This window comes from Lampetra planeri, chromosome 46 (assembly GCF_965212315.1).
Source record: "Lampetra planeri chromosome 46, kcLamPlan1.2.h2, whole genome shotgun sequence".
In the NCBI taxonomy this organism is placed as follows: Eukaryota; Metazoa; Chordata; class Hyperoartia; order Petromyzontiformes; family Petromyzontidae; genus Lampetra; species Lampetra planeri.
This window is the reverse complement of record NC_136152.1, coordinates 5,537,036-5,681,214: the sequence shown is the minus strand read 5'-3', so window position 1 is coordinate 5,681,214 and position 144,179 is coordinate 5,537,036. Positions and strand designations below refer to the sequence as shown.

At 48.5% G+C, this 144,179-nt stretch overlaps 1 protein-coding gene across 1 annotated transcript; it reads left to right on the top strand.

Annotated features, from left to right (window-relative positions):
- The first annotated feature begins 46,975 nt into the window (after positions 1 to 46,975).
- Positions 46,976 to 135,488, top strand: LOC144733353 (glutamate receptor ionotropic, NMDA 3A-like). The gene is made up of 9 exons (XM_078615215.1): positions 46,976 to 47,651; positions 70,281 to 70,879; positions 83,158 to 84,349; positions 102,690 to 102,835; positions 112,597 to 112,706; positions 121,369 to 121,520; positions 124,158 to 124,325; positions 127,506 to 127,588; positions 130,961 to 135,488. Exons 1-9 carry the CDS (start codon positions 47,034 to 47,036, stop codon positions 131,508 to 131,510), a joined length of 3,618 nt encoding a protein of 1,205 aa, XP_078471341.1. The 5' UTR covers positions 46,976 to 47,033; the 3' UTR covers positions 131,511 to 135,488.
- The last annotated feature ends 8,691 nt before the right edge of the window (positions 135,489 to 144,179 follow it).

Sequence of the window (144,179 nt, the reverse complement as noted above, 5' to 3'; positions counted from 1 at the left end):
CATTTCACCAGCTTGATTAAATTGCATTAATGTCATTAAGGCAGACATTTCAAGGTACTAATTACACGTTACTATGGGCACTTTGCTTATGTTGAAGAGACATCGCGTGCACGCTTGAAGAACGATTCACAAAAAACGTGCGGGAATCGCAAGGCCATGGCTCACACGTAGCTCTGCAAATAACACATCCATAAATCAAACGTCGATTAATGAATTGAATAGTAATGGATGTTATATACCCACATAAAACGGTTGAATTGGCAATCGTTTCAAAATGTGTGTGCAGCTCTCTCGATCGCAACTCTCATTCAGGGCCTTCAACCAGCAGTGGCACGAACAAGCAATTGCGGGGCTGCCCCATTACCACGTGACATCCGGCATCTTCAAGTGCTCACGGAGTAAGACCCTGTCCCTTGACAAACACGCGACCACTCTTGCAAAATGATCACCGATTAAAATTGTCATCGCTGCTGTTATTATTATTCTTTTTTGCGTGGCCACTTGCATTGGCAGCGGTGCACAAGCACAAGTGACGTAAGCTCCAAATGCATTCGTCAATTGCAAAGTGGCCCTGAAAGTAAAACAAAAGGAGGAAAACGTACCTAATGGGGTGACGGCCCATCGTCATAGCAGAAAGACTATTTCCTGCTACGAAGCCGCGCCATTGCCCAAAACGTCACCTATTGTAAGTGTAATGACAGGGTGACACCTGCCGGACTGTAAGGATAATTACGGTTATGGCTGCATTACATAATGCCGTATTATGAAGGGGCGCATCTGGGGTAAAGTTCAAGGGCGGTGTCAGTCGAGAGAAGCTCCGGGAACCAACCCGAAGGTTCTGGAAAGGGGGCGTGGCCAGAGGGGGAGCTTGGCCGAGCCAGGCAGATATAAGGAGCACCGAACCTCTGGTTCAGGGCTGTTAGCGTGGGGTCTGGGTCCTGGTTGCGTCGCTGCTCGTCGTCATCGCTTCGTCTTCGACCACGTGGCTGTTCTTCTGCAAAAGCAGCTCCGTCGCTGCCGCTACGCTCGTCGGCCAGCCAGCGTAGCGCAGGTCGGAGATGGGCTGCATGCTTGGACAGCCTGGGGTGTAGCCGCGTTACGAAGTGTATCGCCCTGTGTGCTCTTAATGAATACGAAGCCTTCTACTTAGACGTGTGTCGAAAGTCGCTCACTACGTGAGAATAGAACAAAATTTTACCCTTCTTTTTTTGGCAGCGATCGAATAGAAAACCGCCGTAGGCCCTTGTATATTCCTTCTAGATTTGAAGCTTTCGTGACTGCAAGTATTCATATTCTTAGGTTTTTTTCGGTAAAGTCACGTAGGTAAAAAATTTAAATTAATAAAAGTAAAATAAAATAAAAATCACGACGTTTCGGAGGCAACACAAGCTTCCGTCTTCAGGTGTATATTGTTCGATTATGCTCTTTAGTGTGCCTAGGTGTGGACAGACAATCCGAAGCTTAACAGGGCATCGCCTGAGAGTGGACGGTGCCCTCTGCACCGTAAAGGTCGCACGCAGAGGGTCTGGGGGTGGCGCGCATCTCTGCTCTTGTGCCGACCGCGCGCCTAAGGATACGTGTAAGCAGCGCAGTCGGTCAGACGCCCCCGTCTTTTTCTGCGGGCGCATCCTCGCGAGTCAAAAGTCTCACGACGACGAAACGCCAGAGACGCCACCGCAGCGCTCATGCCAAGGGGCTGCATTGTGCTCTGAGGCCGCCACGTGAAGCATCGAGTTGCTCCGCTGGCGAGGGGGTCATCGGACGGACGAACGTGCTGTGTGGGGTTGCCTGACCGAGACGACTGGCAAGATTTCTCCTGCACCCCGCTCGTTGTTGTGAGTGTAATGCGAGCAAGGACAGGGTCACGTGAGTGTGGGCGGAGTCAGGGTCACGTGAGGAGGAGTCAGGGTCACGTGAGGGGGAGGATATAAGGGGAGAACCGGAAGGGGATCGGGAGTGGAGACAGGATAGAGAAGGGAGAGGCCACGCGGAGTGCTGGCGAGGAGTGGCGCGATTGCCACGAGGCTGGAGTCACGGCACCGTCGGCCAGCGGTGTTCGTGGGGCAGCGGGGGTGTCTGCAGAGTGTGCGGGAGCACACGGAGCAGCAGAGTGGCTGCTGGGTGTGCGGAGTCACACGGAGCAGCAAGGGGGCTGCAGAGTGTGCGGAGCACACTGGCAGCGGTGTGGCTGCAGAGAGAGAGAGAGCGGAGGACTCAGACGACGTGCGGAGGCACGAGGCGGAGAAGGTGCGGGTCCGAGCGGAAACATCGCGGGGTGCGAGCAAGAACCCAATAAAGGACACGGAGAACAACATCGCCTGAGAGTCCTTTATGACATGAGCATCACTCCTCCGCCCTCCGTTGCGACTGCACGCCTCCAACTGCCCAGTTGCGTCCTTCACGTGCCTCCTCCCCAAGTTTCACGGGCACACGCAAAATTACAGCAACCTCTGATACACCACTCAATCATGGTGGTATCGGCGTGATGTCAGTGCCAGGCTAGGTGGACGTTTAAGCAATGGTTAGCAGCCAAATCCTATGAATCCTTTTATACTAAGCTGCTGTGTATCAATGCTATGGCATAACTTTATAAATGGCATGCAATTACCACTGTTATACATAATGACAATGAATGTGTTCCTTTCTTGTACAATTACTTGCATAAGGATTTTTTTGCTGAACTGAGAGCATGGAGATTAATTAATGTGCAAATGAAACAAAAGTAACAATACAATTTTATTATCCAAAGACAAAAAATCGTCCTTGGCTCAATGCTCTCTCTCTCTCTCTTAGGAGGGTCCTGAATGGCAATATGATTTTAAAAAATGTGTAGAGTTATTGTTAAACAGCAATTCGTCAATTCACTGCTGGACGAATGCCTTGCTAAGCCATCGCAAATGATGTTGTTCACGTTAATAACATACGCCTGTGTGTTATGTAGCCCTAGGCAGGTGGCTCAGAAGGTTGCGAGTTCAAACTACGGCTGGGGATATAGACTCGACCCATCATTCCTAGAGTTTCCATCACTGGCTCGGGCCTATTTGAGCAGGAGATCCTGTTGGCTGGAAACCGCGTAAGGTCACGACGACACGACTGCTTTTGAAGTCCTTCTCCCGTGACTGACCCAATGTGGTCTTCCAGTATGGAGTGTGGCTCATTATTTCCCTTGTCGAGGTTACTCGTGAAGCAGCCTCTGGCACAATGCTCGCACGCGAACCTGCACGCACGTGTGTGTGTGTGCACATTGGAGGTGTGCGTGGGGAGCGGTAGTGTCGTGGATCGCACACTGCGCTAACGAACCCGGTCTACCTGAGTTCGAATCCCACTCACGACCAATAACAATGGCAAATATTTGAATGATTCATCGGCCTCGGCCTCCTCCCCCCAGGTCAACGAGTACCCGGTGCTGTGTGTAAACATCAGTACTGGGGATACGAAGGTGGATGGGTGTGGCCTTGGGTACCCACCCGCCCCTCGTGTGCCATGTTTGCTCTTTATAAGCGCTCGCTAACAGCACTTGCACCTACAGGCTGCTGAAGACTATATGGGGGGGTGGGGGGTGATCTTTGTCTTTTTGCGGAATTGAAGGCGCATTATTTAGTGACGTCTTGCCAGGGTGAGACCGGAGCCAGAGAAATCACGGCTCGCAATCGACGAGGGCAACGCGTTTGGATGCCCCAATGCAGGTGCCGTTAACGCGACGAGATTCGACCACGAATGGATTTGCGTGTGGCCGAGGTGTTTCGGATCTTCTGGAAATTCAAATCGGGCTTAGGACAGAACGTGTCAGCTTAGGGGAACCTAATTGGCCAGTTTGATGTATTCAAACGCTCTTTCATTCAGTCGACCCCTTGTCCCTACAATTGCTTGAGCGAATGTGTGTTGTGGCATGTATACATGCATGTTGAACTTTTTTCGTTCGGGGTCAAGCATACGTAGCCAACCATGCTAATCGGTGGTGCGGGGGAAGAACAACAAACTGAACGCGACAAACAGCTCGAAGAAATTTGTTTGAAATCGAGATGATGATTTAAAAGTGCACAGCTCCAGTGGCTTCCTCATATCGGAAGGAAGAGCGTTCCAGACGGCCGCAGAAGCGCATCTGAAAGCGAGCGATGCGGTGACCATCTTCCTTCGATGACGAGCACGAATGAATGCCTTCCCACTTGCCTTTTGATGGGTGGGTTCCTCATGAGCCTGTGGAGGCAAGGCCAGTCGGATAGCGCCAAGGTGTGCCGCTCGACAGTAGCGGCGCTAGGCAATATGCGCAAGGGTTCTTCATTAAAGGCCCGAGGGCCACTGATGGCCCCTGGTGGCATTTAATAACAATTAAATCCTCGATTTTACAAAGCGACTTTCATCTTGACTTATCTCAAAGCGCTGTGCGTAAAGAAATATAAAACTGTACTCACAAGTATAGATAAAATCCAAGCGAAATAGAAAACTGATAACAATATCAATGGCTACTTTCGGAATTCCAATAAAATGAAGAACTATGATGAAAACGATTGATAATAATAATTAAAGAGTGATCCAATCAGACAACAAATTAGTTTTCAAATCTTAAGCTACAGCGAAAGCCTGCAGTTTTAAGACATGATTGAAAAAAGTGAAACAGACTCAGAATCCATAATGGACCCAGAGGAAGGGGATTCCATAATCGCGGAGCCTGGCTGCAGATGGCCCCGTCTCCCATAGAACACCACCACCACCGTCTTGTCTTTTGAATGACGAGTGAACCAGAATCAGCTGATCTAAGTATTGGCAGTGGTGCGCCCCCCCCCCCCCCCCCGCAATACACAAATTGTGAAAACAGCCCCCCATCATCATTACCATCGTGCTGCTGTCAAACCCCCAATGGTTTGAAATGGTGTGGCATCACATTCACATACTGCATTACACAAACCTAGCAAAGGAGAAGAGTTCCCAATTAACTCGAGGTGGGGCAGGGTTCACAAAACAAAACAAAAAACTAGAAATACCATCAAGTGCCATCTCAAATCCGAATAAATAAAAATCCTATTAAATAAAAAGAGGCAATGTATGCAACAACAACAAAAAGCCATTTGATCGCTCCATCTTTCATCTTCCCTGCGTCTCTCATCTAGGTGCATCGCTTTTGTTTGTCTGCGTTTCCCTTACCTCATTGCATCTCTGCCTCTTTTGTCATCTCACTATAATTTTATGAGTTTAAAAAAAGATGGCCCTCAAAATATACTTACATATACATACTTAGGGCCCAGAAAAGGGGCCAGCACTTGTCGGGTGTATACATACAATATATATATACAATCTAAACTGATTTATATTTATTGAGTGCCTTCATTCAATGCGCTTAAAATAGCTTAGCTGCTGTGGTGGATTGCGGGTAATTCAATGTATATATTTAATTTAAACGCAGAGAGAGAGAGAGGATTTCACCACTTAAGAAATGCTCCCACCACTGAGTCCGGTCTTCGCTTGCCGCTGGAACACGTGGGCGAGGAAGAGCCATAGCTGAGAGCCTGAAGGCATTGCTGTGCAAGCCCTGCAATCGCCTTGCTCGCAGCACTGCTGGCAGAAGGATCTTCACGTGAGAGCCCCTCTCTATGATGGGTATTTTCACGAAAAAGCACCGGTTCATCCCTCCCGCGAAAGAAATGTCGCGTTTAAAATATTTTTTATGATTTTGATTGTTATTATTTTGGTCTTCTCTCCCTTGTCGGCGACACATCTTGGCAGAGGTGGCAGCTACCAGGATCTAACCCTGAAGACCAAAGCGTTTTATGTATATTTTTTATCCTGGTTAAACAGACCTGTTGCCTGTTTGTAATTTAATTAATATTTAATTACCCAAAGTCCAATTAGAAGGTAAATACATATACACATAATAAACGTTCACTGTTGCTACTGCACTGAGCAGGTACCCATGATACTATTGGAAGGCATTAGCTTACAGGACCGGGGAATATGGGAGCCGTTTGTTGATACTACTGCCTATGTTTCTGTGGTGGTGCCACAGTGACGACATGTTCACTACCTCGCCTAGTACGCAGGAGGTTGTGGGTTCGATCCCGATCCTGACGTCTCTATATTTGGAGTTTGAATATCTCTCTCCCCATTGTCGCGTGGACTTGTCTCCAGATCCACCAGCTTTTCCCCTCCACATTTAGAATCAACGTGCGTTTAGAGTATTTGGCTGCTGTTAATTTCCACGTGATGACAAGCCACTTTGTTGACCTATTATTTGTGGCCAAGTCGCTTTTGAAAAAAGTGCTATATAGCTCGGTGAGTGTCACCTGGTAAGATAGAAAACAAAAAAACTGTTTATAGTTTAGTACGGCTCTACGCTGTCTCTTCGGTAAGCGCCGCGCGTTGTTGGGTATGACGTCCGACGTTCCGCAGCGGAATAGCGAGCAGGAACGGCCAATACTTAATCGTATCAGGAAACTCATGAAGAAGCCCCCCACCCAAAAAAAAATATATATATATAAACCAAAACGCCCGACTTTAAACCAAATCGCGTACGGTACACCCCCAAAAAACATCTCAGATAGAAATTTAGCTCACCGGCTGCACTCTGTCGACGAGTCTCGGAAAACCAAAATCAGTCCAGGCTTTGCCTGCTTTGTCTAATGCGCTCGTGAGGAATGTTGGTATTGGTAGTGGTCCCTATGTTCACAGATGCAGATGTTGTTTTGTTTTATGCGGTGATGCGAGCCATGGTCGCCTCACTCTTTTAATGTCATTTTAGTGCAGAAAATGAGTTTTTGATGCATCTGTGTGATAGTTGATTGCTCTTCATCTCTTACGCGTGGGTTTTCAATATAACGTCAATGTTACACCACCCGGTGACGATTACTGAGATAAGCCTCTTCGCTGAACCGGCACGGTGAAGATTAACAAACGCGCGGATAAAAAGCAACAACAAACGTCTGGTTTGTTTTCCCTCTGCCAAACATCCAAACACTGAACCGAGAGTGGAATTGTCTTCTACGTCGTTTTAAAAAGAATGTGCACTCAAATTGCCTAAAATTCCAGCTCTTGAGAGAATCAAAATATTGGATCGAACTTGTCCTTCGACGAACATCTCTCTCTCACAGTGCTGCCATCTCCTGCGTGGTAGCTCTGCAATATCCGCTTCCACGGGCCGTTCTCAAAGACAAAAATAAAAAATATATATTTAAAAAAATATTTTACCAGTTAAGGCCCACTGAGCTTTATAGCTATTTTTCAGCAGCGACCTGGCTATCATAATGATAGTTCAACGAAGTGACTTGTGGCGTTGAAATGTATAGCAGTAGCCAAATACTTTAAACACACGTTTCTGAATGTGGAGAGGAAAAAACCGGAGGGGAGAAAAATTCACGCGACCACAGGCAGAGAGAGAGAGAGATACATGCAAACTTCAAATTTACAGCAGGCTTCAGGGTCGGGATAGAACCCACGACCTCCTGCGTACCAGGCGAGGTAGTTAACATCTCGCCACTGTGGCGGCCTTGTTTGTTGAACAACAAACGGCTGTTCCACCGCTGTCTGAGACAATCGGATGGCCGCTTCGTCTCGTGACGTGATTTTTAAAGAAAAATACATATATATGTATATTTACAAACCTTCCCCCCCCCCTATGTTTTGTGTACGTAAGCCCTAGCTTAAGCCGGTATGTTAATCAGAAATTCATTGGCAGTGGGAAGCATTCGACACTTAGGCCCATCATTTCCTCTCGCCCTTTGACAGGCAATTATTTTCTCCTAACCCCGGAGTGTCTCCCTGCTTGTAAAGGGCCTTCTCAGTGTCACACGTGCGCCAATCACCATTACATATTCTTGAGCCTAATAGGTTCATAACCTTGTTGCCCTAATTAAGGGCGATTTGCATATGCAAATAATCTTGTGAAATGTTAGCAGGCCCTTTCTGTCTTCCTCTCTCTCTCTTTTACATGGGCCTGGTGAGAAACACGATGCCAAATCCCTGTCAAAACCACTACCCATTAGGCCTGCGATACCGGAACATTTATTAATAGAGTTGTAAAAATGCTAATGTGAGCGTGTAATGGAATCATTGCTTCTAATGAGTCATTACGTTAATCTCATCAAATGCAACCTTCAGAATGAAGCTATCACCCACCTTTCTCCCAGTGTTACCTCGCAATTCTGGTATCATCTCTGCGTACGCTTTTCTGCACGATACTTATTCATGAGAATCAGGATCGTTTACAGCCCTTGGTCAATCCACTGCTGGATAGAAGAATCTCCCTCCACTTCGCCCCCCCACTCCACCCCCTACAAAGACAAAGATCCCCGGTATAGTCTTAACAGACTTATTGAGCAAGTGCTGTTAGCGAGCACCAATGAAGGCTAGTACAGCACACGAGGGGGTGGGGGGCCAGCATCACACTCGGCCGTCTTTGTCTCCCTAGTGGCGGTGTTTACACGTCACACTAGGTAGCCATTTGAGGCTGAGTCGACCTAGCGGAGGCCCACGACCATTTCAGATACTCGTCACTGGTGTTGACCGTGAGAGGGAATCGAACCCCTGTCGCCGGGCTCGCCGCCACGTTGGTCAGTGCGGCTTGGTGAAGTTAGGGGAGGCTGGGGCAGTTGGGGGAGCTGTATGTGTGTATGTATGTTGAACTTTTTTCGCACCGTACGTAGCCAACCGCGCTCGTGAGAGGTGCGCTATCGGTAGTGGTGCCGAGCCATCGGAGGATATAAGCGGAGATTTTCGAGAGCGGGGAGCTCTTTCAATGTACAGTATAGACAACAAATACTGATACCTCCAGATGAGAGAGGATAGATGGAGACAAGACAGAGCTGAAATAGATTACGTTTTGTTTTAATGATCTGACTTCGAGCTGATAGTGAATGCAACTCGGATGTTTTTCTTCAGGAATTCAAGGGGCCACTTGGGCAGCATGGGGCTCTAAACTTTTGCCTTTGTTTCTCTGATGCCGAACGCCACCACAGCCGAGAATCGAACCGTCGTGGCTGGATTAAAAATGCAGCACGCAAACCCACTCTGCACCACTGCTGTCCCATAGTTTTATTTACATTTTATGAGATTTATATTTGATTTATGGTGGGAGAAATAGAGCGTTTGGATCAACAACCCCGGCAGTTGTGGAGTCATAAACACGTTCCCTTCCGTTTCTATGACTACGCAACAATGCGAACGATAATGAAGGATTGGATATAATGTAATATTTTGTTATGTCTGTGAGAGTTGTAAAGCAACCGTAATGGGTCCACAGTCTACTGTATTAGAGTATAGTCCGCAGAAGCAGATATCATAGAAATAGTTCGGAAATATCTTTCTGTGGCCTCTTATCCACTTAATTAATTACATGACAGTGAAAATTTTGATTTTAAAGTCTCAGAGCTGGAACGTAGCTTAGGCGGTCAGATGTTCTTGACGTCATGAGAGGGGGACTCTCCGGGTGATCCTGAACGTCACGTGACCATGTCTTTAAAATTGTCGTTTATTTACCTCATAAATAATCCTTCGAACTCAAGTTGAACAGCCCAGCAAGCAAATCACTGGAACATATCTACAAAAGAAAGAGCTGTACGTTATTTTGGTCACGCATTAATTTTATCAGAAACATCCATTCTTGACAGCTAAAGACGGACTCTCCGATTATTTAAGAAATCGATTCCCCTGCCGATTATCGTTTTTTATAACTCGACTAATTGGTTAATGCCTCTATTTCTATTTGTGACGTTGGGCTGACGTCGGGGTTGAGGTCCGGAAAATACCCCCCCCCCAACCGCTCTCAGTGTTGTTGTTCGGGAGATGGGGCAGCATTCATTTTCATTGGTCACGCCAGGCCATGCCACGCCACGCCGGGCCACACCAAACCACACCAGGCCAGGCCATACCAAGCCACGCTAGGCCACACAAAGCCACGTCAGGCCACACCACGCTAGGCCACACAAAGCCACGCCAGGCCACACCAAACCACGCCAAGCCACACCACGTCATGCCATACCAGGCATGGTCTGCGGCGGGAGGGGGGGTCCCCCCTTCGAGGAGTCACTAGTTGTGTCGGAGCCGCCGCCAATCGTCATCGATCCATAATAGAGGGTTTTTGGGGAACGATCACACCAAATATAATGCGTGGGTAAACCCGCCACCATCCGACACAGCCAATTGGTAAGGTTTGTCAAGTGAACAAAACGTGCCAATTCGTTACTTGTACAGCACACCGCTGTGTTGGAGCGCAAAACGCACATCTACAATTTCGAGTAAAACAAATACTAGAAGAGTCGTGACTAATTGATTATTACAATAATGTCGCTTGACCCAATGGACTCATAATTGAGCGGCCGCTTGGGACACGGCTAGCCTCGGGATGAAAGTCCGCGATACTTCGGCTGTTCCTTTCCTTCCTCCTTCCCTCTTTGACAAACAACGGCGCGCGTCCTGCCGAGAGACAGACGCTCATTGCCCCCGGACGCGTTGGGCACCAACACGGCACGCACCCCCACCGCGCCCTCGTCCTCTCGCGGTGCCTCAGCCTCCTCCTCGCTCGCCTCGCTCGGTAGATCTCTCTCCCTCGCTGAGCGCCGACCCCGCGTCTTTGTTGCGTCCTTCAAACGCCGTTCGGAGGCGGTAGCTGTGGGGTGTGGGGGGGTGCGCACAGTGCGCTGTGCCTCGCCAGGTGTCACTTTGGTGGGGGGCTGGGGGGGGCATGTGCGTCGTGCCGTTTCTGCATCGCTAAAACAACAACAAAACACCGCAAAGGCAAAGATGCGGACGTATGGTCGGCTACGTACGATGCGAAAGAAGCTCAACGCACATGGCACTTAGCAGACGGTCGTGGCGAGTGACGTTAGGGAGTAGCACCTGTGAAGGTTGGCGCGGCGCACCTGGGGGGGGGAAGGGGTGGCCAGCAACACGACCGGCTGCCTTTGTCTCCCCAAGTGGCGATCTTTCTACACATCGTACCAGGTATTCTTTTGAGGCTGAGTCGACCTAGGGGAGGTACAGGACCCGGTTCAGATAATTAGTCACTGGTGTTGGTGGACGTGAACGGGGACCTGTCTTGGGTCGCCCGTTTCGTACCGTGGCGATCAATCCACTACGCCACCACTCACCCAGACTAGCACGCACAGGTTGATTTGGCTAAAGCAGTCGTGCCTGCCAGTTCAACAGTGCCATATTACGTAGCTTGATCGAATGTCGGTTTTTTTTTGTTACCCACGTGTGCAATTTGTTGAGTGGAACGGAACGCATCCAAGAGTCCGTCCATCACGGATATGGAGCGATGAGAATGAGTTCATGTCCAGGCGCTGGGGTGGATTATTGCATCGCAAGATCGTTATGTGTGTGCGCACGTTGAACTTCTTTCGCACCGTACGTCGCCAACCGTGCTCATCATTCGTGATAATGATTCGTGTCTTGATGTAGCGCCCTCCGACACGCCGGGACCTCTTACTAACCGCACTGTCAGAGAGGTGGTGAGAGATTATGGAGAATTTCGTCTAGCAGTGGATTGATCATGGCTGCTGCTGATGATGGTGAAGTTGGTGGGGGGAGAGTGTTATCACATTATTATTGTCACCAGCCGTGCCAGCTATTGTCCTCCAATCTATTGTCTTTCTACCCCGTTGAACACTTCACTCTGTCAGAAAAATCGCAGCTTTCAGGTCAGTCCTCTGAGAAGACCTGTCAATCACAGGCAGTGTCACAGTCCATGGCGGAAAAATAATCACGGGGGGGGGCTTTCAGGAATTCACTTTCGCACAACCTACATCAGGCACTATGCATTCAGGTTTTTTTTCCTTATCACCACACCTGCCATAGAGAATTGGATATCCTATTGATTGATTGCCCAAAAACTGGGGATGTCGTTCGCATACACAATCTCTGGTTGGTAAATTTATTTACGCTGGGATTGTAAATGCTGTATTTTGCGATTCGGCCTAGCAGATTGGATGCCTGTGTGTGTGTGTGCATGCGATGGTGGTGCGAGGCCCACTGGGGGCCCACTAACCCTCACTGACCAGCAAGGTGAAGTATGGTCGAAGCCCATCTCAACAAACCCCAATGGCCGACATTGTGTGCGGGAGACCTACATCCATTGGTACATTTTAAAAAATGCCAGATTTAATTTTTTCATGTACAGGAAGATTAGCAGAAACTGAAATCAACTCAATTCGATTTTTGTTTGACGAAGTGGGAACACGAGGGACCAGGATAGGGGTCTCAGTTTTTTTTTGGTTTGCACAGAGCGAGGGAGCGACTGCTCATTCCATTTCATCAATGAAGTTTGTTCAGCCAGCTGGCCTAGGACTTGGCAAATCCTCGCTCACGTTTCACACAGGGCAAACTAGAGAGCACAGGCTAAATATTACGAATGTAACATTAAAACGAACATATTTAAGAATCACGAATAAGAGACAAACAACATGTTATTGAAAAGAAGGAATATATGTTTTTGTTGTTTTCAATCATTAATGGTCCTCAACCGATCCGGCAAAATGCCGTGCCCATATTCCTTGTAAAAAAAAAATGCAGAGGATTGAGAGCAATCAGGTTGAAGCCTCTTCCCAGGTACACGTGATGTGCACGCAAATTACCTGGCGATGCTGTTGCTGCTGCCACTGCTGCTCTCAGTCGTGGATATAACAACAACAAAGCTCAACACATTCGTCAATAACACAGTGGCCTAAAAAGGAAAATAAATATATAATAGATTACGTTTTGGGAAAATGCACTTCTTCATCAGCACATCTCAAAACAAGTGTTTCATGTATTTTGTCGCGATGTACTGCTGTATTTGAAACGTATTAGTCATCGGCACTTATACAGTGACGATTCGTATTTGCCATTCCTCCTCAAATGGATATCGTGACTTCTCATCTTTGTCGCCGGAACTTGGCCGCTGTGTCATGACCCACGGTTAGTAATAACGATGGTGACAAGCATGTTGTTTACTCTTTGGTTCTTTCGGTAAAGTCACGTAGGTATAAAATGAAATAAATTAAATCACGACGTTTTGGGCGCAACACAAGCGGCCATCATCAGGTGGGACAACCACAGCAAGAAATACAGCAACAACAAAAAAAGGCTGATTTTTTTTTCATGTACAGAAATGTTTTTAGAAACTGAAATCAGCTCAATTCGATTTTTGTTTGACGAGGTGGGAACACGAGGGACCCGGATAGTTTCTTGCTGTGGTTGTCCTACCTGATGACAGACGCTTGTGTTGCGCCCGAAACGTCGAAAAAAACAAAGAGTATGGATCCCTGCAGTCATGAAAACTTCAAATCTAAATCATGTTGTTTGTTTATCCAGAAGAGCCTTTACGAGTCTCAAGACTACATTTGTGACATGGTCCTGTCGATCTTGGTTGGCCCAATTATATTATTCTCCTCGCTTGCTGAACGCACATCCTCTCAGACCCGTTCCATTCCTTTGCCTCCGCTCAATCATTGCTCTTGACACGACGAGATGTTGACTACCTCGCCTGGTATGCAAGAGTTCGTGGGTCCGTTGTATATTTGGGGTTTGCATGTGGTCGAGTGGATTTTTCTCCTGCTCCTCCGGTTTTTCTCTGCACATTGTGTGTTTTGGAGTATTTGGCTGCTTGGTATGTCCACGTGAACAGCCACTTCGTTGAGCTATCATTTGTGGCCAGGTTGCTTCTGAAAAAAACATCAATATAGCTCAGTTGGCTTTACCTGGTAAAACAATAATTGTTTAGTTTAGTCTATGTTCTAGAATCCACGTGTACCTTTGTCTGTGCCTCGGTATGCTTCACCTCCACGCTTCTTTATTTAAATCATGGTGCTGTACATATAAATGCATATGGTTGTGGGAGGTTTATTTTTTTTGCAACACAAACCGCAATGACATCAAAGCAAATTACTAAATGGGCATAGAAATAATTGCCTTTTTAACACAAAATGCAATATGTGGGATGCATTTTGCATATTCACAGCATTTTCTATTATACTCAATTATAATCGAACTGGACATTTGCCCCAAAAAAATGCATGCGACTGACAATATTCTCTCGATATGAGTTGCTTCCAAATAAGCGAATTCTACTCATAATAAACACATGCCATTATAACGACATTAACATTTACCGGATTGGCATTTGTGTCTCCGTATTTGGTGATTGCTTCGGAACACGGCTTCAGAAATGTCTCTTCAAAGCACGCTTCGCAATGGCACTAATTATAATGTTAACGTATCGTGGAAGGCTTTGGAATGTTCATTCTCAAAAGCACGTGTCCAGCTAAGGACATGCACACCTGCATGTATTTATCGTATAATTACTTGGCTGCATGTGGGATAGGAATCGTCATGAACCATGATCAATCTATTGTTGAATGGAGGCCTCCCCAAACTGGGCACATCCGACCCTTTGGATCTCAGCGCAATTGGACCGCCTACACACTCGGTAACGACGTACACTATTGCCGCACCGCAGGCAACCACCACCACCACCAACACCACCCAACCCTTCATCTTGCTCCTGGGAGCCTCCTCTATCTCTCAAAAAGGCATGATCAAGGTTGTCGGCTGACAGCCGAAACATTGTCTGAAAATGTAATATTAATGCCTCGGGGCTTAAGGGAAACACATTTAAATTTTACGATGGGACCGTGGCTGGCCCCCGTGCGCACTGGACACAATGCCCAGGTTTTTTACTTTCACGGGTGGCTAGCCTGCTCAGGGGTTTAATGCCCCGTGTCAAAACGAGTGGCCAACACATCTGTGATGTTGGGTGCAAGCCTAACCCGGGGGGGGGGGGGGGGTGGGGAGTGTAGAGCGTAAGTGGCTGACTTCTTTCTCTACGTACTTATTCATTTACGTTGAACTTCTTTTCGTATGTAGCCAACCGCGTCGATCGGAGGTGCGGGGGAAGGACGACAAACTAAACAAAGACGTGCAGCCGCGCGTTGCGTTGCCTCTTTCTCTGCTCATCTCTCCTGACCGTTTGCTCCAGTTTATTTGTTCCTTTTCCATCCCTTTCCTATAATTTCACATGGTTTCCTCTTCTCTCCTCTCTCATATCCCTATCCCATTCTTATGTATTTTCTCAAATGCTACAGGTTTCCCACACTTTATGCGGTAGTAGTAGATGCGTTCCAAAAAAATTCTCACACGAAGCGAAACGACACGAGGAGACAACTTCCTTCCGATTAGTGCACACAGTGCACGCTTCATGTATGTTGAACTTCTTTCGCACCGTACGTAGCTATCCACTTTAATCAGAGGTGCGGGGGAAGGACAATAAACTAAACACTAAAATATGTCTCTGAAGAAATTATTTTCAATCGACATTTTAAAGTACATAACTCCAGTGGCTTCCTAATTTCCGAAGGAAGAGCGTTCCAAACGGCCACAGAAGCGCATCTGAAAGCGCGTGATGCAGTGACCGTCTTTGTTCGATGGTCAGCCAAATACCGCCGCTGCGAGGATGACCGAAGTTTATTCTCCTTGACTAAATCAGCAAGGTATTGAGGTTAATTTGTGGCAAGCACTTTTGTGTGTGTAATGCGTGCGACATTATAATGCATTTGCAGAAGCATATCTGCAAGCACGCACGATGATTCAGACCTCCTGATATTGTAACCTGGATGAAAGAGAATAATAGTCCATCCTTTCTCAATCGACCGATGGATGAAGTCCCCTCCCACGCCGTGTCGATTAGGGCTGTCGAGGTGATGAAGCTGCTTGACTCGTATTTCGGATGGTCGCAATTTCAATTGTTTTTAAATTTAGAATTGACTCGGCCAGGACCAATGCAACTATAGGGCTGAACACGTAGGTTTCGTAGCCAGTGTTATCGTTCAGATTTGCTGGAATTCTATTCTCACTGCCTGGATCTTGTCCTGAAGATGCGTGACGGGTCGTGGTATCTAATTGCTCAATTTCGTCGTCGTGAGAATTTTCCTTCAGTTTTCCGATGAGCCTAAACATTTCTAACCGGAGCGTTAAATGCTTGCACTGGTGACAATTTAATTGGTTTCGTGCGAGGTGGACTATTACATCTCAGGAATGTGAGAGATGGTGATGCATTCAGGATCCCTTCATCGAGCAAAAGATTGACGATGACTGATGATTTTATATAGACATGCAGTCATTTTTGCAACAAACTGTAATTAGAAATGCAATTATTGAGCGATAGTCACCAAGGAATAAAAACATATTCAGTCTAGGCTTAATGCGAGTGTTTTTAATTTTCACTTTAGACTCTTACCACACCTTATTTTAGAATTTATATTTTATCTCTTCGTGGATTTTCTGACGTTTTTAAAAAAAAATTAACAAAGCTCATCAGAGTGTACATTTGCGTCAGGTAATTTAAATGAAGCTATAGGATATTTTGTTTTTGCTCCAGTGTCATTTGGGTATTGTGGATTGTCCTCTTCAAATACCCCGCGTTATTCCACAACCGTCATCCCATTATCTCACTCGGTCTCTGACAAGGACGAAGGCAGGAGGCCAGCACGTGGCTCAGAGGTCAGAGCATTGAACCGCCACCGCTGAGATCCTGGGTCCATGTCTGGGTTTCAGCCTCCGATGATTAAACTGGTTTCTCGTGTGTAGTGAGTTCATGGTCTCAGCACCTGTTGCCAATGACTGCACACACACACACACTCACAAAACAAACCACCATCACAATTCACTTGGATGTTCATTTCATTATTCATGCCATCGAATTCCATCCCTGAGAATGTTTAAATATCAGTGTTGTTGCCACGTGACAACATAAAAACCAACAATGACAGACATGGCGTGAATAGGGCTGCCTCCGACCGTCTGGACTACAGGTCACTTGAATGTATCTCGGCGGTAGCTCTGCAATAACTGCTTACAACTCCAGGTTTGCACCGCTCTGTGAGATGTCCGACTGGGTACTTTGTCTCGTTACAATACAGCAATGGCAGAGTCAAAATGAAATTGGGGATAAAGATTTTTTTTTATTAAAGACACCAGATTTTACTGTCATGATACAAGCTCTGAACCGATGGCTGTGTGTGCGTGTGGGGGGGGGGGGGTGCGCCCCTACTGTGCAAACATATCCACTTGGATGGCTTTGCAATAAAGAATTCCGTGAAAATGTCTCGCGCTGCCGTTCTTGTGCACCGCGCAGCTGCGCGAGATTTCCAGTTGATGATTTCATTTTTGTTTTGCTCCCGTGACGGGCGACACGGACAGCGCACAAGGAATACAACCGGCGGGAAGGATCAACCACAACAAGAACGTGTTGATTCAAAGGCATAAAAGGGTCCCTCAAACATTTCACGTCGGAGCTATTGCAAGAGGTCTCTCTCTCTTGGGATGACACCGTGGACGCAACAGTGACAGAGTGATCGTGCAGGAAGGTGTGCGCGCGCGGCAGAGCGTGCGACAGCAGCGATGGAACAAACAAAAAAATCAAGGTCGGGATCGAAGGCTCCAAGATGAAGACATCATCCGCCAGATCGCGTAGCCGCTACACAGTCGACGTGCCAGCCACCTCCAAGATCTGCCCTGGCACGGTGGCGAACTGTTGACCACCTTCGCCTGGTATACACGAGGTCGTGTGGTCGATCCCGACTCTGACGCCTGTATATTTGGAGTTTGTGTGTTCTCTCTTCCCGTGCTCGCGTGGTCCTCCGGGTCCCTCCCCCACCCATACACACTTTTAGAATCAACGTGCGTTTAGAGTAATTGACTGCAATACATTTCCACGTGATAAGCCACTTCGTTGAGCTATCATTTGTGATAGCCAGGTCGCTTCTGCAAAAAGAGCTACATAGCTCAGTGGGCCTGCTATATTGGAACAAAGCTATTGCACTGGATTCAGGTGTCGGCTTTTGTCCATTTTTATCACATTTTCTAAGAAAACTTGGCAAGAAAATGTTGAATCAAGAGCGGTGCATTTTAGCCATTTGATAAGGTTGTATGTACCAACGATAAGCTTCTTTCTGCACCATACGTGGCCAACCGTGCTAATCGGAGGTGCGTGTGGGCGGTGGGGATTGAGAATCGGGCCTCACTATTGGATGTATTTTGTACGGCTTTGAACAATGTGCTTACAGGAAAACTCAGCAATGTTGCATCGTGTGCAATGTGAGTCAAGGGAAAGGCGCAGCCCTGCAAGTTATTTACTCACGCCACTGCTGTTGGAAGAGCCTCCATTAGATGGAGCTCTAGAGAGCTCCACTAGATTGCATTTGGCCTACTCTTTCACGTTGTGGGTGTGCCTATTTAGACTCCCTGGTGGACAGAGTCTGGGTTGGGGGGATTTAAGAAACTCGCACTGTCGTTTCAAACTGGTGTGCCGGGAGATCGAATCCAGTTCGCTAAAGCGTTTAGAGCACAGCAGTATAACCAGTAAGAGTTTGTGCCACCACCTAAATACCCCTGGACGCCCTTGCAAAGTGATATGATCAAACTCCAGGGATTACCCAGGTGAAATATTTAAATAAATAAAAATTCCACATCCCGGAATCATTAAATTCGAAATCAACGTAACTTTGAGCCAGGGGCAGTTGCCAAATCAGCCAAGCAGTGGGGCAGCGTGAAGGAGTGAGCAGATTTTAGGAGTTGAGTCATCCACTGACCTTTCTTGCTCACAAAGACAAAGATCCCCCCCCCCAGTATAGCCTCAACAGACGAGAGCAAGTTCTGTTAGCGAGCACCTATGAAGGCTGGCACAGTACACGAGGAGGTGGACAATCAGCACCCTGCCCGACCACCTTTGTCTCCCTAGTGGCGATGTTTTCACACACCGACTCAGCTTCATTTGAGGCTGAGTTGACCTTAGGTGATGCCCAGGACCGGTTCAAATAACCGTCACTGACGACGTTGGCCGCGAGCTGGAATCGAGCTCGGTAGGGCCGCGATTAACCGCACCGCCACCGCTCCTCACGCACGTGCACGCACGCACGCACGTGGTCGCAGCGTGACGTCCGTCGTTGGGCACAAATCGTGCATGCACTTACGAGCAACACTCGATGACACACGTGGAGGCTCGTGCGTGCGCCGAGGCGCGTGCGAGAGAGAGAGACGTTTGTTGTTGTTGTTGTTAAAACCTCTCCTCTCGCTCTGCCTTTTGTTTCGTGGCACGTAAAGTTGCGTGCAGCTGTGCTAAAGGCTCTCAAACAAAAAAAAAACATTTAAATAACAGTCAATAAAGAACATCGGCAACAAATTAAACATGAGATGAGCGTAAACTCTTGTTTGGATTTTAAAATTACATTTTCAAGTTATTTTTATACTTGGGGAAAACGAATGATTCGGGTACGTGTTATTTTTCTCAGCACACAATTCAAGTTAATGCATTTTTCCAACGGAAAAAAACCCTCTTCATAAGGTTCATAGATATTGCGTTAAAAATATAATAATGCTCACATTAGATTACCAAAACGTGTTAAAATGTGTATCCTTCACGAATAAGCTGCATTCTTTGAATTAGCCCATGGTGCCAGAATATAATTTGCTACATTTAGGGGCACCGTTGAAATGGGGGTGCCACCTAAATGGAGCAAATCTTCGGCAAGTGCCGATTTTATTTCCACGGCTAATGAGAGCGGCTAATTCTAATGCCCCCACTCTTTTCAAACGGAGGTCGCTTAACTCGCTGACGTTGGCCACATTAGGAAAGTTGAAATCGCTGAAAGTTCACGTCACCTTTGGTGGCATTGGCAAGTGCAATACTTCCTTTGGCGCCGTTGCACGTGAATGTACATACTGAGAATCGTCTGAAAATGTGGACCTTGGCAAAAACCATCTAAGACTTTGTGCACCCCCCCCCCGCCACTCCCCTGAAATCCCTCTCTGGTTTCTAGATGTATTTGACCAGTGCGGTGAAGTATAATCAAACAATGCCCCCCCCAACCCCTCCATATGCCCGAAGCAGCGTGGGAAGGCACTCATCCGCCTCTGGATTTGCAAAGGGCCCCGTCGATTATTTAATTATTTATCCTTATTTCATCTCTTCATTAGACCTCCTTTGCCAGTACCAAAATATAATAATAGGGTTTCCCCCCTTTTTTCTGGCAACAAAACTGAAACCTTTTTTACAAGGTATCATGTCTGCATTAACCACAATACTTATGGTCAAAATGGTGTGGACCAATCAATTTCAAGGACAATGCATATATTATCAGAGTGTGTTTTTTTATTTGCATCTTGACCACAAGTCTTGTGGTTAATGCGCACATGATTCCTTGTAAAAAGGTTTTTTGTTTTGTTGCCAGAAAAAGGGGAAAAACCCTATTATTTTCATTTTATCTGTTTCTGAAGACGCATCGTAACATCCACACGTGGTCATCCGTCGTGAATGATAATGTTGCAAGGTCTTTCAACGTCCACTTTTCAGCAGAGGGCATGCTTTGGTGACCTTTAGAAAATAAGTGGTTTGGTGATGAACTCTCTGACCCCTTTGTCTATTTGCTTTGGAGAAGGGCAATTGTCTGAAACGTTGCCTATGATATATTTTTTCCCTTTTAATGGCCGCAGTGTTGCGATTGACAAATGTGTAGAGTTTGTATTGGTAATCGTTCTCACGCACCACAACGATATAGCAACATCACGAAATAAATGGCTCAAAGTGTCTATAACCTCTTGCCACGGCAGCTTTCTCGCCTACTTCAGCATTTCCTTTCCGTGGTTGTTCCACCTGATGAAGATCGCTTGTGTTGCGATCGAAACGTCGTGATTTGTTTTATTTGATTTCATTTCTACCTACGTGACTTTACTGAAAAAGCCAAAGAGTATATAACACGTCATTTACATCCACGTGTCAATCCACTGCTGGATAAAGGCCTCGCCACACCATGTCAGTAAATTGGAGTCGTTTGGTCATACTTCACCACTCCGGTCAATGCGAGTTTATTAAAAAGGGGGTGTTGGGCGGGGGGAGGATCAGGATTGGTTTGGACATCGCTCGCCACTGCTGTTAGCCTTGGCCAGGAATCAAACTCAGACGGGCGCGAGATCATTCGAGCGCCAGCCGTTGCGCCACCCTGCAAATGAACGACACCGCACACAGTCTGAAACCTGCCCCTGCGCTCTGCGCAGCGTTATGAGTTCAGCGTACGCACGTACAGTGCGTACACACTAGCTGGAGCTTCGTCTGGAAATTACTTTCTGGCAATGCTCGCCACTGAAACAAAAGCGGACTCGTCCCTTCGAGAGTTATTGCGCAGAGCAGGCAGTGAAAATTCAACCGCGTTTGCCAAATCGGTCGCACACACTCATCGTGTGGCCCAGGCACGTGGTGGCCAACTCCGACCATTATTTTGCTGTTTCCCCCACCCTGAAAAATGGGCCAATGCCAAAATAATTTTCTAGCCGGGTGCTCATACGAACTGTTGGCGTCACGACAGACTCGATTTCCCTTGATTTCTGTCACTGCAATTCATGTCCCTTTGTTCTTATTATTCCGTACGTGTACGTTCTCGTGCGCGTGTGTGTGTCTTGTTTTGGCAGTGCTCGCAAAACAACACTTGCCCCTGTAGTCAGTGTGCCTATACGGGGAGTATTTGTCTTTGTGGGGGATGCTAGATAGTGGAGTAGTTTGTGCACTGCACTATAAACCCGGTGAGCTGGGTTCAAGACATGTCATCGGCTAAAATCACTCGCAATTTTTTTAACCGGTTCTAAGCCTCTCCTGTTTTAACTCGGCATTATATAAGGACCTGGTGCTGTGTTATGAACTAAACAATTTGTATATTTTACCAGTTAAGGCCCACTGAGCTATGTAGCTCGTTTTCATGAGCGACCTGGTCACAAATGATCACTCCACGAAGTGGCTTATCATGTGGACATTTATTTCAGCCAAAAACTCTAAACGCACGCTTGTAAATGTGGAGGGAAAAGACCGGAGGATCCGGAGAAAAATCCACACGACCACGGGGAGAGAAACATGCAAACTCCAAATATACAACGGGTGTCAGGGTAGGGATCGAACCCACGACCTCGCGTATACCAGGCGAGGTAGTTAACATCTCCCCACCGTTATCACCGTGGATATAACGGTGTCTGGGCATTGTTATACATATAGAAGACCGCAGGGCTTGGGAAATTGTTTGGTAGCATCGACCCACGGTCTGTCTGCTGCCTTCTAACTTGTTAGTGCTTCCTCGGCAAACTGTGAAATGCAATTTGCATGAACGCAATATATATAAAACTAAACACCACCCTACAGATAATGTCGACCAGTGTCGCTGAGTCGATGTTCTAAGTTGGGTTGAGGCTTTGGCAATGTGCTGTGATGAATACGAAAGCACTTTGGACTCGCTATGGCTGCAAAAGATGATGCTCCAGAGCAGCTTTTTTTTAAATAAACCGCAGCGCATTCTGAACACAATAACCCCCGCACGATGTTCTCCTGATTGCATTTATTTATTACGAGGTTTATTTTCATCGGTATGGATTTTGCCGCGGTGTAATTGCAAATGCAGTGCACTAACCATTACAAGTGTGCCGTCGAAACGTGCCTCGCCTGTGTGTGAGTGTGGGTATCCATCCCGCACTGCGAACCTGGCGACCCAAGTTCGATTCCCGCTCACGGCCAACACCATCAGTGACGATTATCTGAACCGGTCCTGGATCATCCCCGAAGGTCGACTCGGCCTCAAATGAGTACCTGGTTCGGTGTGTAAAAACATCGCTACTAGGGAGACAAAGGTGATCGGGAATGGTGTTCACTACCCACCTCCTCGTGAGCTATGCCAGCCTTCATAGGTGCTCGCTAACAGCACTTTTACTAGTCTGTTAAGGCTATACAACGGGGTCTTTGTCGACTGGACGTCCATGCCAAAGAGCTTTATAGCTCATCGAATTCCTCCAGTATGAATAAATATTCTGAATCTGAGAGGGGAGCGGGCGTGTAGTGGTTCACGTGCTGCGGTACGAACCCAACCACCCGAGTTTGATTCCCGCTCATAGCCACCACCAGTGAAGATTATTTGAACTGGGCCTCGGCGTCCCCTAGGTCGACTCAGCTTCAAATGAGTACCTGGTGCGGTGTGTAGAAACATCGCCACTTGGGAAACAAATGCGGCCGGGCGTTGTGCTGGCCACCCACCCCCTCGTGTCTCGTTCCGTCCTTCATAGGTGCTCGCTAACAGCACTTGCCCCAACAGTCTGTTACAGGCTACACGGGGGATATTTGTCCTTGTTCCCACCCCCCTCAGTAGCAGTGGTGCTAAGAACCCGGCAACCCGAGTTCGATTCCCGCTCACGGCCAACACCAGTGACGATTATCTGAACCGGTCGCGGGCCTCCCCTAGGTCGACTCAGCCTCAAATGAGTACCTAATCGCTACAAACATCGCCACTGTGGGAGACAAAGGCGGTCAGGCAAATGCGGTGTGTGTTGGCCACCCACCTCCTCGCATACCGTTCCGGCCTTCATAGGTGCTCGCTAACAGCACTTGTTCCTAAAGTCTGTCACAGACTATACACGGGGGACCTTTGTCTTTGTACTCTCTACATCGTGTCAACCCAAGTTATTACGTAACGCATCCCGTGATAGTGTTCGGAGCGAGGCCCGAGATCACCAGACGATGCGCCCTAAGTCGGGACGCGTACTCAATTGCAAAATTAGCAGGTTGCGACAGATGTGGCCGCTCTCTAAACAGCAGCAAGCGGATTTCTCAGAGACGACGAGGAGAGTTAAGAAAGTAATTAAGCGTGTCTGTTTGAAGAGATTGCCAGGTGGCTCAAAAGGTCAGATTGCTAAAACCGGCCGTTCGAAATCAGGCTGCCTCCCTTGATTGAACCGGATTCTAGAGGGCAGTGGGATGATGGTTTCAGCCCCCGATCACCAGGTAACTGATTCCTCCAACGTGTTGATACTGCATGCGGTTCGATTAACGGCTTAATGCCATCGCTTGCGATTGAATAATACGCCGCCGATCAGTCTGACCAAGTCAGATCTGTAAATGACGACAAGAGCCCATCGTGAGAGGAAAATAAGCGGAGGTCTGGAAACTGCTGAGAACACTGAGCCGTTTGCGCGCTATTAAAATAAAATACGAGCAATTCCTCAGCAAGTGCGTTGTGGTTCGACTGCATTTAGCAGATAGGGGAGGGAGGGGGGAGCGGTGCGAGCAAGCGTCGTGCTTTCTCTGCAAAGAATAAAACCGCCACTGTGAAAGATTCGTGAGAACAAAAAAAATCCGCTTCCGTAAAAGCCATTGTGTGACGTGCGAGAGCTCCATTGCTTTTTTTTGCCAGATTTCTGTGCAAGGATCCTCTTAGTCTTGCGACACGACATCAATAGCGCGAAATTGGATTAAATTGGGGGGGTGGGGGGAGGAATAATAACAAACGACAACAACAAACCCCTTTGCTGCTTGAGAGCTCATGCCATTGAGTTTCCTAACTCCAGGCCTCGTGACCCCCCAACCCACCCAAGACCACCCTTGTTGTGATTCATCATCATGCTCATCGTCAGCCGTGGTCCACAAGCATTGCTGAGGTGAAGGGCTCCCAAGCCTCCAGCATAGAAGCGCCAGGGTGGAAAGATGTTAGCTCCCTCACCTGGTATGCAGGAGGTCGTGGGTTCAACCCCGACCCTGACGCCTGCTGTATATTTGGAGTTTGCGTTCCTCTCTCTCTCCCGGTGGTCGCGTGGAGTTAATTTGCTGCGTTCTCCCGCGTTTCCTCTCCACATTTAGAAACACGCGCTTAGAGTATTTGGCTGCTATACATGTCCCCGTGATGAGCCACTTCGCTGAGCTATCATTTGTGGCCAGGTCGCTTCTGAAAAAGAGTTGTACAGCTCAGTGGGACCTTACTTCATTTTTTTAATAGTTTATATATATTTTTTATAGTTTATCTGATCTCCTGAGTTCCGGCAATGTAAGAACATTCATCCACCCGTCAATCTTGTCGCTCCACATACTCGGTTGGACGGCCTCTCCAGACGCGTTCAATTCCTCGGCCGCGACTGGGTCACGGAAAACCATGACAATCGTGATTATAAATCCCGTGTGTGTGTTTTTTATTCCGATGAAAAATATTTAGCCACTACACGTCGCGTGTATTATTCCCTGAAGAATCCGATAAGCTATAAAGCTCTTTTTCACAGAAGTCCAGTCGGGCCGGGTAAGAACGTTACAAGAACAAACAATACAAAGACACGATAGAAATGCAAAGTACAAGAAAGGTAAACAAATCACCCAAACGCGTACAAATGAAAACTAAACCATCCCCATCCGACCAGACAAAGCCCACTGAGGTATTAACAAAGCCCATCAACTCACCCGTACCGCAGCAGGCCACGAGGAACAGTTGTGAAGCGCGGCTCTGGTGCTGCGCATCTCATTCGGGCAGTGGTGGTGCTGGTGGTGGTGGCGGCCGTGGCTGCGACGGCTGGTCGATCTCCGCGCACGGATGTTTGTGAAGTTCCATTTCCGTTGGGTGTTGAAGTGCCATACCTTGGCTCGCCAGGAGATGGCGGTACAGCAAGCGGATTCATCTCCATCTGTTTCAATCTGGACGGGGATGGTGTTACCCCCCTCCCCCATCTCCAACGTGGATTTTCTCCAGGTGCCCCGGTTTCCTCCGACGTGTATCGTCGCTGGTTCATGGAGTTGGCCGAACATTTCTACATAGGACTCCAGAGCTCGGGCAATGGTTGGGAGCACCGTGTCTGGTGGCTGCCATCCCACCTGTCTGTGCTTCTGCCAACGCCTCTGAAGCTGTGGGAAATGTGTGCCCATTATAACAACAACAACAACAAAAGCAACAACGTGTAGCTTCAAGTCGCAAGCAGAGCTGCTCAACTCTGTAGCCAGCTTTGCATTTCTCACCGGCTCGTCAGTCAGCTTGCTGCGAAAGCAACGCTTCTTGATCTGGGTGGCTCGCACCGATGGCCAAGGAAGCTCCCAGACCAGGCTCTGATGGATCGCTCGTGCACGCGCGGGGAAGTTGATGAGTGATTCAATTATTTATTTACGTACCTGACTAAATCCTTTGAGATGAAACATCCTTCATTCGCGACGGTGTCCCAGGGGCTGCCCGCATTGTCGCTTGCATAGCAAACACCCTCGCGAGATGGATACAAACCTTTGCAATCGACAGCTTGTACGGTACGCGTATCATGCATTGAATATCATCGCATTTGGTCGCACGCGCATATAACGATCAGTCCAATGAAGTGCTTGTGCACACTACTGTGCCCATGCGGAGGGTATTCGAGCTGCGACAATTCCCCCAACAGGCCTGTATGCGAGCGTGCTGTGAAAGCGCTGTTCGAGGCACCCACCCGTTGAGCTACAGATCGCAGAAGTCTGTTCAGTGCGTTACTTTGAACGTACTTTTAAATCAGGGGTTGGGGAAACTTTTTTCTGCCAAGGGCCATTTGGATATTTATAACATCATTCGCGGGCCATACAAAATTCTACATTTTAAATATTAGCCTGATATATTTGGCCAAACATTTAATTAACTCACCCCTAATGTGATGGCTGGAACTGCTTCTCTTTGGCGAGGCGTGTGATGTTAGCTGGTATTGATGATGTTGCTACTCGCAACTGCTTTTTCAGGTTGACTCCTAGATTTATTGAATTTCGAGTCCCGCCTGCGGTTGCCGTGGCAGGGCCAGACCAAATGATTTTGCGGGCCTCGTACGGCCCGCGGGCCGGACGTTCCCCACCCCTGTTCTAAACCAACGCTGGTCAGTGAGGGTTGGTGAACGTGGGGCGCTTAGACGTTGAGAGCAAATGTAGGGTGCAACACGGGATGTTGTGCTGCTTTCTGCGACCCGCAACATAGCCCTGCAGTAACGATAAACGGTAGAGGTGGGGCCCTGCAATGTCCTGCTCACACCGCCGCTGATGGAAGGACCGTAACGAGAGAAAGCTCCAGAGGACATCTCTAGAGAGTGTTTGGTCTCCTCTTCCAAGCCGGCCAGAGGTCTTGGAGGAGGAGACAGGTACCTGGACCTTTAACTCCACCAACCACCAAACACACGAACTTGCCGATCACCAGTGGTTGTACCCGTTTACACTGCTTGGGTGGACAGAGACGGTGAGTGGGGGGGGGGGAGAAGGGTGGGTGAGAAGGGGTGGGGGAGAAGGGGTGGGGGAGAAGGGTGGGGGAGAAGGGGTGGGGGAGAATGGGTGGGGGAGAAGGGGTGGGGGAGAATGGGTGGGGGAGAATGGGTGGGGGAGAAGGGTGGGGGAGAAGGGGTGGGGGAGAATGGGTGGGGGAGAAGGGGTGGGGGAGAATGGGTGGGGGAGAAGGGGTGGGGGAGAAGGGGTGGGGGAGAAGGGTGGGGGAGAAGGGGTGGGGGAGAAGGGTGGGGGAGAAGGGGTGGGGGAGAAGGGTGGGGGAGAAGGGTGGGGGAGAAGGGGTGGGGGAGAATGGGTGGGGGAGAAGGGGTGGGGGAGAATGGGTGGGGGAGAAGGGGTGGGGGAGAAGGGTGGGGGAGAAGGGGTGGGGGAGAAGGGTGGGGGAGAAGGGTGGGGGAGAAGGGTGGGGGAGAAGGGTGGGGGAGAAGGGGTGGGGGAGAAGGGTGGGGGAGAAGGGGTGGGGGAGAATGGGTGGGGGAGAAGGGGTGGGGGAGAAGGGTGGGGGAGAAGGGTGGGGGAGAAGGGGTGGGGGAGAATGGGTGGGGGAGAAGGGGTGGGGGAGAATGGGTGGGGGAGAAGGGGTGGGGGAGAAGGGGTGGGGGAGAAGGGTGGGGGAGAAGGGGTGGGGGAGAATGGGTGGGGGAGAAGGGGTGGGGGAGAAGGGGTGGGGGAGAAGGGGTGGGGGAGAATGGGTGGGGGAGAAGGGGTGGGGGAGAATGGGTGGGGGAGAAGGGGTGGGGGAGAAGGGGTGGGGGAGAAGGGGTGGGGGAGAAGGGGTGGGGGAGAAGGGTGGGTGAGAAGGGGTGGAGGAGAAGGGGTGGGGGAGAAGGGTGGGTGAGAAGGGGTGGGGGAGAAGGGGTGGGGGAGAAGGGTGGGGGAGAAGGGGTGGGGGAGAAGGGTGGGTGAGAAGGGGTGGGGGAGAAGGGGTGGGGGAGAATGGGTGGGGGAGAAGGGGTGGGGGAGAAGGGGTGGGGGAGAAGGGTGGGTGAGAAGGGGTGGGGGAGAAGGGGTGGGGGAGAAGGGGTGGGGGAGAAGGGTGGGTGAGAAGAGGTGGGGGAGAAGGGGTGGGGGAGAATGGGTGGGGGAGAAGGGGTGGGGGAGAAGGGGTGGGGGAGAAGGGGTGGGGGAGAAGGGGTGGGGGAGAAGGGTGGGTGAGAAGGGGTGGAGGAGAAGGGGTGGGGGAGAAGGGTGGGTGAGAAGGGGTGGGGGAGAAGGGGTGGGGGAGAAGGGTGGGTGAGAAGGGGTGGGGGAGAAGGGTGGGTGAGAAGGGGTGGGGGAGAAGGGGTGGGGGAGAATGGGTGGGGGAGAAGGGGTGGGGGAGAAGGGGTGGGGGAGAAGGGTGGGTGAGAAGGGGTGGGGGAGAAGGGGTGGGGGAGAAGGGGTGGGGGAGAAGGGTGGGTGAGAAGAGGTGGGGGAGAAGGGGTGGGGGAGAAGGGGTGGGGGAGAAGGGGTGGGGGAGAAGGGGTGGGGGAGAATGGGTGGGGGAGAAGGGGTGGGGGAGAAGGGGTGGGGGAGAAGGGGTGGGGGAGAAGGGTGGGTGAGAAGGGGTGGGGGAGAAGGGGTGGGTGAGAAGGGGTGGGGGAGAAGGGGTGGGGGAGAAGGGGTGGGGGAGAATGGGTGGGGGAGAAGGGGTGGGGGAGAATGGGTGGGGGAGAAGGGGTGGGGGAGAAGGGGTGGGGGAGAAGGGGTGGGGGAGAAGGGTGGGTGAGAAGGGGTGGGGGAGAAGGGGTGGGGGAGAAGGGTGGGTGAGAAGGGGTGGGGGAGAAGGGGTGGGGGAGAAGGGTGGGGGTGAAGGGGTGGGGGAGAAGGGTGGGTGAGAAGGGGTGGGGGAGAAGGGGTGGGGGAGAATGGGTGGGGGAGAAGGGGTGGGGGAGAAGGGGTGGGGGAGAAGGGTGGGTGAGAAGGGGTGGGGGAGAAGGGGTGGGGGAGAAGGGGTGGGGGAGAAGGGTGGGTGAGAAGAGGTGGGGGAGAAGGGGTGGGGGAGAATGGGTGGGGGAGAAGGGGTGGGGGAGAAGGGGTGGGGGAGAAGGGGTGGGGGAGAATGGGTGGGGGAGAAGGGGTGGGGGAGAATGGGTGGGGGAGAAGGGGTGGGGGAGAAGGGGTGGGGGAGAAGGGGTGGGTGAGAAGGGGTGGGGGAGAAGGGGTGGGGGAGAAGGGGTGGGGGAGAAGGGGTGGGGGAGAATGGGTGGGGGAGAAGGGGTGGGGGAGAATGGGTGGGGGAGAAGGGGTGGGGGAGAAGGGGTGGGGGAGAAGGGTGGGTGAGAAGGGGTGGGGGAGAAGGGGTGGGGGAGAAGGGTGGGTGAGAAGGGGTGGGGGAGAAGGGTGGGTGAGAAGGGGTGGGGGAGAAGGGGTGGGGGAGAAGGGTGGGGGAGAAGGGGTGGGGGAGAAGGGTGGGTGAGAAGGGGTGGGGGAGAAGGGGTGGGGGAGAATGGGTGGGGGAGAAGGGGTGGGGGAGAAGGGGTGGGGGAGAAGGGTGGGGGAGAAGGGGTGGGGGAGAAGGGGTGGGGGAGAAGGGTGGGTGAGAAGAGGTGGGGGAGAAGGGGTGGGGGAGAATGGGTGGGGGGAGAAGGGGTGGGGGAGAAGGGGTGGGGGAGAAGGGGTGGGGGAGAATGGGTGGGGGAGAAGGGGTGGGGGAGAATGGGTGGGGGAGAAGGGGTGGGGGAGAAGGGGTGGGGGAGAAGGGTGGGTGAGAAGGGGTGGGGGAGAAGGGGTGGGGGAGAAGGGGTGGGTGAGAAGGGGTGGGGGAGAAGGGGTGGGGGAGAAGGGTGGGTGAGAAGGGGTGGGGGAGAAGGGGTGGGGGAGAATGGGTGGGGGAGAAGGGGTGGGGGAGAAGGGGTGGGGGAGAAGGGTGGGTGAGAAGGGGTGGGGGAGAAGGGGTGGGGGAGAAGGGGTGGGTGAGAAGGGGTGGGGGAGAAGGGGTGGGGGAGAAGGGTGGGTGAGAAGGGGTGGGGGAGAAGGGGTGGGGAAGAAGGGTGGGTGAGAAGGGGTGGGGGAGAAGGGGTGGGGGAGAAGGGTGGGTGAGAAGGGGTGGGGGAGAAGGGGTGGGGGAGAAGGGTGGGGGAGAAGGGGTGGGGGAGAAGGGTGGGTGAGAAGGGGTGGGGGAGAAGGGGTGGGGGAGAAGGGGTGGGTGAGAAGGGGTGGGGGAGAAGGGGTGGGGGAGAAGGGTGGGTGAGAAGGGGTGGGGGAGAAGGGGTGGGGGAGAAGGGTGGGTGAGAAGGGGTGGGGGAGAAGGGGTGGGGGAGAAGGGGTGGGTGAGAAGGGGTGGGGGAGAAGGGGTGGGGGAAAAGGGTGGATGAGAAGGGGTGGGGGAGAAGGGGTGGGGGAGAAGGGTGGGTGAGAAGGGGTGGGGGAGAAGGGGTGGGGGAGAATGGGTGGGGGAGAAGGGGTGGGGGAGAAGGGGTGGGGGAGAAGGGGTGGGGGAGAAGGGTGGGTGAGAAGGGGTGGGGGAGAAGGGGTGGGGGGAGAAGGGGTGGGGGAGAATGGGTGGGGGAGAATGGGTGGGGGAGAAGGGGTGGGGGAGAAGGGGTGGGGGAGAAGGGTGGGTGAGAAGGGGTGGGGGAGAAGGGGTGGGGGAGAAGGGTGGGGGAGAATGGGTGGGGGAGAAGGGGTGGGGGAGAAGGGGTGGGGGAGAAGGGTGGGGGAAAGGGGTGGAGGAGAAGGGTGGGTGAGAAGGGGTGGGGGAGAAGGGGTGGGGGAGAAGGGGTGGGTGAGAAGGGGTGGGGGAGAAGGGGTGGGGGAGAAGGGTGGGTGAGAAGGGGTGGGGGAGAAGGGGTGGGGGAGAAGGGTGGGTGAGAAGGGGTGGGGGAGAAGGGGTGGGGGAGAAGGGTGGGTGAGAAGGGGTGGGGGAGAAGGGGTGGGGGAGAAGGGTGGGTGAGAAGGGGTGGGGGAGAAGGGGTGGGGGAGAAGGGGTGGGGGAGAAGGGTGGGTGAGAAGGGGTGGGGGAGAAGGGGTGGGGGAGAAGGGTGGGTGAGAAGGGGTGGGTGAGAAGGGGTGGGGGAGAAGGGTGGGTGAGAAGGGGTGGGGGAGAAGGGGTGGGGGAGAAGGGTGGGTGAGAAGGAGTGGGGGAGAAGGGGTGGGGGAGAAGGGTGGGGGAAAAGGGGTGGAGGAGAAGGGTGGGTGAGAAGGGGTGGGGGAGAAGGGGTGGGGGAGAAGGGGTGGGTGAGAAGGGGTGGGGGAGAAGGGGTGGGGGAGAAGGGTGGGTGAGAAGGGGTGGGGGAGAAGGGGTGGGGGAGAAGGGTGGGTGAGAAGGGGTGGGGGAGAAGGGGTGGGGGAGAAGGGTGGGTGAGAAGGGGTGGGGGAGAAGGGGTGGGGGAGAAGGGTGGGTGAGAAGGGGTGGGGGAGAAGGGGTGGGGGAGAAGGGGTGGGGGAGAAGGGTGGGTGAGAAGGGGTGGGGGAGAAGGGGTGGGGGAGAAGGGTGGGTGAGAAGGGGTGGGTGAGAAGGGGTGGGGGAGAAGGGTGGGTGAGAAGGGGTGGGGGAGAAGGGATGGGGGAGAAGGGTGGGTGAGAAGGGGTGGGGGAGAAGGGGTGGGGGAGAAGGGTGGGTGAGAAGGGGTGGGGGAGAAGGGGTGGGGGAGAAGGGTGGGTGAGAAGGGGTGGGGGGAGAAGGGGTGGGGGAGAAGGGTGGGTGAGAAGGGGTGGGGGAGAAGGGGTGGGGGAGAATGGGTGGGGGAGAAGGGGTGGGGGAGAAGGGGTGGGGGAGAAGGGGTGGGGGAGAATGGGTGGGGGAGAAGGGGTGGGGGAGAAGGGGTGGGGGAGAAGGGGTGGGGGAGAAGGGGTGGGGGAGAATGGGTGGGGGAGAAGGGGTGGGGGAGAAGGGGTGGGGGAGAAGGGGTGGGGGAGAATGGGTGGGGGAGAAGGGGTGGGGGAGAAGGGGTGGGGGAGAATGGGTGGGGGAGTAGGGGTGGGGGAGAAGGGGTGGGGGAGAAGGGGTCGGGGAGAAGGGGTGGAGATTCTACTGAACTTGGTTGGGGGGGGGAGATTCTACTAAACTTGGAGTCTGCTAAACCGATTATTTATATTCGTTTCCTTAGAACGGCTTTTTTGTATCCCCCCCGCACCTCCGATTAGCACTGTTGGCTACGTACGGTGGGAAAGAAACGTGATTTGAAGCTTTCATGACTGCAGGAATTACTCTTTGGTTCTTTCGGTAAAGTCACGTAGAAATACATTAAATGAAATAATAGAATACGACGTTTCGATTGCAATACCACCAGGTAGGGTGTTGACTGTTGTGTTCGCCTACTCTCTGTGTTGCATTGCATTACATTTTAAAGTTTACTACGTTTGTTTTCTCATTCATTCCTACCTGATGCGGGTTGCTTGTGTTGCAATCGAAACGTCGTATTCTGGTATTACATTTATTTTCTTTCTCCGTGACTTCACCGAAAGAACCATAGAGGTGCAAAAGAAGTTCAACATAAACCGCACCTCCGATTAGCACGTTTGGCTACGTACGGTGTGAAAGAAGTGCAACTTACACACAATACCACCGTGGTAGCGTTCGAAGCAAATGATGACCGGGGACCAATGTTGTCGGTTAGAGAGATCGCTTTTAAAACACACACATATACATACATATAAATACATGTTACCACGAGGTGCATGAAAAAGAAAACATCAGATCGAGATAATTGTCGAGGAGTCTTCTTCGTTGGGGCGGTAACACCTCTCGAATGGCACGACAGCAAAAAAAAAATCCCAAAAGTTAATTATAGTCAATCAGCTGTAGAGGGGGGGAGGTGTGGGGGGACGAAACTGAAAAGAGCTGTCGTGTGGGCCCCTTTGTGCAGGAAAGATCTGCGGCGAAGGATCGATTCCTGAGAAGTGAATTTTACCGTGCAGCGAGTGACCTTGAGAAGGAGGAGAGAGGGTTTTGCTTGGTGCCTTCGCGGTTGCCGGCGGTCGTTAATGTGCAACCCATACGGTTGACCTCGGCTGGGCTCAGTAGACCTTGATGAGATGATTCATAGATGATTACGATGGCGAGTATGGTTCGTATGTTCATGACAATGATCACGGCGATGGGGTTTAACACCCCTGTGGGTGTGGTGTTGGCCACCCACCCCCTCGTGCGCCGTGCCGGCCTTCATATGTGCTCGCTAACAGCACTTGCCCCAATCATATGTTAAGGATATACGGGGGATCTTTGTCTTTGTGTGCAAGGTTTTTTTTATAATTTACAACCTCCTTACGTGTCTTCGTGGAACTTCTTTCGCACCGTGCGTAGCCACCCGTGCCGATCGAAAAACTGCGGGATGAAGGCCTCCGAATGCCGTGTCGGCTGTTGGGGATGTTGGCCATACTTCACCACGCTGGTCAATGCTGCTTTACGAAGGGACTGTGGGGGAGGCGGGGGTGGGTGGGGGGCAGGGAAGCCAGTGCTTGTTCGGATATCACTCAACAAGGATGATAGCTGTGCCGGGGAATCGAACTCAGGTATGGCGGGTTCGCGGTACAGCGCGCTAACTACTGCACAAGAAAATATATAAATAAATCGGTCGTGTTCAGACTGTAGCAATGCTATACAAAATGTAAAGGTGCAGCACCTGCAATTACTTGCTATTGGCAGAAGAGCCTCAACTGGATGGCGGGGGGGCTCTAGAATAGCGCCGCGTCTCTAGATTTGGCCAACTCTTCCAGGCTGGACAGACTTCTTGGGAGAGGGGTGGGTACCCACACTTTACCCCCCCACCGACACGAGACCTGCCGTGTGGTTTGACCCATTTACACCGCTCGGTGGAACAGAGGCGGGCGTGGAGGGGGTGCATTTGAGAAATCTTGCATCGTTGTTTTGCAACGGACAAGCTGCGAGGTTGAACCCGCAACTTTCTGGACTGTAGGGTCCAGTTTTCGAACCCTTAACACACCACGTGACACACGGTGGGTTATTCAGTTTATTATATTATTAATAATAAAGGTGTTTTGGGGTTTAGATCGCGTAAGTATAAATGTGTCGTTAACCCGCCACCACCCGACACAGCCAACCAGTAAGGTGCCAATTCGTTACTGCTTCAGCCCACCGGTGTGTTGTAGAGTTAATCCACAACATTTATAATTTGAGTACTGTGACGTTTCGCTGGTAATCACGTCAACCGGCATCATCGGGCGACTTGTCAGAATTGCGACGAGATCCACCTTGCTTCCGGTCTTATATAGAGCACAAAGATGACGTCATCACGGTGGCCTATTGTTTGTGTGTGGTCATTGATCGCTTGAAGTCAGGCAGAAAGCCCTTTGGGACCCATCCACCTAACCTCCAACAATGCGAAGTTCGACCTCCTACCCACCCCCCCCCCAATGAAGTTTGTAGAGAGCTGTAAATGGAGTTCAAAAGAACTCACAAACAACGCCACGTTGTGAAAGATCCAACGCAGAAGATCTCTGGGTTTAATCTTTCCACGAAGTTCATGGTTCCACCCTAAACCACATTCACTGCACAAACCATGGCATTAGATGCGGATAACTGATGATGCACAAATGGGAAATGTAAAACTCTCCGGCCGACTGTGATCATTCAGAGCGGACCGTACAACATATAACGACCCAATGCCCCTAGACATCACAGCGAAGATGATCCACTCCGCTGCTACTGACGCGGTTATCTGGCTTGACCACTTGAATATGAAATCGTAGTTGTTGCTCTGCATCTACATCAGCCGTACGAAAGATTAAGATTGATTGCCAAGTCGAGACAATCAACTGGCTACAATTGAGAAGCCGGTTTCATTAAACTTAGTTGCTGATTTCAACTCAGATTCTCAGGGGTGGGGACAGGCGTGTGTATGTATGTATGTTGAACTTCTTTCGCACCGTATATAGCCAAACGTTGCGAATCGGAGGTGAGGGGGGAGGACACCAAATTGAACACAACAATCAGTTCTAAGGAAATGAATTTTCAATCTAGCTTTAAAAGTGCATAGCTCCAGTGGCTTCCTAATATCGGAAGGAAGAGCGTTCCAGACGGATGCAGAAGCGCATCTGTAAGCGCGCGATGTGGTGGCCGTCTTTGTTCGATGGCCAGCTAAATGCTGCTGCTGCGACGATGACCGGAGTTCGCGCGATGGATTATTGTCCTTGACGAGATCGGCAAGGTATTGTGGTTCATTTGTGGCAAGCACTTTGTGTGTGTAACGGGTGCGACATTATAATGTATTCGTTCAGCAACGAAGTGTGGTGACAAGATGGTGGGGGGGGGGGTGGAAAATTCGAAACTCGCCGCATTGTTTCAGCAGCCGCGCCGGGAGAGATGGAAGCGAACCAACGACTCGATGGCAAGTCCCTTGCGTGACTCCCATTTACCCCATGGCAGCATCCTCGTGTTGCAGAAGTAACAGATGGGACAACGTGCCCGCCCGACGTACGTATACGCGTCGGTGCATTGTCGAGACGCAAGGACATTGCCTTCCAAAGCAGCGCACAATTGTGCCATTACGAATTTGCTCCGATGCCAGCCAAATGCCCCCACGAGTCGCACAGGATACATTGCCCCCCGAGACATTTACATGCCCAGCACCAGCGGGGTGTGAACAGCCGTGCGTGTGTCGACTTGCAAGCACGTGTTTGTTGTTGTTGTCGGTTGTTGTTGCTTTTGTTGTCGTTGCTATTGCTTCGCTCATTCAAACGTTGCCCGAGTGTTTTGTCAGAGACTCGGGATCGTCCACTACCCACCGTCGTCGTGAACACCGCGCGCGCGTGCCCTTCTCTGCATCTTCCACAAAGCTGAGTCATCATGGGACCTCCCTTGCCAGTATCAAAAGATAAGAGGAGGTTTTACCCTTTCTGGCAATAAAACAGTTTGTGTTAAGATGTTAAAACACCAAGCAGAAGCCTTCTGCAAGGACTCATGTCACTGCATTAACCACATTTGCTTGCGGTGAACATGCATAAAAAAAAAACATGCTGTGGAATTTTTTTTTTGCATGAATGCAGACATGATTCTTTGAAAAAGGTTTCAGTTTGGTGCTTTAGCATCTTAACACAAACTGTTGTATAGCTAGACAGGGGAAAACCTATTCTTATATTTTGAAACTAGCAAGGGAGGTCCCATGATGTAGCTGATCACCGCGAGCTCTCAATGCCCTGAGAGTGGCATTGTCTTTGTGCTGTTCGCCTTTTGGCGTCCTCTGGTATAACACCGTTTGAGACTAGGATCTAAAGAAATCTGTCTCTGGTGTGGACCAATCGGTTTCAACGACAATGCATCCATCATATACTGTACTGCCAGAGCATGTTTTTTGTTGTTTGCGTGTTCACCACAGGTATGTGTGGTTAATGCAGACATGATATCTTGCAAAAGGTTCATGTTTGGTGTTTTAGCATCTTGAACACGAACTGTTTTATTGCCAGAGAGGGTTACGAAAATCTATTCCTAAACGCCGAGTCAGCTCACGTCGTAAAGATTGCATGAGCCCCCTACCGGTCTGACTTTACCATTACGTTGCAGCTGGGGATGGGGGTGGGGTGTTGTCAGCGTCGTTATTATTAACACTGCCAAAATGCGTGGCGTATGCCACGGGAAAGCGGGAGAGTCAGTCAAGGACAGCATTTCAGGTCGCCCCTCGCTTTACGAGGGGTTTGGGTCTCTGCGCGATTTCGCGTGCCGTGTCCGGCGAAGCCTGTTGACACCCACGCAGTCGTCGCTGTTTGCCGCTTGAAATCACTCGGCATGCGGCGACTGTGCGGTCGCACGTGGGGACAACATTGTGTGTACTGTGTAGACTGTGTGTACTGCGTGTACTGTGTGTACTGTATGTACTGTGTGCGCTACTCGGCAGTGCCGGAGTGCAGGCCACGTGGGGCGTAGCCACCGCCGCCATGACAGAGCATTCAGAGGAGGAGCTGTGTGTGAAGAGACGTCAGACGAGGAGGGGTGGGCTCCCTCCGACAGTCGGAAGGAGCTATGATGCACTTCCCAATCAGCGAGTGTGCAAAGCCGTGTCTTTAGAGGCCGTCCATAAATGACGTCACGCGATTTTGGACGATTTTTGACGCCCCCCCCCCCCCCTTCGTCACACGGCGTCACAAAAGTCAGATCCCCCCCCTCAAAGATGACGTCACAATGCTCTGCCCCCCCCCCCCCCCCCAAATATAAAACACGCTTCAAATCGCTTTAAACTATTGTCATTGTAGTGCTTATTTAATGTGACGCTGCACTAATGTTGTAGGAGAAAACATTGATTAAAAAGTCTATTTAATTAAGTGGAACCTCTTCTTGGTTCTTTCGGTAAAGTCACGTAGAAGGGAAGTAATAAAATAATAAAAATAAAACATAATAAAATAATTCTCACGACGTTTCGGCTACAACGCAAGCAACCGTCTTCAGGTGAAGAATGAGACACTACCAAGCTAGGAGCTTATATATAAGCTGGGTTGGAGGTGGAAGAGCGCCTTAACAAAAAGAATGTGCATATGAAGAGGAATTTAGCATATTCATGGGAAATGCGTAGGAGGTGGGCGGGGGGGTTTCAAAGTCATATTATGCCCATGCATTATGCAGGATCAGCAGCACCAAGGGGGGGGTGCAGGGAGTAGCATTAACAAAGGAAAGGAATGTTAATGATATGTAGCTGCAGTTACTAAACAACCACGTAGAAAACTAAAGTATAAACTACATAAAAAAACTAAAGTATAAACTGCATAACACCATCAGTATACTTACTATACTCTACAATAAGCTGAGTTACTAACAGCAAGTAATACATTACAATTCTACGTCGTAAAAATTATATAATATGCTTCCATCTAAACTATATTCTCTTACATCACACGAGCATATACCGTACTATATACTGCCATAGATAAACCCAACATTAAATTATATACTGTATTGCTATAAACCACCTTATACATTTTAATAAAACACTATGTATTATTTTACCCACCCTAATGTGTATCGAAATGGTTTATCACGTCCTTCCAATCATTGCTAAGCCAGAATCCATCTTCTCGGTTAAAATTGTCTCTGTGTTTGTATATGTGGATCGCCTCATGAACGAATCTCTCATGATAGCCAGATGGCTTGCAGAGAACCTCTGTCTTGGAGAAGTCAATGTCATATGAGCCCACTGAGTTGTAACAGTGATCTGCCACGGCTGAGGTGTTTGTCCTACCGTGTTTCAGGTCAGCTTTATGTTCACGGATGCGGTCCGAGACATGTCGTTTGGTTTCCCCAATGTAACTGCTACCACAGAGGCAACTTAGTTTGTAGACGCCAGGGTACTGTATGTCTGGAACCACATCTTTTACAGACGGTACCAGATCACGGATTTTACGTACTGTGTTGAATCGGACCTGGATCTTGTGTTTAATCAGGATTTTGGAGATCTTTTTTGTGACCCCAGCAATGTAGGGTAAGGTGATGGTCTTGAAAGGCTCCTCAACAGGATCCTTCTTGATGGTTGGAGTGATGGCTTTGCGGATTATGTAGTCGTAGTAACCATTAGCCTTAAGAGCTTGGCGTACGTGTTTGAGTTCACTGGAAATGTGTTCATGGTCGGAGATGCATTGGGCTCTATGATATAGAGTCTTGATGAGGGAATTCTTCTGGGATGGATGGTGGTGGGAATCCAGTTTTAGGTAAGCATCCGTATGGGTGGCTTTCCTGTAGACAGAGTGGCTCATTGAACCATCAGGTCTCCTTTTGATTAGGACATCCAAAAAGGGTAGCTTGCCATCTTTTTCGACTTCCATGATGAATCTGATGGCTGGGTGTATGGAATTGATGTGGTCGAGAAATTGGTCTAGAGCAGGCCGGCCATGTGGCCAGGTGACAAAAGTGTCATCTACGTACCTCTTCCATAAGGTCGGGCGTAGAGTGGCAGTCTGGATGGCGTCCATCTCAAATTTCTCCATGAAGATGTTGGCTACAACCGGAGATAGGGGGGAGCCCATTGGGGTGCCCTCAGTTTGCTTGTAGAAAGTTTCATTCCAGGTGAAGTATGTATTGGTTAAGCAGTGTCTCACCAGGGGGGGTACCCCAGCATTCAGTCCTTGATGAACCAAGTCTTCAATGATTGCGATGGTGTCAGGTACAGGAACCTTGGTGAATAAGGAAACCACATCAAAACTGACAAGCAGGTCGTCTGGGGACAGGGCAATCCCCTTGATTGTCGATACCAGGTCAGTAGAGTTTAGTACCACAGAGGTGGTTTTTCCAGTGAAAGGCCGTAGGATTTCAGACAAAAAACGAGCCAATTTATAGGTGGGGGAGTTGATAGTAGAGACAATGGGACGAAGAGGTGTATCTTCTTTATGTATCTTTGGCAAGCCGTATAATCTTGGTGGCCTGGCTGCAGAAGGTTTCAACGAGAACTGTTTGGTATGATCAAATAATGCGGTTGAATCAGAAATGATTTTGTTGGTTTTAGTGACGAGGCTGTTGGTGGGGTCTCTTTTTATTTTTGTATAGCTGCCATCGTTGAGTAGTTCTTGAATTTTGTTGTTGTATTCTATTTTGTCCATGATGACAGTGGCATTGCCTGTGTCGGCTGAGAGGATGACAATGTCATCCCTCTTTTTTAATTGAGCTAATTCAAAACGCTCATCTTTGCTGATGTTGCTAGCTGGCATCTTAGCGTTTTTGAGGGTTGCAGAGATTTCAGATCTTGCTACGTCTGCATTTAATGTTGGGTTTATCTATGGCAGTATATAGTACGGTATATGCTCGTGTGATGTAAGAGAATATAGTTTAGATGGAAGCATATTATATAATTTTTACGACGTAGAATTGTAATGTATTACTTGCTGTTAGTAACTCAGCTTATTGTAGAGTATAGTAAGTATACTGATGGTGTTATGCAGTTTATACTTTAGTTTTTTATGTAGTTTATACTTTAGTTTTCTACGTGGTTGTTTAGTAACTGCAGCTACATATCATTAACATTCCTTTCCTTTGTTAATGCTACTCCCTGCACCCCCCCCCCTTGGTGCTGCTGATCCTGCATAATGCATGGGCATAATATGACTTTGAAACCCCCCTGCCCACCTCCTACGCATTTCCCATGAATATGCTAAATTTATGCACATTATTTTTGTTAAGGCGCTCTTCCACCTCCAACCCAGCTTATATATAAGCTCCTAGCTTGGTAGTGTCTCATTCTTCACCTGAAGACGGCTGCTTGCGTTGTAGCCGAAACGTCGTGAGAATTATTTTAATATGTTTTATTTTTATTATTTTATTACTTCCCTTCTACGTGACTTTACCGAAAGAACCAAGAAGATGAATCCCTGCAGTCACGAAAGCTTTAAATCGAAATTTAAGTGGAACCTGTTGTCTATATTTATTTAAAGTTGCGCATTTTTACGTGACGTCACATTTATAACCCCCCCCCCGTCACACATCGTCAGAAATGTCTGACCCCCCCCCCCAACTAGGTGCGTGACGTCATTTTTTTTGGGTTAACCGTCGAGCAAAGAAGGGCACTGCATCTCGCGCGCTTTCAGATGCGCTTCGGCTGCCATCTGGAACGCTCTTCCTTACGATGTTATTGTAATAAAGGACTCTTTCTCAGTGTCGATCTCCGTTGTCCTTTATTTGGGTTCGTGTAAATCTCGCTCACACGGCGTCCTCGCTCAGGCCCGCGTCTCCTCCGACGATCACTCCACAGCTACACTGCTGCTCCGCTCTGCAGCCACCCTGCAGCCACCCTGCTGCTCCGCTCTGCAGCCACACTGCTGCTCCGCCCTGCAGCCACCCTGCTGCTCCACTCTGCAGCCACACTGCTGCTCCGCTCTGCAGCCTCACTGCTGCTCCGCTCTGCAGCCACACTGCTGCTCCGCTCTGCAGCCTCACTGCTGCTCCACTCTGCAGCCACCCTGCTGCTTCGCCCTGCAGCCACCCTGCTGCTCCGCTCTGCAGCCTCACTGCTGCTCCGCTCTGCAGCCACACTGCTGCTCCGCTCTGCAGCCACCCTGCTGCTCCGCTCTGCAGCCTCACTGCTGCTCCGCTCTGCAGCCACCCTGCTGCTCCACTCTGCAGCCTCACTACTGCTCCGCTCTGCAGCCACCCTGCTGCTCCGCTCTGCAGCCACACTGCTGCTCCGCTCTGCAGCCACCCTGCTGCTCCGCTCTGCAGCCTCACTGCTGCTCCGCTCTGCAGCCACCCTGCTGCTCCGCTCTGCATCCACACTGCTGCTCCGCTCTGCAGCCACACTGCTGCTCCGCTCTGCAGCCACCCTGCTGCTCCGCTCTGCAGCCTCACTGCTGCTCCGCTCTGCAGCCACCCTGCTGCTCCACTCTGCAGCCTCACTACTGCTCCGCTCTGCAGCCACCCTGCTGCTCCGCTCTGCAGCCACACTGCTGCTCCGCTCTGCAGCCACCCTGCTGCTCCGCTCTGCAGCCTCACTGCTGCTCCGCTCTGCAGCCACCCTGCTGCTCCGCTCTGCAGCCACACTGCTGCTCTGCTCTGCAGCCACACTGCTGCTCCGCTCTGCAGCCACACTGCTGCTCCGCTCTGCAGCCACACTGCTGCTCTGCTCTGCAGCTAGCCTTCCACAGCCCGCTAGCCCTCTGCGCCCTGACACCGATGGCTGACGGTGCCGACGTCTCCCAACACGTGGTGATCGCGCCACCCTCCCAGTTCTGGAGTGCAATGTTTAGCACACCAGAACCTGCAAAACCAGATATCTATCGGTTTCTATCTCACGACGTGGAAGACGAAACAATGGATCAAGTTTCTAAAATTCCACTCACTCTCTCTCCCTACCCACGTTAACTACCTCGCCTGATTTGCACGAAGTCGTGGGTTCAATCCCGACCGTGGCGCCTGTATATTTGGAGTGTGCACCTCGCTCTCTCTCTCCGGCTCCTCTGCTTTATTTCCCCTCCACATTTAGAATCAACGTCACGCGCTTGAGTATCTGTTCACGTGATAAGCCACTTCATTGGGCTACGATGTGTGATGGTGTGTGATGGCCCACCATCTAGATCCCTTCTGTAGGGATGCCTCCAGTGGCGTCAGGGAGCAATTGCAGGGATGCCCCTTTGTTTTACTGATGTAGTAACGCTTATGACTCGTTCACACCGGAGTTGGAGGCACACTTGTTTATTTAACACCACACGTTGTGACATACACACTGAGGGGGTATCGGCCCCCTCACCCGTCTATCTGAGGACACACCTCTAGGCTAACCCTAGCCTGCCTCTGAGTCCTCCTCTAATGGGCTAGGGGAGGCTATCTTGGCCCGACACTGGTCAGTCGGGCCCGGTACCCAGAGTCCAGACCAGCACTGGCTCTGGCTCTGGTACCACGCCACTGGCTCGAGCCTGCGCGGTCCTGATAAGGACAGCGTGCCAGGGGGAGACCAGGGCTCTATCTAGGACGTCTTCCGTCTTCTCTTCTTAGCTAACACAACACTCCCGAGCCCTTCGATACATTCCCCTTTTATACCCAACCCCTCCCTGAGGGGTGGGGCCCCGGGGGATCATAATGACCGAATCGACCCCCCAGGGTGTCTGGCGCGGACGTCGCAGAGGGCACCTGCTCGTGCACACATGTAGCCCCGCCTACTGTGTTTGTTTACCATAGGCTGCCATGCATAACGGGCTCTCTCTCTAACACCCCTACACTGAAGTGACAAATTGTTCACAGTTTTGTTAAATCGCTTAATGCGTGTGTGTGTGTGTGTGTTTACATGTCTGTGCAATGTGCTCCTCATTCATGCATTCATTAAATCAATCATTTGTTATCTGTAACCTTGGATTTGAAATAATCTCAGCAAAATATGCGAAGAATTTGTTTCACGGAACTCAATAGAATAGCCTCGGGCCTAATGGCATTCTCATGTCATCTTAACAAAACTCGACCGTGCCCTTCAGCACGTAGCTTGCTTACCTTCCCTCTATGTTGCACTCATATCGCTTGCATTGCGTTGTTCGTTGTTGTAACTTGCTGAACCCGCCCTGACTATACTTGACATCTGTGGGAGGTAAAGAGCTTCATAGCTCATCGGATTCCTCCAGTTTCAGTAATGATTCTGATCGCTATCGAGTATTTCAAGTTCTAGTTCATTTACTAGGTATAGCCCTGTGAGCCATTCGGCTCTTGAATCGGGTGCAACCGCAACAAACAAAAAACAAAAACATGAACAAGAAAACATCTTAAAGTGAATATGTGACTAAGTGCAAACAGAAAATCCAAGAAGCGGTGCAATTGCCACTTTAGAGCCCAGTCGCCAGACGGACAGAAGGGGGGGGGGGCATCGCCAGTTTTGGAAGCCGGAAAGGGAAATTGGACAGGGGGGAATCCCAATATAATGCATTTTGCCAAGGCACAATTCACCCATGCTACGCCACTGGGGCAGTACAATATGTGGCGTGTATTATTGGATACAAAATATATGTATAATCATCATTGGGACGCGCTGCTCAATACACAATGACTCCAGCATTGCATGCAGTGGGCATAGCTGTCGAGGCTGCTGGCGATGTGCTATTACGCTTGTGCCCGCTGGCCAGAGGAACCAGCTAAACCCATTAAACTATATAAATGTTTCTACATTTTTACCAGGTAAGGCCCACTGAGCTATGTAACTGTTTTTCTGAAGCGACCTGGCTAAAAATTATAGCTCAGCGGAGTGGCTTGTCACGTGGACAATTTATTGTCGTAGCCAAACACTCTAAGACGCGTGGTGATGTTGATTCTAAATGTGGAGGGGGGAAAAGCAGAGTGACCCGGAGACAAAACCACGCGACCACGGGGAGAGAGAGAGACACGCAAACTCACACATTTTCAGTAGCATTACTCTTTGGTTATTTCGGTAAAGTCTTTCTACGTGACTTTACCGAAAGAACCAAAGAGTAATTCCTGCAGCCACGAAAGCTTCAAATCAAGTTTTATACAGCAGCAGGCGTCAGGATCGGGATCAAATCCACGACCTCCTGTATGCCAGGCGAGGTAGTCGACATCTCGCACAACCGTGGTGCCCATCGTCGGGGATACGGTTCTGGGGGAGAGGCAGACAGGCGTCACACCGCCCCTCCTGTGTTTACATCGCGGTCTGGGATGCGAGTAACCTGATGGACTCATTTCGCTGTTGCCATAACGTTGTTGTTGTTGTTGATGTTATTTGTGCCTTTTTAGTTTTGTTGCCATTGCTTAATGTCTTTGTTTAATTATGTTTAATTTTGAATGGCAGTAGGGGGGGGGGTCTTCATTTGCTTGGTGGTCGGATTTGGTCCTTGTATCTAATTAATGTGATGTACAGCATTATGGGATGCAATTAGAACGAATGACGCTATATAAAATTTAATTATTGTTGTTAATTCATTCCTAGCACCAGGGCCCGTGCCAACCACTCATCCACCCTTACATCACCGTGTCCATGTATTGATCAATGCAGAAAATTGGCGGTATTTTTTGTTTGTTAATAGAATCCCATGTATGCATAGTACATCTCTTTGGGGGTGGAGCGGTGGCGCAGTGGTTATCGCACTGCTTGGCGATAAACTGGCCGTCTAACGTCGATTACCTAGACGTCGGCTGACATGGGTGGGGAGCGATATCTGCCCCATTCCACCAATCCGCTCTTTGACCAGCTTGGTGAAATATGTCCAAGCAGCCCCTCGCGACCACCTCTGCCTTTATCCAGCAGCGGACCGACCCAAAGGCCTGCAAATTGCTAAGACACGCAATACGAAATGGCACGACATAATGATTACATTTAGGGGTTCAGTGTACAGCTCAAAAATCGAATTATAAATATGACAGTATTAACTAGGGAAGGAATATCTTGATGTGTATAAAAGTGAAGCTGTTTGATAAATCTGCTGGTTATTAATGGAATCTGGTATCATGGTATTTAACACTATCCACCTTGAAACAGTCAGCCAGCCTTGGATATCATTTTCTGCTTCAGAACTCATTACAGCGCCATATGACCACGCGCTTAGCAACGCGCGGGGTTCTGTGCCCTGTGTGTGTGTGTGTGTGCGTGTATGTGCGTTACGTGTGTGTGTGTTTGCGTGTATGTGCGTTACGTGTGTGTGTGTTTGCGTGTATGTGCGTTACGCGTGTGTGTGTGTGCGGGTATGTGCGGTACGTGTGTGTGTGCGTGTATGTGCGTTACGCGTATGTGTGTGTTTGCGTGTATGTGCGTTACGTGTGTGTGCGCGTGTATCTGCGTTGCCTGTATGTATGCGTTAGGAGTGTGTGTATGTGCGTTACGTGTGTGTGCGTTTATGCGCGTTACGAGTGTGTATGCGTAATGAGTGTGTGTGTATGTGCGTTACGTGTGTATGTGTGTATGTGCGTTACGTGTGCGCGCCGGCCACTCACCCTCTCGTGTGCCGTAGCCCGCCTTCACAGGTACTCGCTCGCAGCACTTGCCCCAAACGTATGTTTAGGCTATACGGGGGATCTTTGTCTTTGTTGCGGGGGCGAGCGGTAGCGCTTAGAGCGCTGCGTTACGAAACCTGGCGAGCCGAGTTCGATTCCCGCTCACGGCAAACACCGGTGACGATTATCTGAAACGATTCCTGCCCCCCCCCCAGGTCGACTCAACCTCAAATGAGTACCTGACGCAGAGTGTGTAGACATCGCCACGAGGGAGACCAAGGCGGTCAGGCGTGGCGCTGGCCACCTACCCCCTCGTGTGCCGTGCTGGTCTTCATAGGTGCTCGCTATCAGCGCTTGTTCCTACAGTCTGTTACAGCCTATACTGGAGATTATTGTCTTCGTTTACCACTGCTTGTGCCTCTTCATATTACACCGTGGGGCTGCGTGAGCGTGCCTGTGTGAATGCGTGTCTGGAGTGCGTGTGGCCTGGGTGTTTGTACGTGTGTATATCTGTATGTATGCGCGAGGCAGTGCACTATTTTAACCGGTTCTGGGCCTCCCCTAGGTCGTCTCAGCCTTAGACGAGTACCTGGTGCTGTGTGAAAACATCAGCACAATGGGTCGTCAAAGGCGGCCGGGCGTGGTGTTGGCCACCCACCCCCGTCGTGTGCTGTGCCAACCTTCACAGGTGCTCGTTTATCGCGCTTGCCACAAACAGTTTGTTAAGGGCTATACGGGGGATCTTTGTCATTGTGCGGTGTCTGAGCACGCGTGGGTGTCTGAGTGGGTCTGCGTGGGTCCGTGTGGGTGTATGTGTGCGTGCGAGCCAGTGTGAACGTGTGCGTGCGCGCGTGTGTGCGTGTTTCTTACGCCTGCGTGCGTATCCGAGTTGAGAGCGTGGTGCTGGCCAACTCACCCCCTCAGTGTGCCGTGGCTACCGGCCTTCATAGCTATTCGCTAACAGCACTTGCCACCAGCCCCCCCCCCACCCGCAAATTCTGTTCCGACGATACGGGGCGACCTTCGTGGGATCTTTTGGTGTGCGTGTGCGTGCGTTGCTGTGCCTCCCTCCGTGTGGGCTAGCGGAGACTTGGCGCTGAACGGGGCGTGCAAGAGAGACACGGGGCGGGGAAGAGAAAGAGTGAGAGAGCGAGAGAGCGTGCGAGCGAGAGAGAGAGAGAGCGTGCGAGCGAGCGTGGAGGGAGGAGAGGCAGGGAGAGAGAGGTGTTGCTAGATGCCCGGGAATCAGTGGCACACACACACTCGCTCGCAGATCGGCAACGCGCGCAGTCAGAGAAGGCTGGGGCGCGGTCCGCAAGTGCCGAGCGCTATTCCGGGTTCGATTGGCGTGTCTGTGCGTCCCTGCTGTTCAATGTAATCGCATAGCCCGGCGACCATTAACGCAGCAACGACGAAGCCGAGCGCAGGTAAAATAAAAAGAAGAGAAGAAGAATCATTGTCACCGCTCCTGCAACAAGAAGCGCGTCGAGAAAGACGAACAGCAGACAACCTGCCCAGATATCGAGGGGACGATGCCTTAATTATGCCGACACCCCGCTGGGAGAATTAAAGATACGTTGGCGTGTGTTTTTTTTTTATTAAAACACAACTGTGAGAATTAGAGCCACTGAGGAAGAAGAGAGAGAGAGAGGGAGCGAGAGAGGGGGGTGTGGAAGGAAGACACGCAAGCCGACTCAAATCGAGTCGGCAACTACGCGTGAGCCGACGCTGGTTTGCCGGGGCATGCAGCTGCCCTGTGGCGCCGCTCCACTCGAGGCGTGCGTAACGGGCGTCGCGCCGGACAGGCGCTGTGGACGAGCGGGCGACCAGCTGGCGGCGAGGATGCGGGAGGGCAGACCTCCACTCTTGCCCTTGCACCTCCTCTCCTGGTCTCTCGTCCTCCTCTGCCTCGCTGCACGTGGACACTCGCACCCGCAGCCCTGCCGCATTCTCAAGCAGATTCGCAGCACCGTCCGCCTCGCAGTGGTGCTGCCCACCTCCTCCTCGGCCACTCTGCCCTCCTCCTCCTCGGCGCATTCCACGCTGCCCTCGCCGGCCACTCAGAGCCGCTCGCTGGACGCCGAGAGGGCCGTTTGGGCGGCCGCAAGCGATATCAACGCGCGGGGCCTCCTGCCGTACAACATCACGCTGGACGTTCAGACGGCCGGCGGGCTGGGCCAGGGTCATGATCCGCAGACGTTGATGCAGGAGCTATGCCACGGCGTGGTGGTGCACGGCGTGGCGGCGGTGCTGGCCTTCACCGAGTCACCGCGGCGGTTTCTGCAGTTGGAGATGATGTCGGCCGCCCTCCAAATCCCCTTCATCAGCATCAGCGACCAGGACTACAGCGCCCTGGCGCAGGTGAGCCGGGCGGTCCCTGTGCTGTCACGTCGTGTGCGGTGTGATGATGGTCCGTGCGAAGTTGTCCTTTGCCACCCCATTCGTGCCACGTGTTCATAACAATGCCACATTCCGCATTCCATTGTTTGTACATCATCAGCATCATCATCATCTTCTTCTTAGTCAATCGTGGTCAATTCACTTCTGGATGAAGGCCTCCTCCGAGCTGTCGACACCTCTCGCGAGCCCCGAATAATCCACACCTGGCACGTGCGCGCGAGCCGATTTCACCGCTCCGTCTACTCGCTGGACGCTTCCATAGGACGCGTTTAATTCATTCCCCGTTAACTCTAGGACGCGTTTCATTCATTCCTCGGCATCCACTCCGCGTCCTTGCCCACGTCTCCCCACTTTTTGTTCATAGTTTGAGCGATTCAATTAACCTCAGCCGGCACGCCACGCTGTTCGTGTGGCGAATACGCATCTCGCTCGCCATGTCGGCTTTGTCTACCCTGCCATGCTGATGTTTACTTCATCGCTACTGCTGCTGCTGCCGTAACAGTAGCGGGTAGTCGTTTTTTTTAGGGGGGGGGTGCTGATGAGATCTTACCGGGTATGACTGGGACCCCGCTCAGATTGTACCCAGCATTGGCGGAGTGCATGGCACATGATTGAATCAGACCTCGTTCGCCAGGCTTGCGAGGCAATGCGTTAAGCAGCACTGTCCCGCTAATAGTCCACCGACACAAAATCTACGGAGTGTATAACGAACACCGACTCAGAGTTGCTGAGCGAGTGACGGAGAGGCTAATGATGGTCTGGACGGGGCCAGAAATCAAATATGCGGGAGAAATGAGAGCGGAGTTTGTGCTCACAGTGAGAGGCGCGTTCGGTTGATTGGTTTCACTCGTAAGGCGGGTTCAGCCTGAAGTTCTACTCTGCTTGGAGGTCTCGTGCTAGACATTTACACAAATAGCCTTCCACCCCCAGCAACAGCGAGCCCATTGTTTTTTTTGTCGCTGTGGTGTGTGAGGCTAAATCTGAGAGAGAGAAAGAGAGCGGGTGAAACGCCGCTAGTAACTGGTTACTCGTGTAGATAATAATTATAATGTTTCACGACTGGTTTGTCAATCCACTGCTGCATTGAATGCCTCCCCAAACGTAGTGGGGGGGGGAGGGTTGTTTGACCATACTTCACCATCACGCTGGTCCGTGCGGGTATGATATATCGCTCGCCACTGGTGTTATCCGTGGGGTGGCAATCGTAAAAATAATGTCCGCCGGTTTCACAGCGCGGCGGTGCGCTAACCAGCTGCGCCACCGCTCCGCCGGTTACCAGTATAACATACTGCACGTAGCAGTCACTCAGTCGGCCGCTCCACGTCAGGCGGTTGTTTGCCCTGTCGCGTTCACGATTAGTGTGCGTCGCATAATTGTGCGTACTTCGCATTTTCGGCGTGCAACACGCGACCTCTGGCATCACGCGCAACCCTGGAACGCGAGTGGCATTGTCATCTGGGCTTCAGGGACGCGACGCATAGGATAATGGTATATTACATTACATGGTCTCATGTGTAATTGAATGGGATTCCATCATAGTTGGGGGTGGGGGGAAACACGATTGTGTCGCTAATTGGGATAGTTATTTTAGTTGTTAAGGTTCGTTATAAAAGTGTTACTTTTTTGCGCGTAGATGATATATATATTTATTAATTACAGCCCCGTTCATTATATTTTATCTATTGAAATAGCGCACACTTGTTTTCAGATTCAAACAAATGTAGAAACAGGTTGCAACCCGAACAATCGACACGCGGTCCAACAAGGAACCTCTCAGCGAATGCCCCAGTAGAGTAAAAGGGGATGAGATCATAATTGTAGCCATAATAGGATATCCAGCGCCGTGGTAATGTGAAGCCTGGGCACACACCGTAGATAATTGTGCGTGTCGCATCGTGAGCGATTGAGTGACGAAAATAAAACTCATTCCAACGACACCAATAACAGCTAAAACGTGACAAAAAAAATGCAAGAGTGCACACACTTCCAACGTTTGATTAAAGAAAAAAATTCCAATCCGATTGAGGATTACTGCGTTGACAAAGCCAATGTAGACTCGCGAAGCCAGACTAACACTTTACAGCAGAGAAGCACCCCCCCCTCTCTGACCCCATCCCCCGTATTAAATTAGCAATGTTGAAATTTGAAGCGCAACGGGAGGTAGTTCCAGGAACAACGGAGATCTAATTTAATTTCAGCACCAGGGACAGCTACTTTGTGGTCGAGAGCCGAGCCCGTTTATTCCACGAAGATTCGCCCGTTGAAAAGAGGCGTGGCGGAGTTTAACTCCAGAGACTCCGTCAAGGCCAAACTGAGGCCGCGTGACCTCTGAATTATTACGAATCACTGCGAAAATTGTACTCGGGATCTCATCGTGATGCGTTCAAAGTTTCGCGAGGGCGAGTGGAGCGCTGTCTAGTGGCCAAGTGCTGTTCATTAGCTGGGAGAAGTGGGCGGTACAGCCACCTCGCGGTGCTGCGATATCAGATGTTTTATCCATTGCGTCTAGAGATTCGTGTTTGACATTTAAGTGGAATTAACATTTCATTGCAGTTTCATCCCTCCACATCACCCGCGGCAAAATGATTTGTATTCTTGATTGTGATATTGGGCCCATTTAATTTACGAGTATAGTATGAATGTTTATGGCCGTGTATGTACGGTATGTCAAAGAAAAAACCTGGCATTGTAATCAGAAAAAAAGACTGAAACAACAGGAATAACTTGTTTGCGCAATAGCCTTCACTTGCTGCGCTGTCACTCCAAGGCACAACAGTGTTTCCCAGGTTTGAGATGATACATTGAAATGAATTAAACTCGACTGCCTGGCCATGTTATTCTGTTTGCAGTACCTCTGTTAACTGTTCTCACTTAGGTGGAAGACAAACGCCTATACTACTTCCAATAAAATGACCCTAATAATTTCACCTTTTACTGCGTGGAATATTCTTCCGTGTACGCTCTCGTTAACTCACTGACGAATGCACCCTGGTTGCACAGAACACTGCTGATCATCGCCCTGTAAGGCCAATGCATACTCGGAATACAAATGGACGTTTAAATGCCACCTAAACACGCGCGATCTCTTTAATTGAGCTGTTACCATTGTGTAGCAATTATGCGTTTACACCTGTTTTTCAGTGACTGTGTAGATTGCTGTAAATTGTCCTGAGCAAAATTGACGTAGTCGTCATTAATGCGTCCCCAATTAAAATCCTTGCTTCTGAGCATAGAGAGCCGACGTAAAAAAAAACAATTTTGGTGAAAACAGAAGTTAATCGAGAATGAAACACTGTTTTGCCAAGGATCATTATGGGCAGTGGCACAAAAACCCTACCAATTAAACGTGCAAAATGTTATATACTGATACTATTCCCGGCGGTGGAAAACACAGCATTACTTAACGAAGGTCAGGTGTACCATTAGCAATATATCCTGCCCATTTCGCTCATTACAGACTTGTCATATATGTTATGGTTGCAGGCCATAAATTGTGTCTGCTCCGTGTCCTCGTGCGCAGGGTGCAATGTAATGGATACGTTTGCTTCAGTTGAGTATTAAAGGTTGTATTATTCCACTTGAACCTTTAAAATGATATTCATCAAACCGATCTGTCAATGAGAATGAGTTCAATGTCACTCAATGTGCCTGCCCTTTCTTATAGATGTCAAGATGGTGATCTCTAGGAGAAACACTCCGAATACACTCATATCAGTTATCTATGGTAGGCAGCGCCATGGAGGATCCATTAAATACTCTCTCTCTCTCTCTCATGCTCTAAACAAAAGTGGGCCCTTTTAAATATTCAAAGTGGGTATGTACAAAACAAAGGTGCAGCCCTGAAGTTTCTTCTTCACACCACTGCTGGAAGAAGGGCATCCGTTGAAGGGAGATCCCTAATGAGCCCTTGGAGAGAATATGTTGGCCTACTCTTCCACGCTTTGGTCAGACATCTTAGTAGAGGTGGCGAGTGCCCACACTCTGCCCCACCAGGCACCACGGCAGCATCCCCTGAGTTATTGTGACCTCTCAAAACTCGATAACTCGTGAACCTGCAATCTACGAACAATACAAATTTAAATATCCAATGCACTTGGTCGTAACCTGACATTAACAATAACTGCACATGACACGCGCTGGAATTATGCATTCATGGCTTCGTGCGCAGGTCAGGACATTTGCCGACGCAGCAATATTGAGTAGACGCAGGTTGTGCAACGCATAAACATTATGGGGGCGGGGGGGGGGGGAAGCAGCGAGGGTTGGTGGATTACACTGCTGCCGTGACAACTCCCCTTCCTACGGGTGTCGAGCAGGTGGCACACCCTGGCTCGCCAGGAGAAGGTAGTACAGCAAGTGCAGACTAATCGCCATCCATAACCGAGGATTTTGGGTTAGATCGCGTAAATACAAATGTGTTGTTAAAACCTGCCACCAACGACGCAGCCAATTAGTAAGGTTTGTAACGTAAACAAATCTAGCCAATTCGTTACCAGTACATCACACCGCTGTGTTGGAGAGTAAAGTCACAACATTATTCATTCGAGTACGACGTTTCGCCAGTAATTACAACCAGCATCATCAGGTGAAAGCCAGAATCTCCATCTGCGCCTTCTGTGTGGGATACGGCGTTGCCCGTCTCCCTCCTCACACACGTTTGGTGTCTCCACGTGCTCCAGTTTCATCCCACTTCGTTGTATAAACAACTCAGAGGTTGGCTGAGAACATTTTAAGATTCGAAATAAATAAACGATACAGCAGGACCATCCTGGATACATCAGTAATTGTAATTTTTGTATGGTAACGACGTAAAGATTGGTCGTGAAGTCCTTTATGGTGAAGCAACTAGAGCTAAGGACTTTTAAATCTAGATTTAAAACTCATTTGTCTAGGACTGCTCTCTGTGTTTAGTTTGTTGTCCTTCCCCCGCACTTCTGATTAGCACAGTTGGCTGAAAACGGTGCGAAAGAAGTTCAACATAATACATACTTACAATTGTGATACCAATAATAAGTCATAAATTGAAGGAAAGTGGAGTTTGTGTTTGTGTGTGGAGCCAGCAAACAGAGATTAATTCTCATCCGCAGCTATTATTAGCGGCAAGTTTTGTTTAAACCTGTTCTAGAAAGCTCGAGGTCAACTCAGCCTTAAACGGGCACAGTACCTAGCGGGGTGTCAGCACTGGGAAAGAAAACTCGTCTGGGTGCGATTTTCACCACACCCACACCTCAGTGCGCTGTGATAGCCTTTAATTTGTGATCGCTCACAGCACGCAATCGTCGATGCAGCAACATCAATAGCTTCCAGAGCTAGATGTCCGTCTCGTTGATAGGTGGCTTAGAGAGAGCGAGAGACTTCTTCTTCCCTGCTATTGTGAACGCACCTCCGATGAGCGCGGTTGGCTAAGTACGGTGCAAAAGAAGTTCAACATGCACGCGAACAACGCCGAGAACTTTCCTTTTGACACCTTTGCACTTACTCTTTATGTTTTTTTCGGTAAAGTCACGTGGGTAAAAGAATTAATAACATAAAATAAATTAAAACAACTAAATTAAATCACGACGTTTCGGAGGCAACATAAGCTTCCTTCATCAGGTGTAAAAAAGGGCACAGCAAAATAACTATGTAACAATGTCTCATGACAAGTAACTCTCGCTACAGTTAGTTTGCTGTGCCCTTTTTTACACCTGATGTAGGAAGCTTGTGTTGCCTCCGAAACGTCGTGATTTAATTTAGTTGTTTTCACTTATTTTATTTTATTGATTGTTTTACATACGTGACTTTACCGAAAAAAAACCAAAGAGTATGAATCCTTGCAGTCACGAAAGCTTCAAATCTAGAACCTTTGCACTTGTTCGCATCGTTGTAAATCCAATGGCGACACTCACTGGGCGTGATGGTGTCTGCTCAGCTCTGCCGCGCGCATGGCTTCTAAATTTGCATGGGGAGCTCACAGCCGCGGGTGATGCGGGGAACAGCTGTGGCGCAGTGGGTCGCACTGTGGTTAACCCCACCGCACTACGAATGTAGAAACCTGAGTTTGACTCCTGGCCATGGCTAATATCAATGGCGAGTAATATCTGAACCAGTGCCATGGGCTCCCTTCTTATCCATATGCACTGACCAGCAAGATGAAGTATGGTCAACCCACCCCCCCCCACCCCCATGACCACATGGTGAGCGGAACCCTTCATCCAGCAGTGGATTGGCAAAGGGCTGTAAATTTTGAAGTTGTTCATTATAGATGGCAAAGAGAACTTAACCGTGCCATGTTCTGCACTGCGCGGAGATACAATTGTTTTAGATATTCCACACAAATACCTCTCGCATTGCCTGTCATTGGAAGTAATTCTTATTCAGATGCACGTGGCGATCTCAACAAATGGTTTATTCCGTGCAGGTGACTCGAAGCACTCTCAAAAACTTTGTTCGTTGGATTTTTGGCCATGTTACAAAAGAAAATGAAACCGTGGTTCATTTGCATAGCGCCCATCCCTACAAAGCCCTTGAAAGAAACCCACGTTAAAATAAATCGTGCAACTGAAAACCTCATGCCCGCATAACAGCGCACTTACGCGTCCTGCCGATACCATACATTTGTTGTTGCGTTTTTTTGCAAAACGTCTCGTTGTCCAGTACATCATCGGTGGCCAAAAAAGAACAGGGGCAGGTAACGATGGAGGGGTATTTACCGTGAAATGTTTCTATTCGAGACTGACGCTAAAAATGCCCGGGTAATAGCCGCGCAAAGAGCGGGCCGTAATAGCCATCCTGAAACCAACGCTGGCACTTAAGACCGACGGTGTAATTCATCATATCGAAAATGCCATTTTTTTTCACGATGACGGATAAGTGAAAAGGGGCCTCTATATGTATGTTGAACTTCTCTCGCACCGTACGTCGCCACCGGTGCTAATCGGAGCTGCAGGAGAAACGTCTCGGGCAGCGGTGCTTAACCTTCACTGCAGCCTTGGTTCTCAATCGTAAACAAATAAAATAATCTCCAATATTAATAAATACATCGGGTTTGATGATACAAATGTAATTGCTACTTACGTGCTCGCGCTACATTTGTGTTTCGATGATTTACCTTCTAAAACAAAACAAATCTGGCCACGTCTCGCACCCCCAGCAAGGGCATCTCGCAACCCAAGCTGTGTGCAGCGTGCAACCCGGGTGAAGACTAAGAAGAAGAACCGCTGCTCATGCGGCTCGCGTTTTGCCTTCTTTTTCCATTTTTTTTTGTCGCTTCTCTTTCCGGATGGCGACGTATCACGGGCTACGGTTTTGTTCTTGTTGTTGTTGTTGTTGTGTGTCGTCCTCGCCTCTTAAGCGGCCCACGCGGCGTTGCGTAGAACGCCGTCGGGTCAAGGTGAGACGCGCGGCGGCATGCGCCTTTACACTCACGCGGCGCCTGCATCCATCAGCCGTCATCCGCGCGGCGTATCGGTCAACCTTTGACTCCCGTTAACCACTCTCCATCTCGTTTGCCTCCCGCCTAGTTCGCCGCTGCATTGTGGGAGCAATGAGATTGCGCGGCGGCGCACGATCTGTCAGTGGAATTACATTTTTTTCCGTGAAAAAAACGTTACGTTATTCTACAATGTTAACGTTCGAATGTAAGTTGATCGTCTTTCGCACCGTACGTGGCCCACCCGTGCTAATCGGAGGTGCAATTAAAAGGTGCAGCCCTGCAATTGTTTTCCCATGCCACTGCTGGATAATCGGGTATCTATAAGAGGGAGCTCGAGTGAGACACGCACCTATTCGGTATTTGGAACATTTCTCCACACTGGCCAAATGTCTCGCAATACGTGTCAACACCCACACTTTGCAGCACCACACACGACCTGCCAATGAACTGTGGCGCACCCACTTTTACAGAATGATAATATTTATTCATATTTAAAGGAATGTGACGAGCTATGAAGCTCTTTTTAAATCCTTTATATTAAGTTCGCTTGCTTGCTTGCGTGCTTGCTTGCTTGCGTGCTTGCTTGCTTACGACCGTGCAAATCTTTCGGTCGTTTTTTAACCCACTTCCCCTGATCCAATCGAGCTGACATTTTCCACACAGACTCGTTGTGCGAGATAATTAATGTTCGTGAAAAAAAATTCCCAAAATTTTACACTGTTTAGGGAAAACAAATTAAATATTTAATTACCAATTGCTTAATACTGGCAGACAATCATCTGACCCATAGGTGGCAGCCATCTCAAGCCAGAGGACGAGAAGACTCTAGCCGCCACGCATATAAAGGATTAATAGTGAAAAACTTTGTTTTTACGGGTTTACTTGTTCCACAGATACCCATCTCCGTGGTGGTCGTTCTCCTGGGCGTGTGCTCCCTCCTTTGGCTGTAGCTCCACGTTTAGGCTTGACCACCACCCGTCGTGCCCACAGGCGACGTGTCCTGCCAAAGCCCCGTTTGCTTTTCTCAACAGTCAATATGACGACCGTCCCTACCTTGCATGTGTTCTCCAATCCAGAGGTGATCCTCTGTCTCTGGAGTGTCATTCCAAGTGTGTGTCTCTCATCGTTTCACTCCGCCCTTTTCAGCTCGTGTTACTTTGTTAATTTCCTCACACCGCTGTTAATAAAAAATTGGTGCTTTGAATCGGCAAGAGACCTGGGTTTGAGCTTCAACGAAGCTCATGGTGGGCCCTAAACCGTATCCGTACAAACCGTGGCAGTAGATGCGGATGCCTGATGCACAAATGGACAATTAAAAACTCTCCAGTGTGCGACTGTGGTCATCCAGAACAGATCGTACGACGTATAACAACGCAATGCCCTATCCACAAATAACGAAGGAGACGTCCGAGCGATACACTCCCACTGCTCTTGACGCGGTTATCCAACTTGACTACCTGAATGTGAAATTGTAGTTGTTGCTCTGCTTCTATACCAGCCGTATGAAAGAAGACGACAATCGACGTTTGTAAAATTCTGAAGAAATGCCTGAGGCTCAGAACAACATATTATACGGATCATAAACACTTGAACGCTGACCAAGAAAAGCACGTGGATTAGCGATATCTATCAATCGACTGATGAATAAAGCAAGACGCTGGTCATGGAGGTTGTTTGACCATACTTCACCACATTGGCCAGTGTGGGTTGGTAAAGGGTGGGGTGATTGGAGGCTGGGGTGTATCACTGGTTCAGATATCACTCTGCACTGATGCTAGCTGAGGTATGTTATATGATGGAAGAAAAATATGTTACACATTGGAACGTGTTTTTTTTGTCTCATTTAGAGCTATGAAATCAGCTCATGGGAGCAGTTTAGGGTGGCCTTCATCATCCAGCGGTAGAATGACTGTGGGTGATGGTCATTAGTAATCTATCCTGAATCATAATTTTAAATGATTTTTTTCGTGGGGCGGTTATTGTTTGTTCTGTAAATATTGGAATTTCTTTCCTGTTTTCTCCATCCTTATTTAAGGCCACGGTCTGACTTGAAATACAAGACTCGTGGTCTCAGTGGGCTCTTAAGGGGTCACCAAGGTCACCCGAGTGCCATCTATCACCGATTTAGATCAAGGGTAAAGAGTCAAACGCTCGTGCAAAACGATGAAAATGAACAGGTGTGCAAAGCGGGGCAAAATTCTGTTAGTCTTGAGGTTACATCTTGGGAAAATATTACAAATGAACATTTTTACATGGCAGACAAAACGGTGGCCAGTGCTGCACAAGCACAAATAACAACACTCGTGGTGCTGTTGGCGCACTTGTCAACAACACCGCTCACAAGAGGAAACAAAATAAAAACAGCCTGCCTCAGCAGCAGACCATGCTTTCCCACCTGATGACGGACGCTTGTGTTGCGCCCGAAACGTCGTGATTTATTTTATTTTATTTTATACCTACATGACTTTAACGAAAGAACCAAAGAGTATAGGAAATACATATTTTTGACGGTTTTGCTCGCGTAAAAAATATATTTGACCGATTGGCATTCATTATATTATCTACGTGTTTTTCTTCGTGTCTGTAAGTACGTGCGTATGTTGAACTTCTTTCGCACCATACGTAGCCAACGGCGCTAATCGGAGGTACGGAGGTAGGACAACAAACTGAACACAAAAAGCAGTTCTAGTTTTCAACCTAGATTTAAAACTGCAAAGCTCCAGTGGCTTCCTGATATCGGAAGGAAGAACATTCCAGACCGCCGCGAAAGCGCATCTGAAAGCGCGCAATGCGGTGGCTGTCTTTGCTCGATTGGCCAGTAAAAAGAAAGAGGAGGAAATGGCCTTTTCCCCTTCGCACGCAACCTGCTGATCGACCGACTGTGGTGCAACCCATGGGCGGACAGAGGCGAGGGCATTTAAGAGATGTGCACCGTTCCTAACAAGTATACATTCTGAGCACGAATCTCCCCCACGCGTCTTTGTAAACTTTTTCAGATTTGTTTTTGCCATCAAAATTACTCGTCCTCGTTCATAGAGGAATTAATAACTTGGTTCATATGAAGGGGTGGGGGGGGGGGTGCAAACTTTTGACCGCTCTTCCATGAGCTATCAGGATTTCCGAGTGTCTACTTGTTATAAATGCGTCTTAAAACATATTTATACGCTTCCACTTATTAAAGTTTGAGTTAATTTAGTAAATGGGTTTTTTAAAATGTATTAATAATATAGTTTTTTAATGCCGAGTGTCTGCTGCTGGTATGATCCTTGATGAAAAGCGCTAGATAAATGGAATTATTATTAAATACAATAAGCAAACAACAATATGCTTCATTCCGATATATGTCTTGGAAGCTGTGATAGGGCCTCTAACGCTGTGGCGACACCTACACTTGTACATGTCGCTCTGAACAATGGCGCTGCTCACAAATCAAATTACTATCTCCCCGCACATTCAAAACATATATTTAAATATATATATATATTTTACACCTCCCATTAGCCTTGTGGGAGTGACTCTTTTCAGCAGCATTGGTCTAATAAAATCAGACACCACCGGTGTTTTTTTTTCTCCCTTTCATGCAAGTGTCTCATCGGCAGAGTCAGGGTCGCTTGGAACCATTGCTGGTGAATTGCCAGAAATCTCTACGCAAGGGCCCTTTTCGATTGGATGTGGGTCCTATATCAAGCGGAGAGCGATTTAAAAAAATCGCATCTCATTGTCAAAAACAGTGGGGGCCGCCTCCCTCCATCCTTCTTATTTGAATGAGACTTGTGCACTCGCCCTTGGGGGCTTTTTCCAGTGTTTGAAAAAATAATAATGTGTTTTACCCTTTCTGACAATAGAACAAGTATTGAGATGTTCAAACACCAAATAGCTACCTTTTTCAAGGAATCAAGTATGCATTAACCACACTTGCTTGTGGTGAACATGCATTATTTCCAGAAATGGTGAAAGCTATTCTTATTTTTTCATACTTTGATCCTGGAAAAAAAAGGTCCTATGAAAATGTTCAGTGTTAGCTGCAAAGGTTGTTATCATTGTCATGCTACTGTCTCCTTTCACTACATCCATTCGTCTTTTGTTGTTAATCCCATCTACGGGTGTGGGGGGGGAGCCTAAGTGTCATTCGCGTGTGTATTATGTCACTGGTCGACTCATAACAACGAGCGGAGCGCCAAGCGGCTAAAACACAGCAAGTTGGCACGTTTTGGGGGCACAGGTGGTGCATCGGCCAGTCAGTCAACCCATGGCACCTGCTGGGTCTGTCCCGTGACCTCCTCCCAGCGGGCGTTCGACACTTCACGTGGCCTTAAAGTGCACATAGCCTGGCACAAACGCCGTGGTAAAGTAACCACCACTTAGTGGCCAATGGGGGTTGTTGTTGTTGGTGGTCGACTCAGCCTCAAAGGTGACCGGGCGTGGTGCTGGCCACCCAATCCCACGTGTGCCGTTGCGGCCTTCACAGGGTGTTCGCTCCAAGCAAGTGCCCCAACGGTCTGTTCATGCAATACGGGGAAGGGGGTGACGGTGGAAGGGGAATCATTGTCTTCGTTAGACTAAAATATAGAGCTTACTTGCACCTGTACCGAACTTGTCATCTTTACACGTGCACTGTTATTGTTTTTGTTTGACTCGCGCGTGTTTCGTTTTCGGACCGTCACACACCTCGCTTGTTAGCTGTGCAAATATTCCTTAAGGACCCCTGCTGCTGCTGTACTCCGTGCTCGTTCTCAGCGATATTGACGTTTTTCGTCCAAGTTTTTGTTGCCGCTGTAAAATAAGCAGGTGGGGGGGGGGGGGGCTAACTAAACGGGATCACCGTCGTCAACAAAACCAAATGAACTTAGACGTATCAGAAAGTGAAGACAGCAGAGAGCACAATCAGCGAGGAGGTAAATGATGGGGGACAGGGTTGCCGGAATGGAGGCAAAGAGGTTGAATCGATGCGAACCGGCATGCCGCATCCTTGGGTTAACGCTCATCCCCATCACCAGCCATGCTGACTCCACTGCTAGACGGTGTCTCCCCACGAGTTGTCTCCGTCTTTCTCTCTCGCTCTCTCAGTCCTACGTTGTAGACATACATCTGCGGCCTCCTATTGTTTTGGCAGTCACACGGTCACTTCTTGACTCCGGGCCTTTCATCCAGCAGTGGATTGAAAAGAAGCCGTCATTGATTTAATAACAGCAGCCGATTTGTCCATGCGACACCCACGATTGACTGCGATCGACTTGCCACTAAGTGGTACCTCCTTTATTGACCGTGACCAGATGATGGGCCGAGTCAATTCCGAGAGAGAAATGTGAACTTGCCGACCTTCTGATTGCGAGTGTCCCCAACACTTTGATCGCCCTTGCAATGCAGCTTGTTGTTGAAAGGAGGAAGATTTCATGAACAGCGAACGGGCTGGCAATCCACAATGCATCAATTGAGCTTTGCTATTTTGTGACAGAATTCTCGTGCACAAAAACTGTTTACCCACGGCACAACACGGGAAGGGGGAGCAGAGTGAGTTGTGTAAAAGGGGGCAGACCGGGGCAAAGATGCCGGGACGGCGGAGATCCCCAGGAGGGCACTGCTCACGATGAGCGGCAGGAAGGAGGGAGGAGCGCTGGGCTAGAAGGGAAGGAGCAGGAGACGGAATGACTGGGCCACCATGTCGGGGAATGAGAGGATGAAGATGATGAGAGAGGAGCGAAGAGGGAAGGTTGGAAACGTACGGTGCAAAATAAGTTCAACGTGCATGCATTCAGAGAGCGGATGTGGTCGCACACAAGCCACGGGATTTATAGGAGGACTCGAGCCGATTTAGTCGGAGAAATGATTGTGGGCACAGACTCACGTGGCACGCACACACACGTGGGCACACCTGCTGATTTCACGAGCGTTGTAATATATGTGACCTCCTCGCATGTTAATCCCACGGCTACATAGCAGGGCTGAACGATTAATCGATTTCAAATCGCAAAGGCTGCGTTTTTTTGCGATTTGAAAAGTCCTATTACTTTCTAATTGGAATAGTTTTATTTTTTATTATTATAACTTCATTTCTTTAACTTAACAATGGTTCTATGTTTGATTGTTCTATTTCAATTTAAACATTTTCATAAATACATGTTGGAAGCAATTCATATCTTGTAAGTTCTCATCCTTGTGTAATAATCCTTCCAGAGACGGCTTCGGAATCGGTCCTTTTATTTCCACTCCACAATACACTTTGCTCACTCACTCTCCGTTGCTGGCAGACAACGGAGAGAGGACAGACTACGCACTAAGTCCCCACCGCGCACGTGGCAACCCCAGCCCCCGTCCGCGCGTGACCCTGCTCTTGTCAGTTTCAGTCTGCTCCCGATCGTTCCCCTCCACTCGCTCTTAATACCTTCGTCACGTGGTTCCCCCAGCCAATCGTACATGGACAGCTTCGACCATTCTCGATGGTTCCCTGTCAATCCCGGGACCACGCCCCTCATCCGGCTCCCCATTGGCTGGGGCCCCGAATGGCTAGGCCAATCACTCCTGATGACATGCCGTGATCACGCCGGGGCCATGGTCCCTATCTCAATCCTTATTGGCTACAAGCAGGACCGGCAAGCCAATCCCCACGTGAACCCTCTATGGCTGTTATTACACTTGCATTATTATATATAGAGCAGTTCATATTTTGATGGTATCATGTGGTAATGCTCCATCACGTGTTTTAAATCTATTACACAGTGAAAATTGAACTGAAGCTTGACTTAAAAAAATGTAATCGCAAATCAAATCTCAAATATCTGTCAAAAAAATCGCAATTAGATATTTCCCCCAACTCGTTCAGCCCTACTACATAGCAAAGGTGTAGCGCTGTCATTATTTGTAGGTGGATGTCCTCCACACTGCTCTAGCGGACCCCTCTAGACTCTGGTGGCCCCTGGTGGAATTTTGTGCGGCCCCTGACGTACGGCCCCTGGCAAGGCACAAAATCTGAAAACACCCCCCCCCCCTCCATCACCATCATCGTGCTGTCAACCCCCAAATGATTTCAAAGTGCCCCCCCCTTCTGAAAATTAGTGAAGAACACTGCTCTCTCTCTCTCTCGAGAGAGAGTATTTTGGTTTTGTTCTACCACGCTTTGTTCTACCACGCTTTGTTCTACCACGCTTTGTTCTACCACGCTTTGTTCTACCACGCTTTGTTCTACCACGCTTTGTTCTACCACGCTTTGTTCTACCACGCTTTGTTCTACCACGCTTTGTTCTACCACGCTTTGTTCTACCACGCTTTGTTCTACCACGCTGTCCAGATATCTTGGAAGAGGTGGGAGTCACCCACACTTTCCTCCAGCACACGCGACTTGCCGATGGCCTAACTATTTAGAGTATTCGGCTGCGATACGTTTCCACATGATGAGCCACTTCGTTGGGGTATAATTTATGATGACCAGGTCGCTTCTGAACAGAGCTGTCGGCTTTACATGGTAAAATTATAACAACAAAAAGTTAGTACACGTGTCGTAAAGAAAATGATACTGCTGTGTGGACAGAGGTGGGCAGCATTAATAATCTTGCACCACTGATCGAACCAGCGACTTCTGAATGGCAGGTCCACTGCATCCGCATCGGTGAAAAGAGAAGGCGCTTCCTTTAGAAAGTATTTCACTTCCAATTTTAAGAGTTGTAAGGATCCCACTTCCAATTGTATTCAAAAACCATTTACAACCGAGTGGTGCCATTGGTAAGCCTCGTGGTATGTTTCACTGAAATCGTTGATGGGTTTTTGTGCTTTTTGGGGGGTATTTTCCCACAATTTTATTTCAATCGTTGAGTTCTCTCTCAGCGTTTGTCAAGCCGTGAGATGAAGAATTCATTCAGAGACGTCTCAGAGCAGTGCACTCCATTTGTTAGAGACTAGCTGTGGAAGACGTTTTTTTTTTCTTCACAGGACTTCTGACAAATCTTTCAAGTGGGCTTATTTGTACACTCTCCACAGCAAAGGATGCACTTTGCCACTCACCCTGCTATAAGATTGTCCCTTGACGGTCAAACCAGTGTTTTCAATTTCTCATGATCTACATGACATGGAGAGGCTCTCATCTAACAGTGAATTGACACAAATTAAGTGCACGTGGTTTAATCTCAAAAACAACATTTCGTGCTTAAATACATCCCAATTTTAGATCTTTTTAAACTACACAATTTTTTATTTCACCAGGCAAGGCCCACTGAACTATGTAGCTCTTTTTCATAAGCAACCGGGCCACAAATGATAGGTCAACGAAGTGGCTTATCACTTGGAAATTCATAGCAGCCAAATACTCTGAACGCATATTTCTAAATGTGGAGGGAAAAACCGGAGGAACCGGAGAAAAAAAATCTACGCGACCACGGGGAGAGAGACATGCAAACTTCAAGGTCGGGATGGAGCCCACAACCTCCTGTATACCAGGCGAGTTAGCTAACATCTCGCCACCGTGGCGCCCCCTATTCATTGGACAGTACTTACTCAGATTCGATGCTGAGCAACGGTTTTGACAAACTTTGCTTCGCTTTTGCCGTTCGTTCTCCTCAACCGTTTTGAAAGCGGAAGTCAGAGACGCCCGGTATCGATTTGCGGTTGAAGTAAAATCTTTTTTGTAATTCCGGAAATGTCACAGGGAGCTCAAGGGAGTTACCCCGTGTTCCCGAAGATGCCGGCACACGGCGGTTGTATTGCTCCGGCTACTGCGCACTTTGTCACAACCGTGTGTGTTATCTTTTATTAAATATTCAGTGGGGTGTTTTTTTTTTGCGCGTGCATTTGGGTGTGTTTGCTACGAGCCCCGCGACCCGAGTTTCGCCGCTGACGATTGTCTGGTTTAGACATGTTTGTTTGTTGAAGTACAGAGTTAGCCTAATAACTTTAATGTAAATTATCTCAAGGTTGTTATTGTTTGACTTGCATCCCATTGGGATTTTTAGCACACAGCAATGATAAACGGTGTTTTTTTCTGGCAGACTTTGCTGTTTTTTTCTTCGATTTTTCTGTTGCGCGTAGTCACTTTAAGATGTTTGTTTGTTGCGGTTGCACCCGAGTCAAGAGCCGCATGGCTCACAGGGCTTTACCTAATAAATTAAACTGAACACCGGTTCTGGGCCTCCCCTAGGTCGACGCAGCCTCAAATTAGTATCTCGTGTTGTTTTTAAACATCACCACTGGGGAGACAAAGGCGGCCGAGCGTGGTGCTAGCCACTTTATGTACCGCTCCTGCCATCATAGGTGCTCGCTAACAGCACTTGCTCCTACAGTCTGTTGAGGCTAAAGAGCGAATCTTTGTGTTTGCAAGTGCTCTTAGCGAGCACCTGTGAAGGCCGGCGCAGATTGGGGTAAGGGGTGTTTGGTAACCAACACCGCACTTGGCCACCTTTATCTCCCCAGTGCTGATGTTTGCATACTGCACCAGGTGCTCATTTACGGCTGAGTTGACCTATAGGTGATGCCCAGGACCAGTTCAGACATTCGCCACTGTAATTGGTCGTAAGCCGGAAAAGCTTGGGTCGTCGTATTCATAGCAGGGTATGTTGAAGGCTCTTCAAGGAATTTTGTCAGCGGTGGTGTCGTGGTTTGGGCGCCACGGTGGCGAGATGTTAACTACCTCGCCTGGTATATAGGAGGTCGTGGGTTCCATCACGACCCTTACGCCTGTGGATTTGGAGTTTGCATGTGTCTCTTTCCCCGTGGTCGTGTGGATTTTTCTCCGGGTCCTTCAGTTTTTCCCTCCACATTTAGAATCAGAGTGTTTGGCTGCTAATACATTTCCACGTGATAAGCCACTTCGTTGAGGTATCATGCGTCGCCAGGTCGCTTCTGAAAAAAGAGCGATATAGCTCAGTGGGCCTTGCCCTGTAAAAAATAAAAGTTTAGTTTTTATTTTAATGGCGTTGGCCATTACAGCCCAGCGGAATATCATCTTTGCTTCACGTAGATTTTTGCAACGTCCACGATTTTGTTTTGCTGTTGTTGGTGGTGTTATGCTGGCCCACCCCCTTCTCACCATTACGCTGGGATAATCGAGAGTTGACTGCATGACAATTGTCTGTGCAAGAGGATCGCCGGACGGCATGCCATCTGGCAAATGATATTGAAAATTGTGAACCCAGAGGTGGACAAGCGGCCTGGGGCAATAGTGCCATCACCGACACTCAGCCAGCACCGCTGACATCCTAGATTCGAAACTGGGTTTCAGCCGTCCGTGATTAAATTACCTTTTCAATTGTGGTGAACTTTAAAGGCGGCTAAAGCTCGGCCACCGACAGATGACCGCACGTGAAAGTCAACAAAAAAAACAAGGTTACATTTAACAAGGTTACTTACATGGCATCAGTATGGGATGACAGCAGGGTGAATGACGCTCTATAAAATGAAAGTGTTATTATTACTACGTCATCTGCAAGTAGGGTTTGTGACTCTGCGCAAGCAAATGTGGCACGTTCCAGCGAGTACGATTGAAGGGTTTTGTTTTGATTGCCATCTGACGCAAACGAAAACATATTTGCAGGACTCATAAAAAGGTAGAGCGCTTTTGGAGTGAATTCAGAAGTGGTTCTGTGACACAGCCTTTTTGGGGGGTCATTCCCTGAAAAGAAAATTGTGGCCTACTGCTCACACAGAGATGCTCTCAATGGACAATCATTTCTTCTCTTTCTCGATTGAGAACTCATTTCTTTAGGACTGCTTTTTGTGCTTAGTTTGTTGTTCTTCCCACCACGCCTCTGATTAGTACGGTTGGCTACGTATGGTGCGAAATAAGTCCGACATGCATGCAAACGTACATTATGACATGGCGTTGACAGCATAATTAAATACGAATTTATTCACAGACCTTTGCCAGTAACCGTACAACGTTGACTCAACGTTGGCTCATTGGTCCAAGTTTTCTGGGTTGTCAGTCCAATTGTTGGATGAAGGCCTCCCAAAGACGTGTTCGTCATGGCGGGTTTTTTTTTACCATAGGGGCCGTCCATAAATGACGTTACGCACCTAGGGGGGGGGGGTCAGACATTTTTGACGATGTGTGACGAGGAGGGGGGGGGGGGGTTGTGACGTCACATCAAAATGCGCTTTAAAGTGATTTGAAACATGTTTTTTTGTTTGGGGGGTGGGTCTGACTTTTTTTGACGCCGTGTGACAAAGGGGGTGGGGGGTCAAAAATCGTCCAAAATCGCATGACGTCAATAATGGACGGCCCCATACTTCACCACGCTGGTCAGTGTGTGGGTTGGTGAACTTTCAGCTCTCACTCACCGCTGAAATTCGCTGCGGAGTCAGGTTCAGATTACTGGGTTCGCCGCGCACTGTCCTCAACACTGCGCCATGGTGCCGGGATGTTAGCTAACTCGCCTGGTATACAGGAGGTCGTGGGTTCGATCCCAACCCTTATGCCTGTGGATTCGGAGTTTGCATGTTCTCCCCGTGGTCACGTGGATTTTTCTCCGGGTCCTCCGGTTTGTCTCTCCACATTTCGAGTCATGCGTTCAGAGTATTTGGCTGCTATACATTTTCACATCATACGCCACTTCGTTGCGCTATCATTTGTGGCCATGTCGCCTCTGAAAAAACGAACTATATAGCTCTGTGGGCCTTTCCTGGTAAAATAAAACATTGTTTAATTGTTGAATAGTTTTAAAAGCACGCTGCAAGCTAAGACACGCACACAAGGCATTCTGCCGATGCACCCGAGTAATGCAGCAACTTGGATAGTGGCTTAGAAGGATATGTAGATGATAAAGATGATGATATTAACAATTCTAGCCAGTAAGACCTCACTGAGCCTCAATATTATGATTCGGTAGGGTGCTGCATTGGGATTATTCGTCGAATTCTTATTATTTTTGTCATAACTCTTTTACATGTTTAAGTATCCAGGGAAAATCCACCGATGCTTGACGCTCGGAAATCCATACGGATATGAAAGTAACCGTTGGCTATATACAGTGTGAAATAAGTTCAACATACATACGGGAAAGTGGTGATGCAGTGGTTAGCGGACTGCGCTATGGAACTACAACAATTAAAATATGTTTTATTGTACTAGATAAGGCCCACTGGGCTATACAGCTCTTTTTCAGAAGCGACCTGGCCACAAATAATAGCTCAACAAATCGGCGCATTATCATGTGGAAATGTATATTAGCCAAATACCAATAATAGGGTTTTTCCCCCTTTCTTTCTGGCAACAAAACTGAAACCTTTTTACAAGGAATCATGTGTGCAAAACAAAAAAACACACTGATAATATATGCATTGTCCTAAAAATAGCCAAATACTCTAGACATACGTTTCTAAATGTGGAATGAAAAACCGGAGGACCCAGAGAAAAATCCACACGACCACGGGGAAAACATGCACACTCCAAATATATAGGCGTCAGTCAGGGTGGGTACCGAAACCACGACCTCTTGTATACCAGGCAAGGTAGTTAACATTTCGCCCTTCTCGCCACGCATGAACGCAGTGGCCATAGCCAACATCAACAGCAACAATTCATTTTTAACCTGCACTGACAGTGTGGTGAAGTAGGGTCAAACCATCGCCACAACAGGCACGGCGTTGAGAATACCTTCAACCGGCCATGACTCAACAGGCCCATACATTCAATTATTGCTCATTGTTCACGGTGTCTCGGCACGCGTGAGTCCCTTTCAAAACTAACGGCATTGTTGTGTCACCTTCGCACGAGGTTGCCTTAATGCACCTCAAGATGTCGTCAACAGTGAATTGGAGACCCCATTAGCTCCATTTGTTTTTGGCAAAATTTTCTACGAGTGGAATGAATTTTGCCTGGAATTTCGACCTACACAAATGATCAACATTGAAGTTACCCCAAGGACCCAATATGCCGTAATGTAAAGCGTCGCTCCACAATTTAGGCCATTATTCCGTCTCCCGCCGCGCGTATAAAAATATAAAAATAGACGAACAAATAAATTGGACGGCGCGCTCGTAGAGTATAATTTTTCGCGCGTAACAGCACGTCCAGGGGAGCGTTTACAAAAGTGCGTCAAGGTTGAAATTGCAATAAAATAAGGACGCGTTATGCGCCAGGGAAGTGCTTCTCGTGGTTGGTAACGTGGCGCGTACCGCGGAGTACGCACTTGCGGCGCTCCGCTCGCTGTCACCGTCTCTTCATCGCCCGCCTTGCGACTCCATCTGGCGGGGATCAAACGTGGGCTGGTCGCAATCTGTCTGGCTGCCGTCAAGAAGGAAAGGCAACAAATGCCACCGATGGATGCCACCCAAACATGCCCTCTGTTCGGCGGTGATATCGTACAGCCCCTTTGGCAAGCCGCTGCTAGATGAGGGCCTCCCGACGCTGTGTCAGTCATGAGGCTTGTTTGACCATACTTCACCACGGTGGTCAATGCAGGTTGGTGAAATGGGGATGGGGAGGGGCAGGACTAGGTCAGATATCACTCGTTCGCCGGTGTGAGTCAAGGCTGAGAACCGAATGCGGGTCGCCAGGTTCACAGTGCAGTTAACTAACCACGGCGCTACTGCTTCGTCTGGCTATGACAGTAGCACTCAAAACGCGACGTGCAGTTACGGAGGCAATTCACGACTTGACCGAGGTGGTCAGGCGGCTTAAACGGAGGTCAGAATCGCCGCCGTGTCATAGCGTGGGACCAGCACTGCTGAAATCCTGGGATTCGAGTTCAGGCCAACAACACAATAATATCAGAGGTGTCCCCGATATTGATTCTTAAGCTCGCGACCTCCACGACCAACGCAGGATTTTCAGGACTTAATCCAGGTGGTGGATTACCCTCAACTCCAGCTCTTTCTGCTGCTCGTCACTGAGGGCCTTTGCCTTGCAACTGTCATTTCGAACACAAGCACACACAAAAAGTGACCATGGCCAAATAAGCCCAGAATTTTCCCGATCTCATCATGTCTCAGACCGCTATGCAAGGTTGAATTTGGGTTTGGAACACCCGCAAAATGTGTTTAACAATTTTTTTTTTACCAGGTAAGGTCCACTGAGCTACGTAGCTCTTTTTCAGAGGCGACCTGGCCACAAATGATATCTCGACGAAGAGGCGTATCGTCACGTGGAAATGTATCACAGCGACTAAACTGGGTTCCTCAAATTGTAGCGAGCTGATGCTCTCATCCTGCAGCCCGGTGACCAATGACTGCACGCAAACAAATAAAACAGCCCCACCATGTTAAATTGAATGTTGCACTCAGCTAAATTCCAGCTCTGCGATCGTACGTGCATGCAGAGTCATTTATTGATTGATAATCCTGTACTCATCGATTCACTCCAATCATTCACTTACCAGAGGTCAGTTGCATTCCTTATTGCTCATCTATCGCTACTACCACTGTGGATACTGTTCCCATGAACTGTAGTCGTTGATTCCTCCACCCGTGTTGAGGACTGGCTCAAGCAGAGTGTGGCTGTTTTGTCTCAAAGGCACTGTGTTCAACCACCGCACTGCAGATCACAACAACACACTCACTCACCCACCCTCTAACTCACTGCATGTGAGGTCACAACACACTCACTCACCAACTCACTAACTCACGCACTCACTCACTCACCCACCCTCTCGCTCACCGAACAGCATGTCACAACAACACACCCACTTACCCACTGACTCACTCATCCACTCACTCACTCACAAACTCATCCACCCTCTCACCGCACCGCATGTCACAACAACGCACCCACTCACCCACCGACTCACTCACTCACTCACCTACTTACCCACCCTCTCACCGCACCGCAGGTCACAACATTTCACATCTGGTTATTCCCTGCCATAGTCTCCTTTACAACCTTGCTCAATTGAATAAAGTATTCACTCCTATCTACCACAACTTTAATAGCGCTGATTGTCGCTGGCTGCTCGGCGCTTTCCAGCCTGTATTTGAGCAACCGCGAGCTGAAAAACAAAACTTATGCTCAACTAAACTATTTTAAATTTCACCAGGTAAGGCCCACTCAACTATGTGGTAGCTCTTTTGCAGAAACGACCTAGCCGCAAAAAATATATCTTAACGAATTGGCTTATCACGTGGACATTTACAACAGCAGCCAAAACAATGAAAGTCATCAAAAAAATGCTTTTATTCACGGTAGAAAAAAACCACGCCCTGACGCATTGCCATTTTTCACCTCGCGGTGTGGGGGGGGGGGGGACTGGGCGAGACAGGATTCCAACCGCCTGCTGCTGAGCTTCAGGACCCACCGGAGGACCTTCATGGACGTGCTCGTCGAGCTGCTGGAGATGCGCGGCTGGAGCGACGTGAGCCTGGTGGTGTGCAACGGCGACGTCCACTGGCACGTCTACGAGCAGTTCCTCAGCCACATCTACGTCAACTCCACCTTCGACATCCAGACGGTGCTCAACGTCAACCCGGCCGTGGGCCACCACGGCCTGGCGGAGCAGCTGCGCACCCTGAGGGGGGCGTCGGACACCATCGTCATGTTCGGCTGCGAGGTCGCCGAAGCCGGGGCCGTGTTCCGCGCCGCCGCCACCGCTCGCCTCCTCGCGCCTGCCTACCAGTGGGTGCTGGGCGACCCGCAGGACATCGAGGGCCTCCGCAGGGAGGAGTTCCCCCTCGGGCTGCTGGCGTTCGGCCGGACCCGCGACCCGAACCTCTCCAACTACCTGGTGGACTCGTTCGAGCTGGTGGCACGCGCCATCCGGACGGCCGTCATGGTGCGGCCGGACCTCACGCTCGTGCCCACGGTCACGAACTGCTTCGACCTGGACACGACGTCGGAGACTTCGGGACAGTACCTCTTCAGGTGAGAGGGGTGAAGTCATTTGCGGGCTGTGGCTCAGCGGTAGAGGGAGCAGAGGCTCGCGGTCGGAAGTGCCCGGGTTCAAATCCTGCTCCGGGGTTTAACACCAGGGTCGACGAAAAGAGTACCGGTCCAATTAGCATGGCTGGATACGTACGGTGAGAAAGAAGTTCAACATACATGTATACCACACCTCCGATTAGCATGGCTGGCTACGTACGGTGCGAAAGAAGTTTAACATGCATACGAGTGGTTTAGTGGCTACGTACGGTGCGAAAGAAGTTTAACATGCATACGAGTGGTTTAGTCTATGGCTAGACTCGATCTACCCTTCACCCCAAAAGCAACCCTCCGTCCCCAACCCTGCCATAGAAATGTGGAATTTCCACCACTGGCGCAGGGCTGTAAACAGCAGACGAGTACTGCCTCGATGCTCATTTGAGAATGAAATCACTTTGACCTTGTTGATTGTACAATCATTGATGTTACACCACAGGAACTTGGGGGATAGAGGTCACATGGGGAGGCCTTCGTCCACAAGTGGCTTGGCCATGGCTGATGATGACCATGATTAGTATTGTCCTACTCAGTTGGTTTTCGAGGTCATGCTGCCGTACGGCTCTTCCGGTACGTTTCCAGGTCTTACCGCGCGTTCCGCACTATGCCTGACCTTTTGCTCCACGTGCCACGGAGCTTCTTCAGGAAGTGAATGTTGACTACGGTGCTCCGAGCTGCCACTGGAACTCTTTGCTCAAGTAGCCCGATGCCTTCTCAGCCTAATTGTGTGTAGACACACCGCTGCAGGCTTACATAGGCCTTCATCCAGCAGTAGATCGACCATGGGCAGCTCCTGCTGCTGCTGGTGACGATGATACACACACACCGTTCGAAACCTCCAGATGCACACTTTCATAGATCTGTGTTGAAAATCTCAAAAAAGAACCGGTATAAAAATTGCCCCCCCCCAAAAGAAATTGGATATTTCCCATGAGAACTAAAGACTCAGCTAGAGTATATTTTTGCCAAATTTCAGCATTCCCGCTCTCCTCGACCATAATTTGCATTAGCGACTCTCTCACTCGCTCACTCAAGGCCAGCTTTATATATGAGATTTGGATTTAATAATTGAGCACCGGGCATTTGGTGCGCATGATTAGGATTGTAATGCGAAATATGCCACTCTTGGCAATGAGTGCAAAAACACTCAATTATCTCCTCTCTCGGCTTAAACCTCAAACGGTGTCCCTATAATTACAAAGGGGACACTTTTCAAGAGATCAACAGATTTTGTCGCATTGGCCCAAAGTGGGCCATTTGCGTGCCGAACCGTTATATAACGGTTTAACACGTAGGCTGTCGCGACCAATATTATGCATAATAAACGTTTTTGGGTTAGATCGCGTTATTTATAAATGTGTCGTAACCCTCCACCACCCGACACGGCCAAACAGTAAAAATGTGTCACGTTTGCAAAGGACAAAATCATTCACTTCTTTAGCCCACCGGTGTGTCGAAGAGCGAATCCACATCATTTAAAATTTGAGTACGACGTTTCGCTGGTAATTACATCCAGATTTACCTGGCAAATCGCCCGATGAAGCTGGATGTAATTACCAGCGAAACGTTATATAACGGTTCGGAAGCACCCTGAGAATGATTGTTTAAGGGCGCTTTATACGCTTAAATTATTATTATTAGTGAGAAGTCGATATTTCAGCATTCTTGGTGAAATAGAGCAGTGGCGTAACGGTGAGCACGCTTGCACTCGGAAGCCGACAGCTTGCACGCGTCACCTTTGCCCGCCTGCACTAACCAGGGCGGTGAAGAACGGTCAAAGCAACCGTCATGGCCGACAGGAAAATTAGAATGTTAGCATTTCATACATTTAAATACACAACAACAATAACAACAAAACTCCCACGAGTTAAAGCTGCGAAGTTTGCAGTTGCCGAGTAATATTTTAGGCAACGTTGACAGAAATAAATGCTCTCCTGCAATGGAAGGCTACAGCGGCTTTCATGGAGTGGTGACCTTTAAGTTTTTTTGCGTGTGCTGATAAATGGAACTTTGACGGGAGGAAAATTGGTTCCTTGTAGCAATAAGTTTGTTCATTCATCGAAAGACATTGCATGAAAAAACGCTTTGCAGGTCTCATTTTAATACAAAGCAGAGGTCTATTGAATCATATGTCAAAATGCAAATGTAATCCAGACTAAATAACTAACTACTATCACGTGACATTTACGAAACGTTCAAACTTCAGGATGATTTTCATTGAACCTCCAAAACATTATTTTCTTTTTCAAAAGATTTCCAGGGGTGCCGGAAGGATGAGGGGGGGGAGGGATATTTGTCAAATTTAAGACGCTGAAATTGCCCTGCAATGTGCTTTTTTGGGTCGTACCGCCAGCATGCTGTCAGGCGCTATGAGCCCAGAACAACAGAGCGGGGGTGGCGGGGGGGGTTTCAGACAAAAAAAAACGTTCGGCTCCTGGAGGGAGTTCACGCAGAGCGGAGCGAAACCTCGGCTGTCACTGCTGACGTTGTGCCGGAGGCAGAGCGCGCGGCAACAACCTGGGAGCACACTGCAGGGCCGTACAGCCACGGACGCGTGGCGCTGAAACCGTTTGAACGAAACTTTTTCTTTTCTTTAACTCGGTAAGGCCCCACTGCGCTGCCGTGTAGCTTCTTTTTGCAGAGGCGACCTGGCTATCATGGACGACAGCTCAACAACGTGGCTTCTTATCGACGTCGTCGCCATCATCATCACGTGGAAATTCATGGCAGTCCAAATCGTTTTACACAGAAACTAATGCATGAAACAATGCAAGATGGATGTGAACAAAGCCGTCGACGTTTTTTGTCACGTAAGTAAAACAAGTGAAGGTGGTGCAGCCCTGCAATCGCTCGCTCAAGCCACTGCTGGCAGAAGGGTCCTCCACGAGAGAAGGGCTCTCGATGGTGAAAATATCATGGAAGAGGATGGGAATACTGCCCACACTTTTTCCCATCACAAACCACGACCCACAGATCAACCGACTGTCGATAACACTGGTCAATAAAAAAAATTAAAAAAAATTCTGGCCTGGACTTTTGCAGCTGTTTTAGACTAATTTCAGGGTGCTGATTCCAAATCTGATCTCAGATTTGCTCTATCACATCTCATGTTATGCTATCGGCATTGATTTTACCCGAAGTTAACTCTGTCACTTATGATTGCAAGTTGTTGCGAGTCAGTGACTGCTTTAGTGTTAAAATATGGTGTTGTATTTTTAGGATAGTGTGTTTATAATATAATTTTATGTAGATATCCACATTTATTTAATATTTTTCTTCTGCAGTTTTTATTGAAAATGCAATATTTGATATCTCAAAAACCTGATGTGATAGACAAAAACTGATGCCAGATTTGGAATCAGCACCCCAACGTTACATTTAAACTGTTGGAATACCTTATGCTAGAAAAAGTGTGTTGACCAGTGTAATTGATTTACAAACTATTTAAACTATTAACTATTTGTTATTCTTTGGGTCTATCGGTAAAGTTACGTAGATAGGTTCAAAGAAAATAACAAAAATCTACGACGTGTTGATCGCACCATAAGCGGTCGTCATCATTTCGGTAAAGTCACCGTTAGGAATTCCTGCAGTAACGAAAGCTTTGAGTCAAGATTGAACTATTTGTTATTTTACCAGGTAAGGCCCACTGAGCTGTATAGCGCTTTTTCAGAAGCGACCTTGATATCACAGAGGATTGCTCAACGAAGTGGCTCATCATCACGTGCAAACAGCAGCCAAACACTCTAAACGCGCATTGATTCCAAATGTGGAGCGAAACACCGGAGGACCTGGAGAAAAATCCACCCGACCACGTGGAGAGAGAGACGCAAACTGCAAATGTATATAGGTGTCACGGTCGGTATCGAACCCACGATCTCCTGAATACCAGGCAAGGTAGTTAACATCTCGCCACCGTGGCCCCCTTATTCACGCAGTGAAGCACTACCAAGCGCCGCAATTATGGAACACTCCGAGCATTGAGTTGTCTACGCCAACACGTCACTGTTAGAAAAAGTTAGATTCGCAGAGTGCTTTGTTTACATTTTGAATACAATTGTAAGGCAAAGGCAAATGCAAAATACGGTTTTGTTACGCATATAAATGAGGCTATAGCTCAAGATACTTTAACAAGCGGGATTTAAGAGGATTTTATTTTATTTTTACGTATGCAGGGACAGCAGCGTAGAATGCTAACGGGCTTGGGGAGACGATGTTCATAGCAGAAGAGAAAATGAAGAAACTTGTAAAGAGAGAGAGAGAGGCACACAGTCATGAGGCAGAAAATGCAGGTATTGATGATGCATTTGAACACAGGAGGAGTCTCAGCAATTGTGGACTGTCAGAAGAAAGGAAGTATAGACCATGGGGACAGTAGCAGAGACCATAATATAGTTTTTGTAAGCTTAGATCACGTAAAAATGAATGTCGTTAAACCCGCCACCACCCGACACAGACAATTAGTAAGGTTAGTCTCAGACAATTTGATAACTCAGATTGTAAATGTTGTGGGTTTACTCTCCAACACACCGGTGTGCTGTACTAGTGTAATAAAAGACTTGACCACGATCTCTGGCTCAGTGTCCTTTATTTGGTCCGTACTGCATTCCCACACGGCTGTCTCTCTTATTCTCTCAGTGCTGGTTCCGATGTCACTCCAGTCACCATCAGCAGCCCCGCTGCTGTTCTTTGTCGCTCTTGCAGCCCCCACAGCAGCTCCGCTGCTGTTACTCACTCTCAGCCCCCTTGGCTGTAATCGCTGCTGCTCACTCCGCAGCGCTGACAGCCTCGTGCTGTCTCTCTCTCTCTTCGTCGCTCCTGCGACTCTCTGCAGCCACACCGCTGCCTCTAACACACAGCCTTCCTGGCTGTACTCTCCTCTCTCTTCGTCGCTCCTGCGACTCTCTGCAGCCACACCGCTGCCTCTAACACACAGCCTTCCTGGCTGTACTCTGGGGTCGGCTCCCGCTCGCCGGCGGTGCCCCCCTCCTCTCATTCGCCCTCGTGGCCTCACCCTTTTCCATTCACAACCCGACTGCCTTCTCTTTCCGGTTTACCCACTTAAGGACCCCAACCTTTCACCCACGTCACCTGGCTCCGCCTCCTTGTGACGTCACGTCCGGAAGGTCGCTTTCGCCCGCATTACACCACCCTCCCCCATAGAAAAAACCCAGCCGACCTCGGCTGAACAATACCAAAGCGTAATGCGGTGAACCGACCTTCCCCCTTAAAGGACACTAAGCATGTAATATAACAACAAGAACAACAACAGCACAAAGCACAACAACGCACATCCGCATGTCGTACACGACAGCCACCCGGCCCCAGGGTAGTGGAGATGATGTAATTCCGGGCCGCTTAAGAAAACCCCAATAATTACCCAAATAACCGCGATGGACGCCCCAGTATTTACATTTTAACAACAATATTATTTACACGTGAAAACAACAACAACAAAAAAATTTCTGCTCTTACCCACCAGCAGTCCTCCCTTGAGGACCAGCACAGACCTCAGACGTACACAGCATGTACCCACAGTCACTCTCAACAAACCAACAACCCCTAATCGCACACCCTCGCATGGAAAGAGCCACGCTCCCCAGCGGTAACGTTTAATTCGCCGTAACCCTCACCGTGGTCGTCAACCCACGGCAACATCCATTTACCATACTCTCAGCTAGTGCCATTTCGGGGATGAGCAGCACTCGGCCATGCTCCTCCCTTACTATCCCATCAGCGATGGACACACACCAGCCTTGCCAAAAATAATGACGTTGCAACGTCAACAAAGTCTTCTGCACCCCTAAATGCAATAGTGTGTCACAATGGAGAGTTCTAATCAACTCGAATCGCAAGGACGTTGGTAGCACCACACGCCAGCTTTCCTGGAACCCTTCTCGCCACATAAGCAGACCATCTCGGAGAGCGGTTCGCGGCCCCACAGCCGTACTCGGACTCCCATTGTCCCTCATAGACCGCTTCCGCATGGACAACAACAACTCATCCATCATTTGTTCCCGAATCCAGACAGACCGCGGCAGATTCAAAACCCCGTCAGTCGGTCCCGGTTCCATCGGAGTATCCGACTTCTCGACGGCCAACGTAAGCGGCTGAGGGGGGTTTAGAATCGGCGAACACCTATGCGTCCCCGACGCACATTTACAAGGGGCGCGCCCTGGTAATCTGGAAAGTGCGTGAGCGTTCGCATGGCGCACTCCCTTCCGATGTTGAATTTGGAAGGAAAATGCCTGTAGCGTGTCCAACCAACGTGCCCACTGTCCCGATGGCTGGTCCATTTTAAGTGCATATTGCAAGGCCGCATGATCCGTATGCACAATAAAAGAACGACCGTAAAGGTACGGTCGAAATTGCCGTAGGAAAAACCAACCGCCAAAAGTTCTCTACGAGTGACACAGTAGCGTGTTTCCGCAGGCGACCAGACTCGGCTACCATACGTCACGACGCGCTCTATGCCCCCTTTAGACTGTGATAATACCGCCCCATTACCTGTGTCACTCGCGTCCGTATCAAGAATGAAAGGGCGATCAAAATCGGGATAATCCAATGTCGGAGCCGTAGCCAATAGATCACGCAGACTCCGAAAGGCCGCCTCTTCCGGCTGTCCCCAAACAAATTTCCGTCCTTTACTCGTAAGGAGATGCAAGGGCCTCGCAATCGTCGCAAAACCCGGCACAATCTTCGGTAATACGAGGCAAATCCCAAAAACCGCCGAACATCCCCCACGGTGGCCGGAGTCGGCCAATCCCGGACGCACGCCGTCTTTTCCGGATCCGTGGACACCCCCTCAGCACTCACAATGTGCCCCAGATAACGGACGGACCGTTGCAGTAGGTGGCATTTCTTTGGTTTAAATTTTAAATTCGCAGAGCGCATCCTCGTGAACACTGTCTCCAGCCGTGTTAAATGTTCCTCAAATGTGCGGCTGAAGACAATGATATCGTCCAAATATATAAGACACGTCTGCCACTGCAACCCCGTCAAACGAGCTCCATCAATCTTTGAAATGCGCTTCATAGCCAAGGGAAGATCAATCCCTCGGCAAGGCCAGATATCAACGACCCCCCCCACGGGGTAATGTTCTCTTATAGAGACAATAACGCCCTAACCCAAAACCCGTGAGCCCCCGGCACACCAGGTTCAGTCTGCCACCGCACAACTGAACCATGACTCCCCGAGCCATATGAGCACACGGCCCATTAGTTTAAGACATACCACGGAGGTTTCGCCTCCGGGCTGTCAGGTCAGCCATCAGCCATAGGCCGACGTGACCACCACTCGTGCATCACCCAATCAACAATGGCAGGCATAACAGATGGAATATTTGCCCCACCGAGGTTTTTCCCGCGCGCTCAAAATGGCGGCCCCCTTCGCCCAGCGCGTTCGCGCAATATCTCGCGCGCACTCAAAATGGCGGCCCTTTCCGCAAAGCGCATCGACGCCATACCCCGCGTGTGCGCAAAATGGCGGCCCAACGTGCGAACACGTGGCCAGTTTTCTCCATTCGTGCACCCCAGCTTCCCTTTGCTGGGGGTCACAAATTGCTTCCCCCGTCTTATTGTAACAATCCCAACAACGATAGACGCACAGCCCCAGCTTGCTGCGCGCAGCAGTCATATCGGGGAATTTTTTACCCAATATTTTACCAACCACATTGGTTACACAACCCAACTCGCAAAGCAACTCGTGGCTGCATGCGACCAACCGAATACGCGACGCAACTTGGCGCCAATTTACGGTCCCATTAGCATTAACCTTTGAGACACCCACAACGGCGTCATCACGCACCCTCAAAGCGCGCTCTCTCTCTCACAAAGCGCCGTTACCCATAATATACACAAAATCGCGTGTACATAACATCCATACGACCAATAATAGGGTCCCCCTCGAATTTGTTACCAATTTCCAAACAGGTACGCACAATTAATAACATCCCAACCCCAATAGTCAATCAATGCATCGCACCCCATAACCGTACAGAACGGTGTAACAGCACATACAATCAGCATATCGCGATCACACGCGCACATTTAAGCACAATAGCAAGCCGATCTGCAGGTAACCAACACACCATTAATCCAGTCGTAACATTGCAGCAACAACACAAATATTCTCTCTCTTGCAACAACCACATCGCACATAGCACCTCGCAGCACAATACACCAAAAAATATATATATATTTTCCAATTAAGCCCATCGCACAAGGTAACCCACGAGATGATACAGCGCAAGATACCCGACGCTCCCGAGTTAATAATTAACTTCGCCATCAATATAACAACTCCACACCGCAGCGCACACACACAATTTAACACTCAGCAAGCACAGCATACTCTCCGTCCATTCTCAACACACGTACACACTTTAATTGACACCGAGCAACAAGCAGATAGCGCGTTCATCGTTATCACACACACATACCCACAGTCCGAAACGCGCTCCGCACAATCGAGTCATGAGAGAAACAAAATCGCCCCACCCGGCCCTCGAAAGATGTGTGAGGTGTGTGTAAAGGCCGGGTGCGTATCGTTACGACCCGCCCGGGGCTGCAGCAAGAAGAGGACGGCAGGGCGGCAACTTGAGTCGTCTCGCAGAACTCGTTCGGCGACTTGACTGCTCCGTTGTCACGCACCCGAGCCAGGACGGGAGAGCTCCCGCCCCAGCAGCTGTAGCGTCGTCGTCCTCTCCTCGCAGCTCCCCCTCGCAAAACAGCAGCTCACAGCAGGCTGCTCTCCCCGCGGCACCTCCAGATGGCAGCGCAAGGCTGCCTCTCCGCCGCGATGTTGAAGATGGCGGCGTCTCCCCGCCGCGGTGAAGACAAGATGGCGGCTTCCCGCCGTTTCTCCCCTGCCACGCCCAAGATGGCGTCTTCGTGCCGCGTGGCAGATGGCGCTGGCAGCGCAGGCAAGGCGTCGGCCTGCAGACCACCATCGGCTCTCCCCACTGCCGTAGTCGGCGTGGTGAGCTCACACGGTTTCGCCAGCACGATTTTCCAGGTCTCCAGCTGCGCCATCTGTCTCAATCGTAAGTCGGATGATGTAGCAGATGATGGCACAGGAATATTCTTTCTTCCGAGCCGTCTTGACAAGCCGTTTCACTTCTGACACCAGTGTAATAAAAGACTTGACCACGATCTCTGGCTCAGTGTCCTTTATTTGGTCCGTACTGCATTCCCACACGGCTGTCTCTCTTATTCTCTCAGTGCTGGTTCCGATGTCACTCCAGTCACCATCAGCAGCCCCGCTGCTGTTCTTTGTCGCTCTTGCAGCCCCCACAGCAGCTCCGCTGCTGTTACTCACTCTCAGCCCCCTTGGCTGTAATCGCTGCTGCTCACTCCGCAGCGCTGACAGCCTCGTGCTGTCTCTCTCTCTCTTCGTCGCTCCTGCGACTCTCTGCAGCCACACCGCTGCCTCTAACACACAGCCTTCCTGGCTGTACTCTCCTCTCTCTTCGTCGCTCCTGCGACTCTCTGCAGCCACACCGCTGCCTCTAACACACAGCCTTCCTGGCTGTACTCTGGGGTCGGCTCCCGCTCGCCGGCGGTGCCCCCCTCCTCTCATTCGCCCTCGTGGCCTCACCCTTTTCCATTCACAACCCGACTGCCTTCTCTTTCCGGTTTACCCACTTAAAGACCCCAACCTTTCACCCACGTCACCTGGCTCCGCCTCCTTGTGACGTCACATCCGAAAGGTCGCTTTCGCCCGCATTACACTAGTAACGAATTGGCATGTTTTGTTTACGTGACAAACCTTACTAATTGGCTGTGTAGGTTTAATGACACATCTATATATTTACGCGATCTAACCCCCCCAAAAAAAACAATATTACGGATGATATTGGTCGTGAAAGTCTAAGTGTAGCAGAGACGGTTATCCCTCCAACCAAATGAGAGAAGGTTGATTGAGAGGTTTTTTTTACAGAAAGGCCCTTTTCGCGGCATTGTTGTCATCGTTATTGTTGTTATTGCAAAGGACACCTTGGAATTTCAGAATTCGCAGGGCGACTGGGAATGAATGCATTTCTACATCTGGGGCACTGCCTTCCCTAACAAAAGCCTCCACTTGTAAAATAACTTAATACATCATCTGGCCACCTATTTAAAATCGAGCAGCTCTCCATACATAATGAATACAGCACTCTGCATGCAGCCATCACTTTAAGATACAGAGCCGATCAGTTAGGGTAGAGCAGTGGCGGCAGTGGTGAGAACACAACGCTATGAACCCAGACACCTCACTGTGTAGCAATTTTTTTTAATTCCTGGGTAGTAAATGTAATTTTATTGCTTATGCCTCAAAAGTACAGAAAATGGCTATTATTCCCCACAAATTTTGCTTTTGTGACCAGGACAGTGACATTTTGAAATGGACCTATTTCCACTGAGAAAACGTGGTGTGCATTTGTGTCATTCCTTCACATAAAGTCCTGGTCACAAAAGCAAATGTTGTCGGAAATAATAACCATTTTCTATACTTTTGAGGCATAAGCAATTAGAAAATAACACTTAGTACAAAAATCGTGTTACATAGTGAATTTACCAGCCGTGGCTAACATCAATGGTGGTTGTTATTTCAACTGGGCCTGTGCCCCTGCTTGTATCAATCCACACTAACCAGCATAGTGAGGTATGGTCAAACAACTGCCTTGACTTCATCCAGAAGTTAATTAACAAAGTGTTATACCTTATTATTATTATAATGTTACCACCTGCAACCCCTCCACCACTCCATTAATATGCTTTCCAATGTCAATGCTGGAAGAGGTGGAGTTAATACCAGTGCCGGATTAAGCTAGTGCGGGGCCTGTAGCATATGTTATAAAGGGCCATAAATAAATATCACACATACATATTGAAAAACTAATTTTTTACTTGCATAGTAAATTCATCTTTTTTTCATTTGCTATACAGCCAGATAATACGACAAATCGATAACCTTGAACACCCAGTCGTTCATAAAAGTTGAAGGCAGTATAGTACTATAGTAATAGAGCAAGTGCAGAATCACTGAACCGAAATTAATAGCTTGAAAGCATTTCGCGCGGGGCCCTTGAAAGTGCGGGGCCCGTAGCATATGTAGCTACTTTTGCTACGAGGATAATCCGGCACTGGTTAATACACGAGAGTGAAGAATATTATTCGAGTACAATCTCAATTGTGAGCTTGCGAAGGATACCTCTCGAGAGGGGATGGCAGCCGACGGCCAAGACGAACGATTCATAATGAAGGTTTTAGGGGTTAGATCAGCACGCCGGTGTGTTGGACAGTAAAACCCACAACGTGCACAATGACTCTCCAACACACCGGTGTGCTGAAGCAACTGGCGTGTTTTATTTATGTGACAAACCTTACAGATTTGCTGGTGATGGGTTAACGACACATTTACATTAACGCGATCTAACCCATGAAAACCTTTATTATGAATAATATTGCTTGTGAAAGCCTACTAAGTGTTAAACTGAAGACCCACGATGCAGTGGCAGCCGAAGGGAGAACCTGTCTGACAGCTCGGGTATTCACAGCACAACAAACGTGGTATTTAAGTGACAGTGAGCTGTGTGGGCATTCAGTGTTAATTTAGTAGATGTGTTTTTTGTGTATTTTTACGTATATATGTTCAAATTCTTTCGCACCGTATAGAAACAACCGTGCTAATTGGAGGTGCGATGAGCAGGGTTGGTCGACGAGACCCCGTGGAATTTTAAAGGTCGTAGTCTGTGGATTTCCTTTGGTTATCGTCTCACTCGAGGCGACAAAAGAGCCAGAGATGAAGTCTGCTCTTGATTATTGTTGGTTGCAGTGGAATTCTCTGCCGATGTTATGCTGAGGTCAGCCGTTATAAGTGAACTCGGGTAAAACAAATGTTTAATCTAAGCTTCCTCAGTGCACTATTGGCGTTCGTCTTCGTTGAGACTCGCCAGGATCGCCTCGTAACGGTCGGTCGCGCTACGGTCAGTGGTGGGCAGCGGCCCAAGTGATCGTCGCGCTCGGCAATTTCCACCCACTCATCATCGTCATCATCTAACGGAGCGACAATAAACACTCCGTCGACGAACATTCGAATATTTTTTGCCACCCATTTCATTAGCGAGATGAACGCCGCTTGGCGTTAACAGCCAACAACACTCCACACGATGACCCTCTTGACCACCCCCTCACCACCACCCCCTCTCCCAACCCTCCACCCCGCGACCTCCACCGTTACAGGTTCATCACCAACACGAGCTTCGAGGGCATCTCGGGGTGGATCGAAGTGCAGAACGCGTCGAGGATCACCGCGACAGCGCGCCACAACATCTGGCACCTCCAGCACGACCTGCTGGGCATTCCCACGTGGACCAAGGTCGGCTCGTGGGACTCCTCCGAGATCACCATCGAGCCGAGCCTGTGGCCGGACACGAGGGAGCACACTCGCAAGGGCGCGGGGGGCCCCGCCCGGCCCCGCCTGCGCGTGGCCGCGCTCGCCCACCCGCCTCTCGTCTCCACCGCCGACGCCGCCGACGAGGGGCGGTGCGCGACGGGACGCCCCTGCCTCGAGGCCGTCGCCGGCGGGGGGGCGGCGGCGATGGCGGCCGCCGCCGCCGCCGAATCGCTGGAGGCCGCGTTCCGCGAGCTCCGCTCGGGCAACGGCAGCGTCGCGACGCCGGCGGGCGACGGCCGCCCAGGCCGCGGCGAGGGTCGTTACCGCGCCCGCTGCTGCTCGGGCTACGCCGTCGACCTGCTGGACAAGCTGTCCCACGACCTGCGCTCGTTCGACCTCGACCTGTACGTAGGCGGCGGCGACGACGTTGACGAGGAGGAGGCGGCGGTGGTGGACGATCGGGGCAAGGCCCGCTGGACGTGGCCGCTGGGCGAGCTGTCGAGCGGCGCGGCCGACCTGGCGGTGACGGCGCTGGGCGCCGGGGGACCGCGCGCCGCGCCGCCCCTCGAGTTCACGGCGCCGTTCCTCTCCAGCAGCCTCTCCATCGCGGTGGCGCGGCGGCAGGAGGGGCGCCACCCGCTGGGGGCCTTCGCGCTGCCGCTCCACTGGACCGTGTGGGTGGGCGTCTTCGTCGCGCTGCACGCCATCGCGCTCTTCCTCACGCTCTTCGAGTGCAGGACTCCGCGCGCCGACGGCGAGGCGCCGGGCGGCATCTCGGGCTCGGCGGCGGCCGCGGCGGGGACGCCGGCCAAGGCCCGGGGCTCCTTCTCGCTGGCGGCTGCCCTCGGCCTCTGCTACTCGGTGCTGTTTGGCCGCAACGTGGCGAGGGGGGCCCCTCGGTGCTGGTCCAGCCGCTTCCTCGTGGGCCTCTGGGCAATGTTCTGCCTCCTGTGCTTCTGCATCTACACGGCCAACCTGGCCGCGATGCTGGTGGGAGGGAGGTCACGCGACGAGCTCACGGGGATTCACGACCCCAAGGTAGGGCGGCGATGATTCGGGCGATGATTCGGCGGTGGGCGAAACGATAATGCCGTCGCTTTGATGTTGACGGAGCGGTGCTCCAGCAAGGTTCACCGTCATCATCAACAAGGTTCACCGTCATCATCAACAAGGTTCACTGTCATCATCTCCATCAACAAAATTTACCATCATCATCGTCATCATCATCATCGTCATCAACAAGGATCACCATCATCATCTTTGTCATTGTTCCCATGGTTCTTGTGTAGAGCAGCAGACGTTCTTTTATCAATTACAAACTCAGATTCATCATCATCAACAACCACAATATTTCGTAGATTCATAGTGTATGGCTCTTCGTTGATCCACATGTTAGATGAAGGCCTCCCCATGATGTTCATGAACGTGGGATGTTTGACCAAACTTCACTACGCTGATCAGTACAGGTTGGTGAAAGGGCTGCCCATGAACGCTTCAGATATTACTCGCCACTGGTGTTAGCCGTGGCCGGTAATCGAACTCAGGTGGCCGAATTCATAGCTCAGTGCGATAACTACTGCGCCACCCCCCCCCCAACCCACCCATTATATGTTTGAAAATATCTTTCTCAAAGCCAATTTTGTTTTAAAAAAACTTAGAAACTAGAAAGATGGCAGCTTCATTAAAGTAATAAAACAATATGAGACGGAAACAAAACACATCCATGTTTTTTTTCAATTTAAAGCTTTCGTGACTGCTTGTGTTGCAATCGAAACGTCGTGAGAATTGTATAATGAATTTTTATTATTTTATGATTTCCCTTCTACGTGACTTTACCGAAAGAACATCCATGTCTCTTGAAGGCTCTTAAAATCTCTCGCAGAGGCCGATGCTGTTTCAAGATATCTAATTATAGCCCACACGTCAACAAAAACCCAAAACAAAAAACACACATAAGGCGCCGTTACAAGATGTATAAAAAAGACATTCACCAGAACAAAGAGGGTTCTTAGCAGTCTGGCTGCAGCACGATAAAGAAAAACGTCATTTGTAGGCGCAACAACAACAAATTTGCCCAGATTACATTTTCGAAGCTTATTACCCTCAGCGTATCATCCCACGGCAAACAGATTTTCTGTAAATACTAAATACACGTAATATAAAATTCCCTTTAGTATTACTACTTGCTCTGGCTATTTGAGAGCCTGTTTAATTTTGCGTGAGAATTCTGCATGGGTTTTTTTATTGCCCTTGCTGATGCGCTCGCTCTCTCGATGGCTTTTGTAAGACAATAAAAAAAGAGAGATAATAGCGTTATCCGTGATTAAAATTGTTTCATCTACAGAGGCCGTTCCGCAGCGGTTGCGATGTTTGGCGGCACATCAGACCCCAGAGGTCGTCCGGTTCACGTTCAATCTCCAGGCGCGGCAGTTGAGAGCAACGATGCACGCTTCTCACATCCCATAGCCTTCGCCCACCCAGTCACCCCTTTCAAAGCGCTGTCCGCCCAGCAGTTGTGAATGGCCACGCGATCCGCGGCTCGTCGATGGGCCACGTGGCGGAGTGGTGGTGGGGTAAAGTGTGGGTACTGCCGCCCTCGTACCAGATGCCTGGCCGAGCGTGGAGGGAGGGGGTGGAGGTCGCAACACCGCGGGAGCTCTCTGGAGACGCCTCGAGTGGAGGATTGTCTGGCGGCAGTGGCGCGAGCGAGCAATTGCAGGGCCTTACCCTTTACCTTATGGCTCAGCTGCACGATAGTTAATTAGGAATCGAACGATTGTTTGATTTGATTTATATTTAAACATAAAAAATAGTTGTGAGGCGCACGTGTTAAGTTGTGTTTGTGTCGCGTATAATTGTTTACTTTAATAATGTATTATACGGCTACAAACATACGTGCTCTGGGTTCATATCCTCAGACAACAACAACATTAAAAAAAACACAATCAGCGCTGTTACTGCTTTGCACCCTGCAACTGTGAATCCAGCGACCCGAGTTCGATACCTGCCCAGGATCCTGGCCTCCTCCTCCACTCCCCCCCCCCACTTCACAAGCCAGCACAGACCACCGTGGTGAAGTATGGTCAAACCATTCCCTCGTGTGACAGAGCAGGGAGAAGCCTTTATCCAGCAGTGCACGTGCACATTCGTTGGGAGACTTATACGAATAAGTATTCTTTGTACGTGGCGGGAGTAACAATTTGCCGAAGACAACTCCTACGTGTACACTTCTATAATCTACCCAATTCAATGAATAGAGGTCAGAAACCTATTTTCTGTACTGCCTCGCCCAATAACTTGGCTGCCGCAGTGGCTTAGACGCATCAAAGACAAACCATCCCCCGTATAGCCTTTAACAGACTGTTGGGGCAAGTGTTGTTAGCGAGCACCTATGAAGGCCGGCACAGCACACGAGGAGGTGGGTGGCCAACAGCACGCCCGACCGCCTTTGTTTCCCCAGTGGCGATGTTTAAACACCGCACCAGGTACTCATTTGAGGCTGAATCGGCCTACGGGTGGCCCAGGACCGGTTCAGATTATCGTCGCTGGTGTTGGCAGTGAGTGGGAATCGAACCCGGGTGACCGCTACCCACTACACCACCGAACCCCGTATCACACAAGCACGTCGCGATCTCCATACAATGAGCAGTGGAGATGCCCGGCCCTTGCAGACTGTACTGGGTCCCAGGCACGGGGATACAAAGAGGGGTTGGGGAGGGGGTGTAATACAGGGGAGGGGGGGACCCCATTAAACCTCCGCGATTGGCTACGTACGGTGCGAAAGAAGTTCTACATGCAAACAGACAAGCACGCCAACTGATCAAGTCCCGACAACCTCTCCTTGACAAAGCTCACGGAGACTACGCACGCTGCACAGGAGGGTCCCGAGCGAGTCCGCGTGTCTCTCGTGGCACGGCGGGGTAAAGCGTGCGTACGTCCACCCCCAATCGAACTCAAACTCATCCGACAACGCGACAGGTTTTGTTGTTGTTGGTGGTGATGGTGGTGGTGGTGTTTCAGCGGACCCCGTTGTGATCGTCGGCGTGGTGTGTTTATCGGGCGGAAACTGGGAATTGAAAGTGTGGGGGACCTTCCTTTGATGGAATCAAACCCCGAGCGATCAAATTCAATCTACGGGCAATGCGCAATGAGCAAACAGCGGTGCAGCGAGCGAGCGAGCGAGCAAGGGGGGACCGGCGGATAAGCAAACACTCCGCTGCAATACGCCCGTGGAGCACATCGCACGCGCACTCTCGTTTGTAGAACGCGCTGCTACTGCGGTCACCGCGGCTACTGGAGTCGATTTTTTGTTTTCTCCGAATCCTCCGTTTTTTAAATATTTTTTTGTGCCCTCCACAATTAAGAAATGTTCGTTGCACGCTATTTAGATTATTTGGCCGCAATGAATGCCCAAATGATGACGTTGCTTCGTCTAGCTGTCATCTGTAGCCAGGTCGCTTTAGAAAAATAAGTGAATACCTCAGTGGGAATTGCCTGGTAGGATGGGGATGATTTAGTGTTGTATTTGTTTGTGTTTGGGTGATTTGTTTACCTCTCTTAAAATTGCACTACTGTCGTGTTTTTGTACTGTTTGTTGTTGTTGTGTAGCGGGTTCCACGGAGACACACACTAGAACTTGGAGGCAACACGTGTATTATAACACCCCAACAGGGTAACTGCAAAAACCTACACTTGGTTAACTAGACCACAACGGGGTAACTACATAACCGGGTCAGTCAGTAACACAATGCCTGACCCACGAAGCCGAGCGTAAAGACCGAAGACCGAGGACCCAGGATGAAAGAGACGTAGCACCGACGGGTTCCACTCCAACAGAGAGCCGCGATTGCTCTCGGGACCTCCCTTTTATACTCCCTAGAGGCGTGGCCACGCCCCCTTCTGGGTCTCACCAAAAGGTTCTCGACCGAGCATCACGTGTCCCTCAAGCCACCCTTTCCCCCCCCTCGCTACACTGTACCGGTTACGTGCCCTCTCGGGTTCACCCAGATTGTCACGTCCTCACTTGCCCTCTCTCAGACCGTCACCAGAACTATCCCCCCTAGGTCCCACGTCCATGCCATAGGGGCCGTCCATAAATTACGTCACGCACCTAGGGGGGGTCAGAAATTTGTGACGATGTGTGACGAGGGGGGGGGGTTTGAGAAATGTGACGTCACATCAAAATGCGCAATTTTAAATAAATACAGACAACACGTTCTACTTAATTAAATAGACGTTTTAATATATGTTTTCTCCTACAACATCAGAGTGCAGCGCCACATTAAATACGCACTACAATGACAATAGTTTAAAGCGATTTGAAGCATGCTTTGTGACGTCGTATTTGAGGGGGGAGGGTCTGACTTTTTGTGACGCCGTGTGACGATGGGAGGTGGGGGGGTCAAAAATCGTCAAAAATCGCGTGACGTCATTTATGGACGGCCCCATACCAACTCTGGTGCCAGAGAGAGGCTCCAGACGCACAGTTCCACTCTTGTGACAGCAGCTAGCGCTCATCGCCATCGTGACTCCATTGACGTCACTACAGTTGTAACGTTCTTACCACGTGCCCCCACTGGACATCGGTGAAAAAGAGCTGTATGGCTCATCGGATTCCTGCAGTATTCATATTCTGATTCTGGTCTGGAGTCGGGTTGTGCAAGCGCACTCTCATTTGTAGGACACAATGCTGCTGTTGCTGCTGCTGCTGCTGGAGTCGTGTTGCCACCAGTCCTTGTTTTTGCAGGACAGAGAGGCTGGAGAAGGTGCTATGATAAAGGGTCATATCTACTATTGCCTATAATATACTATTTATCTTTAATGTTGTTAGGTGTTTTTTGTTGTTGTTATTGTTATTCGTGGTTCTTTCGGTAAAGTCACGTAGAAGGGAAATAATAAAATAAAATAAATATAAAACAATAAAAATTCTCACGACGTTTCAACTGCCACACAAGCAATCATCATCACACCTGATTCATATTCATCACACCTGATGATGATTGCTTGTGTTGCAGTCGAAACGTCGTGAGAATTTTTATTGTTTTATATTCATATTATTTTATTATTTCCCTTCTACGTGACTTTACCGAAAGAACCAAGAATATGAATCCCTGCAGTCACGAAAGCTTTAAATCAAAGTTGTTATTGTTGTTGCCGCTGCAATTTTATCAATGCGTATACGAACAACCAGAGCAAAATAAAAAAAATGTGCAAATGCATATTCCCGTGACAGCTGCAAGCAGCCGTCTTCCGTGATGGCAAGTCAATACCTACGAAGACAAACGCACATTTGAAATTCATCTTCTTGGTTCTTTCGGTAAAGTCACGTAGAAGGGAAGTAATACAATAATAAAAATAAATCATAATAAAATAATTCTCACGACGTTTCGGCCACAACGCAAGCAGCCGTCCTCAGGTGAAGACCAGGTCTGTCGAGACGACAGCGAAAGAACCAAGAAGATGAATCCCTGCAGTCACGAAAGCTTTAAATCGAAACGTTTGAAACTGTTACATAACCCACGCATAAGCGTCATTCCCCCTCCCACCGCCCCACTGTTTAGTATAGAAAGCAGGACAATGCTCAGTGTTGCTCATCTCTGTTCTTATGGCACTGGAGCAGTTGGTTGCAAAATGTCGCGTTTCCCACTGTGGGGCCCAGACACTTTAAAGTATGACAGCTGCTGTTTTAAAACACGAGCAAGTTGCATACTCTTCGGTTCTTTCAGTAAAGGCACGAAGGTGAAAACATTTTTTTTACCGAAAGATCCAAAGAGTATAGATCCTTGCAGTCACGAAAACTTCAAATCTAGAACGAGCAGGTTGTTTTTCTTATTTTTAAGGTGTTAAATACAGTTAGAGCTAACATTGAAAGTCCCTACGGTGAACCACATTTTTTTACATTAATGATATTAATTATTGTACACTTAATGAATATCATTAATGGATATCATGACGAGATGTTAACTGCGCATGACGAAACGTTAACTATCTCAATTAAAACAAAAATATCCCCAATAAACTCACGAAGCTTTAAGTACCATGCAGCATACAAAAACTTTGAATCCTACAATTATTATCTACTTTAATTAACTTCTCACCACAAGCCACATTTCCACGTGTTTTGTAATGGTCTCGGGGGAAAAAATCGCAGCGCCAAGCGTTCACTTTCACTGTTTCCCGTCCTTTTGTGGGATAAAATAAATCACTCGGTGGGTAGAAACGGAGAATATTCTTCAGCTCACTTCCCAGGATGCCTCCGTTGCCCCTTGTGATCAATTCCCTCCACCCCTGTGAACGTGCCATTAATGCGAGCCAGGTATTAGACATCGTAATTAGTGTCGCTTGGACGGGGGGGGGGAGTAGCCAGCGTTATGTTTCGTTCGAAATAAGTCCGAGAAAAAACACACACACACGTTGCCCGGGCTGGGTTCTTTTTTCACGTCTCGTGCGCATTCCTCCAGATCGCCGGGGCAAAAGTGAGCGTCATGAATGTCTTGCTGGAGATGTATGTGGATAGCGCGCTCTCCGTTGATTCGGCTGCCGTGACATTTTTTTCCCATTTGAACCCCGTGTTCCCACTTTGCCCACGTTGGGAGATCGTTCGATTTTCGTCCAGACAGCATCGGCTATCGCTGTTATCTCTCGCAACTAAGGTGGGAGGGGCACCTCCAATGTGGTGTGTGAGTTTGGGCTACTTCTCGATTGTTTTTTCCTCTAAGCCACAAGTCCCGTTCATGGAACGGGCTCAGCTGCTCAGATTTGTATGCTCCGTGGACTTATATTCTGCACCTCTTTTCGAATTATATCCACTATCTACTGTATGCGGCCTCCTGAGACGCTCTCCCTTCTGAAATTGAAAGCCACTGAAGCTATGAATACTACATATAGAATTGTAATGTATGACTTACTGTTAGTAGCTCAGCTTATTGGAGAGTATATTTAGTATATTGATGATATTGATGTAGTTTATATTTTAGTTTTTTACGTGGTGGTTTGGCTGCTGCAGCTCCTTACTATTATAATTCCTTCCCTTTATTACTGCTCCCTTTGTTGCTGCTAATCCTACATAATGCACGGGCATAATATGACTTTGAGACCCCCCCCCCTCCTACGCATTCCACAAGTAGTGACTAATGCCATATCTGCATTTTTCATAAATATGCTAAATTCCTCTGTTGATATGCAAATTCCTTTGTCAATGCGCCCTTCCTCCCCTAACCCAGCTTAAATATACGCTGCCAAGCTTGGTGGTGTTCATTCAGACGCTGTCTTTCCGACAGACCTGTTCTTCACCTGAGGACGGCTGCTTACGTTGTGGCCGAAACGTCGTGAGAATTGTATCTTATTATGTTTTATTTTTATTATTTTATTATTTCCCTTCTACGTGACTTTACCGAACGAACCAAGAAAATGACTAATAGTTTACTGACCTCCATCAAAGCAGTGCTAATTGAAGGCCTCCCAATTCTCTACTACGCCAACATTTAGTCGATCGACAGGTCGTATGTGGTGGGATAAGGTGTGGCTATTCCCACCAGTTCTGAGGAGTGGAAGAGTAGGCCAATATATCCTCCACAGGAAGCTTTCTGGAGCTCCCTTTCGAGAAGGCAGTGCTCTGAGCAAACTCAAATAAAACTAAACTTGTTATTTTACCAGGTAAGGCATTGTAGTTATTTTTACAGAAGCGACCTGTACAGAAATAATAGCTCAAAGAGGTGGATTATCATGTGGAAATTTACAGCAGCCAAATACTCTAAACGCGTGACGTTGGCCATCAATGTGAAGGGAAACACCGGAGGACCCGGAAGAAAATGCAGGCGACCACGTGGGTAGAGAGAGAGACACCGCAAACTCCAGATATACAGCAGGCGTCAGGGGTCGGGATCGAACCCACCCACGACCTCCTTTGTACCTAGCGAGGAAGTTAACATCTTTCCACGGCGGCTCCAAACAATTGCAAGGCTGCCCCTTCACCTCTTTGACACTGTTCATTGAGGAGTTGTAACGATTTACCGTCTCCATGATTCCAAAAACTGTCGCGATACGGGATCACAATTCGATTCGTGATTAGATTCCTGCGGAACATAGCAACGCGCGCGGAATCCAAATCATCCGGGCGTTTTTTTAGTTTTTTACGGGAACCCTCTTACGAACCAGCTTCTTGAATTAAGTGTAAATAACCAATCGTTGCGTGATTCCAGGCATACATGCTTACAGTTTGAATAAACAAATCCACGTTTCACCGTACCATGCAAAAGTGTATACTTACCGAGTATGTTTTGTCACATTCGGAAGGTTAACCTTATATATCTAGACCTTGGCATTATTTGTTTTGGCTTGTTGCTTCAAATAATGCATTAGCCGCCGTTCAATGGAGCCTTCGGAACAGATGCAGTCTCGGGGACTGAACAACACTGAACCATTGTTCCGTACTGTTGTCAGATTTTTACCGTCAGTTTCTGTCCTTCGGCGTGCAGGTGGGTGTACATTTTAATCATAAGTAGGCCAATGAAGTGAATCGTGGGAGCATTTTTTTTAAGTAAACACTTTTAATCCGTCATCTCGGCAGGATAACATAATTTCTGCCCCCTTAAAAGTGCACGCCTCTCAAACGATGGTAGAATTTTTTTTGTATCAACTCCCGCATCTGCTTTCCATCATCCTGCGGGGTTTTCACGGAGTTTTTTTTTTACCATAATTACAAAGATGCCTTTTTGGAGGTGGCTCAGAAGTTAGAGTGCTGAGCTGGCGCTGCTAAGATGTTGGGTTTGAACAGTGGCGGCTCCTGCAAAATCTCTCAGGGGGGGCAAATGTCTGGATGATTGATAAGGATAAGGTCCACCCATGCAATGGATAAATTAACAGCTTAAGCATGTAAAGGCAACTTCACTTCTTTAATATTAATGAAAAATAAAGTGACTCTTACAATACATCTTGTTTGTTTCTATACTCACTATTAAAACAAACCACTCAAGTTTCTTTTATTAAAGATTCCACTAGGTGGCAACAAATTATATTGTTGGATGAAACGTGCTTACGTATGATGACGTAAGCACGTATGATGACGTAAGCACGTTAGGGCGAGCCCTCCCGGAAGCCATAGAGAATGCATTGCAGCGCCCCCGTTCGAAAAAAAACATCTTTGAATGTAAGTCTATGGGACCACTCGGGGCGATTCTCAGCTGGAGGGAAATCGCCCAAAAAGAGGCGGTACTCCACAGAACGTAGCATGACGCTGATTGGACTATATCCAGAGGCACAGTGACGGCTAGCGTGACTCTGTGGTTGAATGACATTGGTGGTGCGTCGCCCAATCGCCCTAATGAAGAAACCGCCCCTGGGTTTGAATACTGTGATGAAGAGGGTAGTTGTGAGGGCATGGTCTGAGCCTGATTACCAATGACTGCACAACGAAATAAAATGAAAAGCATCACATTCGAATTGGTTCTGGCACTTGATTGGCCTACGTTTCAGCTCTTAGGAATTGTAAATATCGGGTTGATCGGCGTGGGACAAGACACCGTTCTCCGTAGCAGGGCGGGTTGGGGCATTTCTGCCTCCTACTGTGAGGAGCCAGCGTACGCTGGGAAGTAGACGTTTACATTATTGTCCAACTAGCTTGTGACATTTTGGCCACTCCACCACCCCTCCACCCCTCCAGTGGAGGTTCTCCAAAATCCGGCGAAACGTTGGGATTGTGGTCTGGGGTATGGCGACCGAACGGATTTATTTATTTAAATTTATTTTCTCTGCGATGATTTGTTCTTGTTGTGTATTTGTTTTTCGTTATTTGCATATTCATTTGTTTTGCTAAATAGTGGGGTTTTTGGTTTTTGTATTATCTGTCTACGGAGCTGGATAATTGATGTGCAGCGTGGTGGGATGCAATTGCATTAATGACGCTATTTAAAATGAAATAAATCCTAATAATTACTACCACTACTTGAGGGGATCTCAACGGGAGTAGCTCTGTGATATCCACATCTCGAACACAACGGGCTGCGCTGCTCTGCGCAAACGGATGCCTCCTTCCCCGTGGCGTGGAACCCCGACGACGCAATCTGGATACAGCTGTGGCAAAGACGCAAATGTATTTATAAAACGTAAAGATTGCACGCCCCCCCCCCGCTCCTGACGCATTGCGCACTTTATCGCGCACACGCGCTTACTGCTTTCTACCTCTGAAACCCGTAGCTGTTGCTGCGTGAGCACTCGATTGATCGCGAGCTGATTCATTCGTCGCGTCGACGTGAAATGCTGTCCCACTGCCCGCGAATTGCAGTCGCTGAGCTTGCATTGCACTGCGTGCGCTGGACATTCTTACGATGTCTATGGTTTTTTTTCAAAAGTTTTTTTTTTATTGCGACTCAACACGAGCCCGGTACAATACGGCCGATTGAAATTGGGGGAGGAGGGGCGGGGGTTGGAACAGAAACTCCTCGAGAGTTCAAATTCGGCGCAACGGCGATCGTTGTGCCGAATTTGTGGGGGAGTTGTAACCCCTGTCCCAACTCAGTGAGGACTACGCGATGGGGGGATGGGGTGAAGATTTATGAGGGGAAGGGGGGGTAACTAACAAGACTGAAACAGGAGGAAGGATGTGTCCACAACTCTGGCTTTCGCCTGATGAGGCTGGTTGTAATTACCGGCGAAACGTAACAGACACTCGAATTGTAAATGTTCCGGTTCACTCTCCAACGCACAACCGGTGTGCCGAAATAGCCAATCATCGCCACGTTTTGTTTACGTGACAAACCTTACTAATTGGCTGTGTCGAGTGGTGGCTGGTTTAACGACGCATTTATATTTACGCGATCTAACCCAAAATGCTTCTATTGTGGATACTGAGGGAAGATCAAGAGCAGAAGGAGCGGGGGTTTGGGTGCGGGTGGGACAATTCTGATAATGGTATTGGTATCCGTGCGTATCCTTTATATAACTGAAAGCCAGCGATGTATAGCAAGCAAAAGGTGCTCTGGCTCTCACCCCCTGTGTGTATATTTCCTACTGGGCATGTGTGGAAAAAGAGCTTCATAGCTTATCGGATTCCTCCAGTATAAATATTCTGATTCTGATATGTATCCATGTTGAACTTCTTTCGCACCGCACGTAACCAGCCGTGCTAATCGGACGGCGGTGGTGGTGATGCGACTGCAAGAGCGTTCCTCGGAGTTCAGATGTCGAGTTTACACAATGATGGCCGATGTTTTGAACAATGGACCTTCTTGATAGCGCGCGTACATTTTACCCTATTCGAGCGTCAGGGCTGCAATGTGTTCAGGAGCCAAATGCCAATGGCGAGGTCGGCTAGACACGACGAGAGGGCTTCAGGAGACGACAGTTCGTGTCGTTTTGCCGTTCCGTGCTCTTGGCGATATGGACGTCATGGACGTCAGAGCCAACCGTGATAATCGGAGGTACGTGGTGGCGGGGGGAAGAGTGACGAACTAAAGACAACAGCAAGCAGCTCTGACGAGAAATTAGTTTTAAAATTTCTGTGAGAAAAACAAATCGGCAAAAATCCTCCTTAAAGTCTGGAGACTCAGCGAGGCGTTTCTGGGTCATCAATCGTAATCACAGGAATGTACGTCATTTATGTAACGTATGCTTTTTGTACGGATCATCACATCGGGAAGAAAATGCTTGCGAACAATTGTACGTGTCACACATTTTATAATGAGCACACTTGCCTAAAACCACAGTTTCAAGATTCTTACATCATTGAAGTTACATCTTTTTTTTTTACAATTTAACACCGCCCACAGCGTTTGTTTACTAGGGTCATCCAAGGTTAACCAGTACCATTCGCCCTCGTAAATGTGAAACGCAGCATGGAAGTGGTTGAAGCCGATTCAATTTTCCACCATAATCCGCCGACACCCGTGTGAATTTCTCCCCTCGGCGTTGTTACATCTTATTTGCTGCCAGAAGCGAAGGACTTCTTTAGGATAGGTTGCACTTGGCACATTCTCGGGACATCTGTTTTCACACCCTCATCACTCTTGCATGAACTCGCATCCATTTTTAAACATTTTGCACCGCTCACACGTTCTGCCTGGAGACTAATGTATCATGGATTCGTACAGTTAAAACTACATGTAACATTTCACGCTGAGGTTTTTTTTTTATTCCCCATCACCGCGAAAAAATCTCATCGCGTAACGCGCTGCCGCCCCACTGCGCATTGTGACGTGGTGCTTGCCCGCCATATTGACATTACCCAGAGTGCTTTGTGCCAGCTGCAGTGTCACTTCACGGGTTACTAGATGCTGCTGCTATCGTATGCATGTTAAACTTTTTTCGCACCGTACGTAGCCAACCGTGCGAATCACAGATTCGATATGCATGTATGTTGAACTTCTTTCGCACCATGCGTAGCTAACCGTGCTAATCGGAGGTGCGATTAGCATGGTTTGCTGTCGCTCCGCAAACCTCCACCAGCGATCTGTCTTTCCTTTCTGATTGTCGGGATCAAAACGAAATACTCAGTTGACCTAAAAATCCCCCCACATATCAATAAACCTCGTAAAATGCCGTTAATTAACGGCAGACAAGCTCTTTATGTAAAACCGATGTCAATGTAAATATTTGCTCCGCATGCCTGCACTGTTCTCAACACCATTAAAGCCACGATCCATCGATACCAAATTTCATTTGCTTCTGCTTCTGTATGGCTACGTCTCGAGTAGCAGCCATGTATGCAGTGTCGCCCCAGATAGGGACGAGTCAATCTTTCGGCGTCTCCCCACAGCTCTCTCACAATCTCCCAGAGCCGTTCTTGCAGCTTTAAGGATTTATAAGAAGTCCAACGGAATGTCAAACGCAACACGGGCTCCGAAGGATATTTCTTATGAAGTGGCCACACACATACACAAACACCCGACACTGGCTCTGACCCACGATCTCGAGCACACGCAGTGCGTTCACTTGGCGCGACGGATTTACGCGGCTTCAGCTCCAAAGTCTTTTCTCGTTCAGGTGCAACACGGCAATGCAGTTTCCTGCACTGGCTGGCACAATGGCCTTCTCAGCTTGCGTCCCCTTCCTTGAATGGTTCTGCTAATGCCCTTCTGTAATCCTGGCGGAGGGGGGCTTTCTCTCTTTCGATTTTTTTACCAGCATGTTGAACGTGGCCAAGCGTGCAAATCAGAGGTGCGGGGGAAGTACAACAAACCAAATTCAAAAACAAACATCAGTTCTTAAACAACGGCCGAAGGAATGGCCAAACTCAACAGGAATCGCACAGTGTGATTCTAAAGCAATGCCCATGCAAGAACTGAGAGGAGCCGGATCTGAATGAAAACGCGTGCAGATTGGCCTCTCGACGAATGGGAACACTGCTCAATTTAATCCCGCGTATAGAATGCCGTCTCGTTCAACGTGCGTTTCGAGTTGTTTGGCCGCTATGAATCCCCACGTTGATAAGCCGCTTCGCTTCGCTATCATGTGTGGCCATGTCGCTTCTGAAGAAGAGCAATAGAGTGAGCCCCCTCGGTTTAACGGACTAATAGGGTGTAAGGGGTGTCCGGATAATCCAATTGTCCCTTAATGGCCAAATTACGTATTTAGAGCATTAAATCACACCCTACCACACGCAAACGACTCAGCGACAGTTCAGTAATGGATTGTTATAAAATATTGTAATGCTTTTCATAATAGGAAAATCAACACAGTAATAATACCAGTTTAATAATACTTGTACATTAACAATACGTTGAAACATTGCAGTGCTGTACTAATACTGTAATATAGTACTACTGTACATTCACATTTTAATACTAATGATTTGAGTGGAGGGTTACATGTAGAGACTTTGTATTTTAATGACATACCAACCCGTCCTGTTGAAACTGTCCAAGCATCAAGCAATCACTGTTCATCTTTGTCGCAAAGTTACGTATTCGATGCTGTACTGTCAACTCAATTTCCACTTTTATTCCTCATATGTGTTGACCTATTTTAAATACAAAAAAACATGTGCAGTGTCATAAATGCCGAGCACCCATTTCAGGGGAGGAAGCGAATATTGACCGGACTGATTTCCCCATTACTGGACATAGTTTGTTGTTTGGAAAAAAAGTCCGTTTTTGTTGTTGTTGTTGTCTGATCTTCGGATAAAACTCTTGATTCAACAGATTGTGTCCGTTACATCCGAGATCCGTTGAATGGGGGTCCGTTAAACCGAGGTTGTGCCATATATCTCATCGGGCCTGATGCGGTACATTAAACACGTGTTTAGTTTAGAGCGCAGAAACACAACTCGGCAAACGTGTGCTGGGGAGGCTTTGATTGACAAGATCTAAACTTCTTTCAATGGTAGGCCAAACGTCTCGGAAGCTGGAGGGTAATACCCCTGTAACCTGGCACAAAATACTGACAGAGAGATTTGTAGACTCACAACAAAGACCGACAACAGACGCCTTTTGGACTCACAACAGAGACTTCGCATATACTTGCATACAGAGACCCGTCGGCTCACACAGGGACCCACAGACGCATAGTATACGCGAGTGCGGGCGGAACGATGGGAAGCCGTTGCCATCGGGGTGTAGTCGAGTCACAACAATGGACTTGCTGTTGCACCCCCCCCCCCTCTCTCCTGACAGCATAGCTGAGCAGCAGCCCACACCGCAACAGCCTGCTTCGGGCACCGGAGGTTGCCCATCCAAGCACTTCCCCAGGCTCAACCCGCGCTTAGCTTGTGGCGTGATCTGCGCATTCCGGAGTGATTTGGTCGGAGGCGTCGCTTAGCTGCCTTGCGTGGAAAATCAAGCGAGGCTGTTTTGTCGTAGTCACCTGCCTCCCGGGGTAATGGTGTGGAAACACAATTTATTCCGCGGAATACGAATTGCGGTCGATGAGCTAAATGATCGACCTTTATCAGCGCTGCATGTAAGCGGCGTTTGTCTCAGTCAAAAATTGCTTGTGCTTATGGCGATGGACGCGATATTGGGACAGCGTGCTTTCTGTAGGGTGCGGGTGAATGTACTACGTACAATGTAGCGGAGCTGTTCAAACACATTGTCACACTTGTATGTACGTGTGTTGAACTTCTATCGCACCGTACGTAGCCAACCATGCTAATACGAGGCGCAGGGGGGAAGGACAACAAACTAAACACGAAAAGCAGTTGTGAAGAAATTCGTTTTCAATTTTATATATTTTTGTAATGCATAGCTCCCAGTCGCTTCACGATGTCGTAAGGAGGAGCGTTCCAGACGGCCGCGTCTGGAAGCGCGCGACTAGCAGACAAAAGCCCGCCGCCTTGAGTATGACCAGAGTTCGCGTGATGGTTCACGCGCCTTGACGCGATCAGCAAGGTGACGCGGTTAATTTGTGGCAACCACTTGGTGTGTAATGATATAGCACCTCAGAGATGTCATGTGCTATGAACAAGCGGCCATTGCACAAAACATCGCCTCTTATATATGTATATATTGTTTTCCCTTCAAGGCCACAGTCTTATCGACAAATGTGTTGAGTTTTTTTTTCTGTTACAAACATATTGGATTATCATTGAGCACAGCTGACTCATATTGGCAGCGCAGGGATGTCTATAATGTGTTGGGTTTTGTGTGTGTGTGTGTGCATGAGTATATCAACCCGTGGGTTTCAGTAGTTGGGAGGGGGAAAGGCTGCGGCATGGATACCGTGCAGGGGACATTTTTCGAATGTGCGCGGGAAAAATTCCGCATCAGTGTGTAGCAACAGAATGTAGTAATACATGAAACAAATGCCTTACCAGCACAAAACATACGCTTATAAACAACATTAAAGAAATGCCTTACGAACACCTCTTTGATTAGAGTCGTGAACATGTGACGTTCTCTGTATATTCTGGCTCTTAGTAACCGGACGAGTTGCAAATATACCAAAGGGGTAGAGAGAGTGCGCTAAACCTCAGAAACGATAGCAATTTACGGACCGGCACAACGTTTGCGGTCTCCGTTCATGCATTTCTAAAAAGGACATTCAGGACGCACACTCAAGGGGGTTCGGGCGGATTGGCACGTGAGGTCCGATTGAACTTGGCCCTGGAAAGTCACCGGATCTCACCCCTCTTGGCCTTGTTCTCCCCCGGCCGTCCCAGAGACGACACAGAGCTAGCGATGACACCTCGAGACGAGTGAGCTCACGTCAACGTGGGCATGAGGCGGAGTGCTCATGCATCCTGCGTGGAACGGACTTCGACGTGTGTCCAAGCAAATACGACAAAGCAAATTATAGTCGGTGGCTTGCAATAATTGGCAAATGTGCAGTCCTGCAATGGCTTTGCTCATGCCGCCGTCGGCAGATGAGCTAAATGATATTTTGGCCTACCCTTAGGGGCCGTCCATAAATGACGTCACGCACCTGGGGGGGGGGGGTCATACATTTGTGACGATGGGGGGGGGGGGGTCAAAAATCGTCCAAAATCGCGTGACGTCATTTATGGACGGCCCCTTACACGCTGGCCAGATGTCTTCGAAGAGGTGGGAAGTTACCCACACTTTACCCCACCGCACGCGCCTTGCCCATTGACCGCTCGGCGGACAGGGGCGGCGATGATTTCAGAAACTTGTCCTTTGTTTCCACTGCCGCGACTGGGGGATCAAACCGGCGACTCGTGCCGATGCTCACGCGCGCGCTCACACATAAATCACGTGAGCCAAGTGGCTGTGCGAAAAGCGGCAATGCCCCTAGCCAAGGTCCCCCACGACGAGAGCTGCATCATCTTGCATACTCCAAGTCTCTCAGGTGCAAATGATCAATTACGATCCCGGGATGTTTGCTGTCTTCGCCATCCGTGGCCTTCGTGGATGCAATGACCGAGCAGCAAGAGCGTTGAACGGAGAGCGAGTGGGCAAAACTACACCCACGCATGCGCACCGGTTTCTCAAATCAAATCCACTGCCAATTGTTTTTTTTATATTTGAGCTGCACGCAAGGCTGCGAGAGCGACCCTTGAAGCACATGTCGACCGGGTAACAAGGGGGAGACTGAGAAGCAGAGGGTATCTATTATGTATGTCGGACCTGTCTCGCACGACACGTAGCCAGCCGTGCTAATCGGTGGTGGTGATGAGACTGCAAGAGCGGTCCTCGGAGTTCAGATGTCGAGTTTGCACAATAATGGTCGATGTTTCCGGGGGAATGGTCCTTCTTAGAAAATAATTTACATGTATTTGCAAGGCGCCTTCCACTGATGATAGCGCGCGTACATTCTGTTCTACCGTTGCGTATTCCTGCAACGTGTTCAGGAGCTAAATGACGATGTCGAGGTCGGCTAGCCACGACGAGAGAACTGCAGGAGACGACAGTTCGTGTCGTTTTGCCGTTCCGTGCTCTTGGCAAAATGGACGTGATGATTTTAAATGCGGGTATGAATAGAGATGCCGGAGAAATGCAGCTGATAATGATCAGAGTCTGAGACTACACTGAACAGCGTGGGACCTCAAGAGAATCGCCCACCTTATCCCTCTGGCTTCTCTACCTTGTGCTATGGAGTAGAGCCATTGCCCGAAATGTCGACTTTCATATATTTCAATCTTAATTTTGGAGCTTTCGTGACTGCAGGAATCATTCTTTGTTTCTTTCGGTTAAGTCACGTCTAAAGATAAAATAATAAATTAAAATAATAGTATATTACGACGTTTCGATTGCAACACAAGCAATCATCATCAGGCATAAAAGAAATAGCAACAAAAATCTAACTAGAAAACTATAGGCAGACATACAAGCAGACAGACATCACATCGGAGCAACAAAAATCTAACTAGAAAACTATAGACAGACATACAAGCAGACAGACATCACATCGGCACAAAGAGAGGGGTCGTTTCTGTGACGGTCCCTTAAATATAGAGAGGGGGGGCGGGGACGGAGAGAGGGAGGGGGCAGAGAAAATTAGCATATCAATGAGTTTACGGCAACGTACTGCTGCTGCTGCTGCAAGTAAGATGACGACGTGGCACGGGCACGCAAGCTTGAAAATTAGGAGAAAGGCACACGAAAATTAAATAACCTAGTAAAATATCGAAATGTGATGTAATACAACACAGAGAGTCGGTTAACACACAATTAACGCATAGCCTGGTTGATTACGTATTTCAAAGATTGCTAAGTTAGAATTTTAAGTGTGACAATTCCACGGGGAAGTTTTAAGCTTATCCTTTTCTCTCTCTGGCTATGTGTTCTCTCTGCCTGTGTCTTCTCTCCCCTAGGTCGCGAGACAAAGGCGTCCGGGCGTGGTGTTGGCGGTCCACCCCCTCCTCGTGGCGTGACGGACCTTCGTGGGTGCTCGCTAACGGCACTTGCCCCGACGGTCTGTCGCAGGCTATACGGTGTTGGATCTTTGCCTTTATCTGTGCGTGCGTGTGCGCGTGTGTCGGTGCGCCCAGCTGCAGCATCCGTCGCACGGCGTGCGCTGCGGGACGGTGCGGGGAAGCGGGGCCGAGAGCTACGTGGCGAAGGTCTTCCCGGAGATCCACGATCACATGCGCCAGCACAACGTGCCTTCCGCTTCGCAGGGCATCGCCCGCCTCAGGTGCGCCCACCCCCCCGCTCCCCCCGTTTCTCTCCCTCCCTCCACCCCCCACCACCACGGTTCTCACAAAGTCACCCTTCGTCGTGGTTCGTTCGGCTCGGACTTGGCACTGGCTCAAATGAGCCGGCTCAAACGACGCGCTCAACTCGAGCCACTCGAACTCGAGGTCGTGGGTTCGATCCTGACACTGACATCTATATACATTCGAATTTTGCATGTTCTCTCTGACTATCTGCCCGTAGTTTCCTGATCCTCCAGTTTTGCCTTACATATTTATCATCGACGTGCATTTAGAGTAATCGTCTGCTGTGCAATCCTATGCGATAAGCCACTTTATTGAGCTGTCATCTTTGATGGCCAGGTCGCTTCTGACAAAGAGCTATGAAGCTCAGTGGGCCTTACCTGGTCAAAGAAAAGTTTAATGGTAATGCTCACGATCTGAGATCTCGATTTCAAATCCGGCGATTGACTCCTTATGGACACCACGCCAATGGATGTCTCAGCAATTGGCCCTCCCCCATGCTGCACACACGTGAACCACCCAGCGCAACCGTGTGTGCACCTCCGATGAGCACGATTGGTTATGTACGGTGCACGAGAAGTTCAACACGGAGGGACGCCTCCACTTACAAACATTCGACTCATGAACTTTCAGAGATACGAACAAACCTGACCGTATGTCCAGTTGCCTCTTCGGACCGATAGTCGTAAGTTCACTGCCGTGCAATGTATGGCGGTGGGGGCATCTATATCTGCAGAACGTGAAGAACCAGTGGCATCTCTATCTACAAGAGAGTATGCAACTTTTAAAGCCATTCCCCATGTTCAGTGTATACACCGTACAACATGTTTGGAATCGACCTGAGTAAAGTTGGACTTACGAACAAATCGACTAACGAACAGACCTTTGGAACCAAACTCGTTCGTAAGTAGAGCAGTCCCTGTACATGTGTAGGGACAGTGCGGAAAGAGAGAGACGGTGCGTGGGTGGAGATAATGAGGGGATAGGGGCAGTCCGTGGCCAGGTGGTCACGAGGGATAATTACAGGAGGGAACCATGGGAGGATGTTCGGGTTGGGCTGAGCCAGATTTGAAGTGTTCGTGACTGCAGGGATCCATACTCTTTGGTTCTTTCGGTAAAGTTACGTAGGTATAAATTAAAATTAATGAAGTCACGATGTTTCGGGCCCACTTCAGCAATTGTTTTTTGCCGTGGTTGTCCCACCTGATGACGGACGCTTGTATTGCGCCCGCAACGTCCTGATTTAATTTATTTTATTTTATACCGACGTGACTTTACCGAAAAAACCAAAGAGTATGGGCTGAGCCAGTTTGGGAAAGAGGGCGTGGCTAGGGGCGTGGCCGGGGCGGGGGCGGGACAGGGCCACGCCGGGGGGGGGGGGGGGGAATAAAAGGCGGTGACTGAAAGAACTTGGGGCTGCCCTGGGATCGGAATGGACAGATTCGACCCCGCCGTCGTTGTTTGGTGTGCTATCCTAGCCCAATTATCTGTTGTTATTCTAGCCCAATTATCTGTTGTTATTCTCGCCCAGTGCTGTGTGCTAGTCATAGCTCTAAGTATTGTAGGATATGGGAGGACGTTATACTGGTAGGAATGAAGTGAACCAGCCTACAATAGATTATATCGTCCGTCCGTCCGTCCGTGTAGCAACATCGCCCCCTACTGCAAACACTTGGCAGGACCCTACAAAAACCTTCAGACTCAGTGACGCTTTCCTGGCTAAACAAGTGTAACATTCCCTTATAATTCCCTGAGATAGCTTTTAATTAAAACATTTAAATTAAAAATTAACTCACAGCGGCCTAAAGCCTACAGCTAGGCCTAAAGCCTAGAACTAGGCCTCAAACTCTCCCTTCGTATCGTACCCCCGCGTGTGTGAAAGGGAGTTAATGTTTAACAATGTTACATTCCCTGATGTTTTTTTTAAATAGAAACATTTACATTTAAAGCTTTTTCATTAATAATTTAAACATTTAAATTAAAAATTAACTCACAGCGGCCTAAAGCCTGCAGCTAGGCCTAAAGCCTAGAACTAGGCCTCAAACTCTCCCTTCGTATCGTACCCCCGCGTGTGTGAAAGGGAGTTAATGTTTAACAATGTTACATTCCCTGATGTTTTTTTTTTAAATAGAAACATTTACATATAAAGCTTTTACATTAATAATTAAAACATTTAAATAAAAAAATAACTCACAGCGGCCTAAAGCCTACAGCTAGGCCTAAAGCCTAGAACTAGGCCTCAAACTCTCCCTTCGTATCGTCCGATTAGGTGTAGCAACATCGCCCCCTACTGCAAACACTTGGCAGGACCCTACAAAAACCTTTACACTCAGTGAGGCTTTCCTGGCTAAACAAGTGTAATAATACACTAGCTTTACTACCCGGCTTCGCCCGGGACTTGGATTCTCGACGCCCGGCCGTCTTTGTCTCCCCAGTGGCGATGTTCACACCACGGTTACTTGTTTGAGGCTGAGTCGACGTAGGGGAGGCCCAGGACCAGTTCAAATGATCGTCACAGGTGGTGGTAGTAAGTGGGAATCGAACTCGGGTCGCCAAGTTCATAGCGCAGCGCACTAACCACTACACTACCGCTCGCCCCACACACGCGCCCCCCGTCCATAGGTACACATACACGCGCTCACCACTCACCCTCAACACTCACCCTCACCACTCACCACTCACCCTCACCATTCACCCTCACCACTCTCCCTCACCACTCTCCCTCACCACTCATCCTCACCAATCACACCTTCACCAATGACCACTCACCACTCACCCTCAACACTCACCCTCACCACTCACCACTCACCCTCACCATTCACACTCACCACTCTCCCTCACCACTCATCCTCACCAATGACACGCTCACCAATCACCACTCACCACTCACCCTCAACACTCACCCTCACCACTCACCCTCACCATTCACCCTCACCACTCTCCCTCACCACTCTCCCTCACCACTCACCCTCACCACTCAACCTCCCCTCACCACTCACTAATCACCACTCACAATCGGCACTCACAACCGCCCTCACCATTATATTTTTGCCCCAGTCAACGCCGGATATTTCCCATTCGTAGCAGTTTATATCAACTCTATAAGCAACTTATATTAAACAGGAAGCGCGATCCTAAAGTAATTTACAACCTTCGATTAGTCCTTTGTGCGATTCAAAGAATCGATTCCTGGCATGTTGGGGGTTTACATTTTGAATGATAGAGTTTCATTTTCATTGTTTTTTTATTTTTTCAGGAGTTTTTAATTAAATTTTTGGCCCTGGTCAACGCCGGATATTTCCCGTTCGTAGCAGTTTATATCGACTTTCAGCAACTTATAGTAAACGGGAATCGTCCGAATGTAAAGGAATCTACAACCTTCGATTCCTTGCGCGATTCAGAGAATCGATTCTTTGCGCGTCGGGTTTAAAAGTAATTACACAGTTGTTTTTTCATTGGTATGTAATGTTTGTAAGTTTTCATAAGATTTTAAATGTATTTTCCCCCCGGGCAACGCTGGGTATATCGAGTTTATACCACAAATGCGTGCGCATATTTTTAACGGGAATTAAAAATGGCGTCCACCCGGCAGCGAATGCGTCGCTACCCGTTGCCAGGGGCAACCGCCGTCCAATGAAACTTCGTATGGTCCGGCGACACACAGACACACACACAGACAGACAGACAGATTTGTGATTTTATATATATAGATTATGTTTATATTCTTTGGTTATTCGTTCCTACCAGCCCACCCCGCAGGGACCTGTTCTGCGCCCTAATAAATAAAGAATAAAGACGAGAAGTTTTCGAGAGTCATTAAACATGCATACGCCTAAATCATACTCCCCAGCACTGCCCTGCCATGTCCTCTTCCGAACTTCCACATTGTCTTATTCCTTTCTCGAAACGAAATTCCTCGTTATAAACGGCTTCAAATAGATAAAAAAAAAAATCAATCCAGCCATCAAGGATAATGTTATTCTCAATTGGACAAATTGACAAGCATAAAATCTATTTTAGATGTATACTGAAAATATATTTTTTTACGTATAAAAAAAATCCCATGATTATTTCTGTTTTATAAAGTTACCGACACCGCATTTACGCACGGGGTCAAAATAACATTCGATTTTTCCGATTGCCCATAAATGTATATACGCTGTAGTCCACCTTGTTCCCGGCTCTGCCTTTAGCCTGAACGACGCGCAACTGAAGAGCAAAGCACTTAATCCCGACTCTGAAGCTTGTGTAACGAGCACCGCGCACACGAACGTAAACAGCTCAGAGCCATGGCCATGACAGACTCCCGACCCGCATCGGGATTTGTGCTTCGGGGATTAAAGAGGCAGATGCGCTGTCCTTGCTGGCATTTCGAAAGCAAAATTCCCCCGAGTTCCCCTCTGCGTCCTACGGCAGGTCTAACGTGTGAACAATTGTGCATCCAAAATTCCCACGGGAATCTTCCGATGTAAATGCCACACACAAAACAACAACAACAACAACAACAAATCCGCCGAGGCACTTTATGCCGCACGACTTTGTTTGTCGTGAGAAATGCAAAGGTAAAGGCACAGCCCTGCAATGGCTTGCTCACGCCGCTGCTGGTGGAGGATGCTCGACTCGATGGGGCTTTAATGCGCCCCTCTATAGCAGCGATTGTCGGCCTACTCTTCCGCGCTCCCCAAAAATCTCGGGAATTCTGGGAATGCCCACACTTTACCCCGCCCACACAGCTAAATGCTGTGTGTCCCAGTTACACTGGGCATCCGTGAAAAGGGGCTTCATAGCTCGGTGGAACAGAGGTAAGGGGAGATTTAAAACACGTGCCATTTGACCTATCTGTCGTGTCCGTAGATGGCTTCATTGAACCTGCGACTCTGGATTGCAGGTTCCTTTGTGCTAACCGTTACACGTTAAATACATTAAAGCACAATTTGTTTTACTGGAGTTCTAACGTCAATGCTAAAATACAAGTTTTTCATCATGACCAAAGCATGCGAAAAATATATTAGATTCTGGGTCGACATTACATAGGGCCTGCCAAATGATTTTGCGTGTGTGTCGGATGTAATTTTCTTATAAGCTTCATGAATTGTTTTAAGATGCACAGCCGTTTTAATTAGTTTTTTTAATGCAATTCGATATGATTTATAAATATAAACTTACCATAGAGTCTCAGCCATAATGAGATATAAATTGGTACAAAATACGTTTTCGCACCAATGAAAATCAACACCAGCTAATTATAATCCTCAGTTCATTAGGAGACAATATATGCCCTTAATTACCTTACACACGTTCCTCTTATTGATGGAGCCTCTCTCAAGGTCATAATGAGACAAATGTGGTTTTCTCAAATCCATCTCAAAGATTTACTCTCACCAAATTTGTTCGAATTAATCGGCGTTGCTGAAAACATGTTTGGAAAAAAACATTTACACGCGTGTTTGTTTATTGTACATCGAGTTTTGTTCGTCAACATGACAGCGGTTAAGATGCAAAGATAAAGATCCCCCAGGATAGCCTTAACAGACTGTTGGGGCAATTGCTGTTCGTGATCACCTTTGAAGGCCGAAACGGCACACGATGGCGTGGTTGGCCAGCACCATGCCCGATCGCCTTTGTCTCCCTAGTGGCAATGTTTTAACACATCCCACTAAGTACTCATTTGAGACTGAGTCGACCTAGGGTGGACCCAGGACCGGTTCAGATAAAATTGACTGGTTTTGACTGTGAGCTGAAATCGAACTCGAGTCACCGAGTTCGTAGCACAGCGCGCTAACCACTGCACTACCGCTCCCTACACTACCGCTACACTAAAACACACACATACAGTACTCACACAAACACTTGAGAAACACATCGGAGCATAAACACCTTGGGCAATTATTGACGTTGGAACATCGTAGAAATTATTAAATAAAGAGGGAAACACGTGGCAGTTTGGAGTGCTTTTGGAAGACTGAATGTGCAAAAGATCCGTTTAAATTGTCGTGTATAACTCACTTTGGAATCCAAAAATAAGGCTATTAACAATAGAAAAATGCAACTAAAATGTAAAAGTCATGAATTACATTGAGATAGAAACAAGGAATGCATAGAACAGGGCACGAATATATTAAAATCAATGATATCGCCTTGACTGAAAAAAAGCGAGTGGGCATTGGCAGGACGAGTCCGCAGAATGGGATGGCAGACAATGATCAATGATAGTAACCAACAATGGCCCACGCAACAGAGAAAGCACGTCCGCCAAGGAGACGGAGTAATAAAATCAGCTCTTGCATAGGCGCTACCACGGATCATTTTCATCGCAGGATCGTGAAGAGGCGGTGGCAGCTTGGCAGGGGGGGGGGGGCAGGCCGTCATCCAGCAGTGGAACGATCATGGCTGATGACGATGAGTGGGATAATGTGTTTTTTGAGCGCGGTGCTTGGCTTCGACGAGACGTTGCCAAGATAGCGCGCACTTTCTGCAGATAGAAGCAAAGCTTACGAGAGAATGCCACGTGGGGACGGCTCGCGGTGAGTAAAGTTCAGGGGAGGGACAATCTTCTCCAATTCCGTCCCGGCGATTGGAAGAAAAACGGGGGTCAGTTGCTCCATTGCAGATAACAGCCTCGCTCGGTTGTTTTGTTGTTGGCAGTAGACAGACCACGAGGCAAGCTGAAAATGCCTCCCCCCCCGCACACACTCACACGAGCGTCAGTCCACGGTTGCCTCCGTCATTGGCTGCCTCGAGGCCAGAAGCCGAAATTCCACATTACTATGGAGGGAAATTACTATTCTCAGTGGAAGGCTTGCCTTTCCTGTTGTGTATGTGTAAGGAAAATAATTATTATAATAATGATGATATAATAAAAAGACATGTTACTTTAAAATCCTTTAGTTTTCTTACATAAATACAATCTGCATTTAGATAGCGTCTGAATGCAACCTCATCTCAAGATGCTTCACGGAGGGGGAGAGAATATAAGTTTTGCTCGTAGTATAAACCATAATAATGGAATCATTGAATATCCACATTCACAAAATATACAGGGTGGTCTATTTAGATATACCCCCCACTGTTTGATAACAACTCTAAGTTTCTTCTCGACAGCTCATTGAACGTTTGCGAAAACGATGGCTCTGTATGTGAATAGATCATGGCTGATGATGATCGTAAGTGCACAACATTGAATGATTTAATACTCCACGTGGTATTTACGAGCCTCCATACAGGGGGCACTTCGAACAGAACTGTTTGCAGACGGAGATATGCTCCTGGTGCTGTTGTTCATGTCAGCTAGTGATTTCCCACTGTTGGACAAATGCCATTTTCTCTCATTCCATTCCACCAACCACTCCCGTGTCGTCCTGACCTCCGAACTCTGTAGTTCCGTCTCACTGCTGTCATCTTTTAAGCTGTCTTCCTCTGCGCTCTCTTCTTCTGCTCTCTGTCGCCACACTCGACAGTTGAGTGAGAGAGAGCGCGAGGAAAATTGTAATTACAAGAGGTTAACAACGTGTTAAAATAGGAAAATGCATGGGAAAAAAAGTGAACAAAAAAGTTGTATTCGGTAATGTTATTGCACCCGTGAAATATTGATGGATTTTGGTAGTAAGGGATAAATGCGTGCCATGCAATTTGAATGTTTGTAATTATACATCAGTAGTGGTAACATTGACAAATTATTCCGTTTGTGTTGCCTTGTTTTACATACGTTGTTAAAAGACAACAGCCATATCCGGCCAACAAAAGTGCTCAATTTTGACAGGTAATTTCCTGTAGTAGTTTTTGTGTGTGTGTGTGGCATTTTCATAAAACTATGGAGTATGACAGAGCTCTTGATGTCATTGTGTGCATTCGAGAGGAAGGCCAAAAAAGTTCACTGCCTGACAAATATGTTGTGCATTTATTTCCACAAAAATCTTGGCAGTGGACTGCTTTTCTAGATTTCCTTTTTTGTATCACAGTCTTCCTTCGTTGTTCGCGAACTTACGATCCGCGATTTGTTCCAAAAATAATAATAAATCAACAGTAATTTGGTAGAAAATCTTAGAGTACAAACCCACACTCAATTGAGCTGGCTCCCAGTGCCGTTCACGCGTTGTACGAGCATAAGAATCATTATCTTCGGGGAAAGTAATTTTTCTAGCGATTGAATTTTGATCCCACCGTCGGTGAGACTCACCAGTGAGATTAGGCGGTCGTGAAATTTGTCCAAGGTCTCTGATAATGTCACCAAGGCGTACTGGCTTCTTTTACTTTCAATCGGTAAAAAGGCGTCAGCTATACGGGCACATGGGGGTCTCGTGACACATTTAACTTCGTGTAATTCCCGTGGTAAGTTTGTGTTGCTAAAAAATATATATATATTCCGGTCGCACAATAGCACTGCATGCCAATATTGTATGAAGAATGGAGAAACTGCGTGGGGTTTCATCATCACCAACTGTCTATCTACTGCTGGATGAAAGTCTCCTGAAGGCCATCACCAATTCCTACGGTTATGCGATTTGGATAATCTATGTAGCTCCTGCCCACAAGTTTATCTCGTGACGAATATTTCCTCAGTGGTGTTCTCAGTATATATGTTCAATCTATTGGCTGCCACTCTGTCATTATTATCTAACGCTAACTATGGACCCTAACCCTCGCGATGTGTCCCTGCCCTAGCCCACTTGCGTTTCTTTAAAGTGAACGCTCAATTGAGCAGGAAATAATTTAAACTTCATATAAATACGACAGTAATTAATAACTTACATTCATCTGCCAATGTACTACTAGATGAAAGGCTCCCCCATGCCGGTCAGTTCGGTGTCGTGAAGGGGCCAAATCCAAGACCCGTTTCAATATCACTCAGCCGTAGGCCGGGAGTCGATCTCGGGCCGGCAGGTTCATAGTGCATTGCGGCAACCACGGCTAAACTTCAAGCACCCCAACGCATTTATTCGCTTTTTTAACGAATAACCCCGTGACCTAGGCTTGCCTTCGACGAAGTGGGGGGGGGGGGTTGTCCCGCTCGTTTGCTCGCCGGTCGTTGCCTCCGCTCCGAGTGCTTCGAACGCAGAGAGAGAGAGAGGGGGGGAGAGAGAGAAGGGGGGAGAGAGAGAGAGGGGGAGAGGCTCGTGGGAACGATCCCTGCTCGCGCACCGAGAGGCGAGCACGGTGGGGCGAGGGGGGGGAAGGATTGGGGGCAGAAACCGACGTGCACACAGCTTGGCCTTAGCCATCGCAAACAACTTGTCTTTTGGCATTGGCCGCTCCATACTCCCCGCGCCCTCCGCTTGCACGGACAGCGCCCGCTGTTGACCCTGAGTGCCTATCACTTCCCCTTTCGAGCGGCCGCCTTCTGCAGGATTTACAGCCTCGAAGGGACGTGCCGAGGGGCTCTGCTTGCCCCCTGTTATTTTTTGTTACATTTCAGACGGTAAAGCTCTTGTGGGGAGGCAAACCAGAGGCAATGATCCACCCGTGCAGCCTTGGGCAGGCTGATGGGGCAAGCGATTGTTCGCGAGCACCTACTTGGGTCGGTGCCTCGCACAAGGGGGTGGGCGGCCAGCACCGCTCCCGACCGCCTTTGTCTCCCACGTGCCAATGTTTTTACACCATACCACATTATTCATGTAAGGCCGCTCAACGAAATTGCGCGTGCTCGTACCAAGCCATGTAATTTCGATGTCCACATTGAAAATGGGGTCTCTTGGAACATTTTAATTCAAACCTTCGCCTCGCTGTGCTGTCATGCCACCAGGAGTGGTCTGCTGGACGCCTTCATAATGGACAAAGCGCTGCTGGATTACGAGGTCTCGGTTGATCCCGACTGCCGGCTGCTGCAGGTGGGCAAGCCCTTCGCCATGGAAGGTGAGGATGCCCTCGACGCCCTTTTACACAACACAAAATGATGATCGGCGTCGTCGGAAAGATCATGAGTAACGCAAGCATGTAGATTGTTGTGATTTTTTTATCCCTTTTATTTTATATACAACCTATCGACCGCATGGCCTTCTGGGAGTGCATTCATTCAGCAAAGTTGATTCCAGTACATGGAAGACCTCTGGACTCATTTCGAGACACAGTGTCTCATCAGCAATCAGGTTTACCTGAATCAATGCTCGCGAACGTCTAGATGTATGAGGCAAGGGCCCTTTCTATAAAATACTGGGTCCTGGTGTGATGCTATATTATTTAACAGTTCCCCAGAGTTGCATTTAGCAGGACTTACTCTGCCGATGAGATGGTAAATGTCAACGCCGATCGACAGTTTGCTTATATTGAACAAGTGCTGCAGAAAATAATGACTCACAGAAGGCCACGTGGCTGATGGGATGTGTAAAGAAAGATGTACTTTTATATTTTACGTGAAGGCTTTGGCAAGGAGGGACATCGTCTGCGTGATTCTTTTTTAAACTTATATTCTCCATGACGACGCGAATGGTTATTTTGTGTTATCGTTTATTTAACAGGCCAGGCAGTTCTTCAGCTTGACCTTATTTAATTTTTTTTTTAACTCGAGGTGGGGGAGGGATGACAGAGTGAACGTTGTACACGGTTTAAACGAATGTTCAACGCTAAACAGGATGAGTAACAGTTCAACACGTAGTAGGAGGCGTTCACGACAATATCATCCATAAGAGGTTTTCTACTGGGTTAAATCGCGTAAATATATAAATGTGTCGTTAAAAACCCACCACCACTCGACACAGCCAACTAGTAAGGGTTGTCACGTAAACAGAACGTGGCCAATTCGTCACTAGTACAGCACACCGGTGTGTTGGAGAGCCAAGCCACAACATTTACAATCTGAGTACGACTTTTCGCCAGTAATTACAACTAGCTTCATCAGGCGACACATTTATATATTTACGCGATCTAACCCAAAACACCTCTATTATGGAGGATGAGTAACATTACCTTCTGCTTTTATCTATCGTACATTGTGCTCTGGTTCTCACCCCCTGTGTGTATATTTCCTACTGGGCATCTGTGAAAAACAGCTTCATAGCTTATGGTATTCCTCCAGTATAAATATTCTGATTCTGATATGTATACATGTTGAACTTCTTACGCACCATACATCGCCAACCATGGTAATCGGAGGTGCGGGGGAAGGAAACCAAACTAAACACAAAGATCAGTTGTAAAGAAATTAGTTTTCAACCTCGATGACTTAAAAGCGCAAAGCTCGTGTGGCTTCCTAATATCGGAAGGCAGAGCGTTCAAGGCGGCCGCCAAAATCGCATCTGAAAGTGTGCGATGCCGTGACCGTCTTTGTTCGATGGCGAGTCAAAAGCCGCCGCCGCCGCCGCCGCTGCTGCCGCTACTGCCGTTGCTGCCGCTGCTGCCGCCGCCGCCGCTGCCGCCGCTGCCGCCGCTGCTGCTGCTGCGAGGATGAAGGATGTGAGGGAAGGTTTATGAAAACCGCCAGGGTACCACAGGGCGGGAACAATAAGAAATGAGTTGCTGAAATTAATTTGCGAATATTCAAAAAACAAGTTCGGAGGAAGAATGCATTACTGACGATGATAATAACATATATATATATAACAAGGCAGATTGTTTAATTACCAACAGATAATCTATTGACTTGTGCAATCTTTGAGATCAATGTTTGCCGATAGCTTTTAGCTGTCTCGTGTGAACAAATATGAACATGTCGTGACTACATAATTTTAGTCAGGCTTGTTTATTTATTTAGTAAAATTTTCTCTCCGGCACCTTGTAGATTATAGACGCTACTTATCAACCTCCTGAGTGGCCCAATCTCAAACGTTTGTTGGGTGATTTGTGCTCTAAAAATGTCCAATTTTGCATAAGTCATGCCACTGAAATGCTCGTCCTGTCTTAGTCTTCAGCCGTCCTTGATCCGAGGGTTGGCCGCAACCACGGGCAAATCCTTCGCCACTGACCTCTGTCTTCTGCTGTCCTCATTTGTCTGTTCCAGCGTGAGCCTCGTCCATGCTTTGATGTTGTCCATCCATCGTCATCCTCGGGTTTCCTCGCGCACGTGAACCGGGTAGTGTGCCTTGCGAGTGTGATAATATGACTCGCCTTTCTCCGCACCCGTAATAAGTACCCCACTAACTCGCTCACTCATCTACCATTTAAGGCCCCAAGACTGGATGATATTTTCACAATTTTCAGCAAACTGGCTGATGATGCTGATTGCAACTACCAGCAAAACAAACGCAAACACATTTTATATTTTTGGCCCTGAAAAGAAAAAAATTTGGGGGGGGGCGGGGACGGTGGAATAAATAAATCATAGTTTAAATAATTGAAATTTGTTTCTGGGGACCTATTCAAAGGTTTTCAACATCATTAAAAAAAACAAGCATTGTTCATTGCGGGCCAAAATTGTGAGCTTTAAAAAAACCGTTTAAAATCGAGGCCTTTACTTGTTCTGCTCTTGTTATTTCAGCGAGACTCACACTGGTCTCCTGAGTTCTCGCCTAGTTAAACAAAATAAAACTGTAACTTGAGGGGAGATATATCAAGGGGGGGAAGGGGGGGGGGTCAGTGTTACAGAAAAGATTGGGCTAAGAGGAGGAGGTTTTTGGGACACCATTGAGCTTCGTAGCTCATCGGATTCCTCCAGCATAAATACATATTCCGATTCTGATTCTGACGTGGGAATTGCAACCTGAGCGAAGCCATGCACTGCCCCCTCTTAAAAAATACAGCGCAATATCTAAAATACTCAACACATCCGTCAATAACACTGTGGCCTTAAAATGTTACATTTCTATTCTACGAAGTTTTGGGCAATGGCCCTTCTTCTTAGCACACAAATAGAGAGGCCAGAGAGAGAGATAGAGTGGATGGTAAGAGTTGGAGACTTGCTTACAGCAGCGGGCCTGATGAGAATTAAAACTTTAATGCTTTCTGATGACCATTTTTTTTCTGAAGCTAATAGTCGCTTTTGCAATAATTTATGTAAATATTTAATCTTAGCTCGTTCCATTCCATAATGAATTACTTCTCGGCCCAGCAATCTGCGTGTTCCCATGTTCGCAACGCAAGATAATTATGCGGCGCGTAAACATTTACTGCATACACATGACTCCTGATGAAGATGATGATGGTGATGACGGTGGTGGTGGTGGTGGTGTTGGCAACGCCATCCGCGGGCGTCACATTTCACATATCATATTACGTGCGTACGCACAAGCAATCGGCGCACGTGGGTGGACGCGCGTGAACTCTGCTCGCTCACTGCGAGTTGTTAATTGTTGAGCTCTGCAGCTTCGGGCATCAATTGCAACGCCAAATTCCCGGCAAACTCGCGGTGTGGTTTTATTTTATTTTACTATTTCATTTTCATGTACGTAGCGCCCTTGCCCCCCCGAGCTGTGTATCGCATTCTATCCTTGAAGTTGTCATTGCACTCAGCGGTTATTCTCACGACGCTCTGTTAAATCATGTTTGCTTGCATTATTATTGTGATTGTATTTTCGTATTTCATCCAGAGGGCTAACCCCCCCCCCCAATCCCCTTCCCCGCCCTGTTTATGTTTTGCGCCGATAGTTTTTTTGTGCATTTAAATGAGATATTGTATCGCGCTAAGCTCTTATCTTTCTCCATGAAGAAAGCAATTCATTTGTGACTCATATTGACATCGTGGGTGCTTTCGCTATAATTGAGATGTATCGTTTGAGCATGGGAACAGGGGAGATTGTCATGCTACACGAGAGTGCTATTTTTAGACTTTTTTTTATAAAAATAATGTAGAATGATTAGGCACATTTTCCAATTGATTAATGCTGTTTGAAAACCTGTCTTCATTTTTTTTACCACAAAATAGCCGTCAAATGATGCACTGTATGATGATTTCACAGAGGCCCGAACCTCTGACGTGATTTGGTGTCGGGACGCAATCGGAGATAAACTGTGAACAAGTAACGGCGTGCATCCCTTTCGTCCAACCGCTGCTAGATGGAGGCCTCGCCACACCGTGATGGTCGAGGAGGTTTTTTGACCGTACTTCAGCCACACTGGCCAGTGAAGGCCGGCGAACGTGGCGGTGAGGCTAGGACCGGTTCCCGCTTCAGCTGTCACTCGCCACCAATGTTAGCCAGGAATCAAAGTCACGTGACCAGGCTCGGGAGGTCAGCGTGCTAACCACTGCTCCACCGCTCGACCGTCCATTAGTCCGTCTAGGTATGCATCGAATAATGATGTTAAATACATTCTTTTGCTCACGGCGAATTCATCCAAAATTCATCCAGATGATGTCTTAGTTGTGCAACGTGCATGCTCATGTTACACTATTTAAACATGTAAAACGGACGGAGTGAATATAACCGTACAAACAACGGTACGAATTACAAATAAAACGAATGAGTTCTAGATTTGAAGCTTTCGTGACTGCAAGGATTCATACTCTTAGGTTTTTTCGGTAAAGTCACGTAGGTAAAAAATACTCACTTGATACAGTAAATCTAGCTGGGACGGTCCCACCTGATGGCGGAGACTTGTGTTGTCTCCGGAACGTCGTGATTTATTATTTTATTTTATTTCTATTATTACTTTTATTAATTTTAATTTAATTTTTTACCTACGTGACTTTACCGAAAAAACCTAAGAGTAAGAATACGAATGAGATGACATCCTCCATCACGAAGGTGCACATGGGAATGACTTCATCCAGCAGCGGATTGAAACATGGCTGAACATAACATGTGTTATTAAGTCAAGTGTATCTATTCGCGTGATTTGGCTGAGCATATGTTTTAACAACATCTGTTTTTGGAAAGACCTGTTCTTACTTCGCAATAATACTCACTCATTTGTCACCTTAAATGATTCCAAGATTCAAAGCCGGAGCAAAGTTACGATTTCAAATTAATAATTCAGTCAATCTGCATGCCCTCTCTGCTACTCCCGTGTCATCTGTTGTTGCAAATCAATAGTCTTAGTTCAATCACCAATCACTGGAACAACTGCAAAACATATTCACTCAAAATACTGTGTATATTTTTTTGTTGGGGAGTTCTTAATCCTACCACGCATGAATAATTAAAAGCAAAAAAAGTAATCAATAAAGTATTGGATTCATTTAGATTTCACGATTGATGTGAAAATGATCCAAACGTGTAAGAACAATCATACCATTTCATAGCAGTCGTATAAATAATTGCGGTCCATCACAGTTGTATCATGAGCTACGATGAGAGGTTTCATTCACAACCCAGCTGAAGCCGAGCATTTATTAACGTGGTCCATCACCTTCTAAGCATTAGATGAGACAACCGTGCCGAAGTTGCCCGTGTGGGATCTTCACCTTGCGGGGGGGGGGCTTCATCCGTTCACGTGAGTCGACATTCCCTGTGGCAACGGGTTGGAGTCGTCTTTTTCCTTTTGTATCACGAGGCAGCCAACTCTTGAATTCCTATGAGCTGGGCACGTGCTCTCGTTGGTGTCTGCCCCACGGGAAAAAAAATATTTGACCCCTGGCCGGGATTTGAACTCCCATCGTGGAAATAATCCGGTTTTGTTAAGGAAACTGACATACCTATAGCCACTGTCCTGTACATCCCTTTACACTCTCTGATCATGCCATCTGAATTCCCTCCCCCAGTGTTGTGCTGCTCACTGGCTGTGGTTTAAACCTCACCTCAAGGTCCAGTTATTTATTTATTGCTTTCTGTTCTCTCAATTAGATTCTATACTTCTTAGTTTTTCCCTCCCCTTGGCTAATACTTCATTTATTTATGTCTTGGCATTTACAGCACCTTGAGTGGCTTGCATAGAGGTGCTTTGTGAATGCGATTTATTGTTATCAACAGCGCTCTGGTTACTTGCAAGATAGCTGCCGCAGAATTATAGCTTACATGTTTCTAGGTTTATAATGAAACTCCCGACGAAAACCTGAAAGTTGAGGAACCGTTTATTATCACGGACGTCGAAAAGCTCTTTTGGAAATCAACAAAAGTTGCATTCGTGAGTGACCTGACGAGGATTTGTTTTTTTGGAGCATCCGACTATCGCGGGCCACGAATCAATCGCGAATCTCTTCAAGTGGAGAATGCCCACGCGCGTACACAATGGATGATCTTGACCCAAAATGCGCCTCCGTCCGCATTGTGTCATTTATCCTAATCCTCTGTTTTATTTACGTCGCGTCAGCCTCGCGCGTAATGGATGTTGAACGTGCGGCGTTCCCAGCACCCCCCGCCACCGGCTTCATTCTCTCTCCGGAAGGGGGAGAGCTACGCCATGGGCCGGTCGTCGGATACGACGGACGGACGGGCGGGCAGAGGGATGGAGAGACGCGATAGACAGACGTGCTGAGAGAGATGGAGAGAGAGACGCACGGGCGGACAGAGACATGTGTCCGGCTGGACGTCTGTGAAAAAGAGCTTCTAGCTCATTGGATTCCTCCGTTATTAATAAGTATTCCTATACTGATATACAGAGACGGATTGGCAAATGTGCAGAAATGCGGAGAGACAGATTGAAATGTGATGAGAGCGATATTCAGGTACACACGTATTTACGCTGACACGGAGACAGACGTTTAGAGACATATATATACAGACATATGACAATATAGACAGAAGTGTGAAGAGATAGAAAGGCAGAGACACAGACATGAATGTGAATTTATACACTAAAATGTGAACTTCCAGACATGCGAGATAGGTAACAGCAATTTGCAAGCGTAGGATTTGACTCATCTCCCATATGAGAGGTCATAAAAAATAAAATGAATCAGAATTCAAGCCAACAATAGCTGAACACTCATCCGTTGAAGCGACGGCAGATTTAGCCTCAGCAGTCTCATCGTTGGTTCCGTAAGTCAGAATTGGAATGTTTTTTTTTTTAACTGGAGGACGAATCCGTTGAGTTAAAAAGTTCTTTTTCACAGGTGTCCAGTCGGAGCAGGTCCAGAACGTTCTCCCACGCCTCAAAATGTCCTTTTGACGTTCAATGTGTACGCGCCACAAGATGTGTTTTTTTACTCACGGAGGAATGCGGGGGAGGAATCCAGAGGCAGGGGTTTGGGGAGATCTCAAAACGCTCAACTTGACCACGAGGATCGCTTCGTTCAATTTTTCCACCGGCGGGCGAACTGAAACAAACGATAACAATTGGCGGCGCCGTTAAACACTCGCCCGCGTGGAAATGTAATCCTGTTTTAGGTTCGGCGGAGGGTTCGTAATGTCACGAAATTGAGGTGACGTCGTTCGTGCGTCCAAACCGAAATTTCCGGTAAAGAATAGAATGTTAACGATATGCAGGGTGCTTCAAAAAAATGTCAACACTTCCGAGAATTTGCAACAAAACCACAAGAAATGTGCCTCCGGGCTCTGGAGACCACCTGCAGAAGATTCCGGGCACGCGTTGACAATGATGGCGAACAAGTGGAGACTTTGACTTTTTGAGGCTATTAACATACGTAACGTTACAGTGTAGAATCCGTTTATTTTCCCATTAAAAATGATAGTCCCATGTGAGTGTTAACATTTTTTTTGCAGCACTGTGTATACTTAAAATAAAAATCGCATCATGTCAATTTCGGATATGCGCGAATTCACCAGAATCTCCGCACTCGCCGTGGTGTGCCGTTTCCGACACTGCCCTGGAGCATGCGTTACGGTCGCACACAAAACAATTTGGAGCGACACCGATTTCGTTTGAATCTTCATATTTTTATTGTTGAACCTGTTATTTAGGGCGATGCCGCCACGGTACGATGGTTAGTTCGCACACCGCCCACTGTGCCTTCGGTTCCATCTCATGGCGAGGCAATTGCAACAACGATGCAAGATTCTTAAATCTCTTTCCGCTACTGCAGTGAACTCAAATGGCCTCGATCGGTCCCTGGCGTTAACAGCGTATCGCTGTTACACGCTCGCGATCTGCTGTTTCCCTCCTCCTCAAAGTTTCGCTTGTATTCTGGGTCCTTGAGAAACAATTTAAAATAATGACGAAAATCATATCTCCCCGGCTCTGTCCACCGAGCGGTAAAAATAGTGTGTACCACGACTTAGACAATCGGCAGGTTTCCGTTTAGTGGGGTAGAGTGCAGAGGTGTGGACTCGAGTCATGTGACTTGGACTCGAGTCAGACTCGAGTCATGAATTTGATGACTTGCGACTCGACTTGGACTTGCATAACAATGACTTTGTCCCACCTATGAGATGTGGACTCGAGTCATGTGACTTGGACTCGAGTCAGACTCGAGTCATGAATTTGATGACTTGCGACTCGACTTGGACTTGCATAACAATGACTTTGTCCCACCTCTGGTAGAGTGTGGGTACTTGCGACCTATTCCAAGACGTGTGGCCAGTGTGGAAGAGTAGGCAAACTGCCCCTTCTAGTGGGATTCTCTTCGAGTTCACTTCCACCAGAAGTGGCACGGGCTGCACCTTTGCCGCTCACACTCGCGTCTATTTAAAAACAATACCCGCACGCGTATCGGCGGCGAGCAATTGCGGGGCCGCACCTTTACCCCGCACCAGATTTTACGACGATTTTTGTTTTGCATTACCGCCTTCTTTCCCTTTTGCCGCTGCAGAATACGGGATCGGACTGAGAAAGGGATCTGGGCTGACATCCAACATCTCGGACCTGATTCAAACGTACAGGCTCAACGGGGACCTGGGCGCACTACACGACAAGTGGTACAAGCCGGGTCCCTGTGGGCAACACGGACTCAAATCAAAAGACGTGAGCATTTGGGGGTGGGGGGGGGGGCCCTCCAGAGGTGGGAGCCCCCCCTCTTGCCCCCCACCCAACACCCCAATACCTCCCCCCCCCCACCCTCACACAACACAGTTGTGTCGCGCGGCGCTCATTCTTATTATTTTTTGCCGCTGTGATTCCGCGAGACTTTAAATGTGATCACCGGGCCGGCGTGATGGGGTTCGCGTTGTGATTCTGTGCGAAATGGACTGGAGACTGAGAGAGTGTGAGCGAGGGTTTGTGTCTGTTGCGGTTGTCGGATAGTTGTGATGCTTGCTGCTACTGCTGCTGGTGGTGGTGGTGCTGTCGATTTGACGGCAACACCACCAGCAGATTCGGAAGGCTCTGCCTGGAGAACTCTGCGCCTGACCGCTGAGATTCTCCCGTTTAGAAATAAACAAAAAACCAACGCTTATTTTCTATCATATGTGAGATGAACTGGATTTTTTTTCTCCAATACATTTCACTGTACGGCGCTCCAAGGCCTTTGTTGTGTCTGCTGCGTCTTATTAAAAACGTAAATAGATCAAATAAAAACTGTTATTATTTAATGATGCAAAAATAAGTCAAAGATGTTGATGGTAGTCGGTGGTGGCATTGGCCGATTGATGAAGATGACGATGATGGTGATGATGATGCACTACAGAATGATAATGATGATGATAATGATGATGCACCACAGAATGATCATGATGATGATAATGATGCACCACAGAATGATGATAATGGAAACTGTTGGTAGTGGTGATGGTGGTGGATGACTGATGTTGATGCTGCAATACAGAATGGTGATGATGTTGCAAGTGATAATGGTAGGAGTTGATTCATGATAATTATTAGTAGTGGTGGTGATTGACAAAATGTGGATGGCGATGATAATGATGGTGCAGTGAACAATTATGACGATGGTGGTAATGGTGATGGTGCTTAATTTATGATTATAATGATGATGCTGATGATAACAGTAATGATGGTGGTGGTTGACTGATGCTGAACTACAGAATGATGATGATGATAATGGTGTTAGCGATGTTTGCGTATATTCATCGGTAATAATTGTGTAGTTACATATGACGTCACTACTATGTCAGGACTGTACGAGCGTAGGGACACATGACGTCACTACCGTGTCGCCTCGGTATTGGGGCTGTAGGCGGATGTCACGGGGGTCGTGTCAGGCCGTGGCACTCCGCGTGAACCCAACAGGACACGTGACCGGATAAAGGGGGGGGGGGGGCAGGGGCCCCAGGGGGAAGCTTGGGGGTCACGTGGTTGGGGGCCCAGACCTTCCGGAAGGATCGAGAAGGGGGGCGTGGCCTGGGGTGGAGCCGGCCACGCTGGAGTGGTTATAAGCGGGGTGTGAACGGGGAGCTGGGCTGTTCTACTCCGGGATGAAGACGCCATGAGACATCCTCAAGTCTCTGATCGTCGTTCGTGACCAGGCAGCAGTCACCTGCCCTGGTCACGCTGTGTAGTGTTCCCCAAGTGTTAGTGAGATTAGGAACGGTGGTTCTACCATGTGTCTAGTGTTCACGTTGGTGGTGTGTGTTAACAAATAGTGTTGGCTCCAAATCGAGTGCGTGCCTCAATCGAACCCATTACAACTATGGGCCGTCCATAAATGACGTCAAGCGATTTGGACGATTTTTGACCCCCCCCTGCCTTCGTCACACAGCGTCACAAAAAGTCAGACCCCCCCTCAAATATGACGTCACAAAGCTCTGCCCCCCCCCAAAAAAAAACATGCTGCAAATCGCTTTAAGCTATTGTCATTGTAGTGCGTATTTAATGTGGCGCTGCACTCTGATGTAGGATAAAACATTAAAAAGTATATTTAATTAAGTATAACGTGTTGTCTATATTTATTTTAAAGTTGCGCATTTTGATGTGACGTCACATTTCTCACCCACCCCCCTCGTCACACATCGTCACAAATGTCTGACCCCCACCCCCCGAGGTGCGTGACGTAATTTATGGTCGGCCCCTGTATACACCGGTCTTTTATCACCACAGCAACGTTTCAGGATGTGTGCGGTGATCACGTCAATGGCAAAACAAAAACATCGTGACCGTTGACAAAACAACGAGACGTGCATTTGACAAGAACCAGTTCCAGCGAAATAATGAACTTGGCCCCTGAACACGACATCGGCGTGCTGCTTGTCATAAAGCGCAAAGCAGGACGGACCGACTTGTGGGATAAGCAATGACAACGTCGATAAAAGCACACGGAAAACAAAAACTGACACAGAAAAAGACAAAGACCCCCCCCCCCCCCCGTGTAGCCTTAACAGACTGTTTGGGGCAAGTGCTGTTAGCGAGTAGCGCCTATGACGGCCGGCACGGCACACGAGGGGGTGGGCGGCCAGCACCACGCCCGACCGCCTTTGTCTCCCTAGTGGTGATGTTTACACACGCACCAGGTACTCATTTGAGGCTGAGTCGACTTCGGGGAATGCCCAGGACCGGTTCAGATAATCGTCACCGCTGTTGGCCGTCAGTGCGAATCGAACTCGGGTCGCCCCGGTTCGTAGCGCTGCTACACCGCCGTTTCCCTTGCACACAGGAGCAGACCCCCCCCACCCCCCCGGTAAATCCGCGTGCTCTCCCTTTGCCTTTCAGAGCCAGCACATGGGACTGAAGCATTTGCTGGGACTCTTCATCTTCCTGTGCGTCGGGGCGGCGGCGGCCCTGCTGACCGCGGTCGTCGAGCAGCTGATGCATCGCTTCGGCCTCCAGAGGCAGAGGCGAGCGTCTGGCAAGTCCATGTCGGGGCACTACACCAGCCAGGTAACCGATACGAATAATAACAATAACAATGCTAATCTATAATTGGTGTCAATTGAAGAGTATCTTTAGTTTTAAGTAACATGGGGAGGTTGTTGTTGTTGTTGTGAATCTGCCGTTGGCTAAGGTGCCTGAGTGCAGATAAGAAAAGACTGGGCAGGTTTCTTCGAAAAACACTGCCCTGAATGAAAAATTGATGAACGTGTTGATTTTTTGTTAAGAGACGCACACATCGTTTACAGAATGAGTCGATGGTGGCACACACACGCACACACACACACGCGCGCGCGCGCATGAAACTGTAATGCAGCATCGTCGTTGGTGCGTGGTATTTTATTAGGCATTTCTGCCTTATCGAGGAAAAGTGCACAAGTTGTTCTCATCTGAATTACGGTCCTAATTGGCTGACTTACTTTTAATTTTCTCCTGGGATTTGTCCAGCTCATGCGGGGGATCTTGGCTGCCTTCCCACCATCACGCGAACTTCCGGTCATCCTCGTAGCAGCGGCTTTGGCTGGCCATCGAACAAAGACGGTCACGGCACCGTTCACTCTCAGATGCGCTTCTGCAGCCGTCTGGAATGCTCTTATCTCTGATATTGGGAAACCACTGGAGCTATACAATGTTTGTAATCTAGATTGAAAAGTATTTTTTAGAATTGCTTTTCGTGTTAAGTTTGTTGCCCTTCGCCCGCACATCTGATGAGCACGGTTAGCTACGTATGGTGCAAAAGAAGTTCAACATACATATTTCACCACTCATTCATCTCAACGCCCACTCCACAGTCCTTCACATCCTGGTTGACCACTCTGAACCACCTCTATCTAGGCCCTGCCTCTCGGTCTCCGTCCTGATAACTCCACGTTCATCATCTGCCTGGGATGCCACATGCCAGTCATCCGAATCGATTTCATAATCGGTCGGCATACTATGCCCAAGTCAAAAGCCCCCCCCTCCCCACCACGATTATATGAAATATTCTACCTGAGTTTGCATTGTGCAGACTTTATACCACAATCTGTGGTGGACCTCCCAATCTTCTGGGCAGCTGGAGGGTCCTGCCAGGTGTATTCCCAATCTGCTGGGCAATGTTGCCAAGTCTAATCCCAACTGAGCTATTTCCAGGTAACGATTCAGCATTGGGATGTTTGGCCAAACCAAGTTCCATTGCATGGTGCTCCTTTTATAGCTACAGGAGGGGACCGGAGAACTCGGAGAAAACACGTGAAGACATAATGAGGGGGAGAGAACATACTCTTAGGTTTTTTTCGATAAAGTCACGTAGGTAAAAATAAAATAAAAATTTATAAAAGTAAAATAAAAATCACGACGTTTCGGAGACAACACAAGCTTCCGTCTTCAGGTGGAACCGTCACAGCACGATTGCTGTATCAAGTAAAGATACATTCTAAGAGACCCGTCCTTGTATATATACTGGTTGAGGGGGGGAGGAGCCAAGGTAGGCACCTGGATCGGAATGTTGTATTATTATTGTGAGGTTGGTGCGGCTGAGGCTGCTGCTAGGAATGAGTCTTTGTTGTGTAGACCGGTTGAACTGGGAGGTGCCAGGGTTGTTAAGGTGCGGCTGCTGTAAATGGGACTGAGCCTTTGTTATGGGGAGAGAACACACAACAAACTGCAATCGCAAACCAGCGCCCGGGTCGGGCATCGAACCCAGGTCGTTCTTGCTACGAGGCGCACGCGTCATCACCGCGTCACGCCGGCGCTCACCTCTGTTCGCCTCCATGAGCCCCCTGTTCCTATGGCAGGGGACAAGTCCATCCATAAGATGACCGCAGGGAATGTCCCACCCTGGTTCTCGCGTACATTAAGTTAAAGTAAATTACATTACATTTTAATATTGCGTTTATTCAGTGCAACAAACAAGGGGATTGATAACCTATTTGTATGGATTTTCGAGAATCCATTTGTATGTGGGGGCTTTCTAAAGGTACCTTATGTATATTGTACCAGTTATGGTGGAATGATATTGCCTCTGTGGTACATTCTTCATCCCTGCCACCGCAATAATATTTCATTTCATTGATCGATTCTCTAATGGCCAGTCGTTACGACAATTGTTTTTTAGAGACCATTAACGCAGACAGCTTATATAGCACATTACGCTAATTATATTTTAATTAACCTGAATTATTTCATTTTTAAACTGCCGCTTGGCGCAGTTAATAGATCACTAGTATTTTTTTTTACTTCATGCTCTTTGCTCTTTCTAAAACAATATCGCTCGGCGGTTCAGTATATCTCTCATTTGATTTTTCATTTCGAAGCGTTCCCTTTTCGTCGCGTGCCATTGTGCGTCTCGCATTTTATTTTCTGCGACCCACATTGCCGGAGAGCAGGGTCGCCGCAGTGATTGTGGAGGAACTGAAACTTTGAGAATTCATTTGCGCCCACGGAGAGGGGCAAACGTTCGCGCTCAGCGTGCAACGACAGCGCTGCTTCGATTTAAAATTGTTCTTCGAAAGAAAACTAAAACTGAGGTCGCTCGTGAAATACTGACGGAACGAAATCTCGCAAAGTGCCCAAAGAGGCTTGGAGAGGCACACGCTCAGAGTTACGCTGAGAGGCGGACAAAGAAATTAACGGATCAGCAAACGTGCAGGAGCTTAGGGTCGTCGGACATCCCAATTACGAAATAAATTTGGCCTTGGGCAGGACGCGCGTCACGGCACGAAGAGACAATGGCCGATGGTCGAGACTTATAGCGGAGCGGTGGCGGAGGAATGGAACGCGCTGGAGAGGATCTCGAGCGGGAGATGGAGCGATGAAATCAGCTCACGTCGCAGGCGCTGCGTGGCTTGTCAGATCGCAGAATAATGAGATTGACAACAGCGTGGGGAGACACTCATTCAGCAGTGGATTGATCGTGACCGATGATGACGATGGTGACATTTCACGCGTTTTAAATCTCCCTTTGCAAAAGAAAACGTTTGCCTCAATGCCCTCTCACGTGGTTATGCGTAAGGGGGACCTTGTCTAATTACTGATTCGGAGCGGTTGTCAGGAAGAGTGGCCCGGAGTGATATTCTAAAGGGTGTGCGAGACACGCACAGGAGTGAGAGTGAGAGACATAGAGAAAGAGAGAGAGAAATGGGCAGGCATCACTCGCTCGCGCGAATCGTCCTAATCATGTGAACGCTGCCTGCTCCCGCTCCGTGACAGAGCTTCCACGTGACGCTCGACTCCCCCGAGGCCAAGACGCCACAGACCCAGCTGCATCACAACACCGAGATGAACAACAGCAGGTACCGAGCACCCCCCCTCCCCCCCCAGCTTCCAGGCCTCTTCCGAGCACGATCACAAGTCACACACTCCCGCCGATTCTGTGCCCACGACTCTCAGAGCCGTAGCGAGACTTTGGTTGGCACTCCGGGGCAAGGTGCCATCCTTACATCCCCCCCCCCCATCCCTCCCCACCCCTCCCACCAACAATCGGGCTCCCCATTCAAGCGGTGCCCCCCATCACCTCTCGGGAGGGATGCCTGAGGCAGTCCACCGGGCCCGCCCCATCCTTGCTAAGGCACTAATGACCTCACTTGACAACCTAGCTGATGCATATCCTGGCCTGTGTACCCAATAGTGTCGTGATGATCTTGATTGGGTATAGCAGGTTGGCCGCAATGGGAACACTTTGAAAACGCTTCCTCTTGGGTCACACTCGTATCTGCTTTTCGTTCACGGGATTTGTTTGTCAATGAGCACTCCTTCCCGGTCCTTGCTCACCTCTTTATTTCATGATTTTCATTCCGATACATTCTCATCTGTTGCATTTTCAAATCTGTGTCCAGCCGATGATTATTTTACGTGGCTTTAAAATTTAGTACACCTTCCACATCACGAGTACTCTGTGTTTTAGCCCACAGGCCACATCATGTGTCACTCCGCTAATGTAATGCGAGGGCATAGCAGCGGCAGCGGTTTAACCCCGAAAGCCGGGCACATCTCGCGCTGAAAATACACATCCTATTTGAGTGAGCAACGTGCCTTGCTTTCGAAAGAAAACAAAGCAAGCCACGAATCAAGAGTAATTAAAAGTCAATGGCTTATGTAAATTCCCACATGATGACCGGACACTTTGTTGAGCTATCATTTGTGGCCAGGTCGCTTTTGAAAAAGAGCTATACAGCTCAGGGGGCCTTACCTGGTAAAATATTATTAGTTTATAGTTTTTGTTTTAATAGCTTGTACCTCAACAGCTAAAAGCACATCGGTTCAGTTCCCGAATCGTGTGCTGGTCCGTTTGGAGTCTGTAGTGAAACACTCTCCTGGTGTACATTGAGAGTCTGTGTGATAAAGTGGAGGAGGGGGGGGGGGGGTGATCCCGACCTCATGGTGCTGAATTGCGAACGTTATCAGCACCACTGAGTGGACAGGGGCACCCACTCCCAACAGCTCGTGGGTGTGACGTGGAGTGCGGTCGGCGGGGAGCTGTCAGTCGGGGCAGCGTGAACTTGGCAGCAACGAGGCTGTCGGTTGGGGGCAATTACGGGAGTGTGAGAGTCGAGATGAAAGGGGGCGAAATAGCAGTTTGGAGGCAGTTAAGCCTGGAGAGGAGAGGGAGCGGATGGGTTGTGAGAGCTCCGTTGGAAGTTATAGGATATATAAGCGGAGGGGTGTAAACAACAAGCTACCGATTGTTACATTTGTGAAGCGATATATTTGATTAAATTGTGTTACCCATTCTGGGTGCAAAACATACACGATTGTCAGAGTCTTCTCTGACTGTTTATGTATAGCAACGTTTAGGCGACGTTACATTTGTATGCCCTCTGCCCCTGTATTTCTTCATTGGTGTCCTCCAGGTTGTTCGGTTTCCTCCTGTAGTTGTTGTGAACTTCTTTCGCACCGTACATAGCCATGCGTGGTAATCGTAGGTGCGGGAAAAAAATAAGAACCATTCACTGTAACTGCTATTGGCCAAACATTCCAATACCGGAAAGTTACCTGGAAATTACTCATTTGGGAATAGATTTTTTTATTTTGTTTTACCAAGGAAGACATCTGACCAGAAACAATATGTCAACGGACATCGCCCCCTTGCTGCCAATAAACTTGGCAGGATCCTCCCCAAAAAGAGTCGTTGTACTCAGTGAGGCTTTCTTGGGTAAACAAGTGAAAAAGATACCAAAAAAATATACAAAAAAACGTCGTAATATTTGTTTTTAAAACTTCATTTTTCCATGAATTATTTACACGTAATTTAACTAAGCCAACGATGTATGCTTTGAGGTTGTTTTATTTGATATTCTATATTTATATATTTGTGCGGTGTGTTTTTATTTCCCCTGCTACGCGGTCGTTCGGCTCCTGCGTTTGTTTGATGTCCCCCATCGTCCGTATTCCGCTTCATGGCCCTTTGTCCCCTTCTGGTGACCCCGGGGTCACTCCCACAAATGAGACCATCCCTGACCAGTTTCCTAAATTATCGCTGGGTCTAAACAAAACAACAATAAACCAAAATAATGGTTTAACACTGCCATTAATTGTCACAATTACATCTCATGCACACCTGCCTCTTGCTGCGACAGCATTGTTGTTGTTGTTGTAGTAATTCCTTACAAAATGTATCTACTGTATTTGGTGTTGGAACATTTTAACACCTGTGTTTCGTTGCCAGAAAGGGTAAAACCCATTCAGATATTTCACGCTTTTATACTGCCAAAAAAGGTCCCACGATATATGTGTATTTATTTATTTTATGCAGCGTCATTCATGCTGATAGCATCCAACAACGCTGTACGTTAATTATATATAAGGACTTTATCTAATTGTCAATCCACCGCTCAATGAGCGCCTTTCTGCAGACTAATTGCGGGTCATGGAGATTATTATCTCTGTACTCTTTGAAACGGACGTCATCGAGGGTCAAACATTGCAAAGGCAAACACACGTAATTATTTCGTAATATAATTTGGCTTTATACATATGTATTATTTACATATTTTATTTCGTGTTGGTGAACTCTTGCTGCCGTGTCTGTCTGCTGGCCGAGTCACCCTTGAAAAAAGAGAGCCCTCTAGCTCAATGGGTAATTTACTTGGATGATGAACTCCTGATTCTCATTTGACCACACTTCACCACGCTGGTCAGTGCGAGTTGGTGAAGATATGGAACATAGCTCGTGAAAGCGTAGAGTACAACAGTGGACTTCCCTACACTGTCCCTCTGTTGCCTACCACGTGTTCGCGAGTAGCACCGATAGAGGCCGGCATGGTACGTGAGGGGGTAGGTGGCCAGCACCACGCCCGACTATCTTTGTCTCCAAAGTGGCAATGATCACACACCACATCCGGTACCCATTTGAGACTGAGTCGACCCAGGGGAGGCCCAGGACAGGTTCAAATAATCGTCACTGCTGTTGGCTGTGATCGGAAATTGAACCCGGGTCGCCGGATTCGTAGCGCAGTGCGCTAACCCCTACACCACCACTCCACACAAAAACAAAGATCCCCCATATAGCCTTGACAGATTGTTGGGGCAAGTGCTGTTATTGAGCACCTATAAAGGCCGGCATAGCACATGAGGGGATGGGTGGCCAGCACCACGCACGGCCGCCTTTGTCTCCCCAGTGGCGTTGTCCCCACAAACGCAAACGGACGTGCGTTTCTCCGCGACAGGACCGTGTACCGCGACCTGAGCCTCGTCCCCGACAGCGCTGAGTTCGACTCCGACGCCCTGCAGCGCACTTTTCCCCGCCGCTCCAGCAAGCAGCAGCAACAGCAGCATCAGCTGCAACAGCAGCAGCAGCAGCTGCAGCGCCACGCGTACCGCGAGACCCTCCTCGCCAGCGCGTCCGCCCCTCGCCGGGCGGCCGCCCTCGGCCACGGCCGCTACGCCGGCTCCAAGGCGTCGTGGGGCCATCGGCTGTCGGCGCCCAAGCGGAACCCGGTGGTGGCTTCCGCGGCGGCGGCCCCGTCGCCAGACTCGGGTTCGCCGGCGGCGATCGCTTCGTCCGTGAGCGCCACTCCCGTTGCGTTTCAGCAGCAGCAGCAGCATCAGCGGCAGAGACAGGGCTTCCTGCCGGCCGACGGACACGTGTCGGTGCTGCGCGAGCTGTCGGAGCTCGACTGCGAGATCGAGCAGATCAAGGAGCAGCTGCGGCGCGTGACGACGCGGAGGGAGGAGCTCGTGTTGCTGATGGACCAGCTCAAAAACTCCAAACTCTGAGCGCGGCTCATACACGCGCGGTCACGCACTGCTCGCGCCGATGCTGCTGCTGCTGGTGGTGGTGGTGGTCGCCGGACGTATCGAGACTATGGACCCAGTAGGGAGCCCTCCGATTGTTTTTTTTTTCTGGGTTGTCCGATGTTTTTGCTGCGAACGTTCCGGAAGGCCGGGGAGCTTCTTCGGGAACTGAGAGGAAGCACGTCCCGCTGTTCGGCACGACGCCCGACACGTCTTGCTCTGCCCGCAGAGTTACCAAAGCGCCCGGTTCCTGAACAAGGTCCTGGCACGTGTGGAGCGAAATGTCGGACGTCGCGCCAAACAGCGCGCGGTACGATACCGAAGGCAAATCGAGAGAGCAGCACAACCGCGAAAAGCCACGCAGCAGTGTAACGGACTTTGTGATTTATAATTCACGCTAGCTATTTGTCTCGGAACGATGAAGCAAAGGTTTTTTTGGGAAGTTTTGCTGAAGTTTCTCAGATGGAACCCGGGAATATAGATTTGCTTCGCTAGAAGAAGAAAAATAATTGCTAAAAAAAGAGCGATTTTAAAAAAGAATTCTGAAACCTCCCGAAGCTTTTGATGAGCACTTTATTTTAAGAAAAGTTGTGGAATTAATTTGAATGTTGTTAATAATGTGGGGGATACACGCATTTGGCTGCATAGTACTATTCCGTGTATTCTATATGCAAAGGATTCAAAGTAAAAAATGTGCCCAACATATTGGAGTTCATGCCCAGCAGGTGCAGATGACTTCAATATATTAAAAGGAAAATGCTTTAGCATGCAACAGGCAGCACACACTAGGTCTGGTAAATAATTAAAAAAAGAAAAAAAGACAGCTTTAAGCAATCTTAAAAGAAGAAAAAAAGCCATTGCTGCACTTTCCTGGATAACATTGCAATTAAGGCAGGGTTGGAGGATTACGCAAACATCATCGTGTTTTTTTTTTTAAATGGAATTTGTGAACAAAAATGGGCGTGTTGATAAATGCATGCCGAGCTTGGAGAAGCCATTTCGATGGCGCCCCGGGCGTTTTGCGTCCCCTGCAAATGAGCCTGTCGGGGGCCAAAGATCGGTCGCAGTGCAACGGTTAGCGCACGCGTCGCACTACCAACCAGGCCACCCGAGTTTGATTCCGGCTCCCGGCTAACACCAGTGGCGATTATCTCAATGGGTCCTTGGCCTCCGCCTAGGTTGACACTCAGCCTCAAATGAGCACTTGGTGCGGTGTGTGAACATCGCCACTGGGGAGGCAAACGTGGCCGGGCGTGGTACTGGCCACCGACCCTCTCGTGTAGCGTGCCGGCCTTCATAGGTGCTACTTGCCCCGACAGTCCGTGGTGTGAGCGGTGGACTCCGCTTCACCGCAGTAATCATTAGAACTCGCATAGACACCCACAGAGAGATGTACGTGCTCACATAGAGAGCCCGCAGTCTCGCACCGTCCGTCGCTCACCTCGCCGAATAATTTCAACTTGTGACGCACCGTAAACTATTCGCTCGCTCTCGAAGAGGGAGAGAGAGAAAATAACTCGGAGGCACGTAAAAGCACAGACAAGCAGAAAAGGCAGCACGGCTGTGAGCTGGTGCCAACTATTGCCTAAGCTCTGCAGGCCTCTCTATATTAAGGTGTTATAGGCCAATTAATTAGTGTTTGTATGTATCATGTTGAATTTCTTTCACTCGTAAGTAGTCAACCGTGCTAATCAGAGATGTGCGGGAAAAACAACAAACAAAACACAAAAAGCAGTTCTAAAGATTTTTTTTTTCAATCTGGATGATGCTTTAAAAGTGCATAGCTCAAGTGGCTTCCTAATATCGGAAGGAAGAGCTTTCCAGATGGCCGCAAAAGCGTGCGATGCATTGACCACCGTCTTTGTTCGATGGCGAGCTGAAAGCCGTTGCTGCGAGGATGACCACCGGTGTTTGCGCGATGGAGGCACGAGGAAGCACTTTGTGGTAGGAAACCGGAGCACGCAGAGAAAACTCGCGCGCGTGAAGGGGCAACGCTTGTCTCGTACAGACGGAACAGGTGGGCTCCACGTTTGGTCGACGCCTTCTTCTGGCAAGCCAGGGTATGGCTCCACCTCGATGCCCACGGGGAGTTTCGCAGAGCGTGCATGATCCCCCAACCCTCTCCTCCACGGTGGGGCTTCATGAAAGGCCACATGTATAGCCACAGACACTCGGCACGTTTGACATTGTGTTGCGTATTATGGCAAAACATTGAGGCAGATGATTGCTGGCTCCCAAATATATGTATACTACCCGGTCTTGAGTGCTGCATTTTCCAAGACGTACAGAGTTGCCCCCCCCCCTCACCCCCGTCTTCTCAGAGGCAAAATGCTAAAAAAGGAATTGGTTAAAATATTCTAATGCAGGACCCTCCTCCAAAATGGTCTCGAGACTCAGTGTAGAGAGATTTCCTGGGTAAATCTTAATCAGAATCTTTATAGTGGCGGAATACGACGAGCTAAAAAGCTATTTTTTTCCATAAATGTCCAGTAGGGGCGGGCCAGAGAATACTAAGGCTGCGTGGAATATTCGCTTAGCATTCAAACTTGGCTGAATACTGTGTCGGTTTTTTATTGTTTCTCATTGCACATTTAGCTGAATTGTAACATGGGCAAACATTCCGAGTCAAATATCTTGAACTGGCCCACGTTTCGGAGGCCACGTGATCACGTCACGTGACCATGGTGGGGGGGGAGACAGGTAAGTCGAATGCCTAGGGAATGGGAGCTCCAGGTGAGATGCTCATATTTTTGCCATAAAAACACATTTATTGGTGATATCAGTAAAAAAAAAATATCAAACAGTAAGAATAATACAATTAGAAATTTTACATGATAAAAACTGACAACCAATTAACAGTTCAGATGATACCAGCTAAAGGAATCAGGAACGTGTAACAGCAGTGGTTGTTATACGTTCCTTCAGCGAAGGGAGTGGAAGTGGTGGCGCGGCGGTTAGCGCACTGCACCATGAACTGTGTGACCTGAGTTCGATGACCCGGTCACGGCCAACACCGGTGGCGAGTGACGTGTCAACCGGTCCTCAACCCTCTCCCCACCTCCCCCTCACAAAATGGCACTAACCAGCGTGGTGAAGTATGGTCGACCGACACGACGAGGAAGGGACCATCATTCAGCAGTGGATAGAGGAAGGGCTGTAATTAGTTAATTGACGAATTATCATTCTCCACGAAATCAAAGTTAATTTGGACATTGTGTTTTTAAGACACTATTGTGCGTTTTATAGCCACGAACGGCCAGCGCTGTGTTTAAAAGGCGTTTAAGCAGTGATTGTTGCAATTTGAAATGAAACTCTACATATGTTCAGGAAAATGAATCAAAGGCTTCATAATCATCAGTATCCACCGGAGGTTAATGAGCAGTTTACCAAAACATACATATGGGGGGGATGTGCTGCAGATTTATTTTATTTTTCTGAAACTTGGATCGACTGAAAGAAAACTAGCATGAATTTTCAATTGTTTTGTTCATTTCGGATTTATCTGAAAATGTGACATCACAGGAAGTGACATCACTTCCTAGACGTCTCCACATCTTGGCTTTTCATGTAAACAAAAAAGTATTATCCCTCGACGGTAAAATTTGCTCATATTATTCCTGTTAAAATTCTCAAATGTCTACTTGAATATCATTGCTTCACTGACTGAACGTTGTTTTTTTTTTAAATGCCACACTCTTCATACGGATCGGTACCGTGTAAACAAGTTAAGTTAATCACAAAAAAGAGAACACGTTTGGAAATAACACTGCATTCAAATACAAATGTATATCATGTGTTTTTTTAAGGCAACAGTGTTGTTGACGAATGTGCTGAGTTTGGTATTGTTTGTTAATTGTGCGTGTGCACCACTGCTAGAGTAGCAGCATCAGCAAATCGTTTGTTTAAATATAATGGCAATGTGTTTAAAACAACAAATCTAAAATAAACTCCCAAAATGGACTTGGTAAAATTTTTAATCTGATGTCTGGATAAGAAATGAGATCAGAAACTCATCCCTAGTACATACTAAAACACGTCTTTTTAGGATACAAGTCATGGATTATAAAAAAAAAACAATTCCTTTATTTTCAGGGGAGAGAGGGGCACTTCGATGCTTTTAAAATCTGACTTTCTGACATCAATGCAGTGGCTCAGTTTGATGGACCAGACGTACTTGCATAATTTTGTTGGGGGGGGGGGAAGAATACGTAAGTGAACGAAAGCACCTGCTCAGTCTCAAAACTTCCATTAGCTTTTTGTGATGTCTGAAACTCTGCCTCGAAATGTCCAATGTTAAAGGAAAAGTCAATTCCATTAAAAGTCGTAGCTCTTCGTTCCACCGCATTCTATTTGTAGGGGGGGGGGAGGGAAAGCACTCGGAGGCGGATTCACGGTGTTTTCGATTGCTGGCTGGAATTTTTTAAAAGCACCGCGGAATGAATTTAGAACTTTCACGACGCACGGTTTGCATTAACCGTTTTCTATCAAAGCATTCGAACGCAGTTGCCATCCATGAAACTAAACAAAACAATTTTTTTTTATACCGGGTAAGGCCCACTGAGCTATGTCGCCTTATTTCAGACGCGACCTGGCTATCGCAAATGATAGCTCAACGAAGCGGTTTATCATCGCGCCGACTCTAAATGTGGAGGGGAAAAAACCGGAGGGCCTGGAGAAAAATCCATGCAACCACGGGGAGAGAGACACGCAAATCCAAGTATACAGGCGTCAGGGTCGGGATCGAACTCATCATCTCCTGTATACCAGGAGAGGTAGTTAACATCTCGCCACCGTGGCACCACTCGCGCTGTCATTCATCACACTTCATCCACAGCGCTCGTCTTCTCAGCAGCGTTCCCAACCCACCCCTTTGGCTGCCATTCTTTCACCAGGCTCTCCCATTGGCCAGTTTCGTCCTTTTCTTGAGCGTCTCAATCGGGAAGAACTGGACCAATGCCACTTCTGGATTGAAAATTAATTTCTCTAGAACTGCTTTTTGTATTTTGGTTTGCTGTCCTTCCCCCGCACCTCCGATTAGCACGGTTGGCTATGTACGGTGCGAAAGAAGTTCAACTTACATGCAACATACATGCTTAGACGTACTTAGCTATGATGACGTGGCTTGCTCAAGCCCAATCTTCTTCAGTCAAATGTGATGTTTCTGATTTGCGTTTTTTTTATTCGATCAAAGTCTTCATTTTCGTCTCGGTTTAATATCAGTTGTGCATCTCTCCATATTTCTTTCTGCACTTAGCAGGTTTTTTTTTTCTCCCAGTCTTATTTTTAAGTGTTTCTCAATTCACAGGTTACAGTTAGCAATGCCTACTGATTGAAAACCTTCCTCTTGGGGCACACTCCTATCTGCTTTTTATTACGGAATTTACTTTTTTGAATGAGCACTCCATCTGGTTCTTGTTCACCTCTTTATTTTTTCATTTCCATCAGATACATTTTTAAAAAATGCCCTGGGTATAGACTGATTATGTATATTCTGCTGCATTTTCAAATTTGCATCCAACCAACGGTTATTTCATGTGGTTTTGAACAGTACACCTTTCACATCGTGAGCACTCTGTGTTTTAGTCCAAGGACCAATCAAATGTCACCCTGCTAATCTTATATGATGGCAGAGTGGCTCAGTGGTAACACTTGTATCTCACAGCTAAAATGACATAGGTTCCGATCCCGACTTGGGTGCCTTTCTGTGCGTAATGCCTACGTTGCCTGGCTGCCCTGTATGGATTTTCTCTGGCTTCTCTGGTTTATTGCATAGCTAAATTAAAAAAAAACATCCATCAGTCTAACTCGTAATGGCCAAAAAATCCGATGACTAAAAAAATACAAATTTTCTCAATAGAAAAATCTCCTCTTCCGATTGGAAAAAGGTATTGACACCCAATGAGGCTTTCCTGGGTAAACAAATATGGTAATAATATTGAATACATATGCAGATGCGGTTAACATTTGTTAAATACTAAATCTCAAACTACACGCTTAAGTGACATAACATGCAAATGTTCACGTGGAACAGAAAACAATCTTCAATCCCAATTCTAGGAGAATAAATTAGACACCAGTTGCATAGCATATATTTACGAGTGGTGAAAGGTCAGGGGCGATGGGGTTAATGCATTTTACTGACACCAAATCCCATTATCACTGCAAATGCCAGTATAAACAAAACATTCCAAAATTCGTGTCACGACTGAAAGACGTAAATATATATAAACGTTTTTAAAAAATGCCACTGTAATGTCACACTTCTGTCAGTATTACAATATCTACATTTGACAGCTTACTATGAGTACCAACACGATGACAAAGGGAGCTTGAGGAGGCAAGATGCACTTGTGAGCCAAGCCAGTCTGGGGCCCTCGCGGTACGGGTGAGGTTTTTTTTTTCCACTGGCCATTTACCGAGCCGAGCCAGAACCACACTATGGTCACAACAAGCCACCCGAATCTGGCTTGAGGCCAAGCAGGGCCAGTGTGCGGGGGCTGGGGGCTAGATAGCGATATTATATTACAGGGTCGCGTCGGTGCGGGTGGGGCCACGGGGACACACCGTCGCATATGCTGTGTGCCTCCCTGAGCTTCATGGCTGCATCTCAACTCTTCGCAAATAGACATCACAACGATTAACGACGATACGCCACATTACGCTGATTGCTGCTGGCATCCTGACATTCCAGCGCTGAAAAAACACCGCTCCTAGATTCCACAATGCCATATGACATAATAATTGTTAAATTAATTACCGTTTTTTTTTTGCTCGCTGTCGTATTATCTGGTTGCTTCGTTCTTGTTTCTCCGTCGTACTGCGGTTGATTGTCGTGGTGTCCGACGTTTCGCTCCACAATGGAATTCAGTTCGTGAAGAAGGTTCCGGCACGTGGAGCAAAACGTGCAGAACAACATGCAGTACGACCTTAAAATGCATCGGAGAAATACAAAGCAGCAGAAGCACAGCTGCACGAACACCGACACAGTCGTAGACATGAGGAATATTATTGTTGTTGCGTGACGTGTGATGTCAATGTGACGTTAAATGCCATGGGCCTTAATGATTTAAGAACGCTACGTTGTGTGTCCGTTCTTGTGCCAAAATTCTGCAAAGTTTGCAAACAGCCCAAGATGTTTGACTCCGATTGTTACTCTGGCTTTCTAGACCTTGTCCTGATTATGCTTAATGCAGTCACAAGCGGAAACATCGCGTGTGTAATTGCTAAGTTTGGTTGTGGGGATTTGTTCTTCAACTTACCAGTGAGCTGAGCGAATAACAATTGGCGTGTTAAACGCTGGTATACGTGACAATTTAATTTGTTTGGCTGTGTCGGTTGGTGGAGCATTCCTTGCGACATAGATTTGGCCCTGATAATTCACTATGTAACACAATTTTTTGTTCCTGGGTACTAAGTGTTATTTTTTAATTGCTCATGCCTAAAAAGTATAGAAAACGGCTATTATTCCCCACAAACGTTGCTTTTGTGACCAGGACTGTAATGTGAACAAAAGACACAAATACACACGTTTTCTTATTGAAAATAGGTACATTTCAAAATATCACTGTCCTGGTCACAAAAGCAAAGTTTCTGGGGGAATAATAGCCATTTTCTAAACCTTTGAATCATAAGCAATTAGGAAATAACACGACCCAGGAACAAAACTTTTTTGTTACACAGTGTTATTAATGGAGTGAATTATTAATTTTGCTTTTGTGTGCAGGTGAAAAAAGCAAAGTTCGTGGGGAATAATAGCCATTGTATGTACTTTTGAGGCATAAGCAATTCAGAAATAACACTTACTACCCAGGAGCAAAACAAATTGTTGCACAGTGTAATTGCTTGGCCTAGCCCCAAAGTCAATGACGAAACATAACAGCGGCTGAGAAAACCCACGTGCTGGGTCGCTCATGATGAAGCCTATTTGTAAACGATTTAGCTGCCGTGGCAGGACGGCCGTACGAGTGAGATGGACGCATCTCATTGGCTGTAAGAAGTGCAGGACTGCTGGCGGAGCCCTAAGAGATTCCCCCTGTATAGGGAATTCGGCCCACACTTCAATGCTGGCCAGATATCGTGAGAGAGGTGGGACCAATTGATTGACGTGTGGTGCCTCCCCATCACCAGTGCTGGGCAGACAGATGTGGGGTTGGATTTGAGAACATTTAGCCGATTGTTGTCACTGATGCGCCAGGAGACGGAATCGAACCGGCGACTTCTGGATTGCAAGTCCAGTGCGCTGCGAACCACCGCAACCACATCCCGAGTGACTGTAGGCAATGTAAATAATGTTTGTTCAAACCGAGATAGATTTATATCAGCACGTCCGAGGTAAATGTGCCCCTTGTTTGTCAAGCCGCTGCTGAATGAGGGCCTCCTCACGACCGGATTGGTCAAGGCGGGGGACGTGCGCAGACATTGGGGCAGAGCACAATTCAACGATGGATTTTCGTATCTTCTCAAGATTTACATGGCCCCTTTAAACCAAGGGGCGCTTTACATCAGTGATTAAACAAAAAAATGGTACGTGCGGTGAGAGCGGTTGAGATGTTTTTTTTTATTTAAAGTGGGGTTATTGAAAGTGGTATTTTAGCTTCGGTGAAAGTTGGGAGAACGGGCGGGAGAGGTTAGCGGGGGGTGTGTTGGGCCTGGTCGTAGCTGGGGGGGCAGGGAGCAGCAGTAGGGTGGGCTGCACTGCCCCCTGTTACCCGCAGTGTAAACACCGCAGCAGCCTATAGCACCTGTTTTGCACGACGGTCGCCCATCCAAGCACTCTCCAGGCTCAATATCTGCTTAGCTTGCGAGTTCCGTCGAGAGCGGGATATTTTGGGGCCCTTTGGTCTCATGCGTGTGGATATAAATACATTCCCAAAAATCCAACTTGCATTACAATGCCCCTCATTAAACTGCATATCTCTACCCAGGGCTTGATTTGATACCTGAAGCTGTCAGGGCGGTGAGCTCCACACCCCCTTCCGCCACAACACAGAATAGTTTCCGTGAGAAAGTGAGGCCTCTTCATACCAAACTTCGTTTAAAGCAGGGTGGGTGGGGTGGGGGGGACAGCAGGGCCAAGAGGTATCTGGGAAGCGATGAATTATTATACCTATGGGTGTCCTTTATGTAAATGAATCATAGAACCACAACACGCTCCTCGGAGATTATGTGTGAAGGGGGGGGGGGGGTCACGGATGGATGCCTGCTTTTTGAATGTAAGAAATGGCTTTGCGCTGATGATTATACTCGTTTTTTTTTATACATCAACGGACAATGCTTTGTGTGTGGTACGGGAAACGCCAGGTTGTGGAAAAACAAATACGGCGAAGAAGAATAAGCGACGGACCACAGTTTGAGGATGGGGCGTGCGTTTCCTCCTTAGGGGCCGTCCATAAATGACGTCACGCACCTAGGGGGTGGGGGCGTCAGACATTTGTGACGATGCGTGACGATGGGGGATGGGGCGGTTGAGAAATTTGACGTCACATCGGAATACGCAACTTTCAAAAAATATAGACAACACGTTCTACTTAATTACATATACTTTTTAATAAATGTTTCTCCTACAACATCAGAGTGCAGCGCCACATTAAATACGCACTACAATGACAATAGTTTAAAGCGATTTGAAGCATGTTTTTTTTTGGGCGGGGGGCAGAGCTTTGTGACGTCATATATGAGGGGGGTCTGACTTTTTGCGACGCCGTGTGACGAAGGGGGGGGGGGTAAAAAATCGTCCAAAATTGCGTGACGTCATTTATGGACGGCCCCTTAATTAGTCGCGATTGAGTCGGCGATTTGGTTATTCGTTTATTCTGATCCTCGCAACACACTTGTGTCACATCGGAGGCGCGCACTGGCTCCCCCCACCGCCCCCGCCGCGCAACAGGATAAAGAAGAAGAGTGTTTGAGTTGACAAGTCTCGCTCGTTTCCCTCTTCCCGCCGGGACGGGGGAAGGCTCCACGCGTGATGGACAAACCCCCCCCCACACTCTCCGCGTGAGACTCGTCGGTAGCGGCGCTTAGGCAAAAGCAAACAAAGCAAATCAAGCAAACGCTTCGAGCCCCCAAGGGAGCTCAGGGGCGGGAGAGCGTTGGGGGGGATTAATGAAAAAAAAATAAAGGTGAGCCCAATGTTGTATTGTCATGAACATAACACGGTCATTGGTATCGAGTGTCGATTACACTTTAATTGTTGTTTTCTTGAATCTCTCCTTAAATCTCACTGGCATCTCTTTTGTCTGCCTGCATTCGTCTTACTTCACCACGGCTCCATCTCTTGTCGATATCCCCTCTGTCTTGCCACCGCCTGATTAGCGCGGTTGGCTACGTGCGGCGCGAAGGAAGTTCAACCAACAGCGCTGTGCGTACGCACATTCTGTCATCTCGCTTCACGAGGGAGTTTTTTTGTGCTTTATTGAAAAGTGTGGAGCTCCAATTTTATTTCGTTGAGGCCCCACCACGGACCCTCGCGATGACCTCACCGCCGATCTCCTCGAGCCTCCCCAACGAAGAAGGTGCTGAACAACATCCCCTGCTGTGCCCGACGCGTCGTCCTTGACACATACTTACACTCGTTCTGCATTGCGCGTAAATAAACTTGATCGTTTTGGTTTGTCTCTTGAACAGCGACCCTGACTGTCCTTTATTCACGTAGCCCCGCCGTTCTTCGTTTCGTGCGGGGTGGAGGCGGTGGTAGCCGAGTTCGATCCCCGGCCACGGCGAACGTTGCTGGCCGGGATGATGTCTGAAGCGATCTGCCGGGCCAATTCGTGAAGGCAGATGACTCTGGGATTTGTTCGGCACCGCGCGACGGGTCAGTTGCCGCAGAAGCTCCGGGCAACGTGGAGGGCAAAACGTGGGACGTCGTGCCGGGCAACACGCGGTACGACCCGAACAACACATTGGAGAAATAATTTGGCATTTCATCGATGATTATTTGGAACCAAAAATGGAGAGGATGACCTTTGAGGACTTTCATACACACGTGCAGGGCATTTTAATAATTGGCGGATGCTATGGAGACATTTCGCCGTGTAAAACAAATTATAATGCGTGAAACACCCTTAAATAAAAAGACAAAGCAGTTGTTTTTTCTTGTAACTATGTGTGCACATGTACGCGAATGCATAATGAATAAATAAACACCACAGAGGGTAGTGGCCAGGTACCATTAAATTACGTATGCCACGTAATTAGATTACAGAAATTGTCTGGCCTTGGGCCAAAATGACACGAATTTCATTTTGTGATTTCAACAGCTTTGTCACAGCGCAACATTGTAAATAACCCACAGCAATGACCAACAAAATAAACCCATTACAACTCTCCGCCGTGTGAATGCTTTCACATAATGATGTATGTGCTGGCCACGGAGTCATTATACGTGCCACGGTATACGATACGGTAACATGATATACATTCACGTCGGATGTGGAGTCGTGGCGCGGTGGTTATCACTGCTTATTGCCCTGCGCCACGAGCCCTGCGACCTGAGTTTGATTCCTGACTGCAGCGAACGACGGTGGCAGGTAACATCTAAACCGGTCCTGGGTAGCACCCCGCACACACCTCCCCCAACCCCTCCCCCAACCCACATCCATCAGTAGATTTGAAGTTTTCGTGACTGCAAGGATCCATACTCTTTGGTTCTTTCGGTAAAGTCACGTAGGTAAAAACGTCGTGATTTAACTTAGTTTTTTTTATTTTTACGTTCACCTTCGTGACTTTACCGAAAGAACCAAAGAGTATCCGTCAGTAGATTGAATTGACCATACTTCACCAGGCTGGTCAGTATGGATTGGTGAAGGGGGTACCCAAGGACCGGTTCAGCTATGACTGGCCACTGATATTAGTCTTGGCTGGAAATCAAGCTCGAGTCTCTAACCACTGCATGAAGGCTTCTCTTTAATACAAGAATACATGGACACCATCATTATTCTCATCCACTGATCACATCCCGTCAATGGAAAGTCTCAAATTCCAGACCCCGTGAGAGTTTTGTTACAAGAGTAAAGCATTGCATGTCACGAGACACACCCCAGATTTCATTATTGCCACCGTCATCAGCCTTGATCTATCCACTGCTCGATGAAGACCTTCCCAAGCCGTCACCATCCTGTGATGGGCCTGTGATGCAACAGTTCACAGATCTCCTGCGCAAGAAGTCGTTGTGTCACGCCATCCCCTTTGGGTGAACATCATCTCAGATGCGTTTCCTTCTTTGGCTGCGACTTTGCAGTCGTCTCAGCCACCAGCCAAAATGACGAGCAACTTCAAGCGGATGCTTGCGAAAGCATCACCTCCCAAGATATGGCTTGCAAAAGGCGAAAAAAACTAAGAGAAGTCACGAATCGCAACAGACTTTTAGCTGGCTACGTATGAGACGATCGCATGGAATGGTGCGAATTCAATCTGCAAACTGATATTTACCCTTTCCTAACCTTGGCCATATGAGAAAACGCCACAGGTGTCCTGAATCGAGCGCTTATTCATTCACACGAACCGCAGGGGAGTTTTAGAGCACCACACTTTTGGACAGTCCTTAAATCCCAGGCACACAGCTCTCACCTCGTCTTACATGGACGTGGTCATGTCACGGTGACGTTTGCGGTGGTTAAACTCGCGCATTCCCATGGCACGCTCATGATATGG

Coding starts and splice junctions, on each gene's coding strand:
- LOC144733353 (XM_078615215.1), top strand. CDS start 47,034: ATGCAGCTGCCCTGTGGCGCCGCTCCACTCGAGGCGTGCGTAACGGGC. Junction 124,326..127,505: donor CGGGGCACTACACCAGCCAG/GTAACCGATACG, acceptor GCTCCGTGACAG/AGCTTCCACGTGACGCTCGA. Junction 127,589..130,960: donor ACCGAGATGAACAACAGCAG/GTACCGAGCACC, acceptor TCTCCGCGACAG/GACCGTGTACCGCGACCTGA.